Source organism: Ceratotherium simum, chromosome 18 (genome assembly GCF_057802395.1).
Source record: "Ceratotherium simum simum isolate JZ-2026a chromosome 18, ASM5780239v1, whole genome shotgun sequence".
NCBI lineage: Eukaryota > Metazoa > Chordata > Mammalia > Perissodactyla > Rhinocerotidae > Ceratotherium > Ceratotherium simum.
The window spans coordinates 58281879-58391203 of record NC_141917.1 but is presented as its reverse complement, the minus strand read 5'-3'; the positions used below and the strand labels follow the sequence as shown (position 1 = coordinate 58391203).

General features: G+C 51.4%; 5 protein-coding genes and 1 long non-coding RNA gene across 9 annotated transcripts; 4 read left to right on the top strand and 2 right to left on the bottom strand.

Annotated features, from left to right (window-relative positions):
* The first annotated feature begins 2488 nt into the window (after positions 1–2488).
* On the top strand, positions 2489–20161 carry RAB8A (RAB8A, member RAS oncogene family). Its single transcript, XM_004423010.3, has 8 exons — positions 2489–2649; positions 7117–7177; positions 9053–9113; positions 11325–11402; positions 12903–12992; positions 13604–13669; positions 15210–15260; positions 18720–20161. The coding sequence occupies exons 1-8, from the start codon at positions 2526–2528 to the stop codon at positions 18810–18812; spliced, it is 624 nt and encodes a 207-aa protein (XP_004423067.1). The 5' UTR covers positions 2489–2525; the 3' UTR covers positions 18813–20161.
* Positions 20162–24473: 4312 nt separating this feature from the next.
* On the top strand, positions 24474–34053 carry HSH2D (hematopoietic SH2 domain containing). Of its 3 annotated transcripts, none has more exons than XM_087443665.1 (7): positions 24474–24729; positions 25128–25136; positions 27753–27897; positions 29342–29431; positions 30470–30635; positions 31016–31150; positions 33388–34053. In XM_087443665.1, exons 1-7 carry the CDS (start codon positions 24687–24689, stop codon positions 33925–33927), a joined length of 1128 nt encoding a protein of 375 aa, XP_087299791.1. In that variant the 5' UTR covers positions 24474–24686; the 3' UTR covers positions 33928–34053. The 3 variants fall into 3 exon arrangements, with proteins under 3 accessions (XP_087299791.1, XP_087299790.1, XP_087299789.1); XM_087443664.1 differs by lacking the exons at positions 24474–24729; positions 25128–25136 and adding exons at positions 25708–25802; positions 26872–26981; XM_087443663.1 differs by lacking the exons at positions 24474–24729; positions 25128–25136 and adding exons at positions 25708–25802; positions 26872–27062.
* A 1560-nt stretch (positions 34054–35613) lies between these two features.
* Positions 35614–41704, bottom strand: CIB3 (calcium and integrin binding family member 3). Of its 2 annotated transcripts, XM_004423004.2 has the most exons (6): positions 41654–41704; positions 41406–41440; positions 39616–39727; positions 38478–38625; positions 36816–37011; positions 35614–35635 (listed from the first exon to the last, which is right to left on the bottom strand). In XM_004423004.2, exons 1-6 carry the CDS (start codon positions 41702–41704, stop codon positions 35614–35616), a joined length of 564 nt encoding a protein of 187 aa, XP_004423061.1. The 2 variants fall into 2 exon arrangements, with proteins under 2 accessions (XP_004423061.1, XP_087299175.1); XM_087443049.1 differs by lacking the exons at positions 39616–39727; positions 41406–41440.
* An 11360-nt stretch (positions 41705–53064) lies between these two features.
* Positions 53065–54806, bottom strand: LOC147914659 (uncharacterized). The gene is made up of 2 exons (XR_015555063.1): positions 54635–54806; positions 53065–53418 (listed from the first exon to the last, which is right to left on the bottom strand). It is a non-coding gene; the product is annotated as an uncharacterized LOC147914659 (long non-coding RNA).
* Positions 54807–54913: 107 nt separating this feature from the next.
* Positions 54914–60476, top strand: FAM32A (family with sequence similarity 32 member A). Its single transcript, XM_004423003.3, has 4 exons — positions 54914–55032; positions 55140–55281; positions 58936–58989; positions 59292–60476. The coding sequence occupies exons 1-4, from the start codon at positions 54959–54961 to the stop codon at positions 59358–59360; spliced, it is 339 nt and encodes a 112-aa protein (XP_004423060.1). The 5' UTR covers positions 54914–54958; the 3' UTR covers positions 59361–60476.
* A 2156-nt stretch (positions 60477–62632) lies between these two features.
* AP1M1 (adaptor related protein complex 1 subunit mu 1) lies at positions 62633–99205 on the top strand. Its single transcript, XM_004423001.3, has 12 exons — positions 62633–62795; positions 69768–69924; positions 72051–72118; positions 73706–73836; positions 74542–74689; positions 90033–90159; positions 91177–91319; positions 91778–91849; positions 92505–92663; positions 97382–97507; positions 98129–98204; positions 98325–99205. Exons 1-12 carry the CDS (start codon positions 62754–62756, stop codon positions 98345–98347), a joined length of 1272 nt encoding a protein of 423 aa, XP_004423058.1. The 5' UTR covers positions 62633–62753; the 3' UTR covers positions 98348–99205.
* Positions 99206–109325: the final 10120 nt, after the last annotated feature.

Genomic DNA, 109325 nt, shown 5'->3' with positions numbered 1-109325 from the left:
AGGAAAGCAGTAGGAAAGCTGAAAGGTAGGCTGCATCTACAATGATGCGGGCCTGAACTTGACTGGGTTAGAAGTGGAGAGCCACTGAAGACTAATCAATAAATCAAAGAAATACATTAGGAAAATCCACTTAGCATTTTCAGGAAGGACTAGAGTAGGGGCAGACTAGAGGTTGGAAGACCAGTTAGGAAGATGTTTCAATTAATCAGGATAGTGCTTGCCATAGAATAAGAAGGAAGAAGTGATCTGAAGGAAGTAATCTTAAAACTTAGCTGACTGGATGGCAGGGAACTTAAAGAAGCAAGTGTCAAAGCGGACTGCAGTTTCACTACCTGAATTGCTTTGATATTTGCCTCAGGATCTGATCTTGGGGAAGGGGGACAGGGAATCAAAAACAAACGAAAGCCTTTAAAACATTAATGTAGTATGCAAGCAATTTTTTGTTACCAACTACAATTAAAAACATTTCCTTCATACTCAACACTTGGCTGACACTTGAGCTGGCAGATGCAGGGAACGTCAATGAATAAGGTGTAACCCCTCCCGAGTGCCCTACCATGACTAGATTGAAGTTCCTTCTCTCCCTCCTCCGCACCCCCCGGGCGGTAGTCTAATCTCAGGATACCGTTTGTCACCCTCGCGCCTCACTCCTTAACGTGTGCTCCGTGCCTGTTGACCTGGCCTCGGCTCTTGCGGCGTTCGCCACGCCGTGACGTGCGGTGGAGCGCAGCGGGCGGCGAGCGCCCGGTGGTGCGGCCTTGGTCCTGCCACCAGGCCGCGGATGGGTCCTGGGTGCGTGTTTTAGAACGGCCACACTGCAGGGTGGAATCTGGATTAAAGAATGATCCGGATTAGGGAGACCAGTGGAGAGAGGCGACCACTGATGGGAAACGGAAATACAAGACCCGGATTCGAGAGCTATTCAGAACCTCCTTCAGACCCAGGATGTGAGGGACGAAAGGAAGCGTCCAGGACTCCTCAGGATTCGCTCCGAAGCTACCTCAGGACAAGCTGGAGTGCGCAGGAGAGGGCAAGTTCCGTCGCGACATGCTGACAAACCCAAAGGCAGACGCCCAGAGGGCAGGGGGTGACGAGGCTGCGCCGCGTCCTCCGGGGACCGGCACTCACAGCGAGACGCCGAAGCCACGCCGAGAGCGGGCACGCACGTCCGCACAGCCCAGCAGAGGAGGGCCGCCAGCTAGGCACGAGCGGAGAGCCCGACCGCCTCGGCGGCACCTGAGGAGCAGCCCCAGGCCAGGGGGCGGGGAAGCCGGCCGGTAAGACGCGAGGGCACCAGCAGAGAGGGTGCCGGCCGCGCGGCCCGCAGTCCGAGGACCACCGGAGCCGGAGGGGCGCAAGGGGCACGGCGGAGGCCGGGCCGTCCTGCGGACACCCCGTGACCCACGGCGGCGCGGCCACAGCCCATCCCCGAGAAGCGGGAAGCCGTGGTGGTCGAGCCCGCGGCTCCCGGCTCGTCGGCCTGAGTTCAGAAGCCGGCTTCCCCCTTGCGGGGCCGGGGAAGGCCCGCGCCTGCCGGCCCGGCTTTCTCCCCACACACCCGGGCGGCACTTCCCGCCTCGGGGCCGGGCGCGGAGGAAACGCCCGCGCATGCGCTGTGAGGGCGACAGCGCCGGCGGCCCGGAGCCGACGCTCACAAGCGCGACTTGACTCCCTCGCGGGCTCCCAGCCCCGGCCCTCAGGCGGCTGACCGGGCGGCGGCGGCCGGGAGATTGGAGGCCGAGAGGGGCCCGGACAGCCGCTAATGCGGTCAAGGCGCGTCCTTAGGAGCCCTGCGCACCTCCGGGCGCAGCTCGCGGCGGTGAGGCCGCTCAGGCGGTGGAAGCCCGGCTATCTCGGAGTAGGTCGCCTGGCCAGCGCCGAAATGGCAGAGCTTCGACTCTGACGAGCGTCCGTACGCTCCTCTACTCTTTGGCTCCCAGCGGCCTGACGCGGAGGGCCGCAAAGCACAGGCTACAGCCGCCGTCTCTTCCGTCGCTCGTCCCGTCGCCTACTGAGACTGCGCGGGCCGTGAGGGCGGGAGCCAGAGACCCATGCGCGTGCGCCCCCTGCTGGCACCTAACGATCTCCTCAGCGCGCGTGCGCACGCGCCCCAGGCCCCGCCCGTGGGCTGCGAGCGCGCGGAGCCGTTGGCGACGCACCCCCCACCCCTCCCGTCAGGGGACGGGGCGGGGCCGCCCAGAGTCCGGGGGGCGGGGACACGGGGGTGCCACGGCCCCGCCCTGATCCCCATTTGAAGCCCCTCGACTCCTCACCGCTGGCCAATCGCAGCCCGCCCTGTACCGAGCGCCAGCCAATGAGCGGCGTGCTCGGCCCGCTTCCGGCCCGCGCCCCAGTCGCCCCTTCCCCAGCTCTGCTGGCGACCGGCGGGGCGCGGGGGCGGGCGTCAGCCGCGGTGACGCGCGACGGGCCGGGAGCCAATGGGGGGCGGGCTCCGCGCTGATGGACGGGGCCAGCGGCCAGTGGCGAGGCACTGGCCGCACTTCCCGTCGGGGAGAGAGTGTAATATGGCGAAGACCTACGATTACCTGTTCAAGCTGCTGCTGATCGGGGACTCGGGGGTGGGGAAGACCTGTGTCCTGTTCCGCTTCTCCGAGGACGCCTTCAACTCCACCTTCATCTCCACCATAGGTAGCGGGGCCGGCGAGCGGCCGGGCGCGCCCCTGACGGGCTGGGGTTGAGGGAGCGGCCGGGCCGGACTGACTGAGGGCTCTGAGAGGGTCGAGGGGGCCGGCGGGGAGAAGAGTGGCGCCTCCACCGCCGTTCGGGGGTTCCCGGGCCATGGGGAGGGCCGGGTGTCCATTTAGAGAGGCTGAGGCCTCGACCCCCAGCCCGCTTGTCTGGGAGCGTATGTCCTGGACTGGGGTCTTGGCGCCCGTCATCTCCTGTCGTCGCAGAGGCCCTCGAAGCGGTTCTTTGGGGTCCCCGTCTTAACAGAAGTGGAAACTGAGGCGCGGGGAGTTGGCCATGGGAAAAGGACCGTGACATCTGACCTTGTCGAGCATTTACTGTCTGCATATCACACTCTCCAGGCCTCTGTGTTAGCTGCTGTTAGGAGCCCATCTCACGGAGGAGTTTGAGGCTCGGGGAGGGCACGGGACTCGCCCAAGGTCACACAGTGTGCAGGTGACAAGGATGAGATTTTAACCCAGGTGTGTCTGACCCCAAAACTCAAGGTTCAACCATCCCAGAGAGATGCGAGCACTCACCCCCAGGTCAAGCACAGCTGATCCCCCTCGGAGCCAGGACTCCAACCTAGACTTCCCCTGCTCTTTCCTCTGGAATATTCAGGAGTTGAGCCCCTCCCCCTGACTCTGTTTCCCCTGTGGCTGAATTTCCTCTAGAAGGAATGGTGAGAGGGAGTCCTGACCCTTTTCCTGCCCAGCCTTCTGACCCAGTCAAGGTGACAGCAATGGCAAGTGACAGCTGCCTGCCCGTCATCCCCAAGGAGATGCCGGATTAAAGCTTCAGGGAGAAACTAAAATCAGCCAGTGCCACAGACAACCCTGACTTCCCTATCTCGAGGCCGAGGACACCGGTTGTCACTTTGCAGAACAGCCTTTCCCGCAGGGCCAGCCCACATTGTGGTTGAACAGAATTGGCTTACCACTCCTTGGTTCTGACGTCCACAAAAGTGGAGCTGACTTCCCCCCATGCCACAAAAACCGCCACTGCCTACTTGGAAAGGTTTGACCTGGGGGTAACATCAGTCACAGAGTGGCCTGTGAGCCTCACTCTGGAGTGGGGAAGTGAGACAATGGTCGCCAAGCCCAGGAGTTGATCTCAAATGGAGAAAACCTAGGGAAGGGGCTTTGCTTTACCCCCGTGTAACTTGAACCCAATCACCTTATCTCCCTGAACCCCACGATGAGCTGCTGATTCCGTCTTTGCTCTCCTCCGGAAGCGCACTTTGCAAAACACTTAGGTGCCAAATGCTGAGAAAATTAGACTGGAAATCATCATGCCTGATTTCCAGCCACCACTTGCCGTTGAACAAGCACTTTACTTCTCTGAGCCCTGTTTCTTTGGTTTAAGTGTGGTGCTTTCTGCCTTGACCAGTGCTCTGGATGGTTGAGGATCAGAACTGTACAATGACTAGGGGCTTGTCACCACTGCCAGAGGCTGTCTAGAGGAAGCAGAATGGCTCCTGTAATGACAGCAGCCCTCCCTTGGGCACAGGTGTTTCAAATTCCTCCCCTTCCCCCACTCCAAGGTCAAACTTTGGGATAACCTTTGCATCCCCACCAGTCAAGAAGATGTTAACTCCTGGCAGGTTGTGGCTCTCTCCCAACCCAGACCTCAGTTTCCCGGCGTCGGAAATTTCTTGCTCAGCAAGAGCATTAGTAAGATCAATTTGGGAGTTGGGGTTTTTGTTTGGTTTCAAATTCTTGACCAGAAAACCCAGTCTAGCGCTTTAGGGCTCCAAGGAAGCTGGCTTCCATTTGCAGGCGAAGACGTGACTTGGGCAAGGTCGCATAGGGAGGTGAAGGTGAACTTGACCCAGGATTCTTCTCATTAGATATGTAGCTTCCTGCAGGCCTCTGTCTTCTAGGAAAGTTTAAATCACTCAGACCTTGAAGTTATGGCCTCATAATTCTTAGGCCCCATAAAATTTATACTTCCTAATTAAATTTGGTGTGTTAATATAACCCAGGAGGAGGATAGGGCAGAGTGATGCCGTGGAGCTCTGCCAAGTGAACAGTGCTTCTTGATTTTGTATGTCTCTGTGCATCTGTGACAGGAGGTGGGTAAAGAGACCACACTGGGCCGCTTAGTCCTGAAATACAACTTAGTGCATAAAGGCAATTCTCTGTTGGCACTGAGTGTACCTCCAGGTTTTCTTTATAGATTTGGGATTAAGTGCCTGTTCATTTTCTGCCCAGGTTTCGTTTTGCCAAAGCCTGTTCTCATAAGCTGCATTGATCATTAGTGGTGTGAACTTGGCCCTGTGGCTCCCTGGAATTGGTTCTGCCTAGCCTGGCTCTGCCCCCACTGCCCCTCAGGGCCTCATTTATTCATTCCTTAAGGAGAGGGATGACGTAAACTGTGCGGCACCACGAAGACCCCGATGCACTTAATTCTTTCATCCAGCCGTCTTTCCCCAACGCCTCCTGCGAACCAGGCATCCGCCTCTGTGCGGGGGTTGCAGAGATGACTCGGATAAATCAGAGGGAAGCAGAAATGTAATGAGGTCTGTGCTCAAGGTGTGTGTGCAGGGCGATTGGCTTCTAGCAAATGTGTATTCAGCCCCTGCCCATGCTTAGTCATTGGAGATGCTGCCCAGAGTAAGAAGTGGGAGTCCCTGCCCTCGAGGAGCTTATTTCTAGTGGGCAGAATCCAAGTGCAGGCTTAGGTTCTCTGTGGTCCCCAGGACGGCTCCTAGGTGGGCAGGGCCGGAATTATCATCTCCATCATCGCCTGAGCCTCAAGTCAGAGATTGAGAACAAACTCCCCATGCCAAAGGCTAGGTTTGGCTATTTCCCCTCCACGCAGGCCATTCGCATCAGCAAGTTTTACTCTTGGGTTCATGGAGCAAAGAAACAAATATACGATGTCGGGGATAAGTGCATGAAGAAGAAAAAGCAAGTGAGGGGAGAGAGAATGCAGATGGTCAGGAAGGCTCCCCTGAGGAGGCAACTTGAACAGAGACCTGAGTGAAGGGAGTGGGGAGCCAGGTGGCCATGGAAAGAAAGAACATTCCAAGAGAGAAGAGAGAGCAAGCGTAAAAGCCCTGAGGCCAGAATGGGCTTGGGATCTTTAGGAATCAGCTATGAGGGGGGCATGAGCCATGGGTGCTGAGAGGTGACCAGGTTAGGCAGGACCTTGGAGCACACTGGCAATTATTTTCACTGTATTTGGGGGCTGAGGAGGCAGTGGGAAGCCACTGGAAGGTGTTTTGGGGTTTTTTGATAGTTATATTGAGATATAATTCACCTACCATACAACTCACCTACTTAAAGTGTACAATTTGGTATATTCACGGAGTTGTACAATTATCACCACAGTCAATTCTAGAACATTTTCATTATTCCAAAAAGAAACCCCAAACTCTGTAGTCATCCCGCCCGCCAATCTCCCCATTCCCTCCACAGCCCCTGGCAACCACTAATCTCCTTTCTGTCTCTCTGGATTTGCCTGTTCTAGACATTTCATATGAGTGGAATCATACAGTATGTGGTCTTTTGTGTCTGGTTTCTCTCACTGAGCACAATGTTTTTGAGGTTCATCCATGTTGTAGCGTGTGTCAGAGCTTCATTCCGTTTTATGGCTGAGTAATATTCCCTTGTATGGATATACCACATTTTGTTTAACCACATTTTGTTTATCTATTCGTCTGTTGGTGAACACACTGGAAGGTTTGGAGCAGGGGTTAGCTTTGTAACATGGTTGAATTTGTGTTTTTGAAAGCTGGGGAGGTGACTGAGGGGGCAACAGTGGGAGCCTGGAGAGCAGCCAAGGAGGCCAAGAGGTCGCCCTCATCCTGAGGAAAGGGAACTAAAGCCCGTGGGTGGGAGAGAAGGAGGGCAGGATCAGGAAGGCTTCTTGGGGGGTGACCTTCTAGCAGATCTTAAAGGAGAAGGGGAAGTTTGCCAGGCTGATGGGCGGGTGGAGTGGGGCCCCTGGCAGAGAAGGAACCGCATGTGTGAAAACTGGAGACCCATGTGTATCATAGTGCATTGAGGGGCCCAGTGCACTGTGTGCTTGGAGGGCCAGGTGCAGGGTGGCTGGAATCGTGGGTCTGTGACCTGCCAAGGGCTCTGTTGGGCCCACTCGGCAAACTACCTGTGGGGGAGGGAAGAGAGCAAGGCTTTGGCACCTGAGCTGCTCAGGTTTGCCCAGCAGCTCTGCCAGCTGCCAGCTTCGCTCTGAGAAGCTCCTGTCCCCCTTGGAGCCTCAGCTTCCCCTTCCATGAGGGGAGCAAGTTCTGCAGGTGCCTCCACATTCGTTGTGGGGATTCCGAGATTCCACGCGCACATCACCGGGTAGGTGCTCCCTAAGCCGTGGCTGCTGTTACCTGCACAGGTTGGCAGTGTCTGCCTCAGAGGCAGCTTGGGAAATGGGCTGACAGTAATGTGCCTCTTTTTTCTTTTCTTTAAGGAATTGACTTTAAAATTAGGACCATAGAGCTCGATGGCAAGAGAATTAAACTGCAGATATGGTAAGAGTCTCTGTCTTCATCAGCCCCTTCGCCTGGCAAGCGCTTCAAGTCAGAAGCCCCTGGTGCCCCCTCCCCCTGCCCTGTGACCATGGCCTCCATCTCTTTGTGCCCAGCCAGACACATCAGGCTTTCTTCAGAAGCCCCAGGAGCTGTACTCTTCTGGTTGCTGGGGCCCAAAGTCTGTTCCAGCACCTTCTGGGGACATAGCTACAATCCCGCTTAGCTCAGCATTCTGATGTGGGCACAGCCTGGGCTTCAGAGCAGCCTGCTTCCATTGAACTCGGAGAGAGCCCTCTGTGGCTGGCGGAGGTGAAGGCTGCCAGGATGATGAGATGCCCTGGCCGGGCTTTGTTTCTGAGACTGTCAGCTTGCTGAAGAAGGCCTGATATCGCTTCCTCTTTTCTCTCCCGGGGAAGCCCAGGCCTCACTTCCTAGTGCGCAGCCCTGAAACCCCATGACCAAAAATAAGCTGAGACCATGCCCGGTAATGAGGCCTGTTTCCATTCCGCTCACCTGGGGCTGACTTCCCGTGCCATGTAGAGTTAGAGAAGCTGTGAGTTCCCGTCACTGACGCTGACTGTGGGCTGCTGACCACTGCACTAGGAACACTGAGCTCAGATGGTCAGGTGTCGGGGAGTCCCGCCCTGTAGCCACATCACTTGCAGGGAAGCACAAGCCCCGCGCAAAATAAAGAGAAGCCACATTTGGGAGGGCGGTACGGTCCCTCCATTCCAGGCAGGTGCTGGTGGGTGGGAGGGAGCCCATGAGATGGACTGTGAGGCTGTCCTCCCTGCAGCCCACTGGCCTCCTCAAGTCTCAGCGTGAGCATCGCCCCACTTGCCGCGTGGGTCCCCTCGACTTCAGTGGTGTTCACCTCTGAATCTGACTTCAGAATTGAAATGTGAATGAGGCCTGACGCCTTGTCAGTCCTACACAGCTCAGTAGTCAGTCTGTCTGCGTTGTAAGTTACGAGCCATGGAAGTTCCTCACCTCCAAATATGTTGTAGCCTCAGCGCCCAAGTCCAGAGTGGCACTGTGTTAGCAAGCGGAAGCTTCGCTTTCCCATCCTCCCGTTTTCCTGCTTCTGCTCTTAGCAGTCTCAATGGGGTTAGTGACTTTCTTAAAACTCTTCTGGACCAGGCCCACAGTTGAGAATAAAATGATTGTAACCACTAATGTTGCCTGCTGTTGGGAGCAGGGAGTCCGCTTAGCCCCAAATGAGGTGCTTCTCTGCAGTCCAGACGTGCAGAGCCCTGCAGGGGCGCGGGAGGAGCCTTGGGCCCTGAGACAAAAGACATGGGTCTGGCTCTGCAGCTGATCAGTGAGGTCACCTTTACACCACAGGCTGAATACCCTCTGCCAGAAGCCGGGCTGGGCATGGGCGTGTCTCCCCCGGCTGTCGCCTCTGTACCGATGAGGAAGGACTTTCCCCCTGGCCTCCACCAAGGTGGTGAGTGTGGAAGTGCTTCCTGAGCCCCACCGAGCTGGCCTGGCTCAGCCCATGAGTGAGGGCTGTGTTTTCATGCCACATGAGCAGCCCCTTCCACATGCAGGGTCCATGCCCGACCTTGGCTCTTTTGTGAAGCAGAAACCACAGGGAGAATCCCCAGGCAGCCAAGGTGCAGAAGACGAGATCGCATGCGGGCAGTGACTAAGTGGGGGCTCTGCCACGTCCCCAGTTGGGAGATGTTAACCCACCCGAGCCACAGTTTCCTCTAAGAAGAGGGAGAATGGGGGTGCTGCCCCACAGCAGGACGATCAGTCAGGAGATGACCGTGAGAAGGCCAGGCATCCATCCCAGGTCAATGCCCCTCCTTGCCACTGTGATGATGATTAGCATTTGGCGTCGCTAACATCCTGTCTTCTCCTTTTTAGGGACACAGCTGGTCAGGAGCGATTTCGGACCATCACAACAGCCTACTACAGGGGCGCAATGGTATGGGTTGGGTTTTTTTGTTTTTGTCTTTTTTTAAGTCAAAATGAATATCATTGCCTTGGATACTGAAACCTGGATGTCTCTGGGGAGCCCACGCTCTGGCTCCTCAGAAGTCCTTGGTCCCTGGTTAGTGTTAGGAAAAGGCTGTGCGCCCCCCCCTTGCCCCCAGGCACATACATGCCTTCTGGCTTCAGAGACAATGCAGGGTTTAAGGAAACCTAATTCTTTGGGAATGAAGGAAGACACAGGAAGCCGGTTCTTCCAGGTGAGGTCAGTGAAATCAGAGATGGCATGCCCTGACACTTAGGCCCGCGTCAGTCTCTATGGAATTTGCTACCGAAAACTTGAAGCTTGTCCAGGAGCTGACTTGTTCTGGGCTGTTGGCCGTTATATTTGGTGCCTGGGCCTGAGGCGGGATGACTTGATAAGACTTGTTTGTCATCCCTCAAGTATTTTCACCGAGGCCCTTCTCCAGGCCAGGCCTGAGCTGGATGCAGAGAGAGACCTGGAACGGGCCAGGGTCCTGCCCTCGAGGCCCTGAGCAGCTCATGCACCTGGCAGCTGTGCACAAAAAGGGGCACTTGGGGCCAGAGGGAGCACAGGGCAGAGCCCCAGGACCCAAGGTTGGCACCCAAGGTTGCCCGGGGTCACCTCTGAGCTCCGTGTCCTGACCTCAGGGGTGGAGGATAGGCCTGTGTCCTGGCAGCGGTGAGGGTAGATGGCCATCTCCCCACTCCCAGCTCCCACTGTGCCTCGCCTTTCCATGGTGCACCCTGTCATTTAACTGCGGAGACACCTGTGTTCTCCGCTAGGTCGTGAGCTCCATGAGGGGAGGGCCGCGTCTGGGTCACTGCCACATGCTCTGTGCCTGGGACCTTGCTGGGTTTGCAGCCGGGGCTTGGGAGGTACTGATGGATGGCAGAAATGCATGGCAGCGTTAAGTATTTAGAGCATTCCACACAGCGTCTGAAACACAACAGACACTCAGTCACGTGGGTTGTAACCGTAGCACGCACGCCTCATTAAAATTAATTTACTAATTTCGCCTCACCTGGCTGTGCTCTGGGGGAGCGGGGGGCCTTGGGGCGCTGGGGTCTTGGGGAGCTTCTGTGTGGCCTCAGGTAGGTCCCGGCCCTCTCTAGGCTGAGATAGCCCCCACCGCCCCGTTCACAGAGCCCTTCCCTGTCCCAGGCACTGGGTCCAGGTCTTGGCCATAAACCCCTGATTGGGGGCACCATGGTCATCCTCGTTTTACAGACGGGGAATCTGAGGCTAGGTGGGGTTCCATGCAGAGGGCAGATGGATGGGCCAGTACCAGCTGGCTGTCCCCAGTATCCACATCCTCAGCCAGCCCCTGATGAGGCTAGACTGAGCCATCTGTAAGACCCTGTCCAGTCCCAAGATGATTGTGGCTGGCAGTCCTTCTAGACCTGTGCTAACCCATATGGAAGCCACCAGCCAGATGTGGCAGTTTGAATTTAAATCGGTTAAAATAGGAAGTCCTGCCCTTGGGTCACACCAGCCACATTTCAGGTGTCCCAGAGCCACATGTGGCCAGCAGCAACCATGTGGGACAGTGCAGAGAACATAGCCACCACTGCAGCCCCATCATCACCTCAGTCCTCATGGCAGTAGACCCTTGGGTCCCAAATTAGGTGTCCCATGTCACATTGTGAGCTTATAGACATCCCACTGCAGTGCCTGGCACCTGATAGGCGTCAGACGAGGGGTGATCCTGGGGTGTCCAGAGGAAGCGGCGCTGGCTGAGCCCGGGAGGTGCCTTGGGTAGGGCAGGGGGTGAGTGAGGATGTTCAGGAGGCTGAGCACAGCAGAGGGTCAGCAAGAAGGGGGAGCACAGTGGGCGACAGGGTTGTGGAACATAGTGTGCAGGACAGGGAGCTGAGGGAGGGGAGGCCAGGAGGTCAGTGGGACCTCGAGGTCTGTGGGGCATGTGGGCCATACTTATCCTGCTGGCAGTGGGGGGCCACCAGGGCTCATTTGTAAGAGCAGGTGTGGTGGGGTCTGGTCTAGGGGCAGAGGGGCACCTCAGTAGCCAAGGGGGCAAGACTGGAGCCTCGGAGACCAGGGAGGGAGAAGAGGGAGCTGGCGGGGAGGGTGTCCTGTGGGGTCCCTGCTGCCCCACCTTGTTGGGGCCTCCCCCTCAGAGGGCTTACAGCTTGTCCAGAGCGTGTGTCTGTCTCCCTTGCTCAGGGCATCATGCTGGTCTACGACATCACCAACGAGAAGTCCTTCGACAACATCCGGAACTGGATTCGGAACATTGAGGAGGTAAGGCTCATGGCTCCTCACATGCACGGGAACTTCCCCCACATCCTCTTCTTGCTCCTCACCCCGGAGCCCTTGGTTTATAGATGAGGTCACTGAGGCACACAGAGACCTAGAAGGGACCTGCCACAAGCCCCACAGCTGAGGGTGTAGTCAGAGCAGGAACTGGAACCCAGGCAGTCCACCCCAGAGACCACATGCTGGCCTGGCCTCATCACAGACTAGCCCCAAGAGCCTGTTTCCCCAGCTGGGCTGTCGGCTTTGGCAATGTCACCACCATGAGAGAAGGGGCATCCGAGTTGTCGGTTACCACGCGCATTTGGTGCTTTCTGGAGAAGGAAGGTTCCAGAACCACCATGACCCTTGTATTCGGTGGGTGTGGTGAGAAGACGTGTCAGGTTGTACTTTGAGCTACAGCAGAGCAGGGTGTGAGCTGGCTGGTGTGAGCTTCCTGTGTCCAGGCCAGCAGCATGGCACTGCTGCTGCCTGTGAAAGGAGACGTGGCACGGTGGAGGGAGGAGGAGGTGGCCGGCCCCACCTCCCTGGGCCAAAGCCAGTGTCATCACCTGCCCGCTCCTCAGAGAGCTGACCCTCGCCCCAAGGCCTTGGGTGACAGCACTTGCAGCTTTCACCCCTGCCAGGTGGGGCCTCGGGTCTGAGGCGCGGCCAGAGAACTTGACCCATCCATAAAGCCCCAGGGAACGGTCTGGTCACTGCCGGCCTGACGTTTATGAGCAGCTGCACCAGGCCGCCTCCCCGACGACCCCACTTTTGCTGGCGGAGGCTGCACTCTGGCTGAGGAGGAGGAACTGCTCCCGTTGGTCTTTGTGGAAGCTCTGTTTCTGGCCAGTAGGCAAGAGGGTCGTGGGTTAGCAGTAAGTTAGGCAGGGAGCGGTGCGGTGCGTTCACTGACACCAGAAAGAAGTAGGTCTTTTCCAATACCCCCATCTTTCAGGAAGTGCACACCCCTTCACTGGGGGAGGGTTGGAGGAAGGAGCCGTTTTCAGGCGTGAGGACAGAGTTAAGGGGACACTGGGGTTGGCATTCGTTGGGGGCTATGACCACTCCAGGCATGGCCCGTTTCGGAGCCCAAAGAGAGTGGGCTGGAGCTGGGCAGAAGGTCCCAGGACAACAACTGGGGCCTCCAGCAGAGGAGCCAGGGAGGGAGGCAGGTGCAGAGGGTACCACCCACAGACCCTGCCATGAGCCCAAGGATGGGCACGGGAGCCTGGTTGACACAGGCTGTAGAGAAGCTGTCCTCAGCGGCCAGAAAGCGTGCGCTTGGTCAGAGTAGCAGCCAGAACCCTGGACTCAGTCCTGGCTTTGGCTGTGTGGCATGGGACAGGCCACTCAGCCTCTCTGAGCTTCAGCTTGTCATCTGCGCAGGGATGTGCCTAGCAATCCCGACCCCACCACTCTCATTTCAGGAGACGGGCTGGGGGTTGGCCCGTAGTCCAGTCTGACGGTGCCTCTCACCTCCCTGTCTGCCCCTCTCGCCCTCAGCACGCCTCTGCAGACGTCGAAAAGATGATCCTCGGCAACAAGTGCGATGTGAACAACAAGAGACAAGTTTCCAAGGAACGGGGAGAAAAGGTGGGCATGGTGGCTGGCTTGGGCCTGGCACTGCCAGCACCTGGGGGCAGAGACCTTGGGGTTTTAGGGTTTCCCGCATGGAGGCCAGCCCTGCCCTGGAGCGCCCGCCGATTGCTCCCTGACGAAAAGCCAGGCTTTGGGGGAGAATCCCTCACAATCTTTATGAGCATAAGGTGACCCACCACCTGGCTTGTCCAAGACCCCAGGGGGTCCCAGGACAGAGAACTTTGCCGGGCACACCTGGATGAGTCGCAGCAGGGCACGTGCTGTGGGAAGAGCGGGTGGAAAACACGCTCCTGGCTGGGCTCCCAGCTAAAGACTGCAAGCTGTGAGGGCTTTCAGGGTGCTTTCTGCATGCTCCCGTACGGCATTGTGTGGGACCCGTTGAGGCACAGGGAGTAGAGGACGTAGCCGTGGTCTGAGCCGGGCCTCCTCCACCCTCCTGCCAGGGACATTCACCACCTGCACTCCACTGGTGACTCGAGGGAGCAGTCCAGGAGGTCAAATCAGTGGCCCTGGACCTCCCACTTTGTGCTCCCCACTCAGGGTGCTGCGTGGGGGTGAGGGGTACCTGGTGACTGACGTGCATGTTTGTGTCTCCTCCCTCACAGTTGGCCCTGGACTATGGAATCAAGTTCATGGAGACCAGCGCCAAGGCCAACATCAACGTGGAGAACGTGAGTGCTGGGCCCTCTTGGGAGACACAGGCCTAAAGCGCTGGCCCTTTGAGGCTGAGAGACGGCTGCACCCTCTGGGGAGGCTCTGCCAGAGGGACTGGCCACAGGCTCCAGCCTGCCACTTCCTGGGCACTGCCATGTGCCAGGCCCCTTAGAGGCCCAGGGGAATCGCCCCCGTGTTCTGACATCAGCAGGTGCAGGCCCCAGCAGGGCACCTACAGCATTATCATACGAGCTCTTGGACAGCCCTGGGGAACAGGCACACTTTTGCAGATGGGGAAACTGAGGCTTAGAGAGTCCCAGCTGGCTGGCGCCCAGGCCTGGCTCCAGGTCTGTGCCCTCAGCCACACCACCCACACGGACAGGCCCCGTCACAAGCCCAGATAGAATAGGGGCCGTGACCAAGCCTGGGCCCAGGCTGCTCTTTCCTCTCCACAGACGACACCAGCCTTGTAGCTGACCTGCCTTCCCTCCGTCTCACTGTCCCAGTGATCCTTCCACAGTGGATCTTCCATGTCACTCCCCACCCCGAACCCTGTGCGTGGCACAGGAGGCTCTCCCTGGCTGACCCCAGCCTGTGTGTACTGCCACGGCTCGGGCCTCACCCACTGCTCTCCATCCCGGGCTGCTTGTGCCACATCCTCCCCTGAGCCTTTGCTGCTGTCCCTTTCCTCACAGCCCCTTTTCCATCAGGGCCCATCCCAAGTGGCCCCTCCCCAGGGAAGACTCTGCTGTCCGCCAGACCCTTAGTCCCACCCTTCTGGGCATCCCCTCTCCCCGAGCCACTCTCCATGACAGAACTTCTCATGTCACAGTGTTGTTTGCTAAGACTGCCTCTCCCACCAAACCAGGAGCCCTCGGGGGCAAATGCTGAGGCTGAGTCATCTCTGTGTGAGGCCCAGGGGCAGGGTCGGTGCCAGAGTGGGGTGTGTAGGTATTTGCAGCAGAGTGGATGAGGGCAGGGAGGAAGTGGTCAGGAGGCTGCGATGCAGGCGGCAGCCTGGGGCCGGCCAGCTGGATCTGTCGCCTCCATGGGAAGATGAACCTGTCACCCGTCCCCGCCCTTCCAGGCTTCCCTGCCGGACCAGGACCCAAAATGAAGCTTATTTGGCCAAAGAGCCGCCTGTCTTTCTCTCTGCCCTGCCCATCAGAAGGGAGGCAAAGCGGACAGACTGAGCACAGGAGTCAGGGAGGGAGAGCTGGGTCCTCCTCCTGGATCCTTGCCGATTGGTCAGTTAACCACTGGGTGCCTTCAGACAAGTCACTTGGCCCCTTTGAGCCTCAGTTTCCTCTTTGACCAATTGAGGGTGATCCCACCTCCCAGGGTCAGGGGACATGGTGGTCCAGGTGGGCAGGGGTAGCCTGGTAGGGGCAGGAGATCAGGCTGGACAGGTGAGACCTACACCCAGGAAGCCGCCCTAACGCTGTTCCCCCACCCGCCCCGCTGTCCCACCACGCCCACCCCACAGGGGCAGCCGGGAACCACCAAGCGCAGTCTGCTCCCCGCTCCAGGGGTACTAACAGTGTGTTTCTTCCACAGGCATTTTTCACTCTCGCCAGAGACATCAAAGCAAAAATGGACAAAAAATTGGTGAGTGTGTCTCCTTCCCAGATCCCCGCACAGGTCCCTGTTGGAGCCGGCCAGCCTCGGCCTCAGTGGTGTGTCGCATCCTCGGGCAGGTCCTGCTTTTTTGGGCCCTGCCGGACCTGGGAGGGCGTGGCTGGGGAAGAGGGAGGGGTTAGCAGGTGTGGTTGGGGCATTGCCCAGACATGCTCATCAGTTCCGTCCTTCCTCCGTGGCCTGGAGCTCCTCTGCACCAGGTGCTGCCCACTGAGCACATGGGCTAGCAGAGGCTACATGGCCTTTTCCATCCTGCTCGGGAGATGGTGGCCCCCAGCAACTCTGTGTCTGACAGTTGCTGGCTTTCCGTCCTGACAAGTCTGGCAGCTCCATAGCCTTTTTCTCCCCTCCAACCCTCAAGTCTGCAGGTTGTGACGGCTCTACGACCTTCAGTGGGTCCCAGGGCCCCGAGGCCTCCAGGAGGTCCTGCCTAAATCCCTCCCCATCCACCCTTCCATTCATTTCCAGCTTTTGTTTACCACATGAACAGTTTCATGGTCCCCAGCACTCAACATGACTAGTGCATTCTTGGTCGAGTCTAAACCCTTGACTGTACTTCAGGCGTGTTCAGTGCCTAAGCGCTATTGGGAGTCTCTCCAGAGCCTCGGTTCTGGCGGCCGCTCTTTCCCGGCCAGGTGACTCTCCCCATTGTCTGAAATAAGAGCATAAACTCTCTGTTTGTGGCTCATCTTATGTCTAGTCATACAAGCTTGCAGATATGATGCAAAACGCCATTCAAGTAGGTCACGTCTGATTTAAAACAAATAAATTTTGGTAATTCTAAGATGCCATGATTGAATTGTAAGGCACATGATCAATTTAATAGCAGCTCTTTGGCCAAAATGGGAAACAGCCTATGTAAACCAATGTACTTTTCTTACAAAAACTTTCTTACAATTGTAATTTTCTTACAGTTCTTTTCCCTTCAATCTGACGGTAAAATTTTGATTGTTGATGATCCTTCTGACTCACTTTTGCCCACTGGCAGTTACACTGAGCATCACGGTGACACTCTGCCCGGCTTTTGGTACTGGCCTGCTGATTGCCACCAGAATGTGCCATATCCTTCCTAGACATAGATTATAAAGCGCTGATGCACAGCCATAATCCTTGTGATTTCTCTTTTTCTTAACTGAATTGGAAATCAACAGCAGTTAAATTCTACTCATTTTCTACCACTTTGTTTAAATCCAGGGTTGCAGCCCTACCCCACTTCATATCTGTCTATTTTTGTTGAAATATAATTGACGGATAGTGTTGTGTAAGTTAGGGGTGTGCAACGTGTTGAGTTGATACATTACACGTTTCAATATAATTACTACAGTAGCATTAGCTAACACCTTTACCACATCACATAATTATCACTTCTTTGGGTTGAGAACAGTTAAGATCTAGTCTTGTAATAACTTTGAACTTTATAACGCAGTATTGTTGACTATCATCACTATGCTGTGCATTCATTCTCCAGAACTTGTTTGTCTGCTAGTTGGAAGTTCGTATCTGTCTTTTACATCACTGATACAGCCAGCTCTGTGCATGCCCCACACCCTTCTCTCTTGAGAGCGTCACAGAAAGCTGGGCTTTGCCAACGCCCACCCCACTCCCCGACCTCTGGCGCTCTCCCCATCAGCACAACCCTGTGCTCCCCACTGCGCTGAGGGCAGACTCCACACCGCACGCCAGGCCCCCTGGGCTCAGGCTCTGGCTGCTTCCGCCGCACTCCACCCTGTCACTGCATCGCTCCCTCTGCTCTGGTCACGCTGGCCTTTTCTGGGTCTGGGAGCACCTCGTGTTCATTTGGACTTTCTTTCCCCTCCACCCAGTGCTCCCCCCTTGCATTAGGGTCCTAGGGCTGCTGTAACAAATTCTTGTGACAAACTTAGCAGCTTAAACAGCACACGTTTATTATCTCAATGTTCTGGAGGTCAGGAGTCTGAAACAGGTCTCACCGGGTAAGGTCGAGGTGTCAGTGGGGCTGCATTCGTGTCTGGAGGATTCAGGGAAGAATCCATTTCATTGCCTTGTCCAGCTGCTAGAGGCCACTGCATTGCTTCCCGAGTGACCCCTTCCTCCATCTTCCAGGCCAGCCACTCAGCATCTCTCTGACCCTGCTTCCATCATCACCTTCTTGGACCATGGCTGGGAAAGTTCCTCTGCTTTAAGGGTTCTTGGAATAAGTTAGATTGGGCCCACCTGGATGATGCAGGATGCTCTTCTCACCTCACCTCAGTCACATCTGCAGAGTCCCTCCTGCCATGTCAGGTAGCACACTCACAGGTTCCAGGGATGAGGGCGTGGACATCGTTGAGGGCAGTTACTCTGCTGACCATGCCCCTGGACCGTCCCTGGCCTCACTCCCTCCCTCCATGAGGTCTCTTTTCAGACATAGCCATCAAAACACACCTCTGCACTGCCCTGCTTTCCTCTCGTTACTCCCCACCGTGGGACATCACTGCTGACTTGTTTCCCCATGGGATCTCCGTCCCCTGGTCCAGTGTGAGCTCCCCAACGCAGGGGGCTCTTGTTCACCACTGCATGTCAGTGCCCACAGAAGTGCGTGGCACAGCACAGGCATGTGATAGTTATTGTTGAATAAATTCAGGTTTTACCTAAGCTGAAAAATGAGGAGGAATTAGTCAAAGAAAAGGGAACCAAACCTTCCAAACAAGGTTTTAAGTTCCCGGGGTCGGCAGGGGCCGGATCACAGAGGCTTTCAATGCCGGGCAACAGCACTGATGGGTTTTCAGTAAGGCTTGAGTGGACGAGATCAGAGCTTAGGGCTTACATCACCTGCAGCAGGGCAGAAGGGGAACTATGGGGAGGTGCTGAGCCAGAGCCCCAGCACAGGGACACGCAGACCAGCTGAGTGTGAGTGGCTTTGGGACCTCGAACCCACCAGATCCCAGGGGACAGAGTCTTTCTGCTGCCCCTCGGCTGCCTCACTGTTAGGTGCTCAGCACAGAAGGGGAGAAAGATGGAAAGAAGGATGGAGGGGCAGGTGAATGCTGAGAAGGAAGTGGGGAAAGCAGAGAGGAAGAAGGTGAACAAGCAGATGGTTAGAGAGATGTTGAGAGGATAATGAAAGGGTGGGGCGGTGAACAAGTGATTGGAAGGAGGAATGGTTGGAAGGGGTGGTGGGTGGGTAGCAGATGGAAAGCAGGTCTGCGGGCTTGTGAAAGGTGAATTGTCAGTGGGAAGGGACACTTGGATGGATAGATGATGGAAGGGGATGGTTGGATGGATAGTAGGTTGGATGGAAGGGAATAGACAGGTGGATGGTTGGTTGGAAGGTGACGGATGGATGATAGTTGGGAGGTGATGGATGGATAGATAGACTGGTAGATGGATCATTCGTTAGCAAGCTAGTTGGTTAAGAGATGTAATGCTGATAATGCTCAGCCATAACCTCAGAAAACCTTGTCATTTCAGGAAGGCAACAGCCCCCAGGGGAGCAACCAGGGAGTCAAAATCACACCAGACCAGCAGAAGAGGAGCAGCTTTTTCCGATGTGTTCTTCTGTGAGGAACGCTGCCTTATTCTGAGCCCCGCTCACCGAGCTGACTGTGCCTGTCCTGAGTGAGCCCCTCACTCAGCCAGGGCCCTCCCGCTGCGATGCCCCCTGCCGTGCTGCGGCCACCGGGCCCCACGGCCACCAGAACACAATTGAGAAATTGTTTATTTTAGTAACTGTCTGATCTTTTTCAACTCTGGAGATGGAGTAAGTTAAGAATTTGCTATTTTTCCTGCAACGTCCACTGAACGGGCCCATGCATCGTGTAACTAGAGAGAGATTGAGTCAAGGCGTGACTGCCAGCAGCAGCCAGCGTAGCAGCCTCCGTCGCTGGGCCTGGACACAGCGAAGCCCCACCGGAAAGCCCATCCATGTCCCCCGCCACAGAAGCGAGGCCCCCAGAGGCCAGCGATGGTTCCGGGAGTGCCGGGCTCTGCACCCTGAGCCGGGCGACTCACATCAGGCCCAGGAAGCATCTGCCCAGCAGGCCAAACGCCCGCTTCACCTCTTCTTTCAGTTTTGGACAAGTGACAAAAACCGTTATTTTTTTTCCCTCTCTCTTTCCTTTTTAAGTGTCAAACCAAAGGGAAGCACAAATTAAGGAAATTCTGAGGAAAGAAGCACAGGGTCGTTTTTCCTGTTCACCGCCAGGTTTTGGTCTGTAGTCCAGCCAGGCCTCAGGCATGGTCAGCAGGCTTCTCGACAGTCCCCATCTGAGCACCGAGAGGACACAGTACACGCCACAGGTGACCCCGAAAACGCAACCACACACGGTCCACCTGCAATTGGGGCACCTGCCTCTCAGACCCCAAATATCCCCTGCTCTTCGTCCCCCCCACCCTCTCCAAATCGGACGTTCTTTCTAGCTAAGATTTTTATTTTTTCAGATCCGTAGTGCCGTGAAGTGATTCCATCTTTGCTTTCTAATGGCAGACCCAGGTGGTCGGGAACGTGTGCACACCCTGGCTGGACATGACTGAGAGCGTGAGGCAGCGCCTGGCATGGGCCAAGGCACAGGGTGGCCCACGCAACAGACTGACCGCAAAGCTGTCTGGGTTAGTTTTTAACTGCCGTCACCCGGTTCTGTTTTGACAGCTCTGCCTTCCCATAGAGACTGTGCTGTTGGGACCAACCAGGTAACCAGTTTGGAGGGGTGTCACCAGGGAGCCTTTATGTTTCTTTCTCTTCCCTCTACCCCCAAGCTGCTGTCAATCCAGGCCGTTGGCATCATAGTTTCTTCTTTTTGGAATTAAAACCAACATACCAGCCATAGTCTGCTCTTCCTGGGATCTCTTAACATGCTCTGTTTACATCAATAAATGCACTTGAGGAAAACAAATTAAAGCTCGTTTGAAAGTTCCCAGATTTGTACGTCCACATTTTCCCTGTAGGTACACGGATGGGCCTGGTGTTGGATGGGGGTTTCACAAGATGCCCGTTATTTGAAACGCAGCCCAGGTGGGTGGGGCCTCAGGTCTGGACTAGGTCCAAGTACAGGCAGTGGGTTACCCCAGGCTCTGAGGAGGTGACACCATTATCAAAAGATTGACTTGGGAAAATTAGCTTCCCACCCTTCCCCCACATCCCTGCCCCCACGTTGCTGGAAGACGGAGGGGTGTCCCTACTCACAGCTCTACTTCAGTACACCATGTCCCCTGCTGGACCTGTCGGGCAACATCAGTCCCCAGCATGCCACCAGGATCCTCTTGTCTTGGTCCCTGCTGGCCGCCTTGTGCCAAGTTGAGCGCTTGGTTCCGCGCTTGGTTCCACACTTGGTTCCCAGCTCGTCTCCTCACCTCTGGAGAGTATCCATCCGCCCGGGATCCCTCCTCCCCTGGCTTCTGGCATGCGGCTCGACCACCACTTGCCTCCCACCTCCCCCGTGGCTCTTTTCAGGGCCCACTTCTCCAGACTGGCTTTCCAGGGGGTTCCTTCCATTCTGTTGGGTGTCCCCAAGACCACCCCCAGGTTCACTGGTTCACTAGGACTTGGCATATAGCTGATGTATTACAGCAGAGGGTACAAAGGGAAATGGGCACAGAGAAAAGGCAAATGGGGCCATGTCTGGAAGCACCAGGCACAAGCTTCCAGGAGTCCCGTCCCCGTGGGGTCCCCCAGGACGCGCTTAATTTCCCCGTCCCCAAGCTGTGAGCGCACGTGTACAGTGTGGTCTACCAGGCACACTCCTGAGAGACCCAGCGCCCAGCGTTTTTACTGGGGCTGGCCATGTGGCACCCTCTGTCTGGATGTACCAGGATTCCAGCCTCCTAGAAAGAAAGCAGGTGTTGAGCATAAACCGTATCGTTTGTATAAACCATTTAGGCACAGTTGTGAGCCACACATCATGTAGGGAAAGTTCTGTGTCAGCACAGGGAACTGTTTACCAGCCAGGTTCCCAGGCCAGCCAAGGGTCAGCCCTGCCAGCAGGCCTTAGACATACCAGGGACTCCGGCCTGCAGGTCCAGCTGAGCTCCAGACCCCCACGGCCACCTGCCTGCTGTCTGTTCCAATTTAGATGTCTCCTCAGCACCATACCTGGAACACAGCCAAGAGAGAGCTCCTACCTGGGGTTCCATCCTCCTCCCCCTCCTGCATTGGAGCCACCACCCCTGGACCTCCGTCCCAGCCTCCCTTTTGTCCTTCGGGCTATGTTCAGGGTATCTTTAGGAAAGAGAAATAAGATGGTGTCACCCCCAGCTCCCTCTTGTACCTAGGTACAACTCACACTCCTCACTGGGGGCCCCTGCGTGCTGGGGAGCCGCCCACCTTCTCCCTTCTCTCTGGCCATTCTCCCCTGGCTCACCCCACTCTGGCCCCCCTTCTGCCTTACTGCTTTACCCCATGCTTTTCACTTCCCCAGGGCCTTTGCACTTGCTACGCCCTCTGTCTGGGAGTACTCTGAGTCTGCACAGCCCACTCATCCATCAGGTCATGGCCATCCAGGGCCACTTCTGCAGAGACCTTCGCCAACCACGACCCTCTCTCCTCCCACCCCATCTTCGTGGCATTTATCAGAAGTTACTTGTTCTCACGGCCAACTCTCATCACCCCTCAGCATGTAAGTTCCACGAACGAGGACAGGGGCCTCGTGGTATGTTCATGTGTGGCCTGCACCCATAAGTTAATGGACATGCACATGGCCTCCAGGAGTGAGCAGGGAGGAGCTGATATCCTGTCTTCTCTGCAACCTGGACGGCAGCTCCTTGTCCCAGACTTCCCTCCTCTGGGCCCCCACACTGCCCCGGAAGCTCACTGAGGAGAAGGCAGTGCAAACTCGGGGGTGGGTTTGGAGCTCCCGCCATACAATTCTTTCCCCCAGATGGGATTAGGGGCCTGTCCTGGGAGTCCCTGGCAGGGCTCCATCAACATCTCTCTGGAACTTTGTCAAGGTTCCCCTCCCCAAGCCCTCTGAGCCACCGCTCCAGGAGGGCCCCGAATCCTGCTTCTAAAACTCACAGTCCCCCAATGGTGCCTGAGAAATGGCCACTTGGGAAACCTTTGCTTTTTTTCCACTCTTCCCCAAAGCCGCAAAATTTGGAGAAAGGGATGGCTAATGGCAATTAATAGCAAATGCTGGGAGACCCTCCCCCGCCCCGCCCCGCCCCGCCCCCGTGCCTGGCTTGCTTCTGAGCCCTTCACAGGTCATGGGTAAGAGGGAGCAGCCTGGGCTTGGATCCCAGCACAGCCTCAGACCCACGGCACAACCGAGGCCTAAGCCTCAGTTCCCTCGTCTGTAAAACAGGCACAATCATAGTTCCCACCTCATAGGACGGCTATGAAGAGCCGGTGAGGTGGCACGCCCCTACTGGGAGAGACAGTCGAGCACCAGGAGGTGAGCTGCTGTCAACATCATCATCCTCCTCCTCCTCATTAATATCATCATATCATCATCACCATCATCATTGTTAGCATCATTATTCGTCTTGTGCCCCAAGGGAAAAACTCGCTTCTCTTTTCATATCTTGTCTCTAGTGGGGAACAAGTCTTCCAAAAAGCTTACAGCTTTGAGCTGTAAGTATTGCTCCATAATGCTCCAAATTTCCACCAGCTGCCCCCAACCAGGTCAAGTGGAGTCCTTGAACTCTTCAGTCCCACCTTACACTCAACCTCTTCCTCAGAGTCACTGATTTTTCTTATTTCTAAGGACTTTGATGGGGTGGCAGGCAGGGAAGTGGCTTCTCAGCCATTGTCCTCTTGTACTGAGAGAGATGACATCTCGGCTTTTTTTTCTATAATAGCTTTATTGAGATATAATTCATACACCATACCATTACCCACCAAAGTGCAATTCAGTGGACTTTACTATATTTGCAGCGTTGTGCAACCATCACCACAGTCAGTTTTAGAACATTTTCATCACCCTGTCCCCATGAGCAGTCACTCCCCACCCACCTCCCCCAGCCCCTGGCAACCACCCATCTGCTGTCTCTGTGGATTTGACTGTTCTGGACGTTTCATGCACATGGACTCGTACACTACGTGGCCTTTTGTGTCTGGCTTCTCTCACGCCACATAGTTTTCGAGGTCCATCATATTATACTGTGTCAGTGCTTCACTCCTTTTTATGGCTGACATTCCATTGTATGGAAGAACCACATTTTTTATCCATTCATTTGTTGATGGACACTTGGGTTATTTCCACCTTTTGAACACCTTGGCTGTTGTCTGCTGCTCAAGCGTGCCAAGTTCATTCCCACCCCAGAGCCTTTGCCCTTGCCGTCACCTCTTCTGCCAGCCTTTCCTGCATGTAGACTTGGCATCATGTCTCCCCACCGACTGTGGGCTCCAGCAGGGCAGGGACAGTGCCTGTCTTCTGCTTCATCCGCAGCATCTAGCATGGTGCGCACAGTTGGAGCTCAATCAATGTTTGTGGAATGAATGAGTGAATGAATAGAATGGAGGCAGCGTGGACCACAGAACCGTAAAACTGCATAAAGCCCAGCGTTGGCAGAGCTTGACTTCCCCACCCCTGACATCTACAGCCCCAGCATATCCCCAGGGCTGAGATGGCATTGTGGTGGCCTACCCCAAAAGCCACCGCACATGGGGCCCTGAAAGTCCTACTAACTAGCCGAGGCCTCCAGTTAGAAGCCCAGAGCTGATACAGAGGGCAGGGGCTGACGCCGGGGAGGAGGGGCCGGCGTCGGAGGGGGAGGAGCTGACATCCGAGGGGGAGGGGCTCACGTCGGAGGGGGGGCGGACGTCGGAGGGGAGGGCTGACGCCAGAGGGGAGGGGCTGAGATCGGAGGGGCGGGGCTGACGTTGGGGGTGGGCAGGGGCCATCGAGTCCCAGCCCTTATGTCCCTGCTGGTCCTCTTCTGGAAGTTCCTGGGTGGGGGGACCTGTCGGTTGGAGGACTGTGGTCACCGCGGGGTGGGGGTGATTCTGTTGTGACCTTCTCAGCGGGGACGTTAGTCTGTGGGAGACCACATCCCCCAAGCAGGTCAGGGCAATCAGGGCGGAGCCCTGTGGTGGAGCCTCCGGGGCCCGGTGGGGGGTGGGCTGAAGCGCCCCATGTTTCTGGAGACTGAGCTCCACGTACATGAGACCCCCGATGGCCAGGCTTTCTGAGTGACAAGGTCTCTTGGGCACTTCTGATCCCCTCCCCAGCACGTTGCTCCTCATCGTCGAGGCTGGACGCCAGCCCACTGGGCAGCGGAGGGCATGGAGGGTCAGAGAGGTGAAGTGAGTGCCCGAGGCTGCCCGGCCGGTGAGGTCTGCAGCCCCAGCCCGCGTCGCCCCGCCAGGCACAAAGGCGTCAGGTTCAGTCACGGTGAAGAGTCCTGGTGTTGTTACTCCTGACGAGCCCGTGCTGCCTGCTTGAAGGTTGTCCCTCCCGCCATCCTCCCGTGACTAGGGAGTGCCATTAGGTGCCCACTTCACAGATGAGGAAACTGAGGCCCAGAGAGGTGGAGCGACTCACCCAAGGTTACACAGTGGGGGAGTGAGAAGGCGAGCCCCATGTGCCTCCTGCTCAGGCCTGGTTGACCTGCAGGCTCCAGATAAGGGCCCCCTCCCAAGAGCGGGGCCGTGAGGGGCCCAGCGGGAGCCTACAGTGGAGGCTCTCAGGCCCGCCTGGCCGGGGCGATAAGCCCGCGGGAAGGCCCCGCTCCGCGGAGGATCTGGGCGCATCCGCCTGAGAGGGAAGGAGGAAGTGGTTTCCTCGTGTGCTGCGGAGGTCAGCCAGCACACATCCGGGGCGGCGGATCCGCTAGGTGCCGGGCCCACGCCGTGTGTAGGGGCCCCCAAAACGCTTTAGTTTTTTAAAATCAGAGGAAAAAACTGAGTCCAATAAAAATGAATATATAATAATGAATCCAGCCCAGGCTACACTGGTCTTGGTGCCAATGCAGTCGTAAACTATCATTTTAAATGTGATTTTTTTTTTTTTTTAACAAAGTAAGTCATAACGTGGTCCTGTGCACACAGTGAGGCCCCAGCCTGTCGAGGCTCCATCCTGCCTCAGGGCCTTTGCCCGTGCTGTTCTCTCCACCTAGAGCACTCTGTGCACCCCCCATAGATCGAGTTGACTCCCACCCACACGGGTGCCCCTTCCTCCAGATCAGTTAGGCCCCTCTGAGGGTTCTTGAACTCCAGTCCCGCCTTCCTGATGGGCTGTCCTCTTTGAAACAGCGACATTAATAATTTCTCCCTCCTCTCCATTGCCCGCTAGACTATAGATGCCGGGAGCACCTGTCTTGGGGTCACCTCTGTGTTCTGAGGATCTGGCATACAACAGGTGCTCCCTAAAGGCTTGTTAAGGTCTCGGGGGAGCAAGAGTGTCCCTCCACCTGCAGCTCAGCAGCTTTGCTGGACTGAAGACAGAGGGCGACTGGGGTTGTCCTGGTCGCGCCCCCGGGGCCCACCTGCTTAAGAAAACAGGAACCTCCCAGGGGCAGTGGCCCCGCCCTGCTGACGTGCAGACCCTGAACCGAAACACAAGCTCCTGCAGGCAGCGAGCACAGCCAGAGCCAGGGCCTCGGGGCCCAGGGGTCTCCCAGGTACGTGCCCCAGCGGGGGCCCCTCAGCCAGCCACATGCCCACCTCTGTGTCCGCCCCATGCTCACTGAGCCCCATCCTGGCCCTCTAGGAGACAGAGCATGGGGGCCCGGCTGGGCCAGAAGGAGGGATGGGGCTGGCGGGGACCAGAGAGGCAGGAGGAATTTTTGGGGGGCACTGGCAGGTGACCATTAGGAGGTGGAGCTGGATTTGGGGAAAGGACATTCCTGGCAGGGCAACAGCGTGTGCGAAGGTGAGGAGGGGAGAGAGAGCTTGATCTGTTTTGGGTAGAGAGCAAGGATGTCCTTAGGGCTGGAATGTGGGGGAAGAGGAGGCCAGGGAAGTCCCAGTGCCAGGGTCAGGAGTTTGAAACTTAGTGTGGGTTCATTCATCAGCAAATAGAGTAGTTATTCATATCTATTCAAGAATAGCTAGTTATTTATCAGCCAACAGCCCTGCACCGTCCTCTGGGCCTGCCCAGTGCCAGATGATGCTGGGGACTCAGAAAAATCCAAAAGAACCTAGCCCTGGGCCCCGGTCCCCAGAAGCCTCTGATCTGGAGCAGACAGAACCAGACATAGACACTCCAGCTGCATGAAGCGAGGCGAGACCAGAGGCAGGGACGGTGGGGAAGGTGGGGGACAGAGAAGGGTGCCAGAGCTTTGTCTAGGGGAAGAGGCAGGAAAGTTGCCTGGAGGAGGGGATATTTTTGTTGAGTCTTGAAGGATAAGTAGGAAGTCTCGCAGGTAGAAAAAAAGAACAAGCCTGGAAACATTACCCCATGCTTAGTCACAACTGGATTCATGAATATTTATTATATACTTATACAATGCTTAGCTCTGTACCAGCTATGCCTTCCCAGGTTAAATATCATCATTATCCCCAAATTGCAGATGAAAATACAGGCACAGAGAGGTTAAGTGACTTGCCCAAGGTCACACACAGTGGCTAAGTGGGGGAGCTGGGGTTTGAACCTAGGCTGTCTGGCTCTGATTCCAGGCTCTTAATTGCTTTGTCACCCTGCTTTATTAAACATTTCTTAATAGATGTATTTAATGTCACTTGCTGCAGAATTCCTGTGGGCTGCTTCCCAGAGGGCGTGCTCGCATCTGTCTTCTAGCAGGAGAGAGTCAATATTGACTGGGTTTGTCCACCCGCCCCCTCCCTGTGGAAACAGCCTGGTAACAACGACCTTCTGCGATATTGAAATATTAGACGGGCCAGCGGGGGGCCGGAGCTCTGGTTTGGAGAGAGAATTAAGGGTGAGAGTGAGAGGTCACGAGTGGACAATCGAGCAGGGCATGACCCTCGTGCTGGTTTTACCCCGACCTGACACTGTTTTGCAAATTGGTGCTGTTTTCCGCCTCCCTGTCATTGGCTCACAAAGTCCAGTGGCATCTTCAGCTTAAGATTGTCGAGAACGCGTGTTAATTAATGTTGCACCTGACACGTTACAGGTGTGCCATCAGTGGCCATCACGTGTGGCAACGTTGTTAGCAGAGGTGACCATTTGGGGCCACCTCTCCCTAGTGTTGAACGAACCATGGCAGCCATTTGTGGTGCCACCGTGTGTCAGCTATTTCATTCATTCACCTACCATGGTGCCATCTCCACACCCTCCAGAGAGGTTGATATTTACTTAACACTTAAACTCAGTTCCTAAACTTAAATACATATATTTACAAAGGGAGCTTCCTAACACTTGTAGTAATGGCATAACAAGAATAAAAGGAAAAGGAAAAATCCTCGGAGGATTTTCAGGAGGAGTCGATGAATGAATGCACATCAGTGCCAGCACATAGTAGCTGCTCACGAAACGCAAGCCAGTTTCAAGTCTGTTGCCCTGAGCAGCCTGGAGTGCTTCTCAGAGGAGGAGGCACCATGAGCTGCAAGAATAGAGCAAAGATGGGAGGTAGACTAGACTTGACTCTCTCTCCTCCCTCCTGCCCCAGGTCACCATCCCCAGGAAGCCATGACAGAGGCCGGAAAGCTGCCCCCGCCGCTGCCCCCACGACTCGACTGGTTCGTGCAGACACAGGTGGGCCAGCTGGCCCAAGGAGGGGTCCCTGCCTGGTTCCACGGTGCCATCTCGAGAGAGTGAGGACACCCACATCTTCCACCCTGCCCTTCCCCTCTTTCCTTGTCTATCCCACCGCCCACGGCAGGTTTTCACTGCAGAATTCTGGGCTCAGCTCAGCTCAGTGGGTGAAGAGAGTGAAAAGAGCTATGGAGTCCTGGGCTTGAATCCTGCCTCCTTGCTGTGTGACCTTGGGCAAGTTGTTTCCCCTCTCTGGACCTCAGCTTTGTCTAGCATAGAGATCTGGCAGGCCCTTACCCCGCTCATGCACACCGGGCATCACCAATCAATGCTGGCAGCCTGCAGCCTCAGAACCCCTCTTAGTACAGTCCCTAACAGCTGCCCTCTGTGCAGCGAGAAGGTAGCCAACATGCACTTGCTACATCAGACTGAGCTCTGAGGACATGCACAAACTCACCTGCTTAGCCACCCCCAGGGCCTGGCTCTAAATGAAAGGGAAAAAGAACACTTATTGCCGCCTTCTGCATGTGGGAAATTGAGAGAACATTGTGACAGCCGCAAAGAGGAGGAACTGGGCACGTTTCTGAGTTCTGGGGCACACCGATAGAAATATAATGTGAGCCACACATTGCAATCTTAAAGTTTTTAGTAGCTATGGTAAAAGAAGTGAAAAGAAACAGGTGGAATTCATTTTAATCATGTCTTTTATTTAACCCAGTACAGTATATCCAAGGTCTTGTCATTCCCATGTGTAATCAGTACTCAGAAGTCATTCACGAGACGGTATAGTCCCTTTATTTGTACAAAGTCTTCAAAATCTGGTGGGTTTTGCATGCTGAGAGCACATCTTGATTCGGACCAGCCACGTTTCAAGTGCTCAGCAGCCACACGTGGTCGGTGGCCTCTGTATTGGACAACGTGGGTCACAGGCTCCCATCTTGTCCCATGAAGGCCACCTTCCTCTCTCTGAACCCCAGATAGCAGTAGTAACAATCACAGTGAATAACCGTAGTGACAATAGTGGATGCTTTGTGAGCACTCGCCAGGGAGCTGTTCCCACGCGCCCGGCACCCACATTTCATCTGTTCTCATGTCAGCCCTGGGCATGAGGGGCTGCTTTCCCCTCGAGGAAGCTGCAGGTCAGAAAGGGACCAGCCCCGCCAGGGGTCACACAGCTAATGAGGAGCACAGCTGGCTTTGGAGCTCTCATGCGTCTGAGACAGCTCCTGCCCTGTTACCGCTGGCGCCTTGACCCCCGCAGAGGTGCCTGGGGGGTTCCAGGCACTGGGGACGGGAGCAGGTCTCCTGCGGTCAGGTCGTCAGAGGCTGTGTGCCCCTCTGGGGGGACGTCCCTGTCCCTGGCTGTCCCAAGGTCTGAAACAGCCCAGGGTCAGCAAGGCCGTAGGTGGCACGTTCAGTCCTGGGACGCCTGGCGCACCAGGAGTCTGGCCAGGACGCTGGCGGCTGGACCTCAGCCATCCCCACCTGTGTGTGTCCGTCCAGGGACGCGGAGAAGTTGCTGGAGGCACAGCCACTGGGATGCTTCCTCATCAGAGTCAGCCACAGCCACGTGGGCTACACGCTTTCCTACAAGTAAGGCCTGGGCTGCGGCCGGGGCAGGGGCAGGAGGGCTCGGGCGCTTCCTGGGAGGGGCAAGGGGTGCTTCACACCACAGCTTCTCAGAGAGCAACTCATGTGAGGGTCTGGCAGAGTCTTGCTGAAGAGTGAGTGGCTGCAGGTCCAGCTGTAAACAGCAGACATGGGGCTGGTGGTACCTGAGATCGTGTGTCTGAGAACAGGGACTGCTGGGGGCCCGAGAGTGGCTACCGCCCTTCCCCTAATCCCCTGTCCCCTCCACCATCTACTTGGCAACTCTCTGCATCCACCCAGGGGGATGGATTAGGGAACTCACAGCAGTCCAGCACCTTGAGGCCTCAAAACATGATCTGACATCTCAGAGGATTCAGCACCACAAACTACTTTTCAAAAGGCCTGCAGGCCAAAGGAATAAAACAACCCAATGGCTCCATTACAAAGTTACCTCCAGTGGGAAAATCTTAGGCCTTGAGTCACACAGTCCAAGGCTTGGCTCTGCCACTTACATGCTGTGTGACCCTGGACAAGGTCCTCAACCTCTGTGTGCCTCCCTCAAAGTCCTCATCTCTAACTTAGGACTGCTAAAATTAATTCCGAGTCTTGATGTGAGGATTAAATAAGATATAGTAAGCACATAATGAGCCATTAATAAATGCATCCATTCATTAAGAGAACATTTATTGAGCACCGGCTGTGTGCCGGGCACACAGCCTTAGACTGGGACCTGACTCAGATTTTCATTGTCATCATTTCTATTGGTCATTTTCCCCTGGCCAGGCACCGAGCTAAGCTTTTACCTGCAATAGCTTGTTTCATCTTCACAAGAGGTCAGCCTTAGTAGCCCCATGTTATAGACGGGGAAACTGAGGCATGGGGCTGTTAGTCACCTACCAAGTATCCTGTGGCTAATGCGTGGAGAAGCCTATGTGAGAACCTGGGCTGTGAGGCTGCCGCCCTGATGCTGCCAGCTCAAGGGCTGGAAGGGGACAGAATGAGGGGAAATGGGATGTCCCAGCCCCGGCGGTGTCTCCGCAGAGCCCGGAGCTGCTGCCGTCACGTCATGGTGAAGCTCTTGGATGACGGGAGCTTCGTGATCCCGGGGGAGGAGAGGGCCCATGCCTCGCTGGACGCCCTGGTCGCCTTCCACCAGCAGCAGCCAGGGCGGCTTCACGGGGAGTGGCTGACACAGCCCTGTGGGCAGGTGAGGGTCGGCCCCGGGTGAGCTGCAGCCGCCCTCCCAGGGGCCAAGCCGCCCACCGCCCCCTTCAGCCTCTTGTGATTCTGTCGCTCTCGGGGGCGCTGTCCCCCCACGGCCCTGCCCTAGTCCCTCCCCTGGCTGATGCTCTTTTACCACGAGCGCTTCAGGTGCCAGTGTAACCTGGCTGATCTACGGGAATAGGAGTTTCTTCATAAGGCTCAGGGCAAGGGTCTAGCCCATGTAAGCTGCTGTGGGCGGGCATGCTTCCTTACAAGGTGTGTGGGTGGGGCAGCCCCTGAGCCCCAACTTCCAGGGTCCGGGACCCCAGCCCCATCCCTGTTCCCCTCCTTGGGGGTGAGCTGCAGGTCCCCTCTGCCCCACAGAAGGATCCAGCAAATGTGGATTACGAGGATCTCTTCCTTTACTCCAACGCATTGGTTGAAGAAGCCGCCAGCCCTGCCCACGGCCCCGGCAAACATCAGAATGCCCCCTCCTGTCCCGTGGCCTCACCTGGGGAGGTATGTGACGGAAAGGTGGCACCTCCAACCTGGGAGAGGGGGAGGAGCAGAGGTGGCCAACAGCTGCCAGAGGAGACTTTCTAGAATGAAGATTGGATTCTGTAGCTCTGAGCTTAAAACCTTCCAGTGATTTCCCAAGGCACGGAGATTGAAATCCCAGCTGCGACCTCAGCTCCTCCTTCTGCCCATCTCTAGCCCAATTCCACCCTCTCTGCCATTCCTTCTGTTGTTTGGACACATCAAGCTAACCTCAGGACCTTTGCACGTGCTGGTGCCATCCCAGGGCCTTTGTACATGCTGTGTGCTCTGTCCCTAGATTTCTCATGCCTGGCTTCTTCAGTTCTTCAAGTGTCTTCCTCCCCAATCTCCACACCTAAAGTAGCGCCCCTGCATTCTCCATCACATCCCCCTATTTATTCACTGCAGAGCACTTTTCACAATTTGAAGTCTTGTTTATTTATGGGTTTCCATGTTTCCTGTCTGCCTCCCCCATCAGGCTGTGAGCTTTGGGAGGCCTGGGAGTCTATCTGGCTTGTTCACCTCTGCTTTTCTGCCCCTCAGGGAGGACCTGGTACGTTCTCAGAAGGTGCTCAACTAATGAATCTGTGGAGTAGAGGAAAGAGTAAATGAATGGACCCAGCTTCTCAGGGCTGATGGGACCTTCAGGGGCCCCTGGGTCGGGGCCTAAGTGCCCTCCAGGCCCTCCACATGGCAGAGAAGTTCTGACAGTAATGGAAATGAAATGGGCTGATGTGATGGACATCGGTGGGTGTCTAGTTTTGGGGGGAACAGTCTGGGAAGGCCTCCTAGAGGAGGTGGCATAGACCTGGGCCATGCAGGGTGAAGAGCAGCCAGACACACACACACATGCAGGGAGAGCATTCCAGGCAGAGGAAACGGCATGTGCAAAGGTCCTGAGGCTCAGTGTGCTTGACAAACAGAAGAACAACAAAAGCCAGTGTGTGGACGGAGTGGAGTGAGCAAAAGGGTGATTGTTGGGAGGTGAGGGTCAGGGTCAGCAGGGGCCAGTCATGCAGGGCCTCAGGGCCAGGGAGAGGAGATGGGGCTCTGTTCCAGGTGTGCCACGGAGCCATGGGAGTGTGAGCGTGATCAGACTGAGGGGCTTAAATGTTGCCTGTGGCTGCTGGCTTCAGAAGAGGCTGTCTGGGGGCAGTGGTCGAGGTGGCGGGAAGGAGGCAGAGGCAGTGTCCGGATGGGAGGGCCCAGAAGGGGGTCCCTGGGGATAGAGAAAGAAGTGGATATTTGGGACGTTTTAGAAGGGAGCCTGCTGATGGCTTGGAGACGGTAAATGAGAGGCAGAGGGACGTTGTCATGGTCTGAGCCCCTGTCCTCCGTTACTGGGGAGATGATCCCAGGAGGGGCCACTGGGAGAGCAGGGAAGCGCGACGGGAGAGAGCGGCAGCCTGTGAAGTCTGTGTTAGTAAGCGCTGGGCCTGGGGGCCCGCGGTCCTCAGTCCCCCTGGAAGGCTGGGACTGCGCGGAGCGTGCTCGTCGGTTATCCCTCCTCAGGTGAGGGAGCCGGGGTGTTCACCCTCCAGCTCCCTTCGGTCATTGGTCAAGCGCTGCTCCTGGGAGACTGTAGTTCTCTGGCCCTTCTGGTCTGCGACTTGTGACGTTGGGGAGGGGGCCGGGGTGCTGCCGTGCTCGGGGAAGGGGTGCAGGTGAGGTGCCGGCAGCACCTGGCACAAACGACACGACGTGTTCGGCCTGAACACCTGGGCGGATCAGGGGTCAGCAAACTATAGCCCGAGGGCCACGTGCGGCCCACTACCTGTTCCTGTGTGGCCGTCGAGCTAAGCATGGTGTTTACGTTTTTGAATAGTTGAAAAAAACCAAAGAAAAATGCTATTTCATGACCCATGAACATCAGCTGAAACGCACATTGCCGTGTCCACGCAGTGTTATTGGGACGCCGGCTCGCTCGTTCACGGGCCTGCGACCCCTGGCCGCTGTTGCCCTACAGCAGCAGAGACGGGCCCCCAAGCTGAGAATATTTGCTCTCTGGCCCTTTACAGAAAGCATTTGCTGACCCCTGGGGAGATAGGAAAGCCATCTACTGAGATGGCAAGGAGGGGGCGGGGGGTCAGGTTTGGAGGGTCACTCGGAGACAATTCTGGGCCCCAGGGCATCTGGGTAGGACCCGGGTCCCGATTTCTGGGGCAGATTCCGAGGTGTGGTGGGCAAGCTTGCCCCCGCTCACTTGCTCTCTGTTTCAGGCCTCCGCAAAGCCCGTCCTGCTCCATCGGCCAAAGGAAAGGACGCCGTCGGCAGAGATGCACAGAGCGCCCACCGAGGAAGCCACTTCCTCCTGTCCCCTGAAGGCTCCTCTTGAGAAGGCCTGCCGGAAACTCTGGAAGAACCTCAAGACCGTCCCCCAGACAGGCAAGAGGGTCCAGCAGCAGCTGAAATCCCACCTGGAGGCCACGAGCTTGTCGTCGCTCTGGGACCCCGGGTGGTCCCCAGGGACCCACAGCACGCGGGCCCCAGCGGGTGACGCGGCCTGGGAGGTTAACGCCCACGTGGACCCATTTGTGCCCCAGGCTCTGAGAGATAGAGGTGACTCCTCCAGGAAGGCCTCAAGGTCGGCTAGCTGGAGCGAGGTGACCCCAAGTGTCGGGGGCTGGCACCAAGTGGTCCTGAGGACCCTGTCCTCACGGGTGTCCAAACCAGAGCCGAGGGACTTGGCAGAAGCCCAGAAGGACTGGCTCCCCGAGGAGTACTGCCCACCGCCGCCCTTCGCCCCCGGGTACTGCTAGAGAGAAGGTTTGCCCTGGCCCAGGGACCCTCGCTGCCGGGGGCTGCTTACACCCAGACCCCTTGCTCTCCACCACTGCCCACCAGCCCTCAGGAACCTGAGAAATGCAATAAAGATATTGCTTGAGTCTGGTCCCTGCAGTGGTCAGTGGTGTGACCTGGTTATTTGAATAACAATAATAATAACCAGTTACAGCAATGGTCTGGAACGCCTGCTGTATGCCAGGCCCCGCACCAGACCCTCCACGTTCGTTATTTCTTTTACGCCTCTGAGTGGGCCCGTTAGGTAGGCTCATTCTGCACATGTTAAAGGAGAGACAGGTTCAGAGAGGAGGAGAGGCGTGGCTGAGGTCACAGGGCGATGGGGTGTCGGCGCCAGGATTTGAAGCCCACTCACTTCCAGCCCTTCCCCCATCCCCTGCTCCCAGGCTCAACTCCAAGTGCGTGCTCACTCATGCCTCCCCAGGTTCTCGTGCAAATGACAGAGAGGAAAGAGAGGAGGCAGACGTAGGGAGGGCTTGGCGCGCAGGAAGCACCCCCAACCCCGCCGTCAGCTTTAGGAGCAGCACAGGAGCCCCTGCCTTTCACAAAGGGAGAGGTGGCCCAGGGCTGGAGTTGGGCCGGGCTCTGGAGGGAGTCCTAGGTCGCAGGGCTGTGTGACTGTGGTGAGTCACTACACATCTCTGGGCCTGTCTCCTCATCTGGCAAACGGGGAGGAGAGCACTCCCTGTTTCTTGGGATGACCCGGCAGGCTGCGTGTAAAACCCAGCGCTTTGGTGCACAGTAGGTGCTTAATAAATGGTGGTTAGGGTGGGAGTGGTGCCCTAGAAATGATGCACAGTGGAGGTGTGTGGGGAGGTCCCTGGGGGCTGGTCTTGGCTGCAGGGATGACCACTCCTTGCGTTGACCGGGGCCGCAGACCGGGCCCCCAGGATGACCGCAGGTAGAGTGGGTGCGGGGCTTCCCAAATCTGCCAGCTGTGGGGGCTCTGGAGTGGGGTGGGCCCGGGCTCAGTTCTGCCCCTGCAGACGACTTGAGGTGTGGCCTCAGGAAGTCACTTCTGTTCCCTCGGAATGAAGTGTGACTGCTCCTCGGCCAGCCTGCTGGGATGTCATTGGTAGCCAATGCAATGGCAGAGAGGCGGCTGCTTCATCAACTGTAAAGTACTGTGCCGGCCTCAGTGAATGACATTCCTGCCACCCCCCCTCCCCAAAGGCCTCCTCTGGCAGTTGTAATGGATCAACAAGGAGTTAAAGCTTCAGTCCCCTTGAGGAATTCAGGGATGGAGGGAAAAGAGGGGACTCGAGCAGTTGGGAGTAGGGTTTGGCCTTGAGGGGTCCTGGGGTGGGGCAGCATGTGCGTGATCTCTGTACCTCATCTCTGCCCACTGAGACCCACAGCAAGGCACTTTCAGGCCTTGCAGTGGAGAGAGATCTAGAAGTCAGCCCCTTTCTTGTACAAATGTGGCCCAGAGAAGATATAGCCACCCCCAGGGTCACACAGCAAGGACAGAGGTGAGATCTCAGGCGTCCCTCCTGCCATCCACCAGGTTTAAGGTGGAAAACAAGTCCTCCCAGCAGGTGTGACTCAGTGATGTGTTTATTCCCAGAGCCCAGGAAGACTGGATTTCACAGTAGGGCAAGTGTCACGCCGCCCTCCTGTGGCCTGGCTTCTCCTCCGCCGTGCCCTCAGATGCGGATGTGGAAGGTGCTGTGTGCAGAGAGGAACGGAGTCAGTGACATCAGGCAGAGGGCAACTTTCCTTTGTCCCCCTCCCCAACACTTCGGCCTGGAGGCCCAGGGCAGTCGGGGAGCCATGTGGGGACATGGACCCCTCAAGAGAGCCCGGGCGCTGCTGCTCCCCACAGGGGTTGAGAGCACATCTCTCTGAATTGGCGCTTGCACCCCGGCTCCACCCAGCCTTGCTGTGGGACTCCGAGTGGGTGGCTGCCCCCCTCTGTGCCTCGGTTTACTCCCCGGTAAAATGGGGTAACAGCTGTCCCTCCTTCATGGGGCTGTACTGAGGGCCAAGGAGGCGACCGTGCGGGGCAGACGCACAGAGGGTGCTGTCAGCGGTTCGGAAGCCATCCTGTTGTCACACCTGCCAGGAGACAGCCGCACTTCTCTGGGGAGAGCAAGGAGGCCCCTGTGCACGCCAGGACCCCACCAATGGTAATAACCACAGCAGCAACCATAGCACACAGTTACTGAGCACCTACTGTGTGCATGCATTGCTCTACATTCTTTCCACATGCTAACTCAGGGGCCAGCCAACTCCGTTCTGTCAAGGGGCAAATCGTTGATATTTCCAACTTTGCCTTGTAGCTCGAGAGCAGCCACAGACAATACGTACACAAATGGGCATCGCTGTGTGCCAAGAAAACTACTGATGGACACAGAAATTTGAATTTCATGTCACTTTCCTGTGTCGTGGAGTGATATTATTCTTTGATTTTTTTTTCCCAACCATTTAAAAATGTAAAATCATTCCTAGCTCATGGGAGGTACAAAAACAGGTGGCAGACTGCTCCTTGTATTTACTCACTTAACCTTCACTATCAGCCCTACAGTGGGGGCTCTGATTCTCCCCAGGACTGCCAAGTACAGTTGTACAGTCTGTTCACTGCACAATGTTCAGGCAAGTGAGAGCTGAAGTCCAGCCGTGTTCCACTTGCCCAAAGAGCTGCATCCACTCACAGGAGGTCTCCGTGGGGTCCCTAAGTATCCCCACTTTAAGCATGCAGGGACTGAGGCCAGGGAGGTTGGGAAAGTTCTCCAAGGTCACAAATGAATGAATGGAGGAACTTTCACAAATGGAGCCTGTGAACTGTCTCCGTAAGCTCCCCTTTCACTTGTGGAACCAGGTTGCGCGGGGCGGCAAGGAGTGTCACCTAAGGAAGTCAGGCGCCCGCAGGATCATGTTCTGGAAGTCCTCCAGGGTCAGCCGCCCGTCGTGGTCCCCGTCAGCCTCGTCCAGCACCTTCTCGCACACCAGGCTCACCTCCTCAGCGCTCAGCTCCCCCCGTGTCAGCCTGGTCACCGTCTGCTCCAGGTCCCACGCACAGATGTAGTTGTCATCGTTAAAGTCTGCAGAGCAGGACAGGTTGGGACGTAGGGTGGGGAGACAGCAGGTGGCAGGCAGGCTGGGCCAGCACACTTGTCCCCATGTCAGAGGGGAGGAAACTGAGGCACTGGAGGGAAACAAAGACCTTGGGGGGAAAGCTGGGTCTTGCTTTAGAATTGGGCAGGGACCTCCTGGGAGGTCATTCATTCACTCAACAAGCATTAATGGAGCACCTACTATATGTCAGGCATGTGTAACTGTTTTTCATTCATTCACTCAACAAGTGTTTATGGTGTGGTTACTGTGTTCCAGGCACCAGGATACATTTTCATTCAACAAGTATTCATTGAGCACCTACTGTGTGCCAGGCACGGGAGACAGATGATGAACAAAACAGACGCTGTCACTGCCCGTGGCCTACTCAGTGAGAAAGTTGATAAGAAGGGAACAGACGACTGAAGAGGAAATTCAGCAGCACTGCTTCATGCCAGGAGAGACATAGGATGTGGGCTGGAGAGAGACCCTGGGTGGGACTACTTTTGACCTCAACTTCAGGGTAAGGAGCCAGGGGAAAGGTGTTCCAGGCAGAGGGTACAGCAGAGAAAAGGCCTGGAGGCAGAAAGAGTTTGGTGTTGTAGGGGAGGAAGAGTCTCCTCTACCCACTCTGGGTCCTTTCTGCCTGGCTACAAATTAAATTGACATGAGACCGAATAGCAGGAGAAAATCAAACAAAGCTTTATAACATGTATATGTGGGAGAGACCAGGGAAACTGAGTAACTCGACAAAATGGTGGAGGTTCTCATCTTAAATACCCTCTTCACCTAAAGACAAAGGAAGATGTGGGGGTGGGGAGAGTCAGCTATGGGACATGACCAGAAAAGCACAGTAAACAAGAGTAAGGTTAATATGCAGATTTAAGGCCTTGCCCTCTGCATTGACCAGTTTCTAGAGATGAGGTCTTACCCCCTCTTCCCAGTACAGAGAGGGAGATACCTTTACAAATAGAGATTTCCCTTATAAATGTAAATGCTTGGTAAACAGAACTTTGATAAGAATGGGCTTAGCAAGGACCCTCCCAGTCTATCGATACCCAGAGTTATCTACTCTGATGGCCTGTCCTGGGTACAGGCCTTTTATCTTAAATTATTTTAGTTAGTGGGGTGGGGGTGGGGTCAAAGTTTCTTTCAGAGTCTTCTGAGCCTTTATTGTCTTCAGCTCCAAATAATCCACATACCAGAGTGGCACATCTTGGGGCGGCCTGCCCTGAACCCTGTTCGTGTGCTGGAGGAGGAGCCAGGCCAGCGCGGCTGGATGGAGGGAGCAGGGGGACGAGGTTGGGCGGTACGGGGTGGGGTGGAAGACAGGGCCATGCAGGGCCTCGAAGGCTTTTGGGACACGTTTGTGATGGCAGCGCAAGCCCCTGGTCCAAGGCCTGGACTTGTTCCCACCTCCCACCCCCACGCCCCCACCCCAGGGCCCCACACACACCATAAATTTTAAAAGCATAGTAGGCTTTGAGGTCTCGGGGAGCCATTTCGCTCATCACGGAAAACATGTCCAGGAAGTTGTCCAAGGTCATGTGGCCGTCCCCGTCCTCAGAGAAGACCTGTACGATCCTCTGGCGGAAGGGGTTGTCCTGGGGCCGGGAAGCATGGAAGCCACCCCTGAGCAGGGTCCCACAGGCTCCACATGGTCTCACTCTCAGCACCTACTCCCTGGGAACCTCCAAGCACCCCTGCCAAGACCCCCTCGCTCCCCTGGACCCTAGAGAGGATGTCATGCAACTCCACACTCTGCCCCCGTGGTCTGGGGGCGTTGACCCTGCTTCCAGCTCCAGAGGCAGCCACGTGACCCAGGTGAGGCCAATCAGAGATTTCCATTCACCTGGCAACTGTGATTGGCTCTGGGGTGGGCGTATGACTCAAACTGGCCAATCAGAGGCTGCCCTGGGCTGTTTTCTGAAAAACTGAGAGGGAGGGACCTGCTTTCTTCTGGATGCAGAGCTGACGGGAGGAAAGCTGGGGTGCTGGGGCCCCCCTTCACTACCTCAAGAGGACAGGCTGCGTGAGGCGGAAGCCTCGCCCTGGGAGGAGCTGAGCGACAGAGGGAAATTTCACAGCACGTCCTCAGAGACCCCGGTTCCAGCCGTGCCTGACGTTAGCCAGACCTGCCCCTGGACTTTTTGCTCATGTGATGCAACCCATTCTGTCCCTCTTGAATGAGGCTTCTGTCCCTTGTGATAAAATAATCTCTACTCACAGTCACTCATCCCACAAGTTCCCTTCAAAGGCACGAACCATGTGTCAAACATCCAGCTGAGGAGAAACCGTATTTAGTAGTTCCTACTATGAAAAGAAGAACTAACGTTACTTGAGTACTTGCAAAACGACAGGCCCTGTGCTGAGCCCTTCACCTGCTTTATCTCATCTCATCTTCCCGACAACCCAGGGTTTGAATCCTATCTCTGTTATGTCCTGGCTGTGTGGCCATGAACAAGTGTCTCAACCTCTCTGAACCTCGGTTTCTTCATCTGTAAAATGGGAATAATTGCAGCACCCACCTCATAGGAATGCAGCAGGGGCATCCCTACTATTTTTTCTCTGCCTGCCCCATGGCCCAGGCATACCTTCAGCTCAGGCATGCTGCCGATGAGCTCGTAGGGCACCTTCACATTGGGGCAGCTGGTATAGTCCAGAGGGACAAGCTGGGGGGCCAGGTCCTGGTAGCGATAGAAGAGCCTGGTATAGGGAGGGAAATGCAGGAAGAGCTGGGAGACGGGAGCGGGGGACTTGTCCCTCCTCTCTCACTCTCGCAGCAGCTCACTCTATACTGAAGGATGCTGGGTCCCCAAGGGCCATCAGCCCTGGGCCCAGCTTTCAAAGGCACAGACCCAGACACAGGCACTTCTACCCCCCTGGGGACAGGGTCAAGGTGGAGAGAGGGACCCAGAGCTAGGGGAGACTAGATTAGGGAAAGCAAGCCAGGGAGGAGGAAGGACTTCCTGAAGGAAGGGGCATTAATGCTGGGCTTTGAAGCCTGGGTAGGAGGTTACCAGGCAGATGGGGATGACAGAAGGGAGGGTGCTTAAGGCGAGGTCATTTCACATGGAGCATTCAGAGAATCTGAGCAGATCTATGAATCTCTGGACATCATCACATTGTCAGCAAGACCCTGCTTCTAAAGACCCCCATCTTCACACTTCCCTTCTCTCCCTCCATAGTGGGAGGCAGGGTTCCCTCAATGGGCAGAGCAGAGACAAAGGCTAATATTCAGGGATTTTTTAAGGGTGAACGAAAGACATTTTGCAAAACACCAAATGCCACCTACACTACCTAGATTGTGAGGCCAGCTCTCCACTGTAATGCCCTCACCTGGTGACATCCTATCTTCACTGGGGGCATGCGGAGCAGCAGCCTTGTAGAGATCATCTTGAGAAATCAGAGGTCCCCAAGCTGCTAGGGACCATCTCTGAAGGAGTCGGGCGTCCCTGGGTCATTTGATGGCAAGGAACTTGAGGAGAGGTGTCAGGAGTTTCAGTCCTGCTCACCCAGTCCCTGTCAGCATCTCCTCAGGGCCCAGCCTGGGCTTGGGTTTCTGCGTGGCCTTGAACATGTCCCTCGTCCCCTCCGAGCCTCAATTAGTTGACCTGACCAGTAAGAAGCTTGGGACAGATGAAATGTCAGCCCTGAAACTTCTTGGGGCTCTGCCGGCCTGCAGAGCCGGAGGCAGCCGCCCCTGTCCAAGCCTCAGTTTCCCCATCAGTAATCCGATCGTGAGGGCCAGGCTGACCCTGTGAGCTGTCCTCCCCACACAATGGGGCTCACTGCTAAGAGCTGTGCCCATCAATAATGGATGTCCCATGCCCACACAACTGGGGCCTTGGCCCCGATCACTCTGCAGCCGAACCCTGCCAGCTTGGGTTTCACGACTCCAAGTTCATGGGTCGGGGCCTCCGGACAATGGCTCCATGGGCCGAGCGATGACGTGGGACACCCACCTATGCCTGTATCACTCACGCCAGGGACTGCAGCAGCTTCAGGCTGCCTCCCGGCGCCCTCACCTGATGCCGACCCCACAGCCCAGAGCTGGCTCCCGGCCCTGCCCCCAGGTTCCCAGCCTCCAGTTCCCACTGGCCTCAGGGGCACCTTTCTAACACGCTGACCTGTCTCTGCCCAGCTCTCACACTCTCCATGGCTCCCCGCCACCCCTAGAGAAAGCCCAAGCCCAGCCTAGAGGTGTGGCAATATGGTGAGACGGGACGACTCAGCCTCCCCAGCTCTGCCTCCGTCCACTGACCAGGCCTGCAATCCCCCCAGTAGTGCTTTAACCGCTGTGAGGTACCGGGCCCTGTCAAACTGCAAATCCGCTAGTGTGGAAAGTTGTTTCCAGATCTTCTTCCCTCCCCTCCAGACTGACCTCATGATCTCCTTCCTTGTGAAGAAAGTGCAGTCCTGCCGGAGAGAGATGCTGGCTTGGCCCAGGCCCTGCCTCGGGGGCCTCCGTCCTCTCCCTCAGCCCCACGCCCGCCTCCGCCTGACGCCACACTCAGAGCTGCGCAGGGAACCGTCCTGACTGCACGCCCGGAGGAAGGGATGCTGTCCCCGTTTCTCAGGCCAGGAAACCGAGGCTGCCAAACCCACAAGAGCCCGGCTCCTCACCCCTACCTGATATGCTTCCAGCTGCTCTTGAGTGAAAACTGTCTGCTTGTTGCCCATGTGGGGACCACCGCCAGCCCTGGAACACGCTTTGGAAGCCCCCAGTCTCATCAGGGCCACACGGGTTGCCAGGCTGCCACGCACCAGTGTCTGGGCAAACCTCTCTGCCCTGGCTGTCACCCGCCCACCCACCTGGTCACCCCCAGCCTAGGCGAGATTCAAGTTACAGCCGAGCTCTCTGAGCAACAGCCCGAGTATGTCCACAGCCAACAGGGCACAAAGGACCGCAGGAGGTCACAGGGCAGCCCTCAGTGGGGAGACCACATCTGCCACTAAGATAGGGGCCGGGGGTGTGGCTCTGGGGATGTGAGGTGCCTTCCAGAGATGGGCAGGATGGTGGAGAGGCTGCGAGCATGTCCCAGCTCAAATTCCAGTTCTCTACCCACAGGCTGTGTGGCCTTAGCTGTGTGGCCAAGTCATCTGACCTCTCTGAGCCTCATTTGTGAGACGGAAATTGTATTAGTACCTATCTCATAGAGTTGTTCTCAAGATCTAAAGAGATCATTAATACAATTAAAAAAAAAAACTGGCCATTGGCTATAAGCCCATTCTAGGCTGTGGGAGCATAATAATGAACAAGCTAGATGAGGTGTGCGTTGGAGATGAGGAGGAGGAGGATGTTACGGCTGGAGAAAAGAGATCCATGGGCTTAGTTTGAGAAACAGTGGGTTAAATAACACCAGAGTTCTTTATTGCAGGACTTGTCAGAGCCTTTAACATGCTAGTGTGCACCATGCATCCTCAAAGCATAGATACAACATAGCAAGTGGCAACCTTATTAAGACCCAGAATCCTCTTGGGTAGAACATCTTGGTTTCAAAAGCCCTGAGCCTGGCGTTCCATGCCCTTCTTTTTTTTGGGGGGGGGGAGGGAGGAAGATCAGCCCTGAGCTAACATCTGCCAATCCTCCTCTTTTTGTTGAGGAAGACTGGCCCTGGGCTGACATCCACGCCCATCTTCCTCTACTTTATATGGGACGCCATCACAGCATGGCTTGACAAGCGGTGCGTCGGTGCGCGCCCAGAATCCGAACTCTGGGCCACCGCAGCAGAGTGCACGCACTTAACTGCTGTGCCACCAGGCCGGCCCACCATGCCCTTCTTGTTCCAAGTCTCACCTCTTTCCACTTTCCTCTCCTGCTCAGACTTTCCCAGCCCCACACTCCAAATTCCTTGAACTACGCTTCTGTCTTCTCCTTTCCCTCCTCCCTCTCCCTGGCCTGGACCATCACAGTTCCTGTCAGCAGGCTCCTCTGGACTCTGCCTCAGCTGCCATCCTCTGCCCAAGTGTGTGAAGCCATCTGTAAAATGTGACTATGATCAGGCTTTAAAGGGTTCCTGAGGATGATTTCCTTAAAAACTGACAATACAGAGTGTTGGCGAAGACGTGGACCAACTGGAACTGTTCCTATTGCTGGTGGTGTTGCAGAATGGCACAGCCGCTCTGGAAAACGGGTTGGCAGTTTCTTTTAAAGTTAAACATACATGACTCAGCAGTCCCACTCCTGCATATTTACCCCAGGGAAATGAAAACCTATGTGCACCGAAACCCTGTACATGCCCACAGAATGGATTTCTGATAAGATGCTAGTCTCCAGAATCTATAAAGAACTCTTACAAGTCTACAATAAAAAGATAAATAATCCAAGTAAAAAGTGGGTGAAGGTTAAGGGAGAGTGGGATGCATCGTTGGAGCAACGAGGATGTCTAGGGCAGTGAAACTACTCTGTATGAGACTATAATGATGGGTATATGCCATTATACTCTTGTCAAACCCACAGAATGTACAACACCAAGACTAAAGAGTAATGTAAACTGTGGACTTGGGATGATGATGCTGTGTCAGCATAGGTTCATCAGCTATAATGAATGCACCGCTCTGTGGGGGATGTTGATAAGGGGAGAGGCTGTGCATATGTGGCGGCAGGGGGATAGATGGGAAATCTCTGTACCTTCCTCAATTTTGCTGTGAACCTAAAACTGCTCTAAAAATAAAGTCTATTAAAACAAAACAATGCAGGTAAAGGATTTGAGTAGACATGTCTCCAAGAAGATATACAAATGGCCAATAAGCACATGAAAAGATGCTCAACATCATTAGTCATTAGGGAAATGCAAATCAAAACCGCAATAAGATACCACCTCACACCCACTAGGGTAGCTATAATAAAAAAAAAAATAACAAATGTTGATGAGGATGTGGAGAAATTAAAATCCTCATACATTACTTGTGGGAATGAAAAATGGTGCAGCTCTTTGGAAAACAATTTGGCAGTTCTTTAAAAAGCTAAACATAGCGTTACCACATGACTCAGTAATTTTCACACCTATGTATATACCCAAGAGAATTGAAAATATATGTCCACATTAAAACTTATGCATGAATGTTCATAGTAGCATTATCCACAATAGCCAAAAAGTAGAAATAACCCAAATATCCATCAGTGGATGAATGGATAATGACATGCAGTATGTTAATATCATGGAATATCACTCAACCATAAAAAGCAATGAAGCTCTGACACACGCCACAACATGGAGGAACCTTGCTGAGTGAAAGAAGCCAAACACAAAAGGCCACATATTGTATGATTCCATTTATATGAAGTGTCCAGCATAGGCAAATCCAGAGAGACAGAAAGCAGGGGAGAGGGGGAGGGGGAGCGGCTGCTGCCGAGGAGGGGGTTTCTTTGGGGTGATGGAATGTTGTGGAACGAGATAGTGGTGATGGTTGCACAATTCTGTGAATGTACTAGATGCCACTGAATTATGCACTTTAAAGGGTGACTTTTATAGTACGAGAACTATATCTCAATTTTTTAACAAAAAATTGTACATGAACATTTATAGCAGATTTATTCATAATCACCAAAAACTGGAAACAACCCAAATGTCCTTCACCTGGGGAATGGATAAACATACCATGGTCTGTCCATACAACAGAATACCACATAGCCATAAAAAGGAATGAGGGGGCCGGCCCCGTGGCTTAGTGGTTAAGTGCGCACGCTCTGCTACTGGCCGCCCAGGTTCAGATCCCAGGCGCGCACCGACGCACCACTTCTCCGGTCATGCTGAGGCCGCGTCCCACATACAGCAACTAGAAGGATGTGCATCTGTGACATACAACTATCTACTGGGGCTTTGGGGAAAAAAGGAGGAGGATTGGCAATAGATGTTAGCTCAGAGCCGGTTTTCCTCAGCAAAAAGAGGAGGATAGGCATGAATGTTAACTCAGGGCTGATCTTCCTCACACACACACACAAAAAAAGGAATGAGCTATTGATATCTCACCGTGAATGAATCTCGAATCCACTGTGCTGAGTAAGAGAAGCCAGACCCAAGAGGCCACCTCCTGGATGATTCTCAAAAAGGTAAAACTATAAGAAGAGAAAACAGATCAAGTGTTGCCAGGGGCTGGGAGTGGGGTAACAAGGGAATTTGGGGGTGATGATAGAACTGTTCTATATGTTGACTGTCAGGTTGGTTACATGGCTGTATTCATTTGTCAAAAGTCGTAATACTGTGCACCAAAAAGGACTAACTTTATTGCACATAAATACATATTTTAAATGAAGGCAACAATGAAACTAATTAAAAAGAACTCCTTGCTCTCCATTGCCTCACGGTTGAAGTCCAGGTTCCTGTGCCCCACCCCATCAGACACTTCGTGATTTCATGGTGTCTCCCTCCATCAACAATTAATTTTGCAGCCCTACTGTGTGCCAGGCACCAGCCCAGGTCCTGGATACATAAGTGAACAAAACCAAGTCCCTGTTCTCATGGAGCTCACACTCCAGTGCACAAGCAACCATATAAATACATAATTAGTCAGGAGTGCTAAGTTCTAGGAAGAAACATAAAACAGGGCAGGGATAGAGAAAGATGAGGGTGGGCTATACAGATTGAGAAAGGAAGGCACCTCTGACAGGGTGACATTTGAGTAGTGACTGGAAGGAAATGAGGGAATAGCTGACAGGAAGAGAGTTGCGGGCAGTGGGAACAGCAAGTGCAAAGGCCCTGAGGCCAGAGTAAGCTTGACATGGTTGAGGGAATGCAAGGTGGCCTGGTGCTGTGTTGGGGCTCAACAAGCCCTAATTACAATTATTAAGCTGCCACCAGAGGCTGCTTCTTTGACACCCCAGCTTAATGATGGTTTCTTTTGTATTTCCAAGAAATTTTTCATGGTATATATAAACTAATTTTGTCTTTGTATGGATCAATTCCACCTTATTTTGATGAACAATATGCAACAATACTTCTTGTAACATCTAGAACTTAGAACCATAATAATAACAATACCACACATCACTAATCATCAGGGAAATGCAAATCAAAGCAACAATGAGAAACCCCCTCACACTCATCAGCATGGCTATTATTAAAAACACAAAAGACAACAAGTGTTGGCGAGGATGTGGAGAAGTTGGAACACTTGTGCACTGTTGGTGGAGATGCAAAATGATGCAGCCACTGTGGAAAACAGAATAGAGGTTCCACAAGACATTAAACAAAGAACTACCATAGGATCCAGCAATTCCACTTCTGGGTGTATACCCAAAAGAATTGAAATCAGGACCTTGAAAAGATGTTAGCGTTCCTATGTCCATTGCAGCGTTTTTCACAATAGTCAAGATATGGAAACAACCTAAATGTCCATCGGTGGAAAAATGGATAAAGAAAATGTGGTATATGCATACTATGGAATATTATTCAGCCTTTAAAAAGAAGGAAATTCCAGGGGGGTTGGCCCAGTGGTCTAGTGGTTAAGTTCATGCACTCCGCTTCATTGGCCTAGGGTTTGTGGGTTTGGATCCCAGGCACAGACCTACACATCGCTCATCAAGCCATGCTCTGGTGACAGCCCACATACAAAGTGAAGGAAGATTGGCAACAGATGTTAGCTCGGAGCCTATCTTCCTCACCATAAAAAAAGAAGGAAATTCTGCAACATGCAACAATGGTAACCATTGAGGACACTCGCTAAGTGAACTAAGCCAGTCACAGAAAGACAAATACTGCATGATTCCATTTATGTGAAATATCTAAAATAGTCAAATTCTTAGAAGCAGAGAGTAGAATGGTAGTTGGCAGGGGCTTGGGGGAGGAGGAAATGGGGATTTATTAGTCAAGGCGTGTAAAGTTTCAGTCAAGCAAGACGAATAAGATCTTGAGATCTGTTGGATAACATTGTATCTATAGCCAATGATAATGTATTGTTCACTTAAAAATTTGTTAAGTGGGTAGCTCTCACATTAAGTGTTCTTACCACAATAAAATAAAATAAAAATGAAATATGCAACTATCATATGACCCAGCACTTGCATTCTTGGGCAATCCCAGAGAAATGAAAATTTATGTTCACACAAAATCCTGTAATGGATGTTTTATCTATAATGGCCCCAAATGGGGACAACCCACACGGCCTTCAGCAGATGATTGGTCCAAGAGAATGGCACAACCGTACCACGGAACGCTATTTAGCAGTAAAAAGGGATACACCTGACAAGTCGGATGAATCTCTGGGGAAATATGTTGAGTGAAAAAGAAAAAGCCAATATTAAGAGGTTATATACTGTATGATTCCATTTATACAACATTCTTGAAACAACCAAATTATAGAAATGGAGACCAGATTGCTGGTTGCCTGTGTGCTGGAACAAGATGGGGTTTGGGCTATAAAAGTGCAACAAGAGGGATCTTGGTGAGGACGAACTGTTCTGTATCCTTCGTGTAGCAATGTCAATATCCTGATTGTGATACTGTACTAGAGTTTTGCAAGATATCGCCATTGAGGGAAACTAGGTAATGGGTACACGGAATCTTTCTGTATTAGTTCTTAAAACTACATGTGAACCTCCAATTATCTCAAAGTAAAAGTTTAATGTATGCTTCTCATTCATTCAAAGTGTCAGCTTAAAAAGCAAATTCGCCTGTTATTTTATCTCAAAATTAGTTTATTCAGGAATAGCCAAAAGAATTGCAATTCCAGCGTGCACGCTATGGCAAACCATAGGCAAATTCTGAAAGAATGGAGGGGAACTTGTTTCATAGAGGAAAAGGGGGAGTAGGGAGGGGCTCTTCTAAAGGAAAGTCCATTGGGAGAAAATGACAGTTCTCATTGGGAACTTGGCTTCTCACTGGCAGAGCTGTGGTGTTTCTCATTGGCTGAGCTGCGGCATTTCTCATTGGCTGACTTGTGGTAGTTCTCATTGGCGGAGCTGTGGTGTTTCTCATTGGCTGGGCTGCGGCATTTCTCATTGGCGGAGCTGTGGTGTTTCTCATTGGCTGGGCTGCGGCATTTCTCATTGGCGGAGCTGTGGTGTTTCTCATTGGCGGAGCTGTGGTGTTTCTCATTGGCTGGGCTGCAGCATTTCTCATTGGCTGGGTTGCGGTGTTTCTCATTGGCTAAGCTGCACCATTTCCCATTGGCTGGGCTGTTGCTGGGTGGGGAGAGAAATCTTCCTTCAGTAGTGAAGTAGTTTTACTTCCTGTCCAAGATGCAAGCGAACTCTCTTCCTGTTTGGTGTAATTGATGGTGTGATGGGGGTGAGAGCGCCCCCTACAGGCCCTCCGGAGCCAGTTTAGTTAAGGTTTCTTTTATTAATTTCCAAAAAGATACACATTTTGTTCCACGTTTTAATATCTCTAAAATCAAGATGAATCTCACAAGTGCTCTTGGCATGTTCTCATTGCCTACACATGCACACGCATTAAAAGCACCAGCTTCAAGACTCACAGTGAGGCCTGGCCTGGCGGCAAAGTGGTTAAGTTCGAGCACTCTGCTTCTGCTGCAGCCTGAGGTTCGCAGGTTCGGATCCTGGGCACGGACTTACACCACTCATCAAGCCATGCTGTGGTGGTGTCCCATATACAAAGTAGAGGAAGCTGGGCACAGATGTTAGCTCAGGGCCAAACTCCTCACCAAAAAACAAGACTCACAGTGGCTGGGAAGAAAATCCTCTAGGCTGTAGGGAATGGGAGTGTGGAATGCCACCGGCTTAGCCACATTCCTGAAGTAGTAGTCCACAGTCAGCCAGCTTGATGTCATTGAAAGCTGACTGAAAAGCCCAGCTCCAGCCATATTTCATTCTTTTACAGATTCTTTTTTTTCCTAATAAACTTTTAATTTTGAAATAATTTTGAATTTACAGAAAAGTTGCAAAGATGATGTGGAGAGTTTCCATAGACTCTCCGCCCAGCTTCCCCTAACATTAACATCTTACATAACCCAGCACAAATATCACAACTAAGAAGTTAAGTTGGTACATTACTAGTAACTAAACTCCAGACTTTATTCAGGAATATTCTGGAATATTTCATCACTTTTCCCCATAATGTCTTCCCTCTTTTTAAATTCTTGATTCCTTTATTTTCATGAGTACAAGCAAATTTTTACCTGTGTCCAAGCATTGGTTTTAATAACCAAATTTATCCCAGGTAATCTTTTTTTTATTATTGTGGTAAAATATACACAACATAAAATTTACCATTTTAACCATTTTTAAGAGTACAGTTTAGTGGCATTAAGTACATTCACATTATTGTACAACCATCACCACCATCCACCTCCAGAACTCTTTTCATTTCGCAAAACTGAAACTCCACACCCATTAAATAACAACTCCCCATTTCCCCTCCCCCCAGCCCCCATCAACCACCATTCTACTTTCTGCCTCTAAGAATTTGCCTATTTTAGGTACCTCATATAAATGGAATCATGCAATGTTTGTCCGTTTGTATCTGGCTTATTTCTCTGAGCATGATGTCCTTGAGGTTCATCCACATTGTGGCATGTATCAGGGCTTCACTCCTTTTTAATGCTGAGTAATATTCCACGGTGTTTTTCATCCATTTCATGTTTTTCCATCCATTCACCCACTGATGGACACTTGGGCTGCTTCCACCTTTTGGTGATTGTGAAGAACGCTGCAGTGAACACGAGTGTAATGTGCAGTAAGGTTCTTCTTTCTCTGCCAGGATCCCATAGTGCATTTAGTCGTCATGTCTCCTTAGGCTCCTGATCTTCAGGGGTTTTTTTTTTTGTCTCTTTTTTTTTTTTTTCTGGTGAGGAAGATTGGCCCTAGGCTAACACCTGTTGCCAATCGTCCTCTTTTTGCTTGAGGAAGAGTGGCCTTGAGCTAACATCTGTGCCCATCTTCCTTCATTTTACATGTGGGTCGCTTCCACAGCATGGCTGACGAGTGGTGCAAGTCCAAGCCCAGGATCCAACCCGCAAACATGGGCCACTGAAGCAGAGTGCGCTGAACCTAACCACCATGCCACCAGGCTGACTCCTTTAGTCTCTTTTTTTTCCATGACCTTGATAGTCTTAAGGAGTACCAGTCAGGTACTTTGTAGAATGTCCCTTATTTTGATTTGTCTGATGTTTTCTCATGATTGGACTGGATTTGTTGGGTTTTTTGGGGGGAAGACCTCAGAGATGAGGTGCCCTCCTCATCACATCATACCAAGGGTTACTTAATAGCTACATGATGTCACCAACAAAGGTGACCTTGATTGCTTGGGTAAGGCAGTGTTTGCCGTGTTTAAGAGTAGTATCTAGTAAAAATCTCAGTGCATTTAAATCTCAAGACTCTTTCAATGGATATAAAATAAAAACTTTAAGTGAGCAAAAGCATCATGTCATAGTTGATTTGGTACTTTCCCCCTTAGAACAAATGCTCAATGGGGGCAATATTATCCCCAAGGGGGCAAAAACTGGTTGGGGGGGACAAAAAATTCTTAGATATTTCAATGGTTTGTGGCTCTCCAAATTTCACCCTCCCTGACAAAATCTTATTCATGAGTATTTAACTTCTCTCATTAAATTAAATTAAATTGAATTAAGTTAAAATGTTCTCTTGGGGCCGGCCCAGCGGCATAGTGGTTAAGTTTGTGCACTCCACTTCAGCGGCCCAGGGTTTGCAGGTTCGGATCCCTGGTGCAGACCAACGTATCACTCATCAAGCCATGCTGTGGCAGCATCCCATATACAAAGTAGAGGAAGATAAGCACAGATGTTAGCTCAGGGCCAATCTTCCTCACCAAAATTTAAAAAAAAAAAATGTTCTCTTTAGGGGGTGATAATGAAAAAAATGGTTGAGAAAGACTGCCTTAGAGGGTTATAAAATAGGGACACATCTGACAGTGGATGGCTTATAGAGTGATGACAGAAGCAAGGATAGAACACTCAGCATAGCTGGGATGACAGTTTGTGCCTCAGTTTCCCTCCTTATAAAATCAGGATGGTTTACGTAATAGGGTGGTTGTGAGAGTAAATGAGATGATCCATATAAATCCATATAAAGTATTAGCTGTTGTTATCATCATCATCCCCATTTTATAAAAGAAGCAAAGGAAGCTCAGAGAGGGCAAGCCAATTGCTCCAGGGCACACAGCCTTGGAAGTGCCAGAGAGGAGCTCCGAAGCTGCTGAGTTGGCTGGGGGAGAACAGCATTCCCCTGCCGAGTCTGCCTTGTCCCTCCCTGAGGAGTTGATTCTGTCCTGGACGGCCCCACGAGTAGGCTACCCCTGCTGGCAGCCCTCATCCGCCGCACCCGGAAGCGGGTTCTCTCTTGGCACTCCCACCCAATTCCGGAACGCAGCGGGTGTGCTGTGGCTGCAGAACTGGGAACTGGAGAAGGCAGGCGCTGTGCTCTGCTTTGTCCAGCCTCCTCTCACCTGGCAACGCTCGCTTTCTCTCCCTCCTCACTCCCTTGACCCCCTCTTCCCCTCAAAAAAGTCCTCAGGACAATTTGGGCAACAGCAGTCCAAATTAAAACGCACAAGTGTACAAAACTTTGGACCCAGCGTTTCCACTGCTACGGATTCTGGCCACTTGAGAAAGTTGGCCAAGATGTGTGGGCGCGTAGGTGGTCACCCGCTGGGGAGGGCTTCACTCAGCCGCACGACGTGCAGCCTCCGAGGAAGGGGAGGCGGTGCTGTAGCTTCTGCCATGTAAAGAGCTTCAAGACGTTCGCTAAATGAAAGGTGTGGGCAGAAATAAAAGATCATCTCACAGACGTAGATGTTGCCATATACACTTGTGCTGCAAAGAACCGAAACGAAACTGTTCGTCTTTTTGGAAGGCGGTGGGAAATTTCCAATTTTTTTGTTGTTTTCTTTTCTCTTTCTTTTAACCTTTTCTGTACTGTGTGGTTTTCTTACACAGTGCATGTGCATGTATACATGTTTTTAATGTTGGCAGACGATTATGGGAGATTTTAGGTTTCTTCTCTCAGTATTAAAAACCAGTGACACATTTTTTTACTCGACACACAAAAGCAGTCACAACATTCTGATGGGAGAAAAGGTCAGTGACAAAGCAGGTATAGAGTAAGATCCCATTTTTATTTTTAAAATTAGAGATAATAAGAAACTGAAATAAATCAAAATACTAACAGAGATTTTTTTTCTGAGTGGAAGTGATTTCTGCTGTCTTCTTTGGGTTTCTCTGTATTTTTCTGATTACATATTCCACAGTTAATGTTTGTACATCTTTTGTAATCAAACAAAAATAAATAGATGCCCAACTTTGCGAATGTGTTTAATGCCAATGAGTTGTACAATTTCAGGTTGTTACAATGGTAAATTTTATGTTATGTGTATTTTACCACAAAAAGACTAGTGTGAGAAAAGAAAGCAAAGGTGTAACAGACTTTTTCTGCCACGGGATGATAAAGTCTGAATGAGACATGACACACACACACACACACACACACACACACACACACCCCGAACCTGCCTCCAATTCTTGGTCCCCTCAGCCAGGTCAACGATCTAAATGGAAGTCAGAGCGGGGAAGAGAAGCTTTGTTGAGGACACTGGTGGAAATGTGATAGCTGAGGAGACCATGCTGTAAGTTCCTCTCTCCTTTTAGGGGGCAGGGGACAGAATGTTACATTTCACCACCAAGTCTAGCAAGGTAGACTTCAATGGAACCCATGGAGAGCTTTGAGATGTGTTCCCTGCTCTTGGACGGGAATTAACCCAGGCTTGAGAGCACTTAAAGGGGACATCCAGAGGACAAGATATGGGCTGACTGCGTAAATGCAGAGCCAGTGCCTGCAGGTGTGTTGGGACCTGCCTGTGTGAGAGTTTCCTGAGCACCAGATGGGAATCACATGAGACAGACTTGGTGTGGGCCATCCTGGGTATAATCCAACATGGCTAACTGGCAGGGTGCAGAGACCTCAGGAGAAGGAAGCTGGCAGAGCCCTGCTGGCAGCCCAGGGGTTGAGGAAGGTGTTGTGAGCTATCACCAGAAGTAGAGATGCACATTCCAGGATCAAGGGAACTGCAGGGAAGAGGGAGCCTGCTGGAAACTGCTGGAGGGCACATGAAGAGTTAAGGAGTCAGTGAAGATCGTTGGCTTGAAAAGCCTCAAAATGAGTTTATTCGCGAATAGCCAAAAGAATCACAATTCAGGATGTGCATGCTGTGGCAAATCCGTATGCAAATCTGGAATACAAATGAGGGGATCTGCTTTTATAGAGAAAAAGGGGGAGTAGGGAGGGGCTATTCTAAAGGAAAGTCCATTGGGGGAAAGTTGCAGTTCAGGGCAGTAACGGCTTCTCAGTGGCTGAGCTGCGGCATTTCTCATTGGCTGAGCTGCGGCATTTCTCATTGGCTGAGCTGCGGCATTTCTCATTGGCTGAGCTGCGGCATTTCTCATTGGCTGAGCTGTTATGTTTCCCATTGGCTGGGCTGTTGCTGGGTGGGGAGAGAAATCTTCCTTCAGTAGTGAAGTAGTTTTGCTTCCTGTCCAAGATGCAAGCGAACTCTCTTCCTGTTTGGTGTAACTGATGGTGTGATGGGGGTGAGAGCGCCCCCTACAGGCCTTCCTCACTCCAATTTAGTTAAGGTTCTTTTATTAATTTCCACAAGATCAAGAACTGTTCTATTCCCTTACCTCACCTCCCTCCTCCACCCCTCCTTAAACCACTTGGTGGGGGCACAAACAACAGCTGGTAATGGACAAGAGGGGACAGTAGGAGGCCCATGCTGTCCCCCTTCCCTACTGTATCATAGGTCCCAGCTGAGGGAGAGAGGGAACTGTCCTCTCCAAATTAAGTTCTGGACATTACACTTATTGAACTGAGACATTTACTATTTCCACTGTTGATACTACTGTATGTCACATGAAAAAAATGAGAGGAGAGCCATGGGGCCTGACAGCGTTTTCATCCAGGGCCAGAGGAAGATGACCTACCTTGAAAAATATACTGTTTAAAAGGATGGAAGTAAACAAAAATAGAACTGTGCTTGGTTTTGTGTGTTTATGAGGATATTTCTGCTTGTTCAGCAAATTACTCATGATATTGGGGAATAAAAAAACCCAACTCATTGGAGCCCCAAGTGTTATGGCGCCAGTAGATCAGGTTTTTGGGTGCTGTGACACTCAACAACAGGAAGACTCTCAAATACATCATGCTCAGTGAAAGAATTCCAGCTCAAAAGAATACATATGGTATGATTCCATGTATAACAAACTTTTCAAAAAGACTAATCTATAGTGGGAGAAAAAAGATTTGGAGTTGCCTGGGGAGAGGGATGAGGGGATTAACTGAGGTGAACAAGGGAACTTTGGGTGATGGAATGTTCTAGATCTTCATCGTGGAGGTGATTACATAGGTGTGTAAATGTCAACAATACTCATCAAAGAGTACAGTTAAAATGAGTACATTTCACTGTTTATAAATTATAGCTTGGCAAAATCGATTTTAAAAAATTTTCTTAAATACCACTGACATATTTCACACAACGTCATTTACCAAAAGCTGAAAAACTAACGAGTACTGATTAGGCTTACAAAATTAGGGCTAGGTATCCACTGAACTCTCAAAATATGGCAATAAATGAGAACAGGACATCCAAATGTAAACAAAACACTCAAAAAGACGTCAGGTTTTATGAAGTGGGGGCTTACTCAAGCGCGCTTCACAGGTCTAGGGGGCCCAACGACGGAGAACCGGGAGTGGGCGCCAAAGCCGGAAGTGTGGCAGCAGACGGGATGCAAAGATGAGGCCGTGCCTTCCTGCCCGGGATGCAGACGGGATGCACACGGGATGCAACGACGAGGCCTGCCCAAGCCCAGCCCGCAACCCGGAAGTGGGGCCGGCTCCAGCTGCCAAGGGCGCGCGCGCACCGCCTGGCTCGGCCAATCATGACGGAGCGAGGCGGGCGTTCGGGCGGAAATAGCCTTCTCAAACAGGAAGTGTGGCAGTTTACCTACGAACTGCAGGCGCGCGCCATGGCCGCCTACGAGCAGGTGCAAAAGGGGCCCCTGAAGCTGAAGGGCGTCGCAGAGCTCGGCGTGACCAAGCGGTGAGTCCCGAGGGCCCGCCGGGGCTTGTCTCCTGCCCCCTTAAACCTCCTCCCGAGACCGCGGGTTTTCGCCCTCTGACCCGCCGTCATCCCCCCTCCCCTCTCAGGAAAAAGAAAAAGAAGGATAAGGATAAGGCGAAACTTCTGGAAGCGATGGGAACGAGCAAAAAGAACGAGGAGGAGAAACGGCGCGGCCTAGACAAGCGGACCCCGGCCCAGGCGGCCTTCGAGAAGATGCAGGAGAAGCGGGTGAGGCCGGGGCTGGGTCTCCGGGGTGGATGCAAGAGACTTGAAACGGGCTCAGCCCGGGACGCTCGAGGAGGGCGAGCGGTCAGAGGGGACCTCAACTCCGGGAGAAGATGCTGCGTGAGCGGGAGAGGAGGCGCCCACGGCTGGGGGCTCCGAGGACGGGAAGCCCCTCTGGCCGAGGGGTCGGCGCAGGGGAGAGCTGGATCTGGCGTCAAAAGGAGGCCGGAGCTGGAGCCCCGGGTTTGGGTTCCAGCGCTGTCTCTCATTTGCCCAGTGGCCCTGGGCCGGTGACCCATCGTTTCTCTGTGCCTCAGTTTACTCATCTGTAGGGGGCAGGGTAGTGCTCCTCCTGACAGGATGGGAACTTTGGATGCAGTGAGGCAGATAAAGCATTTGGCATTCGGTCTGGCATAAAGTTAGTGCGCAGATGAGGTCAGTCGTTCGTGTTAAGTGGCCACGTTCCCTGCTGTCACTCAGCACAGTGTGTTTCCACCATGCCTTTGTTTCACAGATTCAAACAGGTCGTATCTTGAGGCTCTGAGAAATTATTTCTCTTAATATTAATTACTTAATAAATTTCGGCGGTAGGGATAGGAGAGGTCAGTGTGGGATGGAGAAGCTCAGCCTCAGATGCTGGGGAGAGGGAATAATCAGTCTAGGTCAGTGGTTCTTAACTGGGGGCGGTTCGTCCCCCACCTCCACCTCCAAGAAGACATTGGGCAATGTTTGGAGACTTTTTTGTCACAGCTCAGGGCTTGGGGTGGGGCTGCTATGGCATCTAGTGGGTCAAGGCCAAGGATGCTGCTCAACATCCTACAATGCTGGAGACAGCACCCCCTACAGCAAAGAATGATCTGGTCCAAAATGTCAGTAGCGCCCAGGCTGAGAACCCCTAACCCTGGTCTGGGCGATCTGGTCCAGGAACCTGAGGAAAAGGTAACTTGTTGAGTCATACAAAAAAGTGGGACTCACCGGCTTTGGCAAGACAGAGCTGCTTCCGTTCTGTCTCTGCCTCTTCTTGGTGGTGTAACTCTCGGCACATTGGCTAACCTCCCACACCTCAGTTTCTTGGGGTGAAGGTCCCTACCTCATAGGTTTGTAGTGAGGACTTAACAAGTGAATGCACTTAAGTCCCTTCCTTAAGGTTATAGTCAGAGGCAGGGCTGGAATGTTACTCCTGGAGCAGTGGGGGGTGGCAGAGAGGCTAATGCAAGCATAAGGTAACTAATAACAGTGGCTCAGAGTAGGGTAGTAATAGTGGGAACAGTGGAAGGGGTCAGGTTTGGGATAGATTTTGAAGGAAGAACAGCAGGGTTAGCTGATGGGTTCGGTATGGGCTGGGAAGGAAGAGTCAGGGATGAACAAGACTTTTGGGTGGGTGAGTGAAGGTGCCGTTTACTGAGATGGGAAGAACTGCAGGTAAAGCAGGTTCTGAAGGGAGGGACCAAGGCCTTGGTGTTAGAGAAGTTAAGGTCGAGGTGCCTGTTAGAAAGCCAAGTGGAGAATCCTCATGGACAGTTTGAGATCTGAATCTGCAGTTTGGAGGAGAGGTCTGGGCCCTGGATGAACGTCTTGGAATTGCCATGGGACTGGATGAGATCCTCTGAGGAAGGACAGTGACAGAGAACAGGTCTAGGATCTGACCTCCGGTGACTAGAGGGTGGCAGAGAGGAATTTGCAAAGGAGCACGGGAAGGAGGAACACCAGGAGAGCATATCCTTAGGAGCCAAGTGGAGAAAGTGTTTTAAGGAGGAGGAAGTGACCAGCCATGTCATATGCTGCCAGGAGGCCTCGTGGGTTGAGCACTGAGAGCCCTAGGTTGGTGTTTGGAATGAGGAGGAAGAGAGGCTGTTTAGAGTGGATCCAAGAGAGGGTGGGGAAAAGCAGAGGTGGAGACGAGGAGTAGCAATAACTCTTGGGAGATTTGCTGTCAAGTCGAACAGAGAAACGGGCCTGTAGCTGGAGGGTGGTGGAAGGTCAAAGGGAAATTGTTGTTGTTGGCATTCAAAACTGGAAGTACTGCTGCGGGTTTTGCTTGATCCAGGAGAGAGAGGTGAGGTGTATGGGAGAGGAAGGAGGTGCGGGCAAAGCTAGGTACAATTGGGAAATGCAGATTCCCTCGTGGGAGAGTGTTGAATTGAGTGCAGTGAGCACAAAGGCTGGACAGCTCCTGGCTCCTGGGAGCAGGGCCCAGGGGTTGGGGCCTGGCCTGGTAGAAGGGATCAGGGCTTGGCATCTCCAGCCCCATCACCCACTGTGCACTCTGGTTCTCATTTTCTCTGTGAAGTGGGGATGGTGACAGCACCCAGCACACCCTGTGAGCTTGGTGCATGGAGTGGGGAGAGGGCGGGTAGAGCCCAGGCAGTTCCTTGGCATTGGTGACAGCTGGTCAAGTTGGTGTGGCCCCATGTGAGGAGACCCAGGCCTCCCGTGGGCTCACGGAAGCAGGAAGAGAGGCAGGGATGGACAACGCGGACACTCAGAGGGAGGTTCAGCCAGGTGTGAGCCAGCTGGATATAGAGGGAGATGAGGAGGCAGCAAAGGAGAAGAAGAGAGACAGGGAGGAGCAGCCAGGTGGCAGCTGACAGTATTCTCTCATGCTTCTGTGGTTTGACTGGGCTCAGCTAGGTGCTTCTTCTGCTGGCCTTGCTTAGAATCTGGTGCCATCAGATGGCAGCTGGGGCTGGGGTCCTCTGGAGTGCAACTGGGCTGGAACGTCCAGGATGGCTTTGTCATCACATGTCCAGTGCCTTGGTGCTCCTTCGGTGGCCTCTCTCCCCATCAGTCATCTCTTCCTCCAGGTCCTTTTCAACAAGGTCATCAGACTTCCTGCATGGCAGCTAGCCTCTAAGAGCACAAAGCAAAAGCTGCCGTGTCTCCTTATCACTTCCCCCAGTGTTGGCACTACATTCTGTTAAGTAAACTGAGTCACAGGGCCAGCCCAGAGTCTTGTGCATTGAAGCAGAGGACTACACAAGAGCATGAATACTGGGCAGTGCAGTCCCAGGAGTGGGGAGGGGGCACCAAAGTGAGTTGGCCACAGTCACCCAGCTAGTAAGTGTCAAGCCAGGTGTGGCTCCAGATCTGTCTGCCTCTGCATCCTGCGCTCTTACCTCTTACCAGGGACCATCGGGTGTTGGGAATGAGGAGTGGAGCAGGTCCTGGTGCTGCAAGAGGCGTATTCCAGAATCACACTCATCAAGGACCTCGTAGCCCTCCTGGCACTGTGTCCTGTCACTTGAGCACCTACTCTGCAGCGGGCCCTTTACCTTCCTCCTTCCTCAGCCTTTCTTAAACCCCACCTATGCCTTTCTTTTTCTGCAAACTGGGAATGCGTATAATTGCCCAAGGAAGCAGGAAGCACATGTAGAGCTCCCATCAGTCTGCTTGTGGGTATGTGCTCAGTTGGTGCTGGTTCATTTCCTGCCACTCAGACCAGAGCGCAGCTGACCCGGGCTCCTGGTGGGATATGTTGCGGCCAGGCCTCCCTGTCAGAACAGTCTGAGTGGAGCTGAGGCAGGGGCAAGGTGCACACCCTGAGACCTCTGGCCTTTCTAGGTGTGAGAGCCAGGCTGGCTGGGGCTCCCATCTTCCATCCCGTGTTGGCCTGGGCTGCGTCAGGCATGTGAACTCACCTGTTTCTCTTCTCTCCAGCAAATGGAAAGGATCCTGAAGAAAGCATCCAAAACCCACAAGCAGAGAGTGGAGGTAAGTCATGTGCCCAGTGGGGAGATGGAGCCATCTAGGGCCCCAGAGGCTAGGAGCCTGGCAGAAGAGTCACTGGAGTGTTGGCGGGGAGGAGAGTGTACCCAACAGAAGTGACGGCTACCGGGGGTCACTGAAGGGAGAGCCCAGGGTTCAGGAGTTTCTAAGGCCTGGCAGAGTGGCCTTGAGAGGAGGGGCGCTCTGAGGAGAGACAGGACGTGGAGAAGTGCGGTGGGCAGCACCACACATCCCTGATGCCCTGCGTGGGGCTGTGCTGACGTGGGCTTTCTCCTTTGCTTTCCCAGGACTTCAACAGACACCTGGATACGCTGACGGAGCACTATGACATTCCCAAAGTCAGCTGGACCAAGTAGCCTCCTGGCCCGGGAGGTGGAGTGGCATCAAGGGGAAGCAGAAGGCGAAGTTGGGGTTATGTTTGGTGCCTTTGGTACTTTTTAGAAACATTCTTTTACACACACTTTGCGTCCTCTGTTGAGACAGTGTTTTTCAAAGCAGTGTGCCCTCATTCTAGACCTCAATGAAAGTAAGATTGCCCTTTTACCCCATTTTGGTTTCTCAGTAGAAGATAAACGTTTTCAGTTTGGACTGGAAATTTTTAAGAGTTTACCCAGAGATAAAGGTTATTTCTATGTAAGTGCCGTGGAAAAGCCTTTTTGCCCCTGAGTTGCATGTCACTCTCTCTGACAGCTGGCCAGCTCTCTTTGCCTGGATGAAACTGACTCCATAGGATAAGGAGTTAATGCCAGCAGGCCTGCAATGCAGCCCCTTGTGGGGCCCTGCATTGCCTGCCCTTCCAAGCTCCCTCTAGCTTGGGGCTTATGCTGTTCCATCCAGGGCCTGGGGAAGCCACTGGCAGCTTCGTGGCCTGCAGACTGCCTCCTCAGCCACCTGGCCAGTGAGACAATGCAGCCTGGGAAGCAGAACAACTGTTTAAGGATAGAACACGTGCCTCGTCTCTTTCTGAGCTGAGCTGGTGGCCAGCATGCAGCCTCTTCCCCAGTAACCCGATTTCAGACATGTTTAGTGAGTGTTGCCATGGATATTACTAATCAAGCACAGCATTCTTTGTATTGGAACCCAGACACAGCCTGCCTCACTACCCTCAACCCTGGGCTCCAAGCTGACCCCCCGTATTTATTCAGAGTTGGCACATAACATGGAACCTATTGGGCATTCCTGGCCCAAGGACACCTCAGGGGTGACAGGAGCAGGGCAGAGCCCGGCACAGACAGATGGGTAGGGGTGCAGTCAAATGGGAGGACCCAGGTTCTGGTGCTGGAGAGCGAGGATCTTGGAGGGCCTGCGTGCACCCACCAGCTGAGGATGGAACTGCTTATGCTACTGTGAGAACCGTCTGTGCTGACGCACACAGTGCAAGAGGACCAGTCAGAATAGAAACATCGGGTGTTGGGTCTGGGGCTGTCACAAGTGAACTGCAGAATAAAGCAAAAACCAGTTATGAAATGTAAGTCTGAGTGTCTTACTTATTATAGGCTGTTAGATTATCACTAGACACGCTGCCTTTTAAGGGTTTATCCCACATGAAGAATGTGCATACTGCGAAACGACTCTTCACCCTCAATTTGGAAAAATTTGGATGATGTGTTTCTACTTGTGGTTCGTGGCCCACTTGAGGGAGGTGACATCCTCTCATTAGCAGTGGCTCCTTTGGGCAGATTCCCCCAGCGTGCCCCAGCGTTGGGGTCAGGGCTTTTCTATCCCTGAGCCAGCGGTGCAGGTCTGTGAGCGTGATGTGGTGCTGGAAAAGCCTGTGTCAGTACAGTGGAAGATAGACATCCTAATTCTGCCTAACAAACCACTCCAGAACAGAGTGGCTTACAACAGGAGTTCTCTCTCCCGATTCTGGGGGTTGACAGTGCTCATCTGGGTGGGTCTGCTCCCTGAGGTGTAGCTTAGTACACGTGTGTAGCTGCATTGGCTTCCTTGGGGCCAGAAAGTCCAAGATGGCATCTCATCCCCCAAGACTGCTCTCCACATAGCCTGTTCCACTGGCCAACACAAGTCACGTTGTCAAACCCAGAGTCTCGGAACTACACAAGGGCATGAAGACCAAGAGGTGTGGTTTATTGGGGGCCATCACTGTTACAATCTACCACAGTGGTTCTCAATTTATGCTGTATGTTAGACTCTCCTGAGAGCGTTAGGAACCACTGATGCTGCCTGGGGTGGGGTTCGGTCATTGCGAGTTTTCAGAGCTCTCCAGGTGACCTTAATATGCAGCAAAGTTTGAGAAACCCTGGTCTACCACAACAGGTATGGTCTTTTCTGAGATGTTGCAGAGGTCAAATCTGGCTTATACATTACACATAAATGCCAAGGATGAAATTCAGATGTGACTCGAATTCCCCCACTTATGGAGAAAAGGAAGTTACAAGTAATTTAAGTGTGAAGAGTGTTTACCGTGGTGGTACTCTTGGCACTTGGGAATCTTTGTTTCCTCAAAAGACTTGTACAATGTCTTCCTCCCAGCCTCCTTGACAGAGGCACAGAGCAAGGCTGAAAGGAGATGCTCTGTAATGAGAAGAGTCACCTTTCCTGGGTGGCTTTTCTTTTTGCCTTACAATTTTTGGCATTTACTCACTTTTTCTTCAGTGAGATGTACAGTTTTGTAATTTAAAAAAGACATGTTTTTCTAAAACATTGCAACAAACTGGGCAAAGTATGAGGCTAGGTACAATAGGGTTTCTTACCCAATAATTGTCAAAAAGCCTCCATTGGCTGCTTTGTGCAAGAATGCTTCCAGCCCAGGATTTACTTGGTAGTCTTCAGATATTAGTTTTCTTCTCTGGATTTTCCTGCACTTACATCTATCCTAAGTGGAGGATCTATTGCAAATGCCATCTTTCAGAGCCCCCAAACAGAGATGAGTGAAAGGCAGGCAGCCTGAGTAAATGGTTCTGATACTGCACGGTTGGGATCCCCAAAGCAGTGTGATGGTTTATTGGGACAGAATGCAGACATTTCTCCACAGCCCGAGTGTTCATAACACCAAATGAGATATTCAATTGATTAATGAGAGGTCACGATTTGCATTACCCACCGTGGGCACTAACTACAGAAATGGAACACGTGCTTTTCGCCTAGGTTCAGTGGGGCGAGGTTTTTAGGAGATCATTCCAAGCAATAAACAGGCACGCCTGTTCACTGACGAATGTTGACACTGACAGGTGACAGATAGTGACTGTTGATAAGCCTTGACTGCCATTCAGAGAGTCTGACCTCTTTCCAAGTAACTACCTCCTTACCTCTCCCCATACAGCATTTCGCAATGGTGTCTGTATATGATTGTTTCCTAGACTCCCCCACCAGACTATGAGTTCCATAGGGCTGGGCCCTAGGTGGGTTCCACCACCGGGATCTCTCACCTAATTTGGCCCACAGCGGGGTTTCCAGCTGCCATGGCTTCGGGGCCCAGCCGGGAAGCTGAAGCGTGCCCTGCTTCACTCGGCCCCGCCCGACCTCGTCCCTCTGGACCTTACTTCCGGGATGCTTGAGGCGGAAGCGGGAAATAAGAGCACGTCGAGCGCACTGCGCCTGCGCATACTCCGCCCTGCGCCCGCGCACTCCTGGCCCCTCCTCCCCGACCGGACCTAACGGTCCGCGTGCGGCTCCCCGGACCGGAAGTGGAGGCGAACAGTGGCGGCGCGCGCCCGGCCTTGCTCAACGCCTGGCGGTTGCCGCCGTCGCCGCCGCCCTCGGCCGCTGCCGAGGCTTCCCGCACCGCCATGTCCGCCAGCGCCGTTTACGTGCTGGACCTGAAGGGCAAGGTACGGAGGGCTCCCCACCCTCCCCGTTGCCAGGCAACCGGCGGGGGCCGCGCCCCGTGGGGACCCACCCTGTTGCTTAGGGACGGCCAATGGGACCCAGCCTGGTCTTGGGCAAGGAAGCCAGTCGGCCTCGCCTGAGGGCCGCACCCTGTTGCTAGGTAACCAGGCAGGGTCGTCTGTCCGCACCCTGTTGCTGGGTAACGCGGTGGGCTGCCGCTGTTGCTAGGTAACCGGCTGCACGACACCCCTGCCCCCCGTGGGCTGGGGGCTCCGGTCTTGGTGGGGGCCCCCGGAAGACCGAGGCCGTGGCGAGGGCGGGCTGCAGCCGGCGTCGAAGCTGCGCGACCCTTGGCCCGACGTCGCGAGGCGTGACGAGGACAGTGTGCCCTCGGGCCAGTCCCGCCCTCTCAGGGACGTAGCTTCTGCTTATCTGGCGAGTTCTCTGTGCCGGTCCCTGTAGGTATGTCTTAGCGTTCCTTCGTTGTGACATTGAGTGACAAGGATTAGGTGCGGTAGGTGGTGGCAGCGACACTTTACAGAGGGAGAAAGTGAGGCACAGAGAGGTGACGCAGCGTGCCCAAGGTCACACCGGTCACAGAGAAGTGACAGGTCTAGGAGTCGAACCCAGAATCATTTGTTCATTCAACTGGTGTCTGAGGAGGACCTACTAAATGCCAGGCAGGTCTCTAAGCATTGGGCCCCTTGGGTGAGCAAAATCGGAGTGAGTGCCTGTCCTGGAGCTCACAAACTGGTTGGGGAGATGGACGCTGGTCTCAGCACAGGGGAAGGTAACTCACAGTGGTGGAGCAGTGAGCATATAACAGGGAGAGTCAGCCGCAGCCGGGGTCAGGGAGGCCTTCCTGGAGGGAGTCACAAATCCGGCTGAGATGTGAAGGAGGAGCTGGACATAATTAGGACCCAGGTGCCTTTCCAAGGGGTGTCTAAGAAAGCTTCTGAGAGGAGGGATCTTGACGCCTCTCAGAAGTGGGCTGCCGCCCTTCCCCAAGTCCATCCTGGCTGGAAGCAAGTGAGGATCTGGCCTCTTGCACCTGGGAGCAACAAGTACAGGTTCAACAATGTTCAACGCGTCCCACATCAATCTGGGAGGAGACGTGGGTGTCAGGCCCAGGTGGGGCGGGGAGGAGTTAGCTCAGAAGCAGTGGGGTGTGAGGAGAAGTGGCTGCCCCTTCCTGCCCCACTCCCCACCCCCAGCACTTCCCTGGAGTCCCCTGAGTGGGTTGCCTGCCTTGGATGGCACCCAAAGTCAACATCCAGTGAGGCCCAGTGCTGGGCTTCCTTCCCCCACCTTCTTAGAGGCAAGGAAAGACACAGGGCAGGCCAGGGGCGGGGTGGGTGCAGTGTTCCCTGAGTCCTTGTAGCACGTGTTCTTGCTTCCACCCCAGCCACCGTGTCCTTAGAGGTCCCAAAGGCTGCCTGTCTCCAATCACTCGTTCTTTCAGCAAAGATTTCATGAGCTCCTACGTGCACTGAGCCGCATGCTGACCATCTCGCGGTGACTGTGGAGTCAGGGCTGAGCTCAAAACCCAGCTTTGCTGCTCAGCTGTGTGACCTCAGGCAAGTGCCTGCTCCTCTCTGAGCCTCACTTTCCTCATTAGTCAGAGGAGGCTTCCGTGGCATTATTGTGTGAACTCGCTGAGCCGCGCATGAGAGAGGCTCAGCAGCACCCAGGGCCCACAGTCCGTGTTAGCCCCTGTGGGTCTCACGTTCTGGCAGGGGAGACGTGTGGAAGCAGCCGCATGGATCCAGACGGTCAGATCCGGTTAGCCACAGGGCATGGACAAGGCCCCAGGGAATGCAGTTGCCTAACCTCAGTTTTGGCTGGCAGAAGGAGAAGTGGTTACGGAAGGCTTCCTGGAGGAGGGAGATGGGGGAGCTGGAAAGGTGACCAAGTGGCAGACAGGTGGACAAGGAAGCGTCTCAGTGGGGCCGAGGGGTGAGGGGCAGCCCACTGGGGCTGGCAAGCAGGAAGTCCTACGTAAGGCTGGAGCCTGGTGGATGGCACCGGGAGGGCCATGGGTGTTAAAGGTGTCCGGACAGGAGAAAGGGCCAGAGGGGACCACTTTGATCCCAGGAAGGAGGAGCCACCGCAGGGGGATTGTAGCCCGGGAGAAGCAGGATCAACCTGCCTTTCGGGAGGCTCCCGAGGCAGCCGGGGGCTCCCTTCCCATCCTCAGCAACCGTCATGCCATTTATTATTCCACTCCCCACGGACCTCATGTTTTGGAAGTTTGCCTCATGCGCAGACTGCATTTAATCAGAAGTAAGGTAATGGCACATCAGGAAATTCACCACCACACAGCTCTCTGCCAGCCAGAGCCTCTGATTACCAAGGAAACCAGCGTGGCCACGTTCAGCTGACAGAAAGCCCTCCGTGGACACTCCTCCGCCCTGTCTTTCTTGCTTCTCTGCAGCTGCTGAGGCCACTAGCACACTTCTCAGCAGGCTTCCTTCGGCCCCCTGTTTCCCTCACTGTCTGCTGGCCCCTCCGCTGCTGCCCTCCCTTTGGATGCTGGCCCCTCAGGCATACTGTCCCTCTCCCGGGGCAGGCTTTGATTCACGTCAGTGTGCCGGTGACTCTCAAATTTATACCGCAGTCCAGGGGACTTATCTGGAGATCTGCTGGCCTCGGGGACACCTTGGAAGTCCCACAGCCACTGCAGACTCTCCCTCCATCTGCTCTCTCTCCATCTCGGCGAGTGACACTGCCATCCATGCAGCTGCCCACGTTGGAGCCCTGGGCGTTATTCCTGCCTCCTTTGTCTCCTCACCTGCTTGCTCACTCCCCAGACGTTGACTGAGCACCTGCTGTGGGCCGGGCTCTGTTGTCAGTGCTGGGACACAGCTGCGAACCAGACAGAAGTGGTCACTGTTTTCTGGGAGTAGTAGACTCTGGTAGAAGTGACAGACAGTAAATGAGGACACAAATAAACATATGATGCAGTGGTGATGTGGGCAGTGAAGGTAAAGTGGAGTTGGGGGTCGAGAGGGACGGGATATGATCTCTCAGCCAGGGCAAGCAGGGAGGAGGTGCTGTCTGAGCTGAGGCTTGAGAAATGAGAAGAGCCAGCCCAGGGCATTCTGAGCAGAGGGAACTGCAAGTGCAAAGGCCCTGAGGCAGGAACAAGTGTGGATTGCTCAGAGGCAAGCTAGGAGGCCAGAATGGCTGGAGTGGAGTGAGCCCGGGGAGTGTAGACGTTGGAGGCTTGGAGGGGCTGTGCAGAGCCAGACGGCCTGGGGATGGCCTTGCAGCTTGTTCCCAGCATGGGGGAGGCTGGGATAGACAGCGGTTTCAGCAGGGGAGAGACCCGATCTGACCTCTGTTGAAGAAGATCCTCTTGCTCTCTGTGGAGAAGGAGCTGTGGGGTCACAAGTTACAGCAGGGGAAGGGTTATCACCGCAGCGCTGCCTGCTCCTTCCAGTCTGTCCTGTCTCCTGCCTTTGTCCTCTCCTCTGGGACCTGTAGCCCAGCTCCGAGGCTGTCCTCACTCCACCTGACCCGTGCTCCCAGGTCCCCCCATGGCCTTTGCCCCCTGCCCCTCCCCACGGCTTTAGCCACCCTGGTCCCTCTGCCTCTATCCCACCTGACTCCTCAGGCCTCAGTTTGAAGGTCACGCCCTGGGGGAGGCTCGCAGTTCCCCTTAAACAAATGTCCCAGTGTAGGGACCCTGTTTGTCTTGGTCACCTCTGTGTCCCCAGGCCCAGCACGGTCAATGGTAGAGGGGCACGCAGTGCATGCTTGTTACATGAGTGGACTTCTGTGCAGCCCTGGTGAGGGAAAGCAAATAAATTGCTCCTTGCCCTTTCCTTTGAGCACTCTGGGGGCCCGGGGGCTCTGGCCAGTGGCAGCCCCCAAAACTGGTTACCTGGGGAAGAAGCTGGGCCTTGGGAAGCCAGGAAAGCAGTGTTTATGGAGCAGAAATGGCCCTGCAGGGAGTGAGAAGTGGGGTTAGAATCCTGACTCACCTTTGCTTGCTGTGTGACCTTAGGCAGGTGGCGCCACCTCTCTGGACATCACAGTCCATCTCTGCTAAAACATCAGTCCTACCTCGTGGTGGGTCAGTATGTGAGGCAGGATATACTCCTGACAAGGAGTATGTGAGGGTTACATGGGAGTCCCTCGGCCGGGGCCTGGTCCAGGTACCCACGAGCTCAGCACTGGGTGCTGGGTCCCTAAGAGGCTGTCTGAACCCCAGAGGGATCCTTGCCACAGGCCACGGAAGAAAAACCAGGAAAGGAAAGGTCTCTCTCTGTCTCTGTCTCTCTCTCTCTGTCTCGTTCTCTTTGTCTCTCCCGGCTGGAAGCAGTAAAGACTGTATTTCATGAAGCTGTGGGCTCCGAGGTGGGCGGTCCCAGGTTGGTCAGCTCAGTGATGTTGTTCTCAACGCGTTGCTGAGTCTGGCAGCTGGCTGTGCTCACGGAGCCACGAGAGCGGCAGCAGCCCCAGGCGGCGTCTCCACACACAGCCTTGCTCGGCTGGCAAAGCTTCAGACCTCCTTTTATTCCTTCAGGGAGCTGCAACTCACATGTAACAAACCGCGCTTCCTTAAAGCCTGTAGTTGATGAGTTGCTCAGTACAGGTGCCCAGGAAGCCATCAGCACACCTACTGTCACCCTTAAGCCGTCCTCACCCCCCTCCTTGTGTCCAGCTTGTCCCCAGCCAGCCAGTGCTGTGTTTTCTGTCACCATTTCCCAGGATTTGATGTAAGTGGAATTGTGTGGGATATGCAGTCCGTTGTCTGGTTTCTCTCACTCAGCCAGTGATCCTGAGCTTCCTTCATGCCGTCGCGAGTACTAGTCATTCCTTTTCGTGGCTGAGGAGTGTTCCTTGGTGTGGGTGGACACTGTTTGTGTCTCTCTTTACCTGTTGAAGGACATTGACATTCTCTCCAGCCTGAATCTATTTAAAATAAAGCTGCTGTGGAATTGAAAGCCCAGAAATGAAACCGCACATCTCTGGACAGCTAATCTTCAACAAAGGAGCCAAGAACATACAGTGGAGAAAGGAAAGTCTCTTCAATAGATGGTGTTGGGAAAACTGGACAGCCACATGCAAAAGAATGAAAGTAGGGCATCATCTTTCACCATACACAAAAATTAACTCAAAGTGGATTAAAGACTTGAAGTAAGACCTGAAATCATGAAACTCCTGGAGGAAAATAGAGGCAGTACACTCTTTGACTTCAGTCTTAGCAGTATCTTTTCAAATACCATGTCTACTCAGGCGTGGGAAACAAAAGAGAAAATAAACTAATGGGACTTTATCAGACTAAAGAGCTTCTGCAAGGCAAAGGAAACCATAAACAAAATGAAAAGATAACCCACCAGCTGGGAGAAAAATATTTGCAAATCATATATCCGACAAGGGGTTAATCTCCAAAACATATAAAGAACTCATACAGCTCAACAAGAAAAGGACAAACAACCTGATCAAAAAATGGGCAGAGGATATGAACATTTTCCCAAAGAAGATATACAGATGGGCAACAGGCACATGAAAAGATGTTCAATATCATTAACTATTAGGGAAATGCAAATCAAAACTGTAGTGAGATATCACTTCACACCTGTCAGAATGGCTGTAATTAATAAGACAAGAAATAACAAATGTTGGAGAGGATGTGGAGAAAAGGGAACCCTCATACACTCCTGATAGGAATGCAAACTGCTGAAGCCACTATGGAAACCAGTATAGAGATTTCTCAAAAAAATAAAAATAATACTATATGATCTAGCTATTCTGTTGCTGGGAATTTATCCAAAGAACGTGAAATCAACAATTCAACGAGATTGATGCATCCCTATGTCCATCGCGGCATTATTCACAATAGCCAAGACGTGGAAGCAACCCAAGCACCCATCAACTGATGAATGAGAAAGAAGATGTGGTGTATATGTACAATGGAATACTACTCAGCCATAAAAAAGACAAAATCGTCCCATTTGCGACAACATGGATGGACCTTGAGGGTATGATGTGAAGCGAAACAAGCCAGACAGACAAACACCGCATGATTTCACTCATATCTGGAAGATAAACAAACACGTGGACAGAGAGAACAGATTAGTGGTTACGGGGGAGGAAGGGGTTGAGGGGTGGGTGAAAGGGGTAAAGGGGCACATGTGTATGGTGACGAATAAAAACTAGACTGCTGGTGGTGAGCACGATGCAGTCTGTAAGGAAATATCTATAATAATGTACATCTGAAATTACACAATGTTATAAACCATTATGACCTCAATAACATAATTAAAAAATAAATAAAGTAAAGCTGCTGTGGACATTTATATGCGACTCTTCATGTGGACGTACGGTTCCGTTTCCTCTTGGGTAAATACCTAAGGGAAGAATGGCTGGGTCATAAGCCAGATTCAACTTTCTGAGAACCTGCCAAACTTTACCCAAGTGGTGGCTCCATTTTGCGTTCCCCTCGGCAGTCAGTGAGGGTTCCGGATGCTGTGCAGCCCAACCCCCAGGCTGTGAGAGAGAGAAATGAGGAGAAGGGCTTCTCCCCTTCAGGCGACAGGCGAGTTCCGGCGGATGTGAACACTGAGCAGCATCCCCTGAATGGGTGCCCTGACACAGGCAGAAGAGCAGGGTGAATTAGCACAGGAAAGGCTCTGAGAAGGTCTTCAGTGAGAGCCTGTGGGGCGTTGCTTAACCTGGTGTCTCCCAGACGATTCAGCCCTGGACTCTTGGCGCATAGCTCCCTCCTGCCTTCCCCTGCAGAGAACCCTGCTAGCCCCTGTGGAAGTTCACTTTGGAAAATGCTCTCCTTGAGGAATTCCCTGGGAGATGGAGATCAGATGGCCTCGAGTCTACACCCTCTGATGGACAGGGGTGTGATCAGGGTCCCCAGAGGGAGGGAGCTGGCAAGTCTCACCCTGTGCCCCAGGCACCTGGCTTGTGGGCCTCCAAATGAAAGCATCTTTCCTCTCCTCCACCCCGCCCAGGTGCTCATCTGCCGGAACTACCGCGGTGACGTGGACATGTCAGAGGTGGAGCACTTCATGCCCATCCTGATGGAGAAGGAGGAGGAAGGCATGCTATCACCCATCCTGGCCCACGGCGGCGTCCGCTTCATGTGGATCAAACACAACAACCTGTATCGTATCCTTTTGTGGGGAGCTCCCAGGGGACTCTGTGGGTGTGCACGTGCACGTGTGTGCACACATATACACCAGTGGGGGCCATCAGACCCAGCCCTGCCCTCCCGGAGTGCCCTGCTGCCAGAGGAGATGTGCAGAGAACACACAATGACAAATATGTCAGCGGGACCTCTGGTCCAGGGATCCAGGAAGGCTTCCCTGAGGAGGGGACATCCCGGAGGAGACCTACCGGAAAGCCAGTGTCCACTAGGCCAGAGGAGTGGGCAGGCATGAGGAGTACTAGGCCCGGGCGAAGGCTCTCCACGGGGAAGGCGAGCCTCCTTCCGGAGGCTGCGGTGGTGGCTGGAGCACTAGAGAGGGGGTGCGTGGTGGGAGCGAGGCCCGAGTGGTCAGCAGGGCGCACGCTGCGGGCTCTTATAGGACATCACCCTGAGTGTGACGGGAAGTCTTTGGGACATTTTAGGTGGAGAGGAGATACAGTCAGATTTGTGTTTTCTGAAGGTCTCTAGCTGCTGAGAGGACCACACTGCAGGGAACAGAAGTGGACATGGGGAGGTGGCAAAGAGGTTGGGGTTGGCGTCCCGGTGGGAGGGGCGGTGGCCTGGACCATGAGGGGAGTGTAGTACAGTGAAGGGGAGAGACTCATCACAACCTGCCCAGATCTCGGAGCCCCTGCCCGCAGGCCCACGTTTCTGTCCCGTCCCTCGTGACTTGTGTGCACATTACAGCGTGGGAGGTGCTGGCCCAGGACCCACACCCAGCACCCTGAGATCCGGGGCCCTGAGATCTGGCTCCCATCGCACGCTTCTTTTTATCCTTCATCTCTCTCTGGAAGGCCTCAGGGCAGCTCTGCAGAGTGCTACAGGTGGCCTGTGACCAAGGAGGTGGCCGCTCAGAAGCCACCCTGGGTCTGGGCACTGGTTGCCCAGGTGCAAGGAGGGGGCTGTATGTGAGCTCACGGGAGCCATCAGATCAGTTTCCAGTTGGGCCCAACGTTTCACACATGGGAAGCCAGGGAGGAGACAGGGACGGCTTGTCTGGGTGCCACTGCCCAGCACACCCTGCCTGAATGGACGTCCTCTCCCCCCCAGCCTGGTCCCTAGTTCCATTGTCGGGTGACAGGCCAGTAAGGCCTGGCTGTGAGGGTCAGAGATGCCCACCTCCCACCCTCAGAAAGTTCTGGGAGGAATGTGGCCAGGCTGGAGGAGGGAGGAGCAGCATCCATCTCCTGGGCTCCTGCACTGGGCCAGGATGAGGCAGGAAGTGAGGTGAATGTGGCCGCTGCCCTCCCAGTCCCTCCTGCAGCTCACAGCTCAGCCCTGGAGCCAGGTGGCACAGGCCTGTCGTGAACGGGGAAGTCCAGGGCACAGCACGTGGGTCTGCAGTGGAGGAACTGGCCTCCCCGGGTGGTTTGAGGCCCCTCGGGGAAAGAGGAACAGGAAATACCCAGCACATGCTGACCCTGTGAGGCGGGGACCCATCCCCACTCTGGAAGGAGTCTGTGTGCCAGGCACTTGGCCACACGTCACCTCCGTGGATCCCCTCGCAGGACCCCGTTGAACAGGTGAGAAAGTGGGACTTCGTTAAAAGGTTTGTTCTAGGGGCCCAGGCTGGCAGGAAGGGCTAGAGCCAGCACTGGCCCCAGCTGCTTCCCACGAGGCTGCCGGGGAGCCCTGACCTCGGGAGGGCGACGTGAGCGATCAGCTTTGGAGAAGGGCCAGCTGTGGTCCTGCTTTCCACTCTCAGAACAAACTGCGCTACCTCCCCCCTGGGCTGTTCACCCCACCTGAAGGGCCCCCACACCACCCTTCAGCTCTCAGGTCAGGCATCACCTTGTTAGGCAGCCCCCCAACTCAGCAGCCGGGGGGCTTCCCTGTGGCCCCTGCTGCCCCTCTGTCGGCTGAGCGCTCCCTGGGGCCGGGACCACACCCGGCTGGTAACTGCTGTGTCCCAGGCCTGGCTTGGACCGGGAGCTTGGTTATTCACCGAGGCCAAGTGAACGGCTGGGGGTTAGGCTGGGGGAGGCTCTGAGCCCGGGGTGGGGTCCCCTAAGACATGCAGTGAACCGGAATCTGCGAGGCAGTGGCCCAGGCCTCTGAATGCTCCTTAACTGCGGCCGCCACGCAGTGGTCGCCACCTCCAAGAAGAATGCGTGCGTGTCGCTGGTGTTCTCCTTCCTGTACAAGGTCGTGCAGGTGAGTCGGCCGCAGGGCCCACAGACGGCTGTCCGTCACCCTGGTCCTACTCTGTCACCCGTACCGGCCACCTGAGGGCTGCCATGTCCCCAGGGAGTTCTGGGGCTGGAAGCCCAGGAAGAGGGCTGGGGGAGCTCCAGCTGCCCCGTGTATGGGATTCTACAGCCTAGTGAGGAGAGGAAAGTGCAGTAGTGTGCCCGAGGGAAGGTTCACCCCCCCAGCTGGCTGTGGAAGGGTGGAGGGTGGCTAGCTGAGAGCCATGGGTTAGGGAGGTGGGATAACCAGAAGGAGGGCAGAGCCCAGCTCTGCTCAGAATCTCCTTGGGGGCTCTAAGGGACAGAGGCCCAAGGCCCGAGACGCACCATGGAGAGAGCTGACACACGCCAGGCCCAGGCTGACAGCAAGCTGGGGAGCCTGAGAAAGAGCACATGGTTCAGTCAGGGAACATCAGGCAGGCCAGTGTGCGAGGGACAGGTGTGGGGCTGATGTCTGCAAGGTGGGAGGGGCTGGACTGCAGGGTCGGGGGCCGCGAAGGGCCTAGTGAGGAGTGTAGATTGGGATCTAAGTCTGGTGAGAGATGGTAGGGGCTTTAAGTGGGGGCCTGACAAGACGTGATTTGAGTTCAGATAATCTCTCTGGCTGCTGAATAGAGAAAGAACTCGATGGTAGGAGGGATGCCAGTGTGGAGGTTGCTGCAGCCTTCCAGAAGAGAAATGGAGGAGCCTGGCTGAGGCAGAGGCCGCGGGGTTGAGGAAAGTGGCGAATTGGACCGAGGAGGCCCATGATGGGCCCAGGAAAGCTTTTGTCCCTCAGGTGGTGCCACATGCAGCTAGCTCAGGAGCCACCTGTGCCATGCACCAGGGCACCGGCTGGCCTGGGCAGTGAGGACGTTGGGCAGGAGAGCAGTCCCTCCCCCTGGGGAAGGCCCCAGTGTGGGCTGAGGCACAGGCCTTCTTTCCGGAGCTGCAGCGTGGTCGCAGGCAGGGCCGGGCCTGGCGGTGCGGCCCACCAGCCCAGAGTGGAGGCCAGGCGGTCTGGTCCTGAGCGTGGGGGAGGGACGTCAGCAGACCAAAGAGTGGGGAGGGGTCTCCTCCCTGGAGTGTTGGCATTTCCTTTCTGCTTCAGTGTTAGTGCTAAAGGAACTTCCCTCCCTTCGAGTCCCTTCTTTGATCCTCTTAGTTTTCTGTTGAAATGGGGAAGATGTGTCTGCATGCAGAGCCATACAGACTGGCAGCTCAGGGAGGCTGGAAGAGGCCGGAAGAGCCACTTGTCCTGTCCGCAGTGGCTCTTGCCCCTCACCTGAGTCACTCTTGACACAGTGGCAAAAGGTGACAGCTAAGTGGGGATTAAAGAGAGGCTCACAAGGGGCCCAGGCCTGGGGTATCTGTCAGGGAGGAGAGGAGAGCAGCCTGCAGGGTGGGGGTGCAGGGCTTCTGAGCAGTCGTCAGAGGACACCTGCACCGCCCCCAGCCTTGTGGGCAAGAGAGCCGTTGGCTCTGGGCCTCCGGGCACAAAGGGCACATGAATTTGTGCAAGCGCTCATCCCTTCCTCTCAACCGTCCACCTGCCCTACCGCCAACACCACAGGTGTTTTCCGAGTACTTTAAGGAGCTGGAGGAGGAGAGCATCCGGGACAACTTTGTCATCATCTACGAGCTGCTGGATGAGCTCATGGACTTCGGCTACCCGCAGACCACAGACAGCAAGATCCTGCAGGAGTGAGTGGGCAGGGTGGCGTCACACGTGAGGTTGCCAGATGTGGGAGTGGAAGAAGCACACGCGTGTCAGGTCGCCAGCCCCCGCCCCATCTCCAGCCGCACACGGGAGTTGACGTTGCTTTTGGGCAGTTTTAGATCCTTTTCCTACTCAAAATTTAGAGAGTCACCTGCCTTTGTTTCTATTGTCATAAATGAGGCTGTGAGGAAAACACCTTCTTTCTCTAGACTCCTGCCCTTCAGAGACGGCCAGCGTGGGTTAACCCTTCCTGTGGATCAGGCTCTGGGCGCTCACCTTACCTTCGCTCCAGTCACAGTTTGAGGTGTTGTCTCCCGTTTCACATGGGAGCAAAGGGCAGCAAAGAGAAGCGTGTAACTTGCCCACCTCTGGCGCCTGTGGTTCTCCAAGTGGGGTTGGGGTCACCTGGGTACTCTCCCGGGGCTCAGGCCCCCCTGCACACCCACCAGGAGAGGAGTTCATGCCCACTTCTTGTTTTCCTCACCAGCACTGTCTCCTTGGCCCCCAACAATGGACACTCTGCACTCATTGTGACTTGAATTTGTTGGGTTTTGGGCAGCATAGGAGATTCTTGTATTGGACAGCCCCAGGTGAAGCCAGAGCCTGCCTTTTCTGGAGCCCGCTGCGGTGAGGGGCGGTTTTCAGGAATGTCAGCCCCTGAGTGCCTTAACTCTGAGCGTGCTCCACAGGTACATCACTCAGGAAGGCCACAAGCTGGAAACGGGGGCGCCGCGGCCCCCCGCCACCGTCACCAACGCGGTGTCCTGGCGCTCCGAGGGCATCAAGTACCGGAAGAACGAGGTGTTCCTGGATGTCATCGAGTCCGTCAACCTCCTGGTAGGCTTCCTTTCTTTTCTGCTCTTTTTCTTTTTTTTTCTAATTTTGTCTTCTCCGTGATAGAAATCAAAGCAAGTAGACTTCGAAAACTAGTAACCCGCTGAGAAATGCTCAGGTTCCATTAGGTGCCAGCAGATCAGCAGGATTCAGTTTGGGCCACTCATTGCGACGCCATCTTGTTTTATCTGCATTAGCTTTTGTTCTTATTTCGAATCAATACGTGCACAGTGTTTTAAAAAAAAACAGTGAGCGAAGGGCTCCGTGTTTGGAAAGACCACCTCACTTAAGAATTCATTGTCGGGGCCGGCCCTGTGGCTTGGTGGTTAAGTGCACGCGCTGCGATGCTGGTGGCCCGGGTTCGGATCCCGGGTGCGCATCGAGGCACCACTTCTCCGTTCATCCTGAGGCCGAGTCCCACATACAGCAACTAGAAGGATGTGCAGCTACGACACACAACTATCCACTGGGGCTTTGGGGGGAAAAATAAAATAAATAAAATCTTTAAAAAAAAAATAAAAAAAAAATAAAAAAGAATTCATTGTCATCCTTCTGGACCTCATTCTATAGATTTACAAACGTATGTCATTTTTCTATAAAACTGAGTGTGTAAGATGTGGTGCTCCTGCAACTTGTTTTTTTGTTTTTTGGGTTTTGTTTGTTTGTTTTTACTGTTTTGTGTATGTCTGGTTTTTCCTTTAATTTTATCTTTTAAATTATCATTAAGTAAAATTGACCCTTCTTCTATGAATTTTAGCACATTTCCAGATTTGTGTGCTCCATTATCATAATCAGGATACAGAACAGTTCCGTCTCCTCAAACACCTCCCTTGGGCTGCCCCTTTGTAGTCGCACCTCCCACCCGCCCCAGCCCCTGGCAGCTGCTGCTCTGCTCTCTGTCACTATAGTTTTGTCTTTGTGAGATCATCGTTTGAAGGGACCATACAGTAAGTGACCTTTTGAGTCTGGCTTCTTTCAGTCAGCGTGATGTCTTTGAGATTCCTCCGAGTTGTTTATCAAGTTTGTTTGTTCTATTTATTTGTATTTATTTTATATTCTGAACCACAGTTTGTTTATCCATTCACCCACTGGAGGACATTGGGGTTGTTTTCGGTGTTTGGCAGCTGTGAATAGAGTTGCTGTGGACGTTTCATGTACAGGTTTACGTGTGGACAGAAGTTTTCCTTTAGGGCAAATACCCAGGAGTGGGATTGCTGGGTCAGATGGGAAGTGGATGTTAACTTGATAAGAAACTGCCAAACCGTTTTCCAGAGTGGCTGCACCATCTTTGCATTTTCACCAGCAGTGGGTGAGCGTTCTGTCTGCTCCACGTCCTTGGTCAGTATTTTCTCTGTGGCCATCCTAATAGGTGTGTTGTGGTATCTCCTCCTGCCTTTAATTTGCATTTCCCTGATGGCTAATGATGTTGAATATCTTTTTATGTGCTTCTTGGTCATCCATATGTCCTCTTTGGAGAAGTGTCTCTTCATGTCATGACGAGCATTTTTAAATTGGGTTGTTTGTTTTCTAATTGTTGAGTTTTGAAAAGTTCTTTATATATTCTGGATATAAGTCTTTTGTCAGCTATGTGATTTGCAAATATTTTCTCCCAGTCTGTTACTTGTCTTCATTCTCTTGGCAGTGTCTATGACAGAGCAAAAGTTTTTAATTTTGAGAAAGTCAAATTATCGATTTTTTTTTAATTGCTTATGGTTTTGGTGCCATGTCTGAGGACTCATTGTCAAACCCAAGGTCATATAGATTTTCTCCTAAATTTTCTTCTAAAAGTTTAATAGATTTACATTTAGACCTATGATCAGTTTTGAGTTGTTTTATATGTTATGAGGTATATATCCATTTTTTTGCAGTTCTAAATCATTTTTTGAAAAGACTGTCCTTTCTCCATTGAATTGTTTTTGCAATTTTGTCAAAAATCAATTGGCCATCTTGGTGCGAGTCTTTCTGGACTCTCTGTTCTGTTCCATTGATCTATATATCCATTCCTTCACCAGTACCACACTGTCTTGATAACTGTAACTTTATAGTAAGTCTGAAAATCAGATAATGTGATTCTCCCAACGTTCTTCTTTTTCAAAATTTTTTTAGCTATTTAGTTCCTTTGTACAGAATTTTTAAATTAGCTTGTCTATATCTACAAAAAATTCTGCTGGGATTTTTATTGATATTGTGTTAAATAACTCTATTAATCAATTTGAGGGAGAATTGATATCTTTAGTATATTAAGTCTCACAATCTCTGAATACAGTATATCTTTTTTTTTTTTTTTTTAATTTTTTGTTTGTTGCAGTAACATTGGTTTATAACATTGTAAAAATTTCAGGTGTACATCATTGTACTTCTATTTCTGCATGGACCACATCATGTTCACCACCAAAATACTAATTACAACCCATCACCACACACATGCACCGAATTATCCCTTTCACCCTCCTCCCTCCCCCCCTCCCCTTTGGCAACCACCAATCCAATCTCTGTCCCTATGTATCCGTCCATTGTTGTCACTATCTACTACTTAATGAAGGAAATCATACGGTATTTGACCTTCTCCCTCTGACTTATTTCACTTTGCATTATACCCTCAATGTCCATCCATGTTGTCACAAATGGCTGGATTTAAGTCGTTTCTTATGGCTGAGTAGTATTCCATTGTGTATATATACCACAGCTTCTTTATCCATTCGTCCCTTGATGGGCACTTAGGTTGCTTCCAAGTCTTGGCTATCGTGAATAAGGCTGCAATGAACACAGGGGTGCATGTACCTTTGCAAATTGGTGTTTTCAAGTTCTTTGGATAAATACCCAACAGTGGAATAGCTGGGTCATATGGTAGTTCTATCGTTGATTTCTGAGGACTCTCCATACTGTTTTCCATAGTGGCTGCACCAGTTTGCACTCCCACCAGCAGTGTATGAGAGTTCCCTTCTCTCCACATCCTCTCCAACACATGTTGTTTCCTGTCTTGTTAATTATAGCCATTCTGACGGGCGTGAGGTGATATCTCATTGTAGTTTTGATTTGCATTTCCCTGATAATTAGTGATTTTGAACATCTTTTCATGTGTCTGTTGGCCATCTGTATATCTTCTTTGGAGAAATGTCTGTTCAGGTCTTTTGCCCATTTTTTAATTGGGTTGGTAGTTTTTTTGTTGTTGAGATGCATGAGTTCTTTATATATTTTGGAGATTAAGCCCTTATCAGATGTATGGTTTGCAAATATCTTCTCCCAATTGTTAGGTTGTCTTTTCGTTTTGTTGATGGTTTCCTTTGCTGTACAGAAGCTTTTTAGTTTGATGTAGTCCCATTTGTTTATTTTTTCTATTGTTTCTCTTGCCCGGTCAGATGTGGTGTTTGAAAAGATGTTGCTAAGACCGATGTCGAAGAGCGTACTGCCTATGTTTTCTTCTAGAAGTTTCACAGTTTCAGGTCTTACATTCAAGTCTTTAATCCATTTGGAGTTAATTTTTGTGTATGGTGTAAAGTAAGGATCTACTTTCATTTTTTTGCATATGGCTATCCAGTTTTCCCAACACCATTTGTTGAAGAGACTCTTTTCCCCATTGTATGTTCTTGGCTCCTTTGTCAAAGATTAGCTGTCCATAGATGTGTGGGTTTATTTCTGGGCTTTCGATTCTATTCCACTGATCTGTGTGTCTGTTTTTGTGCCAGTACCATGCTGTTTTGGTTACTATAACTTTGTAGTATATTTTGAAGTCAGGGAGTGTGATACCTCCAGCTTTGTTCTTTTTTCTCAGGATTCCTTTAGCTATTCGGGGTCTTTTGTTGTTCCATATAAATTTTAGAATTCTTTGTTCTATTTCTGTGAAAAATGTTGTTGGAACTTTGATAGGGATTGCATTGAATCTATAGATGGCTTTAGGAAGTATGGACATCTTAACTATGTTAATTCTTCCAATCCAAGAGCATGGAATATCTTTCCATTTCTTTGTGTCTTCTTCAATTTCTTTCAGAAATGTTTTATAGTTTTCAGTGTACAGATCTTTCACCTCTTTGGTTAAGTTTATTCCTAGGTATTTAATTCTTTTTGTTGCAATTGTAAATGGGATGGTATTCTTAATTTCTCTTTCTGCTACTTCGTTGTTAGTGTTCAGAAATGCAACTGATTTTTGTATGTTGATTTTGTATCCTGCAACTTTACCATATTCGTTTATTACTTCTAAAAGTTTTCTGGTGGATTCTTTAGGGTTTTCTATATATAAAATCATGTCATCTGCAAATAGTGACAGTTTCACTTCTTCCTTTCCAATTTGGATCCCTTTTATTTCTTTCTCTTGCCTGATTGCTCTGGCTAGGACTTCCAATACTATGTTAAATAGGAGTGGTGACAGTGGGCAACCTTGTCTGGTTCCTGTTCTTAGAGGGATAGCTTTCAGTTTTTCACCATTGAGGATAATATTAGCTGTGGGTTTCTCATATATGGTCTTTATTATGTTGAGGTACTTTCCTTCTATACCCATTTTATTCAGAGTTTTTATCATAAATGGATGCTGGATCTTGTCAAATGCTTTCTCTGCATCTATTGAGATGATCATGTGATTTTTGTTCTTCATTTTATTAATGTGGTGTATTACATTGATTGATTTGCGAATGTTAAACCATCCCTGCATACCTGGAATAAATCCCACTTGATCATGGTGTATAATCTTTTTAACGTATTGTTGTATGCGATTTGCTAGTATTTTGTTGAGGATTTTCACATCGATGTTCATCAGTGATATTGGCCTGTAATTTTCCTTTTTGTGTTGTCCTTGTCTGGTTTTGGTATCAGGGTAATGTCAGCTTCAGAGAATGAGTTAGGAGCTTCCCCGCTCCTCAATTTTTGGAAGAGTTTGAGAAGGATAGGTATTAAGTCTTCTTTGAATGTTTGGTAGAATTCACCAGGGAAGCCGTCTGGTCCTGGACTTTTATTTTTGGGGAGGTTTTTGATTACTGTTTCGATCTCCTTACTGGTGATTGGTCTATTCAAATTCTCTACTTCTTCTTGATCCAGTTTTGGAAGGTTGTATGATTCTAAGAATTTATCCATTTCTTCCAGATTGTCGAATTGGTTGGCATATAGTTTTTCATAGTATTCTCTTATAATCTTTTGTATTTCTGAGGTGTCTGTTGTAACCTCTCCTCTTTCATTTCTGATTTTACTTATTTGTGCCTTCTCTCTTTTTTTCTTGGTGAGTCTAGCTAAAGGTTTGTCTATTTTGTTGATCTTTTCAAAGAACCAGCTCTTGGTTTTATTAATTTTTTCTATTGTTTTTTTGGTCTCCATTTCATTTATTTCTGCTCTGATTTTTATTATTTCTCTTCTTCTACTGATTTTGGGCTTTGTTTGTTCTTCTTTTTCCAGTTCCTTTAGGTGCATTGTTAGATTGTTTATTTGAGATTTTTCTTGTTTGTTGAGATAGGCCTATATTGCTATAAACTTCCCTCTTAGAACTGCTTTTGCTGTATCCCATAAATTCTGGCATGTCGTATTTTCTTTTTTTTTTAAAGATTTATTTATTTATTTTTTTCCCCCCAAAGCCCCAGTAGATAGTTGTATGTCACAGCTGCACATCCTTCTAGTTGCTGTATGTGGGACGCGGCCTCAGCATAGCCGGAGAAGTGGTGTGTCGGTGCGCGCCCGGGATCCGAACCCGGGCCGCAGGCAGCGGAGCGCGAGCACTTAACCGCTAAGCCACGGGGCCGGCCCTAGCATGTCGTATTTTCATTTTCATTTGTCTCCAGGTATTTTTTGATTTCTTCTTTGATTTCTTCGTTAACCCAGTCGTTGTTCAGTAGCATTTTGTTTAATCTCCATGTATTTGTGGCTTTTCTGATATTCTTCCTATAGTTGATTTCTAGTTTCATACCGTTGTGGTCAGAAAAGATGCTTGGTATTATTTCAATCTTCTTAAATTTATGGAGACTTGTTTTGTGGCCTAATATGTGATCAATCCTGGAGAATGTTCCATGTGCGTTTGAAAAGAACGTGTATTCTTCGGTTTTTGGGTGGAATGCTCTGTATATATCTACTAGGTCCATCTGTTCTAGTGTGTCGTTTAAGGCCAATGTTTCCTTATTGATCTTCTGTTTGGATGATCTATCCATTGGTGTAAGTGGAGTGTTAAAGTCCCCTACTATTATTGTGTTACTGTCTATTTCTGTTTTTATGTCTGTTAATAATTGCTTTATATATTTAGGTGCACCTACATTGGGTGCGTAGATATTTACAAGTGTTATATTCTCTTGTTGGATTGTTCCCTTGATCATTATGTAATGCCCTTCTTTGTCTCTTTTTACAGTTTTTGTTTTAAAGTCTATTTTGTCTGATATTAGTGCTGCTACCCCAGCTTTCTTTTCATTGCTATTTGCGTGGAGTATCTTTTTCCATCCCTTCACTTTCAGTTTGTGAGTGTCTTTAGGTCTGAAGTGTGTCTCTTGTATGCAGCATATATATGGGTCTTGTTTTTTAATCCAGTCAGCCACCCTATGCCTTTTAATTGGAGCATTTAGTCCATTGACGTTTAAAGTAGCTATTGATAAGTATGTACTTACTGCCATTTTTTAACTTTATTTTTTTTTTTTCCCCTCAGTGTTTTAGTAGTCCTTCTCTGTTCCTTACTTCTTCTATACAGAATTGATGGTCACTTTAGTTTGACCTCTGTCTGAAAGCTGTACTCTTTAACTACCCTCCTCACTCCTTTTATGTTTTTTATATCATATCTATCCTCTTTTTTGTGCATTTGTATCCATTACGTTCTAATCGTGGAAATAGATAATTTTTCCTATTTGTGGTCTTCTCTTTTCCCCTTAAATCAGTCCCTTTAACATTTCTTGTAACACTGGTTTCTTGGTGACAAACTCCTTTAATTTTTGCTTATCTGGGAAAATTTTGATCTCTCCTTCCATTTTGAACGATAACCTTGCTGGGTAGAGTATTCTTGGCTGTAAGTTTTTTCCTTTTAGCACTTTAAAGATATCGTGCCATTCTCTTCTAGCCTGTAAGGTTTCTGCTGAGAAGTCAGCTGATAGCCTTATGGGGTTTCCTTTGTATGTAACTTGACATTCTCTTGCGGCTTTTAGGATTCTCTCTTTATCTTTAATTCTGGACATTTTGATTATGATGTGTCTTGGTGTGGGCCTCTTTGGGTTTATCTTGTTTGGGGCTCTCTGTGCCTCCTGTACCTGGATGTCTGTTTCCTTCCTTAGGTTAGGGAAGTTTTCATCTATTATTTCTTGAAATAGATTCTCTGCCCCCTTGTCTCGCTCTTCTCCTTCTGGGACACCTATAACACGGATGTTAGTGCGCTTGATGTTGTCCCAGAGTTCCCTTAGACTGTCCTCACTCTTTTTAATTCTTTTCTCTTTTACCTGTTCACCTTGGGTAATTTCTTCTAGTCTTTCTTCCAGCTCACAGATCCGTTCTTCTGTATCCTCTACTCTGCTTTTGAGTCCCTCTAATGAATTTTTCATTTCCAGTATTGTATTCTTCATTTCTGATTGGTTCTTTTTTATATCTTCCATTTCTTTGTTGACATTCTCACTGAGTTCATCTATTCTTCTCCCCAGATCAGTGAGCATCCTTAACACTCTTAGTTTGAACTCTCTGTCGGGTAGGTTGCTCATTTCTGTTTCACTTAGTTCCTTTTCTGGGATTTTGTCCTGTTCCCTTACTTGGAATGTATTCTTTTGCCTCCTCATTTTGCCTCTTTCCCTGTGCTTGTGTCTACGTATTAGGTAGGTCAGCTACGTCTCCTGCTCTTGGATAGGTGACCTTATGTAACTGATGGCTTAGGAGGCTTCCAGTGTGCTTCCCTCAGTTCTCAAAGTTCCAGGGGTGGCCCCTATGTGGGCTACGTGTGTCCTTCTATTGTGGCCTATTAGCTCTCCCTATAGGCGCCCAGGGAGGCTGAGTTATGCTCCTGGCCAGCTGTTGTAATGCTCAGCTGCTTGTAGTTGTTGTGGGCCCTTCAGTCTCTTTATCAGGTATGGGGAGCCCCAGCACAGTTGGCTGTAAGTTCTAATACCACATTTGTGTTGCAGTATTTCTTTTAAGTGAGTAGGCCCCCAGTGTGGCAGGTTGTTAGGCTCAGGGCCTTACAATTGCTGTAAACCTCTAGCCTATTAGGTCTCTTGTCAGCTCTCTGAGGATTGCAGCTGGGTGGGGCTGGCCTCAGGCACAGGAGCACCCAATTGTTTCAGGTTTTGGAAGGTGGAGCAAACCTCCTATGTGGGTCTTTGAGAAGCACAAGTCTTCTGCAGCTGACAAGCCCTGCCGCCCACAGGTCCACACACACATTCAACACAGTCCTGCCCTGTGTGAGCGCCCCAACCTCCCCAAGTGGACCCAGTCTCTCCACGGCGGGAGCCCCACACACTCCGCCACCACCCCACACTCTCCACCCGCTCCTTGTGCACACCCTGCCCCACTCAAGTCAGCTCAGTTGCCAGGCTGCAGAGAATCCAGTCACCAATCTATGCAGGCCCACAAGTTGCCTGAGGGCTTGTTGTTGGGTGGGGCCAGTCTCTAGGGTGGGCTGCCTGCCCTGGCTGAGCTGGATTAAATCGGTGCTCTAGCGCGTGGAGCAGACCCTGGGCTAGCAGGTCTCAGGGAGAACTCCAATGGCGTCTGTGTCAGCACGCTCACACCAGGCCACAACAGTGGTCGCCGCCAATGTCCCAGTCCCTGGAGAGGTCTCACCCCTCACCGTGATGCACTCAGGGTCTATTAGGTGAGTCTCTTGTCACCGAAGCACTGTGTACCTTTCTTTCTGGTGATTTTAGGATGCTTTCTGGAATGGGTGAGTTTGTGCACGGGCCCTTTAAGAGCCAGTTTTAGTTTCTTTGTGAACCGGGTTTTCTGGGGGTGCTACCCAATGCTTTAGTAGCAGGCAAAGTCAGATATAATGCCACTGGTCTCGATTGTGCTGGGTCCACAAAATGCCCACAGCGGGGGCGCTCCCCGGCTCAGGGCCCCGCGTCTCCAGGGAGGCTGCGTACCTGTGAGCTGCTCCGGCGGCCGTGACGCTGGCGGCTTGTGAAGGCGGTGTTTTTCCTCTCCAGAAGGGAGTCTCTGCCTCTTCCACCTCAGTTAGGATTGTCCATTGTTGCAGGAGTTCCTCTTATCCAGTTTTCAGTTCTGTCTCAGGGGTAATTTTTCCACGAGTAGTTGTAAATTGGCTGTGTCCACGGGAGGAGGTGAGTTCAGAGTCCGCCTACGCCGCCATCTTGACTCCGCCTCTCCCCACAGTATATCTTTATATATTTAGGTCGTCTTTGATTTCTTTCATCTGCATTTTATAGTTTTTACCATGTACATATTTTTTTGGATTTATAACTAAGCATTTCATTTTTTTTTGAAGCTATTGTAAATTGTATATTTTTAATTTTATTTGGTAGAATTCACCAGTGAAACTATCTGAGCATGGAGATTTCTTTTTCAGAATATTTCGAAGTACAAATTTCAATTCTTTAATGGTTATAGGATTATTCAGGTTTTCTATTTCATCTTGGGTGAGTTTTGGTAGTTTGTTGTTTTGAGGAAGTTGACCCATTTCATCTAAGTCATTGCATTTATGTACATAGTGTTGTTTTTAGTATTCCCTTGTTATCTTTTTAGTGTCTGCGGAGTCTGCCTGACACCTGTTCTTTCACTCCAGATATTGGTCATTTATGTTGTCTTTTTTTTTTCTTGGTCAGTCTTGTGAGAAGTTCATCTATTTTATTGGTCTTTACAGAGAATCAGCTTTTGATTTCATTGATTTTCTCTGTTGTTTTCCTGTTTTCAGTTTCATTGATTTCCGCTCTTATCTCTAGTATTTTTTTCTCCATGATTTGGGTTTATTTTTCTCTTCTTTTCCTAGTTTCTTAAGGTGGAAACTGAAGATATGATTTGAAACCATTCTTCTTTTCTAGTATAAACATGTAATGCTATAAATTTCTCTGTAAGCACTGCTTTAGCTATGTCCCACAATTGGTATGTTGAATTTTCATTTTTGTTCAAAATATTTTCAAATTTCACTTGAGACTTCCTTTTTGACTCATGGATTACTTAATAAAAGTGTGTTGATTAATTTGTAAATGTTTGCAGATTTTTGTGTTGTCTTGTTGTCATTGATTTTTAATTTGGTTCCATTAATATCTGAGAATATACTTTGTATAATGTCAATTCTTTAAAATTTGTTAAGGTTTTTTTTTTGAATGACCCAGAATGTGATCTGTCTTGGTGAATGTCCCATGTGCACCTGAAAATAACGTGTATTCTGCTGTTCTTGGGTGGAGTGTTCTATAAATGCCAGTTAAATCCAGTTGATTGATGGAATTGCTCAATTCTTCTAGCAATTCTTGCTAATTTTTGTCTACTAGTTCTACCTGTTACTGACAGAGGTTAAAATCTTCACCTGTAATTGTGAATTTGTCTATGTCGTTGCTTCATGTATTTTGAAGCTCTGCTCTTAGGCACAAGCACGTTTAGGATTCTTATGTTTTCTTGGTGAACTGACCCTTTTATCATTATATAATGTCTCTCTTTATCCTTGGTAGTTTTTGTGCTCTGAAGTCTATTTTGCTATTAATATTGTCACTCCAGAATTCTTTTGATTACTATTTGCACAGTGTGTGTCTTTCTATCCTTTTTTAAATCCTTTTACTTTTAGCTTATCAGATATCTTGTAGACAACGTATAGTTGGGTCATTTTTTTTAAATCCATTCTGACCATCTCTGTCTTTCAATTGGTATGTTTAGAGCATTTGTACTTACTGTAACTATTAACTTATTTGGATTAAAGTCTGCCATTTTATTATTTGTTTTCTGTTTGTTCCTGCAGTTTTTCATTCCTTTGTTTCCTTTTCCTGTCTGTCTTTGGGCTATTTGAACATTTTTAATATTCCATTTTGTTTCTTCACTGTGATTTTTACTATATCTTTTTGTATAGTTTTTTTAGTGGTTGCTGTAAAACACATACTTATCTTTTCTTTGTCTACTTAGAATCAGTATTTTGCCATTTCATTTGAAATTTAGAAACTTTACTACCCCTTTGTGCTAGAGTTGTTTTATATCTTCACCTACATATTTTGAAAACCCCATCATACAGTGTTCAAGTTTTTGCTTTCAATTGTCTGACATACTTTAAAGAACTCAAGAGGAAAAGAATAGTCTACCATATTTACCCAGATATTTTCCATTTCTGTTGCTTTCCCTTCATTCTTGATTTTCCAGGTTTCCTTCTGGAATCATTTCCCTTCCATCTAAAAAGCTTTGTTTCAGCAGTTCTTTCAGAACAGGTCTGCTGGCTACAAATTCCCTTGGTTTTCTTTCATCTGAGAATGTCTTTATTTTGCCTTCATTCCTGAAGGATATTTACACTGGATATCCAATTCTGAGTTGACAGTTCTCTTTTAGCACCTTAAAAATGTGCCACTTCCTTCTAGCTCCACAGTTTCTGATGAGAAATCCACAGTCACTCAAATCCATTTTCCCCTGTAGGTAACACATTGTTTTCTCTGGCTGCTTTCCAGACTTTTTCTTGTCTTTAGTTTTCAGCAGGTGGATTATGATTTGTTAGGTATGAATATCTTTGGATTTCTACTGTTTAGGGTTTCTTGAATCTGTAGATTTAATTCTTTCACCAAACTTGGGATGTTTTCAGCCATTATTTCCTCAAATATAGTTCATTATTTCACTCTTTCTCTTTTCCTTCTGGACTCCAGTGATGTGAACATTAGACCTTTTGTTATTGCCCCACGGGTCCCTGAGGCTCTGTTTATTTTATTCCATTTTTTCTCTCTGTTGTTTAGATTGGATAATTTCCATTGATCTATCTTCAAGTTCACTGCACTTTTCCTACGTTGTTGCCATTCTGCTGTTGAGCCCATCCAGCAAGTTTTTAGTTTAGTTTTTAATTCAAGTTTTTAAGTTTTTATTGTATTTCTCAGTTCTAAAATTTTCCATTTGATTTTCTTCCTATCATCTGTTTCTTTGCTGAGACTTTCTATTTTAACATTTGTTGCAGGAGTGTTTGCAATTTTTATCATAGTTGTTTAAAGTCTTTGTCAGATAATCCCAACACCTGTGTCAGTGTTGGTGTCTGTTGATTGTATTTTCCATGGGAGCTGAAATTTTCGTGGTTCTCTGTATGCTGAATAATTTTAGATTACATCCTGGACTTTTTGAACATTAAGATATAAGGTTCTAGGTCTTATTTAAATTATATGGAAAATGTTGATATTTTTGTTTGAGCTGTCAGTTGACCTAGTTAAACTCTGGCCACAGTTCCAGCCTCCAATCAGTGGGCCATGAGTATCAGTTCAGTTTTCAAAGCCTTCCTGTCATTTGCTATTTGAGTCTGTCCTGAGTACGTGCTGTCTGGGACGGGGCAGTTTGGTTCTCAAGGTCTTTGGCATGCTAATTAGGATCATACTCATGCATGCGCAGTTCTAGAGAGCTGTGGAGACATAAAAACTTAAAGGTGTTGCTTTCCTGAACTCCTCACTCTCTGCTATCTGCCTAGTACTTTCCAGCTGCCTGGGGCTTCCCTTTTTGGTTCTGCAGCCAAAAACTTGGGGCTCTACATCCCCACTTTGCTGTACTTGTCTGTAGTTGGGCCCGAATCCTGGGTTTGCCCCACCCTCTCAGAACAGTAGCTAAATGGCCTGGGGCCTGGGACATGAGAGAACAGAAAAGGGGGGAAAAGGGGGATTTCTGTACTCCTTCTGAGCCGCGGGAGCTCCCCTTCTGGCCCTGGAGCCAGAGCTAGAGGCGTCCGGGCTCTGTCCGCACCCTGCGTCACTTCCACTTACAGGCTTCCTGTGCACTTTCACGTGGCATGGGGGCACTGCTCGTTCGGTGGGCTCTTCCTGGACCCACCTGCTGCGCTTTTCACAGTCTTCTGATAGTTGCCCATGGTCAGTGACAGAGAAAGGGTGGTGCAAGGCAGCCCCATCTCCCTGCGGCCTGCCTGTCTCCGCAGGGAGAGCCGCCTCCCGCTGTCGGGCAGACCCTGGCTGACGCAGCCAGTCCCGTGGTGTGGGTCGCTGAGGTGTGCCTGTTTCTGACCGTTGTGGACGGTGCAGAAATGAGTGTGCTCGTTCATCCTCACATGTGCATTTGGGCATCTCCCTTACTTGGGCAGGATTTCTGGAAGGCTGGGTTTGCAGGCATGGAATTGCTGAGCAGCAATGTTTTCCAAAAAGAGTCTCCTAGTGGACTTAATGAAAATGGATTTGCCTTCTTACTTTTTAAGCCATGGGGCAAGACAGTGGCCTCACTAATTGCATTCCCCTCCTGCCTGAGGACCTTTGTCTGAATTGTTTGCTGAGCCCAGAACACAGCTTCCAGGTGTCCTGGGTGGAAAAGCAAATCCTGGGGAGCACCTTATAAACAGCTGCACAGGAAAGCGCTGGGCGTGCAGGGGTGTCCCAGCTGCAGTGCATCCCTGCACGTGGCTCTGCCCAAGGACCCGCGTTCCTCTATGCACGGGGCAGCTCAAGGTGGGTGTGGACGTCCCAGGCATGTTAGAACACCACCTTGCTAAGTCTGATGGCAGAGCTGACAGCCTCCAGAGTCAACATCGGCCTCCAGATTCTGCAAGTCCGGATGTAGTGGTGTACTTAAGCGGCTGATACCTCCCTCGGCAAATATCTCTTCCACCCCCGACCGGAGGAAGGCACTGGCTTTGGGCCATCGTTCACACCTCAGCTGAGAAGCCAGCCCCATCCTGGTTGCTGCCCACAGGGCCCAGATTAGCCTGTGGGCTGCTTGGCTTTTCTGCTCTACTTCCTGGGCCTTCCTTCCCAGCGTTCTTGACCTCATGTGTTAGTTACAGAGGTCTGTGCAGTCCCAACTGCCCAAGGGGGTGACAGCTCGCCAGAGAAGGGGATCTAGGGGCAGTCACAGTCAGGGGAAGTGCAGAGTGCCCCACAGAGTAAGGTGGGTGGGAGTGACAGCCAGCAGGGGCCCATGTCTGCAGAGCTCGCTCAGTGCCTGCTGCCCTAGGCGCTGTCCCTGTGCTGGACCTGCAGCGGGCAGCTTGGCACAGCGCCCACCAGAGGGGGATGGAGACGGACAGACAGGCAGACAGGACTGACGAGAGGCAGAAGAGGAGGCAGCTGCTGTGTGCTGTGGGGTCAGGGAGCTGCCTGCTGGGGTAAGGACAACAAGAAGCCAGTGTGGCCAGAGTGCATGTAGTGAGCACCGGGAGGTGACGGAGCCAGACCCTGCAGGACCTTCTCTCCTGTTTCATGCCTTTCTGGGGGTCATCATCCACTTGGTACGTCAGTTCTCAGCTGTCCCCAGAGGCAAAGGGCTTTTGTGTATGCACGGGGTGCTTTCTAGACACTCCAGTTAAAGACAGGACAAAAAAGATGTTTTTGCTTCTCTGCAGAAATAGGAAGCTTAGGCCCTTCCCCACATGAGCATGGCTGGCTCCTCCGAGAAGTGGCGTGTGTGGCCCCAGGGCCTCTGAGTTTGCAGCCCTCAGTCTCGCTTGCTGGTGTGGACGTGGCCTCTTGCAGAGTGGCGCCATAGGGTGGTGGTCAGAGCTGTGACCCCAGCGCCTCTGCTAGCCACTGTGTGCCCTCAGTGCGCGGTCTTCCCTCTATGCCTCAGTGTCCTCATCTCTGAAATGGACCCGAGGAGAGGTGTTCCAGCAGCCTGGCTCCCTCAGGACAGTCTCAGGGTTGCCTGTTGGCCTGCTGTGATTTGTAACCACACTCCCACATGCCTCCTGGTTTGCACATGAGTCACGGGGTCTCCCCAGGCACAGTCCTGCCTCAGGCTGTTGAGGAGCACCGAGAGCAGCACCTAGCACAGAGGAGCTGCTCAGTTGGTGCTCACTGCTGGGCTGTGTCTGTTCAAGTGTCTTGTTGTTTGGGGTCAGTGGTCATCAGACTTCAGGGCAGCCCTGAGGAGCAGGGAGTGGTGAGGGCCCAGGAGACTTGTCTGTAACAAGCTGTAGGGTATGGAGAAACAGATCTTGAGAAAAGGGCCCAGTGAGTGAGCACGTGGCCTGGGGGGCAGACTCGTCACATGGCTGAGCCACGAGGTCTGCCCCAGGCATTAGGATCTCCTCGGAGGGAGCGGAGCCTGGGAGAGAGCCCTCAGGTGGGATTCCAGGCATAGGTCAGCAAGCCCATCCATGAGGGAGGAGCCGTGTGGCCGGAGGCCTGGAGGGGCGCCCGTGAGTGTCTGCCCCACTGGCCCGGCTCTGCCTTCTCAGCTCAGGGGCCAGGGAGAAGGGCATCGAGGGTGGGGGTGGCAGGAGGGTCTCGCAGCATGGTGGGGGACAGTGGCTGGTGAGCAGGGCCTCCCCTCACACCCGCCCTGCCGCCCCCAGGTCAGTGCCAACGGCAACGTGCTACGCAGCGAGATCGTGGGCTCCATCAAGATGCGGGTGTTCCTCTCGGGCATGCCTGAGCTGCGCCTGGGCCTCAACGACAAGGTCCTCTTCGACAACACTGGCCGTGAGTACCCCGCCTGCTGGAGGCTGCCTCCTCCGCGCTGGATTAGAGCGGAGGGCGTGTCTGCCTGTGCGGTGAGCAGGCTGAGCTCAGGCACTTGGTTTAGAAACATTGTCACATTGTTTATAAGACACCGTGAAGATGAATAAATGCACACCTGGGCACAGAAGACCCAGGAGAATGAAGACCCTGAGGTCAAGTCCCCTCGTCGCCCCCGGGCCAAGCACTCGGAGGGTCACACGGCAGGTCCTCTAGCCCCCTGCATGTGGTGACGTCACTGCAGGCCTCGGGGTCAGGCCTCACCCTCTCCCTTCTGGGCCACTTGCTGCCCTCGCCTCGGGCAAACAGCTGGGTCTGGGCTGTTGGAAGGCCACATGCAGTGGTTGGAGCTCTCACCACTGGCCTGGGTGTTGCACTGCCCATACTGGGACAAGGAGAGAGTGGCCTCGGGCCCAGAGTTGGTGGGGCTCCGTGTTCGCAAACTGGACCACCTGCCTCCCGGCCCACCACAGGCCCCGCAGTGGGGAGCCGTGGCCTCTGTTGTCATAGTTATATCTGCAAGGGCGGTAGTGAGGGCTTCGCAGGCATTAGCCTGCAGGGTGGCTCACCTCCCAGGGCTGGGCCCGTCCTGCATGGCCCCTCTGTGGGGTGGGAAACCAAGACAGGACCTTCAGGGAGTCCCGAGCCATCACCATACATCCCTAGCCGGGAGTCATTCAGCAAACGTGTCCCAAGCAGCAACCCTAGCTGGGCCCTGGGCTGGCTGTTGGGGACTCAGAGTGAACCAGGCTGACTAGCCCTGCCCTCAGCACATGCCCAGAGTCAGTCATGGGCCCTCCAGGGGGCGAGGAGGGATGGGGGAGGTTGTCTTGCCACCAGCCCCCTTGGTGTTTGTGGTCCAAGTTGCTCTCGCAGATTTGGGGGGCAGCTCTGCTCTGCCAGGGATGGGCCCCGGGCAGTGGAGTGTTGCTGAGAAAGTCACCGGAGGGCCTGTGGCCTGTCCCTCTCCCCTCCCCTCAGGTGGCAAAAGCAAGTCAGTGGAGCTGGAGGACGTGAAGTTCCACCAGTGCGTGCGGCTCTCGCGCTTCGAGAACGACCGCACCATCTCCTTCATCCCGCCTGACGGCGAGTTCGAGCTCATGTCCTACCGCCTCAACACCCACGTGAGTGTGCCAGCCACAGCCGAGAGGGCCCTGGGTGGGTCTCACCCAGCAGGTGGCCGGGAGGCTGCCCCTGGTGGAGCGGTCCTGCACAGGGGGTCATGTCCACGAGGTGACGCCAGGGCGGGCGCAGCTCCCATGGGCTGCCCGGGCTCCCAGGAGCCCGTGTTTGACAACGCGGAGGCTCCGAATTTGCTGAGGGGCCAGACCCCCTTGGGCACCCCTGCCACTTTCCAGGCAGCCCCAGCAGAGCAACCCGGTGATGTTTTCTGCATTTTCATAGAGGCCCTCGGTCTCTCTGCTCTGACCTGTCCTGGCGCCAGCTGTGGACTCCTCCGAGAGCCCCCCGCAGCGGTGGGCTGGGCTCACAACTCAGCACATGGGCTTATGCCCCGGGTTTCTCCTCTGTGAAGCAGGGCTTTGTGAAACAGACATGTGAGCCACCTGCACTCTCCCCACAGGTCAAGCCCTTGATATGGATCGAGTCCGTGATCGAGAAGCATTCCCACAGCCGCATCGAGTACATGATCAAGGTATGTGCACGTCCTGCACGTGGTGTCAGCCTGCAGGCGTGGGGCGGGCGGATGGGAGTGTTGGGCGGCCCTGCCGGGTGAGGGCGTTCCCGTGTCTCTGGCCTGTCCAGACCTTTAGTGCAGAGTCCTAACCCGGGCTGGGGCTGCCATGGGCTCTGAGACCCTTGTCCTGAGGGATGAGGGCCGTGGCTGCCATCCGTGCTGCTCACTGTGAGCTCAGATGCAAGAGTAGGCCCAGGGCACAGAGAGGAGACGTGCTGCCCAGGTCCTGGATGCGGCCACGTGACAGCAGCCTGTGGCCAGGCATCCAGGAAGGCTGCTGCCTGCCAGGTGGAGCAGTCCTGCCACTCAGCGACCCCATCTATCCCAGGCCAGCCCTGGTGACACAGGCATGGTCCCAGGAGGCCAGGGCCAGGCCAGAGGGAGGGATGGGAGCCCCAAAGGCTGAGGGGACAGGAGGGCAGAGACTGAACTTTCAGAGTTGGGCACAGGGAGAATCTCGGAGGGCAAGAGAGGGCACGGGCAGTGCCTGGAGAGCTGGGGGTCCCATAGGCCAGGCCAAGGGGTGCATGGTCCTGTGGGGGCAGGCTGGGTGAGGGCTGGGCTGTATTACCCTCGCCATCCACAATCTTGGCTGCATTGGCCTTGTCTCCAGGCCAAGAGCCAGTTCAAGAGGCGGTCAACGGCCAACAACGTGGAGATCCACATCCCCGTGCCCAATGACGCCGACTCACCCAAGTTCAAGACGACGGTGGGGAGCGTCAAGTGGGTGCCTGAGAACAGTGAGATCGTGTGGTCCATTAAGTCCTTCCCGGTGAGCACCCTTCTCGGTGGGGAGCCCCCCTCCAGACTCCCGCCCATACCCCACCTGCTCCCTGTGCCCGTCACAATGCAGCTGAGCCTTGAGATGGGGCACAGGACCAGGATCCCCACCTGGGGCTTCTGGGAGGGTCAGGAGGGAGGGTGGATGGAGAGCCAAGGAGCTGGCCAGGCATGGAGGGACAACTGGAGCCTTCTGGGAGAGCAGAGGCAGGCTCCAGCCTCGAGGGCCCTCTACCTCCCTCTTCTTTGTGAACCTGCCTGTCTTCGGTGTCAGGGCAGCGCCCCTCCCTCCTTCCCTCCCACCCTCCTGCTTTCCCTCTCTCACGCTCTGGTCCAGAACTCAGCTTCCCTCCCTACCTCAAGGTGGAGCACCAGGGGCTTCAGGAATCCAGCACCAGCTCCGGGATGGAGCGCACTGTGTGCCCTGTGCCACTTGGCCCCTGGTGTGGCTGCCTGGCTTGTGTTCAGATTTCGAGTGCTTGAGTCTGGGCCTGCGGGAGCAGTGCCCAGAGAGGCAGGAAGGCGGGTGCGCACACCCGCTGCCGTCCTCTCGTTGTAAACAAGGTGGGACTCCTTTTCTGACGTCTGAGGGCCATTTGCGTTTCTTTCTCTGGAGACCATAGTCACTGTCCCTTGCTCATTTTCTGTCGGGGTTGGTTGTTTTCCTCTTAGTTTCCCAGAGCTCTTTACATATGGGCAAGATTAGTACTTTTTCTTTGATATAAGTCAGAAATTGTTTTCTTGAGTTTGGTGTTTGTCTTGTGACTTTGCTTCTGGTGTGTTTGCTGTGTGACCTTTTTTGAGTGCTTCTCTGTTTTATTGTTGTTTAACGTAGTCAGATTTCACTGTCTTTTTCTTTTATTGTGTCTGGATTATAAGTCATGCTTTGAAAGGCTTCCCCATCACCAGCTATAAAGGAATTCGCCCATGTTTGCTTCTAGGACCTGTACAACGGGGTTTTCCACCTTAGAGTTCAGGTCCTTTCAGAGCACAGTCTGGTAAATGGGGTGAAGTACAGATCGAATTTTATCTTTTTCCAAATGGCTATCCAGTTTCGTAACCTCATTTACTAAAAAGTCCACCTTTCCCCCAGTGGTTTGAAATGCCACATGGATCAATCATCAAATTTTCATGTGGCATTAGGTCTCTTTCTGAATGGCCTCCTGTCTGTCTGTCCTTGCAACAAGGCCACATTTTAACTCGGGGCTTTAGTCTGTGTTTCAGCGTCTGCTGGGGCCAGCACCCCGCCGCCCCTGAACTCGCCCCAACCCCACTGTTTGTCTGTTTCCTAGTGATTCCTGCTTGTTTCGTTTTCATTATGAATTTTAGAATCAGTTTGTCTGCACTAAATGTATAAGTTAGCTGGGAAGAATTTACACTTTTATGAGGCTGAGTTATCCTCTCCAGTAGCTTTGTCCCAGACTCACCTTTGTGCCTTTTGGGAATGTTTTGCTGTTAACCTTGTATACCTCACATGGGCTTTCCTATAGTTTAAAAAGTACTTCTATTGAAGTATAATGTGCAGAAAAGTACACAAATGAAATGTGAACAACTCGATGAGTTTCCTCAGAGTGATCACACCCGTGTGTCTGGACTCAGATAAAACCACAGAACGCTTCCCACTCCCAGGAGCTCCCAAGGCCCATCGCCAATTTTGCACGTTTCTCATTCAATTTTTAGGTCAATGTTTTGGGAAATGGGGTCTTCTCTCCCGTTATATCTTCCACCAGGTCACTAATGTTTGTGTGGTAGTTTTATGTCCTGGTACCTTACTGAATTTTTTGTTTGTGGTAGTTTTTCTTTTGATTCTCATGGATTTTTAGATATTCTTTCGTATCATTTGCAGCCAGATGCAGTTTTCCCTTTTCTTCTCCTGTTCTTGGGCATCCAATGGCTTCTGGCCTCTCCTTGCTTCGGCTGCTGTCTGCAGGGCCTGTACGGGTGGTGGGGGTGGCTCCCGGCCTTGCCCGTGACTGGGCCTGCCAGGCTTTCCCTCCAAGTGCAGTGCTGCTGGGCCGTGGGCTCGCTGCAGTCCCACTCCACTGTGTTTTAGCACAAATGGGTGACACATTTAGCCAAGCACCTCTTCAGTGTCTCTGTCAGTTCAGATCTGTTAATGGGGTGGGTCTTGAACCACCCCTGCATTCTGGTAAGCTCCACCTGATCATGCTGTATTTTCTTTGTCATGGGCCATCAGATTCTGTTGGTTAACACTGGATGTAGGATTTTTACATTGATATTCATAACTGAGGTTAGATTTTTTTTTGGCACAATCTCTATCAAGTATCAATGTTATACCTGTTTCATAGTTTTTTTGTCTCCCTCTTCCGTGCTGCAGAACAGTTGACGTAGCCTTGAGATCACCTGGTCTTGAGAGGAGTGATAGGATCCGGCTGTGTGGTCACCTGGATCTCTGCCACTTTCTCTCGCTCTTCTGTGGAAATTAGGCCATTTAGATTTCTGTTTCTGTTGGAGTCAGTTTGGGTAAATTACATTTTCCTAAAGTTATCCATCCTAACCAGGTTTTCAGATTTGTCTACACAAAGTTGTAAAAAGTGTTCTTTTTTTTCCTTTATCTTATGACAGTTACTTCTCCCTTGTTATTTCTTATTTTGCGTGTTTGTGCCTTCTTTTTTCCTTGATAAGGTTACCTAGTGGTTTGCCTATTTTTTTTCCAGATTTGCTTTTAGTTTATTTGCTGTATTATTTTCCCATTTTCTAAGTCTTTAATTTTAATTTCTTAGTCCTTTCTTTGTTCTAATTCTAATTTTTCGTTAGATATTTTAATTCAATTATTTGGTTTTTAAATTTGTATTGATATAAATATTTAAGCCACAAATGTTCCTCTGAGCCCTGTCTGAACTGTATAACCCATAGATTCTGACATGTAATATTTGATATCATTATTATCTAGAAATTCTGTAATCAAATAGAGAGTTGGTTGGGTTTTTTTTAAACTTCCTGATGGAAAGGCCTTTTGTTTTCCTTTTTTTCCTCACTATAGATTTGGTGCAGTGGGGCCAGAGAAGGTTATTCATACTGTTTCTGCTTTTAGAATTTATTGAACTGTTTGTCATGTGCTGATATAAGGTCAGAGTTTGTAAATATCCCATGAGCACTTGAGAAGAAGATAAGGCCTCTGTCATTGGGGCAGAGAATTTGACACATGTGCCCACGAGGTCTGCCATTATGCTGTGACCATATCGCCAGATAGAGAGCTGGGCCAGCTCTGCCTTCCTCTGATTCCCTTCGCATCTCTTATAGCATCTGTGTAATAAAAGTTGCTGCCATGTTATTTGGTGTGTAGAGACTCGTACTATATATCGTCCCTGTGGACCATAGGGTTGTGGCCTGTCCTCTGTGCACCTGTAATTCTTGCCCTGCATCCTCCCCTGTGGCAGCAGCCCCCTCCTCTGTTTTGTTTGCCGTTGGCTGACACCCCTTCACCCGTTCTTCCTACTGGTCTAGCCTTTCTCACTCTGCTTTTGCAGCATAGGGTTGGGGTTTGGTCTGTGAGCCCACCTGTAAGTCTCTCTCATTAGCAAGAGGATTAAACCCATTTCCATTGACCTGACCAACACCAGGTGAGCGTGCCGACTTCCCCTGCTAGGCCTCGGCTCGGCGTGTCTTTGGCTTCCGTTTCCCCTCTCCTTGCAGGGCTCAGGTCCTTGTTCTGTACACAGGCTGGTGGAGCTGGTCTGTTCCTTTGGTGCCGCTCTTTGTGCTGCTGAGACTACATTATTCTCCCCTCATTGTCCCATAGTCTTTACTCAGCACCTGTCACTCACTCAGGCAGAGTCTTCACTCTCGCACTGGCCCTGGCAGCGATGAGCAGAGACTGACCACTCACTCCAGCCCAGGGAGGGGAGCTTGAGTGCAGCTCTGAGCCCTGGCAAGGACAGCCCCTGCTCTGGGGTAGAAGCAGCCCTGGTTGGCAGCCACTCCTGCTGCTAGGGCCCTGGGGGTCAGAGACCACGGTGTCCCAGGGGTGACGAGGGCTGTGCTCCCATCCTCCATGTGAGATGCAGTGGGCACTCGGGGAACTAGGCCAAGCCCCCTCACCTCCTCATGGCCAGGACTCGGGTTCCTGTCGTCCCTGGCCCTGCTCTGACCCCATCTCTAGCGTCACTGCTCAGCTTCTGGGGCCAGACCACCACCTTACGTACCCTTCGGGAGCAGAACACGGGGCCCACTTGGTCAGCCCCAGCCACAGTCTCTTACTTTAGTTACCTCTCCCGGCCGCCATCCTGCGTTGTGACATTTCCCTCTTCCCTTCGCATAGCATCCTGACACTGGGCACGTGGGTTGTTCACTCGGACTCTGGCCTGGCAGGTGGGCCTTGTCCCACGGCAGCCTGCACCTGTCTGTACACGCCCTCCCTCCCTCTTCTTCCTTCCCAAGGCCCATAGATCTCCCTTTCCCTGAAGCAACTAGTCTTATCTCCGTGGCAGCTTATGAAACTTTCTCTTGATCCTTAGAATCCACCGATTTCCCCAGCAGGGCCTCCAGTCTGCCCAGTGGGGCTGGTGGGGGAGTCCATGAGGCCTGGAGGATAAGTGTGTTAGGGGAGCCAAGCGCTGGGCAGCTGCAGGCCACACGAGAAGGGGCTTGGTGGCTGGGCTAGTAGCCCAGCATTCTTCAGGGGCAGCTGTTGGCCGAGCTGGGCCGCGGCCTTGGCCTGACTGTCTGCACCCTCGTCTGCAATCCCAGGGTGGCAAGGAGTACCTGATGCGGGCCCACTTCGGCCTGCCCAGTGTGGAGGCAGAGGACAAGGAGGGCAAGCCACCGATCAGCGTCAAGTTCGAGATCCCCTACTTCACTACCTCTGGCATCCAGGTGCGTGCAGCCAGGACTGCGGGGCCCCGGAGCAGACGTGGACAGGCCCCGCGGGACCTCACAGGGTGTCAGTCCAGGCTCAGAGGGTTGCAGGTGACAGACATCAACGCAGCCAGAAAAGGGTGCTAGTTGGCTTGTGCCCGGGCCCTGCAGTGCTGCCCCAGCTCTGCCTGTCTCCACGCCTGGCCTGGGCCCTGAGGAAGGAGGCCCACATTACCTCCTCAGACCTGACCCTGTGCTTCCACTCTAAGCTTGGAGACTTAGTCCCTGAAACCAGAGTTTGAGCCTCTAAAATCCACACACTTGCCAATACGGGGCCTGTTTTCCTGGGCACGTGGGCGTGCGGAAAATCTGCAAGGTGAGAGAATTCTGGACCCCTTCTCCAGGACTCTGCTAGAGGGCCGTGCCTGGAGCGCACATCCTCCCTCTGGGCACATCTCGCAGCAGCGGCTCCACCCTCCCACAGCCTTGGCATTGTGCAGACAGATCAGGGCCCTTTGTCCTCCCTCGCCCCTGAGGCCCGTGCTCACTTGCTCCTTGTCACGGTCCTGGGAGGAGGGATTAAGGGGGGACCAGGAGGGGAGCATATGCATGTTCAGGGCCCTGGTCCCTCTGTCCCAGGTGCGCTACCTGAAGATCATCGAGAAGAGTGGCTACCAGGCCCTGCCGTGGGTCCGTTACATCACTCAGAACGGAGGTGCGTTGGCCTACCCTGCGTTAGGGTGGGCAGTGGGGAGGTTCTGAGAGGGTCAGGGTGGTGCTCACAGAGCGGCCCCAGGGTGCAGAGCAGACAGCGTGGCCTCCCTCCCTCCCCTAGATTACCAGCTCCGGACCCAGTGAGGGCTGCGACGGCCACGCCCCCACCCCAGCGCTGGGGCTCCTGGTGGAAGCACCTGCCAAGCCTGCCAGAAGGAGGGGCCCCTGGTCACTGGCCACCCTCCCAGCAACGCCCAGGGACCCTCCTTCTCCAGGCGCACCTGCTCTGCCGTCGTCACTCTCGTCTCTGAAGTCCCTTCTCCCAGAAGAGGCTTGTCTTGTCTCTTGTCTCTCCCTGAGTCAGTTTGTGGGGAAGGAAACAAAATCTTTCCCTCCAGAGATCAAACACAGCCTCTGTGCTGTTTAGCTCCCAGGCACTAGAAAGATGGGGAAACACTCCCCAGACCGCTGGCTGCACGCGGCATCTGGCTGGGCTCTTGGGGCCGCCGTCTTGTTCCTGTTCTGTTGAATGTTGTAGGTTCTTGGATGTTTCTAGGTTTTGTCTTGTTCATTCGTTGATGTTTACGTGTATCTCTCTGTCCGCGCCCTTTGGCCCTTCATCCTGAAGCCCTCAGGCGATACTTAGCGAGGACAGGGCCTCTTGCCTCCTCGCCCTCCTCCCTGCTGAGGCCAACATTGGGTCACCCTCCCACATCGGGCCAGAACCTGGCATTTTCATCGGTAGCTGCAGCTTCTGGCTGCTTCTTGGAGGTTCCTGGCCTGGACCCATGGGCTTCGAGGGAGGCACCTTCCCAGGGCAGCCAGTGCCATGCGCTACTGTCACTCAGCCACATTGGTGTTTGTCCCACAGGGGAAGTGGGGTCCATGGAGGCCGCTGGCCCTGGAGGGTGCGGGGCACGGGCCATCCACGACTGTGCTTGGTCCCCCCACCCTGTCTGTGTTCGTGTCATGGTTACATTAAATTCCATTAATTAAACGTGAGGCCTGCCCTCCCTCTGGTGCACCACGGTGCCAACTCTTCCTGGGTGACCAGCGACAGGTGCGGGGCTCACGTGGCTTCATCACCAACCTGCCATGTGGCCCACACGGTGTCACTGGCTTCTGGCACCTCTGCCTCCCCAGGTGAAGACGGGAACAAGGAGTCAGTGGGATGACGGAGCCATTGCACTGGACCGTCAGGGCCGCCCTCCTGAGGGCCATGCAGGCCAGTTCCTTCCCTCTCACCTGAGGTGACTGTCGCGACCCCAACCTTAAAATCACCAGCAGCGTGGCCCCATCCCTCCCGACCCGGTGCCTTCCTCAGAGTTGTCCTCATGCCAGCGGCCTCAGCAGCCGCTTTGAGCTCACTAGAAATGCAGTTCACAGGCCCACCTGCCGAGGCAGAGTCTCTGGGGATGGGGCCCAGAAGACTGGTTATAGGCTCTGCAGCTAATTTTCATCGGCAGCTGCAGCTTCTGGCTGCTGCTTGGAGGTTCCTGGCCTGGACCCACGGGCTTTGAGGGAGGCACCTCGAAGGCACCATACACACGCTGGAGTATGAGAACCACTGCCTGGTCCATAGCTGTCGGGTGGGCACCTGGTCATGGTGGGCGCATGGGCAGGAGGTGCCTGGTCTTCCCACCGCAGGCAGCTATACTCCCACCCTTGCCCCTCCAACGCTGATGGCCCTGCCCGGCCCACCCCCTCTTGCCTCTAAGGGCCTCTCCTCCCTCTCCTGTATCACCAGGCTCCCCCTTGGAGGTCTAGTGGGCATCGGCCCTAGTGGAATCTTGACCTTCCACTGGCATGGAGTAAGGGATGCTGCCCCAGCCCAGGGCTAAGGCCAAAGCCTGTGGGGGCCCTTTGATGCCCCACCCCTCACCACCCACACCTACATCCACAGCAAGTCCTGATGGCCTCCCTCCAAAAGACCCTGGAGCCCGCCCCATTCTCCATCCTCACTGCCACCCCTGGAGGCCAAGCTCCAGCCTCCAGAGCCCCACGGGACAGAGTGGTCACCCACAGTGCAGAGCAGGGCCTCTCTTCCCAGCAAGGTTGGGGACAGTGTTAACTGCAAGCCCTCCCATAAACACAGAAATGCATAAAGTGAAGTAAATGTACCCAGCTGAGCCCTTGAGAAAGCCGGGGGCCTGCACAGGCCCCCCCAGAGGAAGCAGGGCACCGGAGAAATAGCAGGAGCCGGAGCTGCTCTCACTCCCGGAGCAAGAGGTTCGGGTTTAAGGGCTGGGGCAGAGGGGCCTTTGGGCCTTGGAGGCTGCTGAAATGCAGAGCAGACGCCTACGTGAAGCTGCGATCTGAGGAGGGTCGTAGGCAGAGTCACAGAGGACAGGGGGACTAGAAAAGCTGTTTGCCCTCTGGCCCTGGGAGCCAGAAAGTGCTGTTGACTCTCTTGGCTGGAGATCTGGTGGCGAAAACGTCTCCCCTGAAGTCTTGCAACCACTGGTGTAGAACTGAAATGTACACTATGTCCATGGTCTGGAGACACCCGAACTGAAACACTTATGAAACAGAACCTCTCTGGAGGAGCATGAGTCCAAGGTCCTCGCATTCAGAGCCACCCGAAACCCAAAATTACAAAACACAGGTGAGTGTCAGCAGGGTCAGACCCTCAAGACCTTCATTCAAGAGGCTTATCAGACATATAATATGCAGTAAATACATTCCGAGTGGTTAAAGGCAAGCAAAGGACTCACGTTTAGAGAAGAACCAATGGACTCTTGCAACATCTAACAAGGCAAATAGTCTGTGTACAAATTATATAAATAACTACAAATCAGAGAAAGTGCCCAAAAGAAAAATGGGCAAAGTGTGAACAAACAGTCCTGAGAAGAGAAAATACAAATGGCAATAAACATGAAGAGATGTTCAACCTTGTAATAATTAAGGAAATGAGTGAAGACCACAATTAGGTGCTATTTCATGCTCATCAGACTGGCAGGGGAAAAAACTAAAATGTCTGACACACCATTTACAGGCATACCTCGGAGAGACCGCTGCAATACTGCAAATGTTGCAATAGAGTGAGGCACACAAACCTGATTTCCCAGGGCATGTAAAAGTTATGTTGACACCATCCTGTAGTCTACTGAGTGTGCAATAGCATTATGTCTAGAAAACAACATACACACCTTAATCAAAAAATACTTCACTGCCAAAAAATGCCAACTATCATCTGAGCCTTCAGTGAGTCGTAATCTTTGTGCTGGTGAGGGTCTTGTAAAAACACGATATCTGTGAAGCGTGGTAAAGCAACAGGCAGTGAGACGAGGTGTGGCTGTGTCAGTGGACGAGCAGCGCTACAGAACGTGTCCATGCTGCTAGTGGTTGTATCACTTAATGGAATCGCTTTCTTAAATGGGCACAGCCAGCAAAGTTAAGGTTGCGTTTACTGCAGAGAGCAGTCTCATTTCTAGATAGAGACTCTCCACCCTTTCAAGTGGGTTCTGCAGGAGACATGATGTCCTGAGGCCTCTCGTTCATAGTAAATTAACTTCTTTCCTACACATCCAGAATGAACTACCTAGGTACCACCTGTGGAAAAGTTGAAGCAACAGGCCCTGAAATAATTTTCTGTATGGCAGACTTCTTCCACGGAATTATAGTTGAGGAAAGCCCTAACCCTCCTCAACACGTGTGTGAAGAAATGTCACGTGTTCGGTAACACTCACAGCAGTGTAGATTATCATAGCAAAAAATCGGAAACCAGGGCTAGCCCTGTGGCCTAGTGGTTAAGTTCAGTGCGCTCTGCTTCAGCAGCCCGGGTTCCTGGGTTCGGATCCTGGGTGTGGACCTACACCACTCTTCAGTGGCTGTGCTGTGGCAGTGAACCACATACAAAATAGAGGAAGACTGGCACAAGTGTTAGCTCAGGGCAAATCTTCCTCACCAAAAAAAAAAAAAGAAATCGGAAACCACCCAAACATCCCTCCATAGGAGAACAGATCATGGTGAACTCGTACAATAGAATATAGCAGTGAAAATGAACTCCAGCAATCGTGTGATTCATAATGAATCTTGCACAACATTGAGTGAAAAAAGGTTGCAAAAGAAAATCTACAATATGGTACAATGAATACAAAGTGTGAAAATATTAACGCTCCATGCCTAGGAAGCCATATATGTATATATATGTAGCAAAAGTCTAATGAGGTGCTTAAGAATTACCAAAATCAAAGTCCTTGGTTATCTCTGGGGCCTCTGCTGTATTGGTAATTTTCTTAATATTGATGGTGCTCAGTGTTTTTTAATTTATGCTTTTTGTAGTTCATAAATAATGTGTTATTTTTAAAAAGACAAGGCAGGCTTGGGAAAAACATAATTTCTAGAAATGAAAACTATCATAGAAATTAACAACTTGGTTGCAGGACATTAAAATACAGATGAGACACAGCTGAAGAGAACTGGTGAAACAGAGGAGCTATCTGAGGTATTTACCCAGGATATAGCACAGAGAACAAAAAAATTTAATTAAAAAATATATATATACATATATATGAGAGGTTAAGAGACAAGACAGTAAGAAGGCCCAACACACCAACAAGTACCTGATACAAATCAAAATAATGAGAACTATGGAGACTCGATAGACAAATAATGGCCAGAATTTTCCAAAATGAATGAAAATCTTGAAATTCTCAGATCCAGGAAACCAGTGAGCCCAAATCAGGAGAAATAAACTTAAATCTATAAAAATATCACAGTCAAAACACAGACCATCAAAGACTCAGGGAAGGGCTGGCCCCGTGGCTTAGCGGTTAAGTGCGCGCGCTCCGCTGCTGGCGGCCCGGGTTCGGATCCCGGGCGTGCACCGACGCACCGCTTCTCCGGCCATGCTGAGGCCACGTCCCACATACAGCAACTAGAAGGATGTGCAGCTACGACATACAACTATCTACTGGGGCTTTGGGGGAAAAAATAAATAAATAGAATTACAAAGACTCAGGGAAGATCATGAAAGCAATGCAAAGAAGATGAAAACACAGGGAAAAAATAAAAACAATTAGGCTGAGGTCAGGCTTCACACCTGCAACAGAAGTCAGAAGATGAAAAACAGCCTCAGATTGGTGAGACAAGATAACCAATCTAGGATTCTGTGCCCAGCTAAACTACAGAAGGAGGAAGTAAAAAGTAGCAATAACAGATCCTCATTGAAGGAATTTGATCAGGAAGAAGGAGCTTCCATGCAGGGGAAGGAAAGAGATGTGAGAAGGCATGCTGAGAACCCTCGGGAACCACGGAGAATATCTGAGCCAGCATTGCCATGGACAGCAGTGACTGTGGTGACCAATGTCTGAAGCATAACATAAGATAAACAACTAAAATCCTGGACAGCATCCTGCAAGGTAGGAGATGGTGGTTGGCATTAATGCCTTCCAAGGTCTTCATGTTGTTTGGAAGATAAAGTCTTAAAAAGCTACATATTCATGTATAACTTCCAAACTCGTGGTTGGGAAAGGGTTTAAAGAAAACTTTAACAAACCAACAGGAAAGGAGAGAGAAGCATAGAAAAATCAGGATAAATACAGAGTGTCCTAAAAATCTTTTAATAATAAATAGCACTTAAAACTGCACTAAGACTTTTCATTTTGTGCCATAGAAACCAAAAGTTAAGATTGTAGAAATAAAACCAAATATTAGCAATCATAATAAACGTAAATGAAGCAAAACTGCTAGTTTAAGATATTGTCAGATTTAACTAAAATACAAAATCCAGCTAGATCCTGTTTATAAAATACACACCTAAAACATAAGTCCACAACACAGTTAAAAGTAAAGAGATGCTAAATGATACCAAAATAAACCTCATGTAGTTATATTAATATCAGACAGAATAGAATTCAAGGCAAAAAAAAAAAATCAGTATACTAGACCCTCAAAAAGTTTCCACAAATCCCCAAGAATTCTTAGTATTAGAGTCCACATTCTCTAAAGGTTGTCAAGGGAACTGAGTTAGAATTCAACAACAAAGAAATTACTTTAAAATATTTCCAACTATAAGAGGTTTTTACTGTGTCAAAGAAAATATAAGGGAAATTAGAGATATTTGAGAATGTTGGTATTTTACCTGGATGCAGGTCACATGGATGTGCTCACTTTTGAAAATTCATCAAGCTCTTACAATTTGGTCACTCTTCTGTATGTATGTTACACATCCATAAAACATTTACAAGGGGAAAAAGAGACAACAATTCTTTAAAGCAGCCAGGAAAAAAAAAAAAAAGACAAAAGTGTGTCAAAAGTGTGACAACTGGACAAACAGCTGGCTTTTCAGCAGCAACAAAGGAAGCCAGATGACAGTGAAATGACATTTCCAACGTGCTGAAAGACAACCACCAGCCCAACAAAGTATTTCAAGAAGGAGCTTGAAATAAAAACAGTTTTCAGACAAAACCCGAAGGTGTTTGCCAGCAGCAGACTCACACTTAAGAAAATTGTAAACAATGTGCTTCAGATAAAAGCAAAGTGACCCCAGATGGAATCACTTTGGAGCAGGAATAAAGAACAAAGGAGTCAATACAGGGAAAATCGAAACAAAGATAGGTTGCATAAAACAGTAATAACGTTTCCTGAAGTTAAAAAAAAAGTGATAGAATTAAAATATACAACAGAAAAAACAAGTCTCCAGGGAGTAAATGGAGTAAAGTGTCCCAAGTCCATGACTGTCTGGGAGGAGAGGAAAAACATGAATGCAATCTGCGTTTTGAGAAGTATGCAGTTTAATTTCTAAGGAAATCACTAAAATAATAAAAGCAGAATTTTAACTTCCAGATGTTCAGAGGGAAAACAATGATTTTTTTTTAAAAAGCCACAAACAACCTAAAAGGAGTCCAGGGGGGAGATAAAAGGGAACATAGATTAGGTAGATTTCAATCTAGATTTAAGTGTAATACCAGTTATTACATTAAATGCCAATGGACTAAATGCTCCAACTAAGAGTAAATTTGTCAAGCTGGATTTTTAACATTCCAACTTTATGCTATTTATAAGAGACATCAAAAACATAAATATGCAGAAAGATTAAAAATTAAAGGATGGGGAAAATAAACCATACAAATACTGACCAAAAGGAAGCGGGAGTGGTTATATTAACACCAAACAACACATGCTTTAAGGCAAAATCATTGATGGAGAGAAAGGGGGATGTGTTATGATGATAAAGATTCACTTCGTCAGGAAGATACCAATTTTAAAATGTGTGACCCTAATAACATGGCCTCAAAATACATAAAGCAAAAATTGACACAATTACCAGTAGAAATAGTTAAATCCACAGTCATAATGAGAGATTTAAATTCATCTTTCCCAGCAATTGATAGAACAAGTAAACACAATCAGCAAGGATATAGAATATTTGAACAATACAATTAATAAATTTGACCAAATGGATCTGTATATGTAAAACATTGTATTCATCAACTACAGAATACATTTTCCTTTCAAATACACACTGGGTTATAAAGCAAGACTGAAGGAAATAGTTTCTTGACCAAAATGTTGTTTAGTTAGGAATCAATTTAAAAACAATAACAAGATGGGCCGGCCCTGTGGCTTGGTGGTTAAGTGCACGCGCTGCGATGCTGGCGGCCCGGGTTCGGATCCCGGGTGCGCATCGAGGCACCACTTCTCTGTCCAGCCTGAGGCCGAGTCCCACATACAGCAACTAGAAGGATGTGCAGCTGTGACATACAACTATCTACTGGGGCTTTGGGGGCAAAAAAGAAATAAAATCTTTAAAAAAAAATAAAAAATAAAAAATAAAAATAAAAACAATAACAAGAAAAATCTCCATTTGTTTGGAAACCAGTTCTAAGTAACCCATTGGTCAAAGAAGAAATTCTAGGAAAATTATAAAATATTTTGAACTGAGAGATAATGAAAATACTGCATTTCAGAACTTGTGCAATGCAGCTAAAGTAGCATTTGAAAGGAAATTTATAACCTTAAGTTTATATCCATTATGTATTACATATATGCAATACATTACACATATGCAATATACTATATGTTGCATATATGTAATGTGTAATATATATATATAAAAGAAAGACTGAAAATGATGAGCTAAGCATCTGTCTCAAGAAGTTAGAAAAAGAACAATAAAATAAACCTAAGAGCATAGAAAGAAGGAAATAATAGTAGAAAACCAACTCAATAAAAAGAATCAACAAAACCACAAGCTGGTTATTTTAAAAGATGAATGAAATTGAAAAACTGGAAAATTTGACCAAGATGAAAAGAAGGCACAAATAGCTATTCCTGGAAATGGAAAAACATTACTATAGCTTTTAAAATATTAAAATGATTACAGCAGGGCAGACGCCACTTCCCAAGGGCATTCAGCCCACGCTCTGCCCACCAAGCTGTGTGCCCGGCTCAGAGCTGCATCCACCCAGAGGAGGGGTGTCCTTTTCTAGTTGACCTGAAGACACCATATGGGCAAGAAGAGCCCTGAATAAAAGGATATTATGAACAACTTGATGCTGGCAAGCTTGAAAATTTTAAATAACTTGGATAAATTCCTAGAGGAAAAAAAACATGACTCAAAAAGAAACTAAAAATCTGAATAGTCCTATAACTACTAAAGAAATGGAACTAGTCAGAACTCCAGGTCTAGATGGCTTTATTGGGAAAGTTCTACCAAACATTCAGTGGGAAAAAAAAATTTCACAAACTCTTGCAAAGAATAGAAAAATAGGAAACCTTCCCTGACTCATTTTATGAGCCCAGCGTATCATTGAAATATGAGACAGGAAAATTACAGACTAATCTCAGTGATGACCATAGATGTGAAAATCCTAAGTAAAGTCTGGGGGGAGGGAGAGTTGGCATATATAAAAAGGACATAGCATTGTAACTGTCAGGTTAAATCTTGGGAATGCAGTCAGTTTAACACTGGAAAATCAATTCATCTAATCCACTACATTAAAAAGAGTATATGATCATTTCAATAGGCACAGGTAAAGATTTGATAAAATTTAACATTCATTCCTGATTCAAAAGAATAAACAACCCTTAAGCAAAGTGCAACTATTGACAATAGTATCCAAAAAATAAAGTACCTAGGGTTAAATCAAACAGAAACATTTCCAAGCCTCTGGGAACTTTGCAGAGAGTCATTAGGGAAGACCGTCTAATGGAGAGACAGACGTGGTCGTAGAATAAAGTCTCAGGATCGCAGATGCCAGCACTCCTGGTGGGAGGGAGAACGACGGTCTTCTCCCTGGACATCCACATGCTAATCCCCAGAACCTGTGAGCATGTTAGTCACATGACAAGGGGCATTAAATTTGCAGATGGAATTAAGGTTTGCTAATCAGCTCCCCTTAATGGGGAGATTACCCTGAATGACCAGGTGGGCTTGATGTAATCAATGGTCCTTAAAAGTGGGAGAGAACCAGGAAGTGGCAGTGTGTAAAGGACTCAGCCCACGGTTGCTGACTTTGACGGTGGAGGAAGGAGCCATGAGCCAAGGCTGCAGGTAGCCTCTAGAAACTGGAAGGGGGAGGAGACAGACTGCCCCAGAGCCTCCACGAGGAGCGCAGCCCTACAGACCTTGAGTGTAGCCTGGTGAGACCCATTTTGTTCTCCTGACCTCCAGAACAGTTAAGTTAATAAATTTGCGTTGTTTTAACTTGCTTATTTGTTACAACGGCAATACAAAACTTATATTTTGTACCTACACTCCTCAAATTGATTTACAGATGAAATGCATTTGCAATCAAAATCCCAGTCAGGTTTTTGTGGAACTTGACAAAAGTTAATTTAGCTAATTCTAAAATTTGCACAGAAGGTCAAAGGGTCAAGAATAATTAGGATCTTGAGGAAGAATAAGACGAGATGACTGACTTGGCCGGGCATCAAGATCTCCTTAGTCGGTAGTGATTAAGGCAAAATAACACGTACAGTAGGATTCCTTTGAAATGAAGTTCACAAACAGGCTTAAACTCAACTATATTCTTCAGGGATGCTTCTGTCATTGGAGAAACTCTAAAGAGCGGGATGAAGACAGTCAGAACAGGCCACCTCGGGGGAGGACGGAAGTCGCAGGGGAGTTTCAGAGTGCCGGCCAAGCCCTATTTCTTGAGCGAGTGGTGGTGACACTGATGTTTGCCTCATAATTTTGTCAAACTGTAGAGTAGTTTCTGTCCCCTCGCATCCTCGGGGGACTCCTTCCAAGACCCCCAGTGGATGCCTGAAACCGCAGCTAGTACTGAACCCTATCTATACTGTGTTTTTTCTTGTACATACATAGCTACGATAAAGTTTAATTTATAAATTAAGCACAGTAAGAGATTAAAAATAATGACTAATAATAAAACAGAACAAGTATAACAATATACTGTAATGAAAGTTACTGTAGATCTTACCAACCTCAGCATACGATTTTTTTCCTTATTAAGTCAGGAACTTTCACCTTTTCACTTAAAGGAATCAATTTCTAGCTTCTCTTTGGCATATCCGAATGGCCAGCATCATTACTCTTGCGCTTTGGGGCCATTAAGTAAAATAAGGGTGATTTGAACACAAGCACTGCAATACTGCAACAGTCGATCCAATAACCGAGATGGCTAAGTGACTAACAGACAGGTAGCATATACAGCATCGATACGCTGGACAAAGGGACGATTCACGTCCCACGCAGGACAGAGAGGGACAACTCAAGATTTCATCAAGCTAGTCAGAACAGCATATAATTTAAAACTTAGGAAATGTTTATTTCTGGAATTTTCCTAATGTTTTCGGACTGTGGTTGACCACACGTAACACAAACCACAGAAAGTGAAGCCACAGATAAGGGGGGACTACTGTACATTTATGTTTTATGTGCTTTAGAGTATGATGTTATAATTCCCCCAAATTTAATACATCAAAAATCAGATGACTCTGATGCCATTTAACAATTCCAGGCAATCAAAAAAATAGAAAGCTCCCCAATTCATTCTTTTAAGCAGCTCGTGCTTGAATATAAAAACGTTAAGTTAAAGATGGTAGAGAAAAGGAAATCAGGATGAACCTTACTTAGAAGGTTCATCTTAGAATAAAGAAGCAACACTTCTAAACAAAATATTAGCAACCAGAATCAAGCAGCGAGTCAAGACTG

Coding starts and splice junctions, on each gene's coding strand:
- RAB8A (XM_004423010.3), top strand. CDS start 2,526: ATGGCGAAGACCTACGATTACCTGTTCAAGCTGCTGCTGATCGGGGAC. Junction 2,650..7,116: donor CACCTTCATCTCCACCATAG/GTAGCGGGGCCG, acceptor CTTTTCTTTAAG/GAATTGACTTTAAAATTAGG. Junction 9,114..11,324: donor CCTACTACAGGGGCGCAATG/GTATGGGTTGGG, acceptor TCCCTTGCTCAG/GGCATCATGCTGGTCTACGA.
- HSH2D (XM_087443665.1), top strand. CDS start 24,687: ATGAGGAAACTGAGGCCCAGAGAGGTGGAGCGACTCACCCAAG. Junction 27,898..29,341: donor CACGGTGCCATCTCGAGAGA/GTGAGGACACCC, acceptor GTGTCCGTCCAG/GGACGCGGAGAAGTTGCTGG. Junction 31,151..33,387: donor CCGTGGCCTCACCTGGGGAG/GTATGTGACGGA, acceptor TCTCTGTTTCAG/GCCTCCGCAAAGCCCGTCCT.
- CIB3 (XM_004423004.2), bottom strand. CDS start 41,704: ATGGGCAACAAGCAGACAGTTTTCACTCAAGAGCAGCTGGAAGCATAT. Junction 41,441..41,653: donor AGCAGCTGGAAGCATATCAG/GTAGGGGTGAGG, acceptor TCTCTCCGGCAG/GACTGCACTTTCTTCACAAG. Junction 37,012..38,477: donor CTATGCTTTTAAAATTTATG/GTGTGTGTGGGG, acceptor CCTGCTCTGCAG/ACTTTAACGATGACAACTAC.
- FAM32A (XM_004423003.3), top strand. CDS start 54,959: ATGGCCGCCTACGAGCAGGTGCAAAAGGGGCCCCTGAAGCTGAAGGGC. Junction 55,282..58,935: donor AGAAGATGCAGGAGAAGCGG/GTGAGGCCGGGG, acceptor TCTTCTCTCCAG/CAAATGGAAAGGATCCTGAA. Junction 58,990..59,291: donor CCCACAAGCAGAGAGTGGAG/GTAAGTCATGTG, acceptor TTGCTTTCCCAG/GACTTCAACAGACACCTGGA.
- AP1M1 (XM_004423001.3), top strand. CDS start 62,754: ATGTCCGCCAGCGCCGTTTACGTGCTGGACCTGAAGGGCAAG. Junction 90,160..91,176: donor CCTCTTCGACAACACTGGCC/GTGAGTACCCCG, acceptor CCCTCCCCTCAG/GTGGCAAAAGCAAGTCAGTG. Junction 98,205..98,324: donor TTACATCACTCAGAACGGAG/GTGCGTTGGCCT, acceptor TCCCTCCCCTAG/ATTACCAGCTCCGGACCCAG.